Here is a 144179-nt window from a genome sequence, read left to right on the forward strand (position 1 = left end):
TGCTAGGAAGTATCTGAAGTTGGATTTGAACCTAGGTATTACTGACTCCAGGTCAAATGCTTTTAACCACTGAGCTACTAGTGCCTCTAATACAGAAAAAGATCATGTGCCTTTACTTGAGTCAAACAGCTAGTAAGTGACTGATGCCAAATTTGAACTCAGGCATTCAGAACTCCAGCCCAGCACTTGTATCCAATATCCTACCTAGTTACTTCAATAATTAAAAAAATCACAATATGCATATGAACCTAGATCATACAAATTCACTCAATAGTTTTAGGAAAAAGTAAATATATACATTTAGGAACCTGGCAGGGGAGCATATGAGGTTGCTGATCTCACATGTTTTGGATTATTCAAAATAGTAAATTATAGGCTTCTATGTTATTGATTAATTTAATAACATCTTTATAATATCAAGCTGATTCTGTGCTCACTGCTGGACTGTTGATCCTTGACATTCTTTACCCTGGGAAATTCTCTCCTCTTTTTCATTGAAACATAGCTTTTACAACCTTGTAAAATAACCATTTCCTTTAAAAAGGCTTTTAGAAATTATTAATCTTCATTTAAGTCATATTTCCTTTAAACTAGAAGATTAAGAATTTCTTTGAAGAGACTTTCTCTGAGCAACACAAATGAGACATGCTAGTTAATCATTCATCTAAATGCTGATATGCCCAATCACAATGGCACTCCTCACAGTAATATGGTTCATGTTCATTCTTCTTGTGATCTCAATATGATATAACATCTTCAATTCCCCTTCTCTTCACTTTCTTAAACTTTAGGTAACAGTAGAGAACAAGCCCTCACAAAAACTTCACCTTTTTACAGTTCTCAGTCCCTATAAACAGTAATTGTCTTTTGGATTATTGGACAATGAAATAATTTCTTTTCCCAACCAACTGGAAACTGTTCATCTGAACACTTCTCTTAGCTCACTACTTCTACATCTAGAGTTTCAAATACATAGCATTTCACATAGATAGCTTTGTCTTCAACTCTTATTCTTATGCTGCTCTTTCTCTCTTGCTGCTGTTTGACTAGTTTACTGAATGGTTTCAATGAACCTCCAAACACTCAGTAACTTAATATTTCACCTTAAAAATATTGTCCTAGGACTTCTGGGTAAGCATGGAGGCAGTCTAGACCCAATATGCTTCCTCTCCCCAGCAACCAATGAAATATACTACCTCAAAAGAACATAAAAACCATCTTTGGAAGAAGAGAGGGACTCAACAGCAGGGCACAACATTGAAGGTATGTCGGTTTTGAGCACTTCCACACTATAAGAAGGAGAAAAGGCTCCCAACCAAACATGAGCTGATCTACCCTCCCACACCCCAACTATGGAGCCAGAGTCAGAGCCAGCACACACCAGAAAGAGCAAGTGAGTGAAAGACACCTCTAGAGTGATCAAGGGGCAACTCTAGATCCTTGGAAGCTGACTAGGACTGCCAGGGATCTATCCCTGAGAGCAGTTACACAGGAAAACTGCTCACTGGAGAGGGCAGACCGTGGGCACTATAGGGAACAGTGGAGGCTGTGGAGAATTTCAGTGCTTGCCTCAGGCAAAAGTCTTGCTCCTTAATCCCATAAACAGAGAACCTGCCCATCTCACTCAGATTTCTGACTAAAAAGGGAAGGAAAAACCACCACAGTGATGGCTCATTGTGCACAAGACCAACAGACACCCTCTAAGAAAAACAGGAAGAAGGCATTGACTCTTGAAAATTTTTATGGGGGGAAAACCCAGGCTATAGAGAAAGAAGAGGATGAAATTCAAACAAAATCAAACCCTTCCAAAAAAAATGGAAATTTTTCCACAAGCTCTGGAAGAATTCAAATTGGAGCTTATACAAAAGATGGAAGATTTCTGGCATGAAAAATGGGAAATAATTCAAAGAGAGAACAAAAGTCTGAGAGACAAGAACTCCCAATTGAAGAAAGAGCTGGAAGCCACAAAAAGCAGAGTAGACCAAACTAAAAAGGAAAATCAGTTTTTAAAGAACAGAATTAGGCAAGCAGAAGATAATGATCTTGCAAAACAGCAAGAATTAATAAAGCTAAGTCAAAAGACTGACAAAATAGAAGAAAACATAATATATCTCATTGACAAGGTGGCAGATCAGGAAAATTGAGGAAAGAGAGACAATTTGAGAATCATTGGTCTACCTGAAAAACCAGAAATAAACAGAAATCTTGACACCATACTATAAGAAACCATCCAAGAAAATTGCCCTGATGTTCTTGAAAAAGGAGGGAAAATAGACATTGAAAGAATTCATAGAACACCCTCTACACTAAATCCTCAAAAGACAACCCCACCCCCAGGAATGTAATTGCCAAATTCCAAAGCTTTTAAACTAAGGATAAAATTCTACAAGAAGCCAAAAACTGATAATTCAGATACCAAGGACCACCAATCAGGATCACACAAGACCTGGCAGCTTCCATACTAAAGTAATGCAAGGCCTGGAATATGATATTCAGAAAGGCAAGAGAACTGGGTCTTCAACCAAGAATGACCTATCCATCAAAACTGACTATATGCTTACAGGGGAAAGAATGGACATTAAAAAATATAATAGATTCCCAAGTATTTGAAAAGAAAAGAAAAGAACTCAGTGTAAAGTTTGATATCCAAACACAAAGAGCAAGAAAAACATGAAAAGGTAAATTGAAAGAAAGGGAAAAGGAGAAAAATGCTTTTTTTTGTTAAATTCAAACTCTCTTCTATAAGGACAATAATTAGATCAAATTATATATATATATATATATATATATATATATATATATATATTGATATATGGGGAAAATGTTATTTGTAACTATCAAAAATTATATTCATTAATATAGTAATTAGAAGAATCACTCTTAGGGAAAGATTGGGACATTAAGGGCTATAAGATGGTATAAAAAAAGAAAAAGGGTGGGGATGAATCGAAGATGGTACCAAGAGATACTTGAAGAAATAGAAATAAAATAAATAGAATAAACTTTTTCACACAAAGATACACATGGGAAGGGGAGGGGAAAATTTCTCTTATAATAAGGAGAGGAAGAGAGTGCTAAATGGTAATACTTAAACGTTACTCTCAGTGAAATCAACTCTGAGACAGAAGAGCATCTAGATCCATTGGGATCTTGAATTCTACCTTATTCAACAGAGTAAGAGAGAGGATAAAACAAAGGGAGGTAGGGGGAAGGGAGTACCAAAAGGGAGGGAAGGAGAGGGGGGAGGGAAATTAACAGACATTAAAAAAACAGGAAGGGCACAAAAAGGGAGGGGCCAGAAAGGGAAGCATATCAAGGGAGGGGACTAGGGGGATTGATTAAAAGTAAATAACTGGTTTAAAAGGATATAGCAAAAGAAGAAAGGACAAAACTTGGGGAGGATATCAAAATCCTAGGGAATTCAGAAATGACACTCATAATTTTGAATGTGAATAGGATGAATGCAATCATAAAAAGTAGACAAATGGGAGAGTGGATTAGAATCCAAAATGCTACCATATGTTGTCTACAAGAAACACACCTGAAGCGAGTAGATACTCAAAAGGTCAGAATTAAAGGTTGGAGTAAGACCTATTGGGCCCCAACTGACAGAAAGAAGGCAGGAATTGCAATCATGGTATCGGACAAAGCCAAAATAATAATAGACTTGGTTAAAAGGTATAGGGAAGGTAAATACATACTGATAAAAGGCATTATAGACAATGAGGAAATATCACTAATCAACATGTATACACCAAATGGAATAACGCCCAAAATTCTAATGGAGAAACTAGGAGAATTGAAGGAGGAAATAGACAGTAAAACTATAATAGTGGGAGACCTGAACCTACCACTATCAAATTTAGAGAAATCAAATAAAAATAAATGAGAAAGAGGTAAAAGAGGTGAATGAAATCTTAGAAAAATTAGAGTTAATAGATATATGGAGAAAACTAAATAGGGACAAAAATGAATACATCTTTCTTTCAGCAGCACATGGTACATTCACAAAGATTAAACATATACTAGGTCATAAAAAGATGGCATACAAATGCAGAAAAGCAGAAATAATAAATGCAACCTTTTCAGATCATAAGGTAATAAAAATAATGATCAGTACTGGTACATGGAGAGCCAAATAAAAAATTAATGGGAAATTAAATATGATTCTCCAAAATCAGTTAGAGAACAAATCATAAAAACAATGAGTAGTTTCATTGAAGAAAATGACAACGCTGAGACATCCTTTCAAACCTTATGGAATGCAGCCAAAGCAGTACTCAGGGGAAAAATTATGTCCTTGAGTTTATATATTAACAAATTAGGGAGGACACCTACAGAGGCATCTCATTACTCTCCACTGCTGGAAAGATCCTCACCCATGTTATACTCAACAGACTCCTGTCATCTGTTTCAGAGCAGAACCTGCCTGAATCACAATGTGGCTTCAGACCAGATCGCAGCACCATCGACATGGTCTTCACGGTGAGGCAAATGCAGGAAAAATGCCTTGAGCAGAACCTGAGTCTCTACATTGTCGTCATAGACCTGACGAATGTGTGGGACACAGTGAACAGGAAAGCATTGTAGGTGATCCTTAGCAAGGTCGGTTGCACAGCAAAATTCATCAAACTGATCCACCTCTTTCATGTCGACATGACAGAGGAAGTCCTATCTGGTGGAGAGACTTTTGATCCCTTCAACATCTCCAATGGCGTGAAACAAGGCTATGTCCTCGCTACAGTACTATTCAACCTATACTTCACCTGAGTATTACAACATGCTGTGATGGATCTAGACCTGGGCATCTATATCAAATACCGACTGGATGGCTCACTATTTGACCTTTGCCACCTGACTGCAAAAACAAAGACAACAGAGAGACTCATCCTGGAAGCTCTCTTCGCAGATGACTGTGCTCTCATGGCCCACCAAGAAAATCATCTTCAAACCATTGTAGACAGGTTCTCTACTACAATAAAACTGTTTGGTCTGACTATCAGCCTCAGCAAAACAGAGGTGCTGTTCCAACCTGCACCAGGGAGGCCAACTAACCAGCCATGCATTACAATAGAAGGCACGCTGCTTTCTAACGTCAACACTTTCAAATACCTGGGCAGCACCATCGCCAACGATGGGTTCTTAGACCACGAGATCAATGCCAGGATCCAAAAGGCCAGCCAGGCACTCGGGTGGCTGCACTCCAAAGTCCTCCAACACAGAGGTGTAAGCCCTGCGACAAAGCTCAAAGTATATAACGCAGTGGTCCTCAGCTCGCTCCTGTATGGTTGTGAGACATGGACACTGTACTGGAAGCACATAAAACAGCTGGAGCAATTCCACCAATGCTCTCTCTGGTCAATCATGAGGATCCAATAGCAGGACTGAATCACCAATCAGGAAGTCCTCGACAGAGCCAACTCCACCAGCATCGAAGTCATGGTCCTCAAAACCCAGCTACGATGGTCTGGACATGTCATCCACATGGACCCACAGCGAATACCAAGACAGGTATTCTATGGTGAACTCTCAGCTGGACTCAGGAAACAAAGTTGACCAAAGAAAAGATACAAGGATCAGCTAAAGTCCAACTTGAAGTGGGCTGGCATTACACCAAAGCAACTAGAACTTGTTGCCTCTGACAGAAGCAGCTGGCGAACCGACATTAACCATGCCACCACCAGCTTTGAAGATGAATGACGTTGATGTCTTGCCGCTGCGGGTGTATGCCAACACCAGGCCACAACCACACCTCCTGTAACAACTGGCATCCCATGCCCCATATGCCACAAACTTTGTGCCTCAGTCTTTGGACTTCAAAGCCACATGATGGTACATAAATAGATGATAATGCACAAAGACAATTGTCATTCTCGGTCACCGAGAGACTACTGCTGCTAGGGAGGACAGAGATCAATGAATTGGACATGCAAATCAAAAAAACTTGAAAGAGAACAAATTAAAAACCCTCAGAGGAAAACAAAATTAGAGATCCTAAAAATTAAGGGAGAAATTAATAAAAGTGAAAGTGATAGAACTCTTGAACTAATAAGTAACATTAAAAGCTGGTATTGGAAAAAAAAACAAACAAAATAGACAAAGTACTGGTCGATTTAATAAAAAAAGGAAAAAAGAAAATTGACCAAATTAACAGTATCATAGATGAAAAGGGGGACCTCACCTCCAATGAAGAGGAAAATAAGGCAATCATTGAAAATTATTTTGTTTAAATATATGGCAATATGCCAATCTAGGTGATATGGATGAATATTTACAAAAATATAAATTGCCTAGATTAACAGAAGAAATAGAATTCTTAAATAATCCTATATCAGAAAAAGAAATCCAACAGGCCATCAAAGAACTCCCTAAGAAAAAATCCCCAGGGCCTGATGGATTCACAAGTGAATTCTAACAAACATTCAAAGAACAGCTAATCCCAATACTATACAAACTATATGACATAATAAGCAAAGAGGGAGTTCTACCAAATTCCTTTCATGACACAAATATGGTACTGATTCCAAAGCCAGGCAGGTCAAAAATGGAGAAAGTAAACTACAGACCAATCTCCTTAATGAACATAGATGCAAAAATCTTAAATAGGATACTAGCAAAAAGGCTCCAGCAAGTGATCAGGAAGGTTATTCATTGTGATCAGGTAGAATTGAAAACAGGAATTCAAGGATGATTCAATATTAGGAAAACCATCCACATAATTGACCATATCAACATGCAAAGCCACAAAAATCACATGATTATCTCAATAGATGCAGAAAAAGCTTTTGAAAAAATGCAACACCCATTCCTATTGTAAACACTAGAAAGTGTAGGAATAGAAAAGTCTTTCCTAAAAATAGTAAACATTATCTGTCTAAAACCATCAGCCAACATCATCTGAAATGTGGATAAACTATATGCATTACCCATAAGCTCAGGAGTGAAAAACCTTTATTATTTATCACCTCTATTATTTAACATTGTACTAGAAACACTAGCAGTAGCAATGAGAGAAGAAAAAGAAATTGAAGATATTAAAATTGGCAATGAAGAAACCAAGCTATCACTCTTTGCAGATGATATGATGGTCTACTTAAAGAATCCTAGAGAATCAACTAAAAAGCTAGTTGAAATAATGAACAACTTTAGCAAAATAGCAGGATACAAAATAAACCCAAATAAGCCATCAGCATTTCTCTATATCTCCTGCACAGCTCAACAGCAAGAAATAGAAAGAGAAATCCCATTCAAAATCACCTTAGACAATAAAAAATACTGAGGGATCTATCTGCCGAGACAAACACAGGAACTACATGAACAGAACTACAAAACACTTTTCACACAACTAAAACTAGATCTAAGCAATTGGAAACACATTAACTACTCTTTGCTAGGATGAGCTAACAGTAAAATTGACCATCCTACTGAAACTTATCTATTTATTTAGAACTTCCAACAAACTTCCAAAAAAGTTTTTTTACTTAATTTGAAAAATAACCATAACAATATTAATTTGGAAGAACAAAGGATCAAGGATATCCAGGGAAATAATGAAAAAAAATGCAAAGGAAGGTAGCCTTCTAGTCCCAGATCTCAAACTCTACTATAAAGCAATGGTCATCAAAACAATTTTGTACTGACTAAGAGACAGAAAGGAGCATCAGTGGAATGGACGTGGGGTAAGGGACCTCAGCAAAACAGTCTATGACAACTCCAAAGATCCAAGCTTTGGGGACAAAAGTCCACCATTCAATAAAAAACTTCTTGGAAAATTGGAAGACAGTGTGGGAGGGATTAGCCTTGGACCAACACCTCACACCCTATACCAAGATAAACTCAGATTGGGTGAATGACTTGAACATACAGAAGGAAACTATAAGTAAATTAGGTGAGCACAGAAGAGTATACATGTCAGATCTCTGGGAAGGGAAAGATTTTTAAAAGCAAACAAGAATTAGAAAGAGCCACAAAATGTAAAATAAATAATTTTGACTACATCAAATTAAAAAGTTTTTGTACAAACAAAACCAATGTAACCAAAATCAGAAGGGAAATAACAAACTAGGAAACAATCTTCATAACAACAACCTCTGACAAAGGTCTAATTACTCAAATTTACAAAGAGTTAAATCAATTGTACAAAAAATCAAGCCAATCTCCAATTGATAAATGGGCAAGGGACATGAATGGGCAGTTCTCAGCCAAAGGAATCAAAACCATTAATAAGCACATGAAAAGGTGTTCTAAATCTTTGATCATCAGAGAGAAGCAAATCAAAATAACTCTGAGCTATCATCTCACACCTAGGATATTGACTAATATGACAGCTATGGAAAGTAGTGAATGCTGGAGGGGATATTGCAATGTTGGAACATTAATTCATTGCTGGTGGAGTTGTGAATTGATCCAACCATTCTGGAGGGCAATTTGGAACTATGCCCAAAGGATGTTAAAAGACTGTCTGCCCTTTGATCCAGCCATAGCACTACTGGGTTTTTACCCCAAATAAAAATAAGGAAAAAGACTTGTACAAGATTATTCATAGCTGTGCTCTTTGTGGTGGCCAAAAATTGGAAAATGAGGGGATGCCCTTCAATTGGAGAATGGCTGAACAAATTGTGGTATATGTTGGTGATGGAATACTATTGTGCTAAAAGGAATAATAAAGTGGAGGAATTCCATGGGAACAACCTCCAGGAAATGCTGCAGAGGGAAAGGAGCAGAAGCAGGAGAACAATGTTCACAGAGACTTATACACTTTGGTATAATTGAATGTAATGAACTCCTCCATTGGTGGTAATGCATTGATACTTTACCACCCAGAGGGTTACAGGAGAAAAAACACTATGATATTCAGAGGAAAAATTGTGGTAGTAAAAACACTAAAGAAAAACAACTGCTTAATAACATGGATCGAAGGGGATATGATTGGGGATATAGACTCTAAATGAACATTCTAGTACAAATACCAACAACATGGAAATGGGTTCTGATCAAGAACACATGCGATACTCAGTGGAACTGTGAGTCGGCCTTAGAAGAGGTGAGGAAAGGGGAGGGAGGAATAGAAAATGATTTTTGTAACCAAGGGATAATGTTTGAAATTGACCAAATTTAAAAAAAAAAGTTATTGACTTAAGTTCCTCTATTAAATTCATAGTAACTTTCAAATCATGCCTCAGATTCTAAATTTTTGTATGAGATTGTATTTTCATATTTTGTCCATCTAAGTCATTTCAACATGCATGTGTAAATTAATAGAGGCACATCATTCTTTTATTTCTTGTCTCCAAAATTTTTTTCCAATTCTTTGTAAGTTTTGAAACTTTCCTTTTTTTTATTTTTTACAATGGTTTTTCACATTTTGTTATTTTCCTTTACATCATAATATTTTCATACAAGCAAAGGAGTATTCCACCTTTTTAAACAAAACCCTCAAATATTTATTACACATTTTCTCTCCCAAATTCTCAAAATCCCATTCTAAAGCTCTGTTTAATCACACACATATATAAGGATATAATCATAGAAACTTTTGAATGTTTTTAAAAATCAAAAATTATACTTAACAGCAGCAGTGTGCTAAATTATATGATGACAGAAGCATCTGATTTCCACAAGTTGTTTTTTTTTTTTCTGAACATTTCATCATTCAATGCTCCTTATGACACATCGTTAGGAGATATTGTTTCTAAATAGTCACAAATACAGAGTTAAGTTGAATATACATCTAGGGAAAGTATTCCCTCAAATAGATTGTATTATTTTTCTGAACAAATATGAAAACATATAGGGAATCAAGAAGATTTAAACATATATTCTCAGGACATCAGTAAATGATTTTATTTTATTTTAGATCTGTAAAAATTTGATGCTGATATTTTAAATACCTTTCACCCCAATCAGTAACATATTGGTGAAATATGGGGAAGCCATTTCTAATTAATTTCTCTTCAATTCTTCTAGACAACTGTCCAACCTATATCCAATTCTTTTTTAGTTTTCTTCATATTTTTCCAGATTATTCTTCAGAAGAATTTTAATAATTTTTTCTGACACTTTATGAAGCTTTTTTTCACCCTTTGCTCCTCCTCAAGAAAAGTTAATTTAGTATATTGTACATATCTTATCATGTAACACATATTTCTTTTTCTGCCATGTTGTGAATGAAGACATTTATAATAGAGTAAAATTCAAAAAGGAATTAAAGTTAAGAATAATGTGCTTCAATTTTCATTCAGAATTTATCAGTTCCTTTTATGGTGTTGAATAAAGTATTTTTTTTATCTGCATTGGAGTTATCTTGGATCCTTGCTTTGCTGCTCCTTTTGCTGATTTTTTTTCTAAGCTGATTTGAATCTGAAGAAGCAAATATTCCTATTTCATACAAGTGAATGAAATTGAAAAGGAAATAATTCTTTGCTAGATCATTCAAAGATAAGGGTATTTAATGTCTTTTCACCAGAGTACTATAAGAACTCAAGTGGTTTGTCATATTTACTGATCTCTTTTGGACAAATATTTCTTTTCAAAGATGAATTTTTCTTTCCTGGCACATAACTTTAATTTATTTCTGTCTCTTTTTTTTTTTCTCTTTGAGCTCCGTATCTGTGATAAAATAAACTGGAATTTTAAAGAAAACAAAATAAAAAATCTGGTGATTTTGTTGAACTGTGAGCTCAGTATGAGTGATAAATATGATCACATAGACAATGAACATGGATTTCAAAGCAAGGAAGTTAATAATCTTGTAATCTGTTCAGATCAGAAGTCAAATAGCATACTGTGCTCAGTTTTTCAAAGTATGTTTTTGAAGAGGCACTGAGAAATAAGAGTGTATTGAGAGGAGGTTGAGCAGGGTGGTGAAAAATATGAAAAAATAACATGTCTTTTTATGATCACTTGATAGAAATGTGGATGTTCAACCTCTAAAAGAGGTTTTATTCAAGTTCAGATAGAGAGGGTGATATTTTCAAATCTGTTAAGGTTGTTAAATTAAAATAGTATGGTTATATTACTTAGAATAAAATGGCAAGACTATTAATAATGACAAAAGTGACATGGAAGCAGATTTCAAAGTAATTAGAAATAATTTTTTCTCAAAAAATTGAGTTTAGCAGACCATCAAGGAAAAGTTTCATATTTTAGACATATTTCATATGTGTAGTACTAGATACAAATACTGAAAAAAAAGAAATTCTTACTCAGTTTTCTTGAAAAGAATTATATCTAAAGTTCCTTTCAATCCAAAGATTCATAAGCCCATTAATAATACAATCAGATCATTGAAAAGTTTTTTTTAATGTTTACTATGTGTTAGATACTGTGCTTAAGAATATGGTCTTTTCTATTTTCCAGATTATGTTTGCACATTTTTCAATATTTTTTTACATCTTTGCATGTTCATCATCTTTGTGAAAGAAGGTGCATATATCATTTATACTGGAGAAAAATTCTTTGAGAAAATAAAATTAAGAATTGTATTTTTCAATCTCCATTCAGATTTTTTGAGTTCCTTTTATAGCAATGTAAAACCTTTTTCATCATGAGACCTTTGGAGTTGTCCTGGATCCTTATGCATTTGATAATACTTGTCATTCAGAGAAACGAATTGTATTTTTTAATTATTATTATTATTATTATTGTGTACAATATTCTTCTGGTTCAGGCTAAGTGATGTTAATACAAATCCAAGGAGGGAGAAAAACTGTTTTGACCCTAAAGAAGCTAACAGTGTACTGTGGAAACATAATATATAAAAAGAAGCTGAAAATGATGAGGGTTGTGTTTAGGAAGAGTCTCCAAAGGGATAATGTAGGGAAAGTTTAGAGAATCAGAGATAAATGAAGATAAGATTAGTCTGGAATCTTTCTTTGAAATGAAGGTTCTGGGAGGAATCTTAAAATCTGATGAAAGGGTCTCGTGAGGAGAGTGTATTTGAAGTATGAGAAGTCAAATCATAAATTAATTTTTGGCAAAATAGAGAAAATGCAAAAAGTCAGGAGTGGATCCTGGGGAGGAATGAAGAGATCTCTTTATCCATATATAGTTGGAGTACTTAGTATTTTTTGTTTATCACATATACTTTTGTCAGTTTAGTGATGGTAATATATTACTCTGAATAATTATTTTCTCAAAATAATGTTTTTAAATTCATAAAATATGTGTTATTATAAAGGAAACAAATTATGTTAATGATATCAATCCCAACTGAAGAACCCTTCTACACAGCCATTCAATACATGCACTTATTTTTGGTCTATTATTACAAATAATAGCAAGAAAAAAGACATTTTCCTCAGTGTTCAAGTATAGAAAAAGATTAGCATTTTAATGACAATTATAAATTATTTGTGTTCACTCTATGTCTAAAGCAAACTTCAAGTAGAAGAGGGACTTCTATAGAGGATGACAACTTCAAAGTTTCATATTTATGAAAAATAATATGTAGAATAAAGTAAATGTAGTAATTGCTCCTTTGAAAAAAGCATTTTCAGTCAAGAGGGAGTATAAATATTGAATGGAAGAAATAGGGAAGTTGAAAAACAATATGTTTTCTAGTCCCAAGGAGGTTAGGAGTCAATGCAGCAATAGCACTGTTAGTCCCAGGAAAGCAAGGACCCTTCCTGGATAAGGAATTGATCATAGACCAAGAGATTAATGACCATAAGTGTCCACTGATCACATCACTTTGTAAGCACACAAAACTTCCAAACACCCAGAACTAGCTCTGGGAACACTATTGTGAAAAATCCTGACATTTTAAATAAAATGGATGAAAATACATTCAAATATCTACTGCTAAACATTATATAAAAATGAACAAATCAAATTAAAAAAAAAATGAAGCTCTTAAAAACCATGGAGAGATTAATAAAATTTGAAGTATGAAAACCATTGAGGTAATAAATTACACAAAGAGCTGGTTGGGGGGGCAATGAAATAGATAAACCATTGTTTAATTTGAATACAAAAAGGAAAGGAGGAAACGAATGTACCAGAATCAAAATAGAAAGGGTAAATTTCAGACCAATAAAAAGGAAATAACAACAATTATTATTATTTCCCAATTACATGCTAATAAATCTGACAATATCTATAATAAATGAATATTTAATATACACAAATTTCCCAGACTGACAAGAAAGTAAATAGAATATTTAGCCTCCATGCAGATAAATAAAATGAACAAGCCAAAAAATTAAATCCCTATGAAAAAGACCCAGAAGTAGATGGATTTGCAACTGAATAGCACAAATTACCTAAAGAACAATTAATTCCTATATAAATTACTTGGGAAAATAGCTGAAGAAGGAATTCCACCAAATTCCTTTTATGACACAAATATTTGCTGATACCTAACCTAGGAAGAGCAAAAAACAGAAAGAAAACTACATAGGAGTCTTCCTAATGAATATTGATGCAATTTTTAAAGTAAAATACTAAAAAGGAAATAACAGAGCTATATCAGGAGAATCATAAGCTATGGCCAGGTAAGTTTTATACCTGAAAAATGAGGATGTTTCAATATCAGGAAAAATATCAGCATAATTATATATAAATAAACCCACACATTTATCTGAATAGATGTAGATTTTTTTTTTACAAAATACATAGCCCATTCCTTTTTCTCCTCCTCTTTTTTGTTTACCTTTTTATGCTTCTCTGGATTGTCAGATTTCATTACTGAAATTTATTTTCAGCTCTGGTGTTATCTTCAGGATTGCCTTGAAGTCCTCTGTTAAATTCAGTGTAAATTTCTTCCCCTGAAGTATTATGATCAGTTTATCAGAATAGCTGAATCTTGGTTGTTCTAGTTCCTTTGCCTTGCAAAATACATTTCATACCTTCTGAACCTGTAATGTAGAAGCTGACAGATCCTCTAAAATCCTGAATGTGCCCCCCATAGTACTTTTCTTGTTATTTCTAGTATTTTTTCTTGACCTCAAAGTTTTGGAGTTTGGTTATAAAATTCTTATGAGTTTCTAAGTTTGGGTCTCTTTGGAGTAGTGATCACTGGATTCTCTTAATTTTTATTTCCCTTCTTATTCAAGGACATTAGCAAAGTTCTTACAGATAATTCCTTGCACTATTGTGTCTAGGATCTTTTTTTTTAAATCATGGCTTTCAGGTCTTACAATAATTCTTAGACTATGATTGTCTCTCTTTGAATATTTTTCCAGCTCAGCTGCTTTTCCAGTGAAATATTTTAGATTTTCTTCCATTTTTTAATTTTTTTATTACTTCCTGATATCTTAAGGAGTTATTTCCCAATACCTAGTTCTATAAAATACTAGAAGATTTTGGAATAGAGCATTACTTAAAATGATATTTAATCTATTTAAAACCATCAGCAAGTCTTGTCTCTAATGGGGATAAGTGAGAAGCCTTCAAAATAAGATCAGGAGTGGAGGAAGGACACCTATTATCATCACTAATATACAATATTGTACTAGAAATTCTTGTTAGAGAAATACAATGAGAATAAATGTAAGTAATTAAAATATGTAATTAAGAAATAATGCTACTACTCTTTGAAGATGATATGATAGTATGCATAAAGAATCTGATAGAATCAACCAAAAATTAACTGAAATAATTGAAACTTTAGCAAAATTGCAAGATAAATAATCTTATATAAGTCATCCACATTTCATTAAAATGCCATTAATGTCAAACAACAATAGGAAGTAAGGCAAGTACTAATTAAAATAACTATTGATAATATGAAATACCTGGCAATCTAACTGCAAAGACAAATCCAGGAATTATATGAACACAACTACAAAACACTTTACACACAATTAAAATCAGATCTAAGCAATTAGAAAAATATTAATTTTGTATTTATAGGCCAAACCAATATAATTCTACCAAAATTAATTGTCCTATTCTGTACCGTACCAAATAAACAGCATAAAATATTTCACAGAGCTAAAATATTAATAATAAAATTAATTTGGGAGAACACAAATATCACATTAATTAACTTTAAAAATACAAAGTAAGGTGTGGCCTGATCGTTCGAGATCTGAAACTATTTTAAAGCAAACAACATCAAAAATTTTGCTCCTGACTATAAAATAGAGCAGCTGATCAATGGAATCAGATACTCAACACACAGTATGATACTCAACACACAGTAGTAAAAAACCATACTAACCTAGTGTTTGGCAAATCCAAAGATTCATGCTTTTGGAATAATTCGCCATATGGCAAAATTGCTGAAAAATGGAAAACAGCATGGCAGAATCAAGGTATACACCAGCAACTCATACAATATACAAGAGTAATTCAAAGTGGATACATGATTTATAAACAAAGAGCGATGACATAAAAAATCAGAAAAGCATATAATAGTTTACTTGTTAGACTCCTAGACAAAGGAAAAATTTATTACTGGACAAGCTGTAGAGAACATTATAAGACATAAAATAGTTAACTTGTTAAAATAAATTACACTGTATAGCAAAATAAGTTTGAAGTGAATAAATTAGAAAAAAAGGACGATATCATAAGTAAACTATGACAGCATGATAATACATATCTGCTCAATCTATTGATAAGGGAAGAATTTATGATGAAAACAAATATAAAGAGTATGGGAAGTAAAATAAGAATTTTTGTTGTCATGAAATTAAAAAAATCACAAAGCTAATATAGACAAAATTAAAGAAATAGAAAATTATAGAATGAAATTTTAGGAAGAAATATGAAATTATTGAAAGTAAATAAGAAATTTGGCAAAATTATAGCATTTCTCTTATAAAGGTCTCATTTCTCAAAAATAAAGTGAACTGACCCAAATTTATAAAAATAAAGTAATTCCTCTGTTGATAATCAGAGGATACCAACAGGTATTTTCCATGAGAAAAACAAAACAAAACAAAGCTAATGATGGTCTTATTTTTTTTAAAGGGATCTAAATTACTACTGATTAGGGAAATAGAAATTAAAATTCTGATTTACTAAGTCCCACAGCTATCAAATTAGTCTACTTAACATAAAAGCAAAATGATGAGTGTGGGAAAAGAAGTGGGGAAAATTGAATTATTATTGTATTTTAGGTGGAATTGAGAACTAGTCTAATAATACTGGAAAACAATTTAAATCCATTCCCAAAGTATTTTTATTCTTATCAAATCATACATTTCCTATCATCAAATAATATCACTACTAGGCTTCTATAATAAAGAAATCCAGGAATAGGGAAAAGGACCTATTCATACAAAATATATATTGCAGCTCTTTATTTTGGTATTTGGTAAAGATTTGGTAATTGGTAAAGAATTGGAAACTGAAGAAATACTCATCAATTGTTTTAACCAATTGTGATATATGATCATGTTGGAATTCTATTGTACTTCTACTAATGGCAAGCAGGACAGTTTCAGGAGAAATAAAAAATAACAACCAAAGGGATGTTTATATAAACTCTTAAAAAATGAAGGGCTTGGAGAAAGGGGAATATTGTACATAATAGGAAATTATAATGTGATCAACTAATAAATATTTGGCTATCTTGATCAATACAATCTTCTAAAATAATTCCGAAGGAACCACAATGAAAAATGTTATCAACCTCAAAAGATAGAATTGATGAACTGAAATTGAAAATACCTCCCTTTTTAAAAAATTATTTCTACATTTTAAATTTCATTTGGAGATTTTTTTGCAAGCTAATGTGGAAATATATTTTGCATAACATCACATTATAACCAATATCACATTGCTTTCTTTCTTAGGAAAATGGGTGAGGTAGGAGATTAAGAATTTGGAACTTATTTTTAAGTGTTAAAATATTTATACACAATAAGAAATATTTAAAAAGGAAATAATAACATAAATTACATGTCAGTGTCTTATTTCAATAACTATAAAGTTGAATAATAATATTTAATTATTTTATTGTTAATTTCCCCCACTACCTAATATAAAGAAATTTCTGTAGGTCTTGGAATAAGCAGATCTCAGTTTCAGATTCTAAGTTATTGAACTATTCTGGATGAATTACTTATCTACTCTCATCCTTAATTTGCAATTCTGTTAAATTCAGGAGAAAAAAAATAGTCACATATCTTTAAGGAAGTTAGGTTCCTTAATTGATAGAATGGAATCTAGATTAAGGAATACAAACAGTTAAATCATGCTTCCAACATGTTAACTATGTGATCCTCAAGAAATAAAGTAAAATTTGTCTGCTTCTGTAACTTCATTAATAAAATTAGGATAATGTGAACTGGAATGCCTTACAGGAACTGATGCAGAGTAAAAGGAGCAGAAACAGGAAAACATTATATACAGAGACTAATACATTGTGCTAAAATCAAATGTAATCAACTTCTCTACTAGCAGCAATGCAATGATACAGGACAATTCTGAAGGACTTATGAGAAAGAATGCTATCCAAATCCAGGGAAAGAACTGTGGGAGTAGAAACATAGAAAAAAAAATAACTGCTTGGTCACATGATTCTATGGGGATATCATTGGGGATGTAGACTCTAAACGATCACCTTGTTGCAATTATTAATAATAAAGATATAAGTCTTGATGAATGATACATGTAAAACCCAATGGAATTGTGTGTCAGTAACGGGGGATAGAAGTGGTGGGAAAGAACACAAATCATGTAACCATAGAAAAATATTCTAAATTAATTAAATAAATAAAAGTTTCTATTAAAATAAAATAAAACAGAAATAAAAATATTATAAAATAAAATAAAATGAGGATGATAACAATAGTACCTAGTTCCCAGAGTTGTTATGAGCATCAAATGAAAATAAAAAATGTAAAGTGCTTAGAAGAGTATCCTTACATAATAGCTTCCTATTAAGAGCTTGTCTCCCCATCCTCTGAACAAAGGATTGAAAAGAAAAAAAAATGATATATGAAGTATTTTGCAAAAGTTATAGAAATATCTAAATATATATATTAATTTTTATAATTATTTTTACACAGTACTTTGCATATAGTAAGCATAAGATATGGTGGCAATAGTTGTATTAGGTTTTTAATGAAAAAAGCAATAAAATTGTCTTACAAATGGTTAATATGAGTAACAAGAAAGAGTGAGGGCCTTTGGATAAAATTGATTTGAAAATCTTTCTATAATTTATTTGCTATATTTCTTGGCCTCTTGTTATTTTTATTTGAATCAAGATTTTTCTTCATTTTTTATCAGAGAACATTTTTTTCAAGTAATCTAAGAGAAGTCAGTGCAACAGCTTCACTTTTGAATAACTCCCTTTCCTAACCCACAATCAGTCTTTAGTCACTTTATTAATCAGACCATGGTGAGATGAAGCCCCATGGTGTCAGTCTACAAGGTCACCGGAGGAGCCCATCCTTAAACTCCAGTTTAATATAATTAGCTTGTGCTCTGGGTCAAGGTATCTGAATAAAAAGCAATAGTTCTACCAGTGGAAGACGATCACTTATCCCCATTTGCTGAAATGACCCAAGCATATTAGAGCTGTATAGATCAGTGGTCATTATGGTTTGTGTGTTATGTATAGAAGACCTTTACCTTCAGAGTAATAAGTCTTGGTTCACTTGGTTCCTGGTGCCTTGTCAATTTTAGTTAAATAGTGATAACTTCACAGAGCAGAATACTGAATGTTCATTTTGCAGGTAAATTGCATACAACTAGTGCAGTGAACCATTTTTATGTGCTGTAGAGAAGGAATAGTGAAATAGCCAACTGACATTATAAAATCCCATTTCACAGAACCTCATAAGAAGTATATAAATACTGTTAACCCTCTATACTTTATATTGCAAAGTTAAATAAGGCATATTGAACCCAAATAAAGACATGAAAAATACACAGCTTTGAAAATAAATTCCATAAGCTGTTTCATATTTTGATGCTTTCAGAAAATCAAATTGACTCAACCCACAGAAATTTCTGAAAATAGAATAATTGTGCAACATAATCATAAAATTTGCAAAGTCAAGATGAATTTTTAATACAACTTATTTATCTCCTCCAAATCCAAACAAATGTATAATGGCATTTAATTTTCCAAAGATTACAACAATATAGTTGCACCAAATCTTATGCAATCAATCTCATGAATCTTATGAAAATTTAAAAGAAATTATAATTTCCTTAAAGCAAAGCATATTTTAATGCATGAAAAGACCTTAATGTTTTTCAACAATCCAGGGATAGATACTGTTATTATGTGAAGAATTCTTACATGATTTGGTTTAATGGAAAGTGAATGAGACCATGTATCAGAAGATTGAGTTCACATAGGAGCTCTGCTAACTAGCTAGCAGAATGACCTTGAGGCTAGCCATATTACATTTATGGGCCTTAGTTGTTTCCCATTTTAAAATGAGAGACGATATTGCATGAATCTAAAGTATCTCCAGTCTCTAAAATGGTATAGCATGTGTGCTTTTTAATTTTGGATACTAATATCCAAATATATATGTCATATCAGTAGTAACTCAAGCAGTACTAGATATTAAAATAATTAATTCTCTCTCCACATATTTATTTTAAAAGAAAATAATTACCCTTTTAATGATTAAAAAGTCCCAGGGTATTTTACTTTGGCATTATACATTTCTCTAATCTACTATCAAGAGTCTCTAAACAAATTTTGAAATGCCAGAACATTATGAGACAGAGTGAAGCAGGATTTTAGCCAAAGAAAAAGTAGAGGAACAACAGGAAGAACCTGTCTCACTTGGGAAAGAAGAGAGACCAATAGGACTGGAAGCATCAGTAGCTTCCCAGCATGCGAGGAGGAACAATCTTGTCTACTATCAACTTCAACATTATAAAAAACTGAACTTTTTTTTAACACTTTCAAATTCCTATGAAATAACCTGGGCCAAACTGAATGTTTCCTATTTTCCTATTACCAAATATCACAATTTCTTTTGAAATATAAGTATTTCTCTTTTGTTCCTTAAATTGTTGTCCACCAAAATAGACAGAAACTCATGACACAAGTGGATTTTAGCATAGAAACCTAATGTTGAGAGGCACCTATCATTCATTCCTCCATTTCTAGAAAAAACAAACTAAGCAATTTGTTCATCAGTCAACAATACAAACACATACAATAATATATTATTATTAATAACCTTTTTGTATCTAAACTATTGAGACAAATGCCTGATTTTTTAACTTAAAAACCCTTCATAACTGTCTTTCTATATTTTCTCAATATCATTTATCGGTAGAGTACAGGCCTTAAAATAGGAAGACCTACATTTTATGACAATTTAAATGTTAAGAGGTAATATTTCTGGGTATTAAATTAATGTATTAATTGACTATTCTAGGCAAATTAATATGGTCCATGATTCCCTTGATAATCAAGGAACCCCAAATTCTTTGACATAGGTCTCAAAATAAATACAATTTTGGGGAATTCCATATTATCAGGATTCCATTATTCAGCCCCTCCTCTGAACTCCTAGACACCTCTAATTGGTAAATAACTAACTGAAAGGTTATCCATCTAAAATCTCTAACCCTCCCCACCTCCATAGATAATGATGACTAGTCATATATTTGACAGAAAAAGCATCATAATCTCACTCATCAATTAATCAGTTTTTATTGGGATTGGGGGAAACAATCCTTAGAGTGTTTGAAAACAAAGGAAATATAAAAATGAATAGTCTGATTGAAATATATATTATATATATATCTTGTTTCTACATAGTTGTTTGCATATTGTCTTCCCTTCTAACTTTGAGCTTCTTGAAAATAGGAACTAATTTTTGGCTTGCTTAACAAATTGTCTAGTACATAGTAAGCACTTAATAAATTCTTATTGACAGTATAAAAATGCTTCTTTATGTTCACTTTTATATTTCTTTTTAGTTCATTTACCAACTGCCTCTTCACATAACCTCTGTTCTCTTTTTTTAAGGAGAGAACAAAGAACTTGTATATAGCTGTTTAAAAGGTTTACCAAGCACTTTTCTTAAAACATCCTGGAGAAGTATAGAATGAAAGTAGCACAAGTCCTTTTTTTAATAGCAAAGGGAACAAACAAAGAGTAAGAGATGGCATAGCAATTATGTATCCAAAGAAGACTTCAAATGAAGTTTATTTTTAAACCAAACAAAAATAACTATTTCTGGCTCAACATTTTGTTTCTTTCCTGAAAGTAAGATTCTATATTCTTGGCCCCTTTAACAAAAGTTTGCTCATTGTAAGACAATATTGATATAGGCAGCCAAGTCCCTATACCCTTTCTTCAACATTTGTTAATGGCACTAGTTCTCTGGATCCTGCAGTGAGGAACTCTATTATGCTTCTCTTCTTTGTTTGTGTCCCATTTGGCAATGATTCTCTGCAACTGCTACTGATTTTCCATCTGTTAGATCTCAATGCAACTTCCAGAAGAGGAATTTCAACAAGAAATTGTTCCAATGGCCATTGGATAAATACTAGCGGGAAATGATTATGTTTCAAAACAAAAGAAAACTAAGCAAAACCGACCTTCACGTGAAACACTAAGACAGGAACAAAAAAAGACATATATCTAAATGAAAGCAGACTTACCTAGAACCATACAGATAGTGGGAAATTTGATATTTTTCAATTTTCTACTTTGACTTGAGACCACAAATGAAATAGAGAAGGATAAATATCATATCCATTCTAATATTTATTGCTCCTCACTCTCCATCACATACCATATATTTAACACCATAATATAAGATAATAACATAAGCTTATGATTTTCTTCATCTTCTTCAATGTAAAAGATAACATCATAATATGGAGAAAAAATTATTAATATAACGCTTTACACATCTGAAGGCTAAATTGTCATTGCTTAAAGATAGAGTCTAAAAACAAAAATGATAGTTTTTTTCAAGGCTTTATTTTTCATCTGCATTGATATCTTCATAATCCTCTCTCATAGATGAAAGTATATGCTTTTTTCAACTGTTTATTTTGATATTTTGGTTTTATAAGATTATCTATTTTAAATGAACAATAAGGAAATATATTTTGCAAGATAATACATGTATTACCCAGATTGAACTGCTTGCCAACTCTGGGATGGGGGAGAGAAGGAGGGAAGGATACAATTTGGATCATATAAATTTGGAACACTTATGTGGAAATTTGTTACAGGTAATTGGTAAAAAAATTTAAAAAATAATTCTCTGCTAATCATGCCCCTTATTTCATTTTGAATACTCTCATTTCAAGTATGTTCTGCATATCTATTTACACAAATGCTTGAATTTTAGTACATGTGAAGGTAGATTGTTCTTAAAATACAACTAATTTAATTGAATTCTTTATGTGGACAGAATAAATTGTGAATGCAATATTTTTCTGATTAATTTATGGATTATATATATATATTTTTTTCATTTTCCATGATGGAAGAGACTCTCTTTGCTTTTTTTTATATTCTGAGTAGTTAACTCATAGTAAGTGTTAATAAATGATTGTTGGATTTACCTATATTTTTTCTATTTCACAGGAAGTAAAGACTAAGAGAAAAGCTATATTCCCTCAATAAATCTATAAAGGATATTAATTCCTGGTCAGTAAAAATAAAATTAGGTCTTTATAAATAATAGAGAAATATTTCTCCTAAATATAAATAATAAAATATAAGATTCATAAAAAGTCTTAGTAGTGAAATTTGAGTCCTTATTCTCTTCTATCCAGATCTCTATTTAGCAATACTACTTTTTTTTTATTCACAGACAATTGACCAAGCGTGAGTGATTTCCACATCAATTCTTTTATCCAAAGGTACCATAAACATTTACACATTCTCGAATAAAAGACTTGGAGCACTATAGCTACTCTGTTCATTCAACTATAGTTAAGATTGTGTCAGCATTTTCATTAGATACCCAGTTTCCTGAAGTTTATAACTTGCGGTAAAATCTAACCCCTGGGTTGAATCTTTACTTACAGAGGTATTTTTCAGTGCAACGTATGGAGATAGAGCTGCCAGACTCCCCATTATTGTTAATAGAAGCCAGGTCATGCATCCCTGCTTAGCACATTGAAGAGAGTTACCCTTTAACTTCCCAATAGGGAGAAAATGATTTCATTGAAATGTGAGAAATATTTCTCTTTGATTTCGGTTGACTTATAAAATACACTACCTATCCCTTCGGAAAATGGATTTTCCATTTTTTTTTCTTAATATTGTATTGAAATTTAATCTTGGTCCTCAACTTAGATGGACAAGTCTTTTTTTTCCAATTGAAACATTATTTTATTTGGTCATTTTTCAAACAATATTCCTTGGAAACAAAGATCCTTTTCTTTTCCTTCCCCCCCTCCCACAGCACCTCCCCTAACCAACACATGATTCCACTGGATATCACATGTGTCCTTGATTCAAACCCATTTCCATGTTGTTGGTATTTGTATTAGGGTGTTCATTTAGAGTCCCTCCTCATTCATGTCCTTTCCACCCCTGTAGTCAAGCAGTTGCTTATCTTCAGTGTTCTTACTCCCACCTTTTGTTCTTTGCTTGTGGATAGTGTTTTTTTCTCCTAGATCCCTGCAGATTATTCAGGGACATTGTATTGACACTAATGGAGAAGTCCATTACGTTCAATTATACCAGAGTATATCAGTCTCTGTGTACAATGTTTTCCTGTTTCTGCTTCTCTTGCTCTGCATCACTTCCTGGAGGTTGTTCCAGTCTCCATTGAATTCCTCCACTTTATTATTCCTTTTAGCACAATAGTATTCCATCACCAACATATACCATAATTTGTTCAGCCATTCCCCAATTGGAGGGCATCCCCTCATTTTCCAATTTTTGGCCACCACAAAGAGTGCAGCTATGAATATTCTTGTACGATCTTTTTCCTTATTATCTTTTTGGGGTACAAGCCCAGCGGTACTATGGCTGGATCATAAGGCAGACATTCTTTCATCACCCTTTGAGCATAGTTCCATATTGCCCTCCAGAATGGTTGGATCAATTCACAACTCTACCAGCAATGTCCCAATTTTTCCACATCCCCTCCAGCATTCATTACTTTCCATAGCTGTCATATTAGTCAATCTACTATGTGTGAAGTGATACCTCAGAGTTGTTTTGATTTGCATCTCTCTGAATATAAGTGATGTAGAGCACTTTTTCATGTGCTTATTAATAGTTTTGTTTTCTTTGGCTGAAAACTTCCTTTTCATGTCCCTTGCTCATTTATCAATTGGAGAATGGAATGATTTTTCTGTACAACTAGTTAATTCTTTGTAAATTTGAGTAATTAGACATTTGTCAGAGGATTTTGTCATGAAAATTGTTTCCCAATGTGTTGTTTCCCTTCTCAATTTGGTTATAATGGTTTTGTTTCTACAAAAACTTTTAAATTTGTTGTAATCAAAATTGTTTATTTTACATTTTGTGACTCTTTCTATGTCTTGCTTGGTTTTGAAGTCTTTCCCTTCCCAAAGGTCTGACATGTATGCTATTCTGTGTTCGCCTAATTTACTTATAGTTTCCTTCTTTATGTTCAAGTCATTCACCCATTCTGAGTTTATCTTGATGTAGGGTGTGAGGTGTTGATCCAAACCTAATCTCTCCCACACTATCTTCCAGTTTTCCCAGCAGTTTTTGTAAAATAGTGGATTTTTGTCCAAGAAGCTGGGCTCTTTGGGTTTGTCAAAGACTGTCTTACTGGAGACATTTATGCCAAGTCTATTACACTGATCCTCCTTTCTGTCTCTTAGCCAGTACCAAATTGTTTTGATGACCACTGTAGGATGACCACTGAAGAATGACCTTCCTTTGTATTTTTTTTTCATTATTTCCATGGATATCCTTGATCCTTTGTTCTTCTAAATGAACTTTGTTGTGATTTTTTTTTTTAGTCAGTAAAAAAATTTTTTTTGGAAGTTCAATGGGTATAGCACTAAATCGATAAATAAGCTTGTGTTGGATGGTCATTTTTTATTATATTGGTTCATCCTACCCATGAGCAGTTAATATTTTTTTCCAAATGCTCAAGTCTACTTTTAGTTGCGTGGAGAGTGTTTGGTAGTTGTTTTCATATAGTTCCTGTGTTTGTCTAGGGAGATAGATTCCTAAGTATTTTATATTGTCTAAGGTGATTTTGAACGGAATTACTCTTTCTAATTCTTTCCACTGAGATGTGTTGGAAATATATAGAAATGCTGATGACTTATGCGGGTTTATTTTGTAACCTGCAGCTTTGCTAAAGTTGTTGATTATTTCAACTAGCTTTTTGGTTAATTCTCTAGAATTATTTAAGTAGACCATCATATCATCTGCAAAGAGAGATAGCTTGGTCTTCTCCTTGCCTATTTTGATGCCTTCAATTTCTTTTTCTTCTCTAATTGCTACTGATAGAGTTTCTAGTACAATGTTAACTAAAAGAGGTGATAATGGGCATTCTTGTTTCACTCCTGATCTTATTGGGAAAGCTTCTAGTTTATCCCTATTGCAGATTATGTTAGTTAATGGTTTTAGTTATATACTGTTTATTATTTTTAGGAATGCCCTTCTATTCCTATGCTTTCTAGTGTTTTTATTATGAATGGGTGTTTTATTTTATCAAAGTCTTTTTTTGCATCTATTGAGATAATCATATGATTTTTGTCTGTTTGTTTGTTGATGTGGTCAATTATGTAGATGGTTTTCCTAATACTGAACCAGCCTTGCATTACTGGTATAAATCCTACTTGATCATAGTGAATGATCCACCTGATCACTTGCTGGAGTCTTTTACCTAATATCCTATTTAAGATTTTTGAATCTATATTTATTAGGGAGATTGGTCTATAGTTTTCTTTCTCCATTTTTGACCTGCCTGGCTTTGGAATTAGTAACATGTTTGTGTCATAAAAGGAATTTGGTAGAACTCCCTCTTTGCTTATTATGTCAAATAGTTTGTATAGTATTGGGATTAGCTGTTCTGTGAATGTTTGATGAAATTCACTTGTGAATCCATCAGGCCCTGGGGATTTTTTCTTAGGGAGTTCTTTGATGACCTGTTGGATTTCTTTTTCTGTTATGGAATTATTTAAGAATTCTATTTCTTCTATTAGACTAGGCAGTTTATATTTTTGTATTTATTTGTCCATATCACTTAAATTTGTATATTTATTGCCATATAGTTGGGCAAAGTAGTTTTTAACGAATGACTTAATTTCCTCTTCATTGGAGGTGAAGTCCCCCTTTTCATCTTTGATGCTGTTAATTTGCCTTTCTTCTTTCATTTTTTAAGTAGATTGATTGGTATTTTCTCTATTTTGTCTGTTTTTTTAAAGTACCAGATTCTTTTCTTGTTTATTAGTTTCATAGTTCTATCACTTTCAATTTTATTAATTTCTCCCTTAATTTTTAGGATTTCTAGTTTGGTTTTCTTTTGGGGGTTTTTAATTTGTTTGTCTTCAAATTTTTTTGATTTGCATTTCCAATTCATTGATCTCTACCCTCTCTAATTTGTTAATATATGCACTCAAGGATATGAATTTTCCTCTGAGTACTGCTTTTGCTGCATCCCATAAGATTTGAAAGGATGTCTCACCATTGTCATTCTCCTCAATGAAATTATTAATTGTTTCTATGATTTCTTCTCTAACTAACCTATTTTGGAATATCATATTATTTAATTTCCAATTAATTTTTGATTTGGCTCTCCATGTACCATTACTGATCATTATTTTTATTGCCTTATGATCTGAATTGGTTGCATTTATTATTACTGCTTTTCTGCATTTGTATGCCATGTTTCTGTGACCTAGTGTCCCCCACCCCTCCTTAATTTCCCCTTCTCTTTTACCCTGTTGGATAAGATAAAGTTCAAGATCCCAATGGATCTAGATGTTCTAAGGTCTCAGAGTTGATTTCACTGAGAGTAAGGTTTAAGTAATACCAATTAGCACTTTCTTCCTCTCCTCCCTACAGGAAATTTCTTCCCCTCTTCTTCCCATGTGTATCTTTGTGTGAGAAAGATTATTCTATTTAGTTTTTTTTTATATTTCGTGAAGTATATCTTAGTACCATCAATGATTCACCCCCTCCCTTTTTCTTGCTTTCACTCCCTCCCTTCCTCCATATTTTCTTAATGCCCCAATCATTCCTTATGGGTGATTCTTCTAACTACTCTAATGATGCATACAATTTTTGAGAGTTACACATTACATTTCCCCTACATATTAATATATATAATCTGATATAAATGTAGTTCTTATAGAAGAGAGTTTGAACAAAAGAAAAAGATAACATTTTTCTACTTTTCCCTTTCCTTCATATTTAACTTTTCAAGTTTTCTTGCTCTTTGTGTTTGGATATCAAACGTTCCACAGATCTCTGGTCTTTTCTTTACAAAAACTTGGAAATCTTCTATATTGTTGAATACCCATACTTTTCCTTGGAAGTATATAGTCAGTTTTGATGGATAGCTGATTCTTGGTTGAAGACCCTGTTCTCTTGCCTTTCTGAAAATAATGTTCCATGCCTTATGGTTATTCAGAGTGGAAATTTCAAGGTCTTGTGTGACCCTGATTGGCATTCCTTTATATCTAAATTGTCTTTTTCTGGCTTCTTGTAAGATTTTTTCTTTTGCTTGAAAGCTTTGGAATTTGGCAATTACATTCCTGGGAGTTGTCTTTTGGGGATTTAGTGTACAGGGTGTTCTGTGAACTCTTTCAATGCCTGTATTGCCCTCTTATTCTAGAATCTCTGGGCAGTTTTCTTTGATGATATCTTGTATTATGATGTTGAGATTACTATTTATTTCTGGCTTTTCTGGTAGGCCAATTATTCTCAGACTGTCTCTCCTTCCTCCATTTTCCAGGTTTGTCACCCTGTCAGTGAGATATTTTTTTGTTATCTTCTAATTTCTTAGTCTTTTGGCTTTGCTTTATTAATTATTTCTCTTTTGCAAGATCATTGTCTTTAAGTTGCCTAATTCTGACCTTTAAAGCCTGGTTTTCCTTTACAGTTTGATCTATCATGCTATTTGAGGTTTCAAGCTGTTTCTGTAGTTGCATTTTTTCATGCTTCAGATTGCTGAGTTCCTTTTGCATTATTTCCCATTTTCCTGCCAGAAGGCTTCCATATTTTTGATAACTTATAATTTAAATTCTTCAAGAGCTTGTGGACAATTTCCATTTCTTTGGCAAAATTTTGGAGCATTTGCTTGCACTTCCTCTTCTGCTATTTCCTCTGTTTTTTTTGTGTGTGTTTTCCCTCCATAAAATGTATCCAAATTCACCCCCTTCTTCTTGCTTTTCTTGGTGTTGGGGTGTTGGGGTTCTTGGGTACAGTTTGCCATCTCTGTTTTGTTTTTTTCTTCCTCCCCTTTCCAGTTAGAAATCTGAATGAGCAATTGCTCTCAGTATAATGGTCTAATGGTCAAGGCTTTAGTCTAAGGCTAATTCTAGTTTCTCTGCAGCTGCGCTGTCTTCCTGGGGAGGCCCAGGGACTGCCCTTCCCTGTCTGCCAGCATTTGGGAGTTAGTGCTCTCAGGTGAAAGTCTTTGGTGGTCTTAGGTAACTCCCAAAGCCTGTAGGTGCCCCTTGCTCATGTCAGGGAATCCCTTCTTGCACTCAGTGATTATAGCATGCTAGTTCTGGGTGCCCAATATCTGTGCTCTGCTAGCCAGCCTGTCGGGTTACAGGTGTTAGTACTCTCAGGAGAAGCACCTTATCTTATTCAGGTCCCCAGACCTGGGGCTACCCATTGTTCAGTCGTGGGGTGCCCCTTCTTCACTTGTTGATTCTGGCCAGTTCTAACTTTAACCTTGGCTCTGGCTATTTGGTGGGGGAGGGTAGAGTGGGCTCTTCATTCCCTTATATTGTGGAGATGCCAAAATCCCACCTACCTTCAGAACTTTCCCTTGTTGTGGGGTCTTGCTGTTCTTGTGAGGATGTTTGTTTTTTATTTTGGGAGGGTCCTTTGAGGTTGTCTGTGTCATTGGGTCTGAAGGGAGCAATCAAGCCGTGTCTACTCTGCAACCATGCTTACTCGGAAGTTCAGATGGACAAGTCTTTACAAAATAACTTCAACATGTATAGGACCCATAGTTATTCTCTCCATATATATAAGCATGTATATATATATATATATATATATATATGTATAAGCATGTATATACATGCTCACATATATGTGTCTATATGCATGTATATACATATATAACATCTAATTAGCAATTTAAATATATTTTTATATTATTTTCACTGTAATAAGCTTCACTTTTTAAACAAATTCATGTCCATGTAAAACAGATTAGACTCTCAATAGCATCACCTTTCCTTAATTTTACAATGTTAGTGAAGTGTTCAATGAATTAAGAAAATCAAAAAGGATAATAATTTAATTCTTTCTATATAGAACCTGAATTAGAATTCTAGCAAACATGAATATATACACTCCCACTTAAGGATTAACTGTGAGGAAAATGGCCCATGACTGACATGTGATAGCAAATGACAAATCAGAATCAGAAACAATTGACAGATCCCCTGGGCTGTCCTAAGCCAAGATTAAGCTACCATTGATACATGTGAGATGCAGGAAGTGATTTAAAGAACTGTCTATATATTTCACATCACTTCCTCTCTCTGCTCTCACTCTTGGCAAGGTTGGGTTCTTGTTCTCTCTCAGAGACATTGCGCTCACTCAGTGACATTGGGTGCTCGTGGTTGGGCATTGGGAGCTTGTGGTGGTTTGGTGTTTGCGGCTTGGAGGTGAGGTTACTGGGAGAAGCTTTCTAGTGTGGTTTAGGTGAGGCATCTTCCCTGAGTGACCTTGGTGAGTGGTTAGATTGATTCCTCCTTTCCTTTACCTCCTAAAGCACTATCCTCTTAGAAGACCCCTCATCTTGGAGGCAATGTGGCTGGAAGCTGAACTAAATTTAATCTCGGAGTAACCTCATGACTGAGGACTCTGAACTTCCCTTAGCTTAGGCTAGGTTGGAGAAATCTTATACCCTTTCCTCTCTCTCTTCTTCTTAATTTCTTCCTACTATTATAATTAAATCACCATAAAAATCCCAAACTGATTGATTATTTTATTGGGATTGAATTTAAATCCCTGGCAATGACTAAAATAATACATTCAGTCAACAACCCTAATTTTACCTTTAACATAAGCAGATTTACCTGTCATACTCATAATTATCTTAGTTTGGTGGACTGGCATCTCCCTTATAAAGTCTCCCATCTGTTCATTAACAAAGTTAGGATTAAATACTATAAAAATATTCATACTGGAAGACAGACTGTAATTTGAAAAAAATGTCATTTTATATATGTGATACATAATTTATTGCATGGATTTGATTTAAAATCTAATTCTCTCTTAATTTATTAAAATTCTAATTTGCATCTTAAGGATAAGTAATATAGTAGAAGGTGGATTGCAAGTAAGACTTCATGTGGTGTACTATATTTTATACTATTATTTTATGCTTTCTTTGTTGTCATGCTTTTTTAATTTTAAGTAAATTATTCTCATTCTCAGATTGATATCAATTCATGATGAATTCTGGCTGGTCCAGGTTTGAGGAGAAATTGAGTGGGTTTGGGTTGATAGGAATTGATGTGAATTGGTCTGAACACTAAAATGGGTAATTCCTTTAGTAGCAGTGTAGAATTCTGAATAAACCTATATTAGCTTCATATTTAGATGGTAAATTTATATTAACTGAATAGTTTAAATGATACTCATTATTTCACTTAGAATTATTTCTATATATTTCAAAATTTTACCAGGAACTGAGCTTAAAACTTTGAAGAATACACACAATTTTATTTTATGGACATTAAACTAATACCAACTCTGTGTTCTATCTACTTCCTAGGTAGGGAAGGTAATAAACAGATGAAATGATATGCTTATATGTTTGACCTTGGGAAAGTCACTTAAATTCTGATTCCTTTACCTCACTTGAAAAATGACCACAGATAAAATGATCATGCTGATCTCCTGCAGCTATAAACTTATGAAAAAGATTTGTTTTTTAAGGACTTTAAAATTTATTAGTAGATAAATTAGGCATGTACATAAATAAATCCCATTTAAAGGATAGAAAAAAAGATTTAAAAATACTTTGAAATACAATAGGAGATAAATTGTGGCTTAGGAAATCATTCAATACCAGATGTAGGAAGTGGAATTATAGAACAGGATTGTTATACCTCCTGATATACTTCTTTCAGTGCCAAGCTCCCAGAAACAATAATATATACTTTCCAAAGGCACTTTCTTATCATCCACTCATTTCCTCTGAACCTAGAAATTTGGCTTTCCACTTAGTCACTGCATTGAACTCTCAGTGTTTTTCATTGGTCTTTGAAATTTTAAAAAACAAAAGGGCATTTCAGTCTTTATTTTATTTGTCAATTTGGTGTGTTAGACATCACTGATCACTAAATCTTTTCAGGATTATCTCTCATACTATGTCTTCTCTGATTTTGTTTTCTCCATATTAATGAATGAATGGATATATAAATGAATGTATAATTGAATGAATGAAGAAAATAATAAAAAGTGATTGCTATGTGCCAAATATTGAACTAAGCCCTGGGGTCTTAAATAGAAAAGCAAAATAGTCTTAGTATTCAAGAAGCACATATTGTACTAGTTAGTATTGTTATTCATTTCAGTTGTATTTGAATCTTCAAGGCCCAAATTGGGCTTTCTTGGCAAATACTGGAAGGTTTTCTGTTTCTTTGTCCAGCTCATTTTACAAATGAGGAATTGAGGCAAATAGGACTAAATGACTTGCCAAGTGCCACATAGCTAGTAAATATGTGATGTCAACTTTGAACTCAAGAAGATGAATATTCCTGAATTCAAACCTGGCTCTCAACCCATTGCACTACCAACTACCTCACAGTCTAATATTGGGAGTGACTAATAAGAGCATTATATGCAGAGAGATTTGAAAGGTTTCAGGAATGGTAGGTGGAGCAATAAGAGGGTTAAATTGTGTATTTTCCAATTATAGTGGTAGTAAGGACTTTATAATTATCTTAGAAATAAAAGTCCTAGAACAGAGGTGGAAGGTGGGATGAAGGATAAGGTAACTGGTAAGAAACAAAATATACTTCATGCTACCTGCCCTTTGACCATCATAGTGTCTTCATAGTGAAGAAATATTAGGTTTTATTTCTTTACATTTAAGAGGACAGGACTAGGAACCACAATTATGTTATAAAAAAGCAAATTTAGGCCTAATGAGGGGAGGGAACATCATAACAATTAATGGCCCTCTTGGAACATTTCAGAGTAAAGAAAGATCAAGTTTTATTAGAGACATATAAATATTATTTATTCTTAGTCTATCTCTTTTTCTCTCTTTCAATCTCTTCTAATCATTTCAATCTTTGTTCTCCCTTCATACCCTTATTGCTCTATTTGAATTGGTCTTAATATTCTCTTGTGATCTATGCCCTTAATATCAAAAATATGCGTAAAATGCATTATATTAGTTCTTTAGGATACATATACACATTCATTTTATATATATATATATAAATATAGAAATATATATATATATAGAAATATATATATATATATATATATATATCCAGGTAATACTCTGGAGGGCAAAAATGTATCTGTTCATTTGATTGATTTGAGTGCTCTTCCTTTGTAGAAGTATGACAAAATCTATAAAAATTATATAGAAATAGAAGTTATATATTATCTCTGATGTTCTATTTTTTTACTGGTGTTGCACCAAGTATGTTTTTAGTGACTTGACAGATGATGAACTTTTAACTTCATACCTTTATTCAATATCAACAGTTATTTTATCCACTGTATAACATTCCATTCAAATTTTATTGTAAAACTATAGTAACAGGATATTATCTTTTTTGGGGCCACTTTGATCTAATTTTTATCAAAATTATGAAAATGACAACCATAACAGAAATAATAAAGAAAATATCAACTTACCTTCACATGAATTTTAAGTTTTCAAAAGTATTCAGCACATCATGAATGACTGATTATAAAAGCAGTCATTAAGTACTTACTATGTGTCTAGAATTGTATTGAGATTACAATACAATAAAGATTAAGCAGAAATTGAGAAGCATTCACTACACGAATAAAAGTATTATTCTAATAAGGCAAGTCAATGAATATAAGTTAAAGGTGACTTGGATATGAAAATTTGTTTTTAGGAAGTATTATGAGTAGGGACATGGAGATAGTGTGGGTGAATGGTCTGATGTCTAAAAAGGATCTGAAGCTAAACTATAATGCCTATAATCAACCAATATACATAGTGAGATAAGTGGAATAATTTGAACAATAACAAGCACTAGCCAAAGTAAGTTGGGTCCTAGAATTGAAATTCTAGAGACTAGAGTATGGATTCAAGAAGAATCACAGATAGATTTCAGGTTGTGAAAAGATATGGGGGAATATGTGATTACAATTTGAAACTAGCATATTCTTTTCCCTATAGTCCAGTAATATATTTAAACATGTATGTGTATATACATTCATACATATGTACTGTGCTACATGGGGTAGTTTGAACACTGATTCAACAGCTTTACCTATGAAACACTGCATTATTATAGCATTTGAATTTTTAAAATATTGAATAGATGATACAAATATTTCTATCACTATTACTTTTCACAGAAAAGAAACAGGATCAGAGAGGTGAAATAAATTCCTAAGTACTCAAGGTTTTTAAATGGTTGATCTATGGTGAAACACAAGTGAGGAATAAGAAAACTCATCAATTTTATAGCTTTCAAGATATAAACAGTAAATAATCTTACTGTAAATTGTAAGAATTTATCTTTCATATATTGTATTAATTCCTACATATTAGAGAGAATTAATTTATATTTTTGCATCTGAAATATGGCCCAGAGATAGCATTTATTCTGCTACTTTTTTGCATTTCTTTGTCATTGGGAATCTCAAAGAATATTTCCTTTGCAATACTTTTAACATTTTACATTTTAACTAATTTGGTTAATAAATGAAGATGACTATTCTTTTCCTATTTATGTGACTGTGCACCTGTCAGTCAGGGCAATCTTAATTAGCTATCACTAATTAAAAATGCCTTGGGATGATCAAGGGAGATGCTGAATAATGGGCTCCTAAAATCTGTTTATCAGACTAACTAACCCAGCTGGGGTGATCCCCGGCATAAGAGACAACCATGGAGACCTCTATCACTTTATTGGTTATGAAGCTGACCTAACCAATGAACGTCACAAAATTAAAAAAAAAAACTTTTATTCATAACCTCAAAATAGTGTTAAGATCATTTTAATAGCTACAGTGATGTGATCATATCTCTCCTTAAGACTTGTTTGTGAGAATTATGAGGAAAACAATGCATCAAAATATAAATTTGGAATCTAGACAAAACAGGTTTTAAAATTGGATATCTAAATACAAAGTAGTGTAAAACTAAGCTATTTAATATAAAAAGACTGACAGATTATTTTAAAATTTTAAATTATTTAGGAAGACTTCTCTGTTGGTGAGATTAATATATATGAATATTAATAATGCTTCAAACGTCTTTCTGTATATACCACGAAGGATATTTTGATTTTTGACTTTTTATGTATTTCTTTTGTAGTTTTTAAAGTTCTACTTTTCTTAGATGGATGTCTAGACATAATGATATTATAATGGGACATTTCCTTTTCCAAACCCCAATCTGTTCAACATTTGGCATGTCTTTTGTTTAGACAGAGAAGCAATATTATCTGAATATTTTGCTAGACTCTTAGATTCCTCAGAGAAATTCAATTTTGGATTGTTTAGCTTGTTTTTCCCACAAAGTTTACCAACCATCCTACCCCAGAATAATAATTAATTAAATTTCTAAAGCTGAAAAGCAAGAGGAAAAAGTTTATAATGATAAAACTAGTTTAATTCTCTTTTCCTTCTTAACATTCTTAAAATATACATGTGGTTTATGCTTCTAAAGAAATTAATATTGGAACATATGGGGAATAGGAGTAAATAAATATATATATATGTGTAGATATATTTATCATATATACATATATAATTATAAAATGAATACTTTTATATACTAATTTATTTTTGCTAATCAGCCATTATTCTTCTATACACTTTTTCAGGAAAAGATTAATATCTTAAGTGGACACTAAGAGAAAGAGGGGGTAAAAAGAAGTTTACTTAAGTCAGTAAAATTCAATTCATTGTCAATTCATTTTCCATTTTTAGGAAGAATCTTTTTATAAGGAGACTTAAAATATAGAACATGAAATGTGGTTTCCAATTCTAAGTCTACGAATAAGTCCATAGGACATGTTGGGTTGATTATTTGATAAATCTCATTCAATTACCAAAAATTTAAGATAAGGTTTTCTTTTGTCTCATGGTCTAGAATTATATTTGAAGAATATATTAAATGGTCATTGATCTCTGAAGACATCAAAACAAAAGTACCATGAAAATTTGAATTATTTTTGTATATTAGTCATATAAATGTTATGTTTTTTTTATACCTGATAAACCACTTTAAGCACATGAGCAAAACTACTTCAAGGTCACTTCCAAGTCTAAATTTTTCACCAAACTCTACAGAAATAACATTTGATATCATATTAATGGAACTCAGTCTTATATAAAAAAACATAAATTTGGACCATTATTTTAAAAATAGCAATTTCCTTTCTTACTAAAATGCAGAATATTGTATTCTACTAGTAATAACATTCACAAAATGCATATAGAAAGGATATTTTTGTTTTATAGCATAGAAATTATTTGTATTGGATTAAAGGTAAAAAGTTAATTGTAATGAAATAATTATGTATACAATATAAGTATTTTATCTTTCTCAAAGTAATAATTTGACATAAGAAGGATATTTTATCAAATATAGAAGAAATAAACTTTTTTAGATTCATCAGAGTGTATTATTGAAAATTTTTGACAATATTCTTCCTGTGATTAGCTATTATTATTAACTTCCAGTCTTATATGTGTTAGATTTATCTGTTCAAAAACTGTTACTCCAAATTTTAAAATTTTTAGTCTTTTTCTCTATTGCTTTTTAATCATGAACTCTTCCTCTTCTTTAATTGCCAAATTTAATGACTTTTTTTCTTAATTCTTATTCTTGCCAACTCTGCAACATTTGTTTCCCCTCAGAACCTTCCCTTCTATTTTCCCTCCACATACATTTTGTGATACTGCTTTCTTTTCAAAAGATGACTCATTCTTGGATTCTTTTCTTGCAATTAAATCCAAGTCACATTCACTAAGCTTTAATGTCTACAAAGACAAATTCTTGGGCCTTCTCATTTTGTTTTAATATTTGGATTAATTTATTAGATTTTTTGGCATGAAAGCAAAATATTTTATTGCTTTAAAATATCAATATTTATATTGACCTGAGGAAAAAATTGCGGGGAAATTTTGGAAAGACCAATCTAATAAATTTGGAAAAGTTTTTCAAGTCAAGTATATATCTCTTATTTCTTCTAGAAGACCTTACTATTTATTTCTGCGCAAGAATTTATTCACCCTTCTTTACTTTCTTCAGTCACATTCTTCCACCAAAATTCCTTAATTCTTTTTCTTTCTTGGTTTTCATAATTTAACCCTACTTCCATTTTAAAGGAAACATATATTTCTTTCTGATAACTGAGAAAAATCGAGAGACAAAAAACCCAGTTAACTTATTTTTAGAAAAGGAATTTGCCTGCGATTTGAGCAGGTACTTGACTGAAACTAAAATATAAATATCATATGATTCGAATATGTTGGTACTTGCTACAAGTGGCATCCTTTGTCTTTTTTTGCTAATAACTTCCCTGGAGAACAGCTATGTGAAAATGCTTGTGGGGGATTTCAGCTCTAGAGATGTCATTCTTCTCATCTCTTCAATACCTGGTTAACACAGCAACACTCAACTACCTTTCCTTCTTTGACTACTCCATTTTCTTATTGATTGGTGTTTATTATTTTATTTTCTTTATACTTTTTCTCCTCACTTTCTTTAAGGTTTTTTTCTTATTTACCTTGATTTTTTCTCCATCCACTCTTCTTTCTCCTTTTGTGTCTCCTTTATTTTATTTTTTTAAACTTTTCATTTCCTCTAAGCATTTGCTTTAGGTGTAGCTTTCCCCCCCTTAATTTGGCCTTAATTCTGTTCTTTGAGGTATAATCTTTTTACAAATTACTCTGTTAAAAGTTCTCAAAAAAAAAGTTCCCCTTCTACCATTCCAGTTCCTGCCCATTTTAAATTCTCAAAATTTCTAAATTAATTAAACAATGTGTTCCCCTTCTTTTCTTTCATTTCAATTCCTCCTACTGTAAATCGTTCAAACACAATCTTCTTCCATATTAGATAGAACAAAATGCCTTTCAATTTTACTCCTTTCCTGACTTTATCAAAACTCATCTATTTTTCTTGTGTAAGTTGTCCATTTTCTTTCTTAAATTTTCTGCAGAACATCCATTTAAACACGAAAATGCCTATAAATACTTAAAAAATATGTTCAAGTAATACCCCTTCACTATAAGATTAATAAACTAAATATGGAAGAAGTTGGATGATTTCTTCAGTGTCACAAAACTGATACATGGCTATGAATTTGAACTCAAGCCCTTTTCCTCTTAATTACTTTCCCTCTTAAAACCTCAGGTATTAAACAGAAACTATCTCAATGTTCATTCAAGTTCTAAAATACTAAAATTATTTAATCTATAAAATATGCCAAAGGACTTATTCATTGAATATGCTGGCATATTTAAGCCATTATATGAGACAATAAATGAATATTACACATTGCTCAATTTGGTTTTAAAAAACATTTGTATTTGGTTCACCAGAAGAACAAAGTGAAAATTACAAATTTTAGTGAAAACAAGTATAAAAATGATCATTTCAAGCATTTCACAAGAGAATTTCAGAGATCTTCATTCCTTGATTTAATCTTAATTACCTTCTGAAAAGAAAACTCATAGAACATATTTTCTATTTACTAGTATGCATGGACTGACAAAAATGGCTATAAACAAATCACTTTATCAATGTGAAACACTATGCAAATTATTCCTAATAAGCATAGCTGATGTTTGCAACAGTAAGAAATGGCATAGAGAAATGACATGACAGACAACCTGTCACTGTAGCAGCTGCTGCTACTGCTTTCAGTAGACATGAGGATGAACAACTTGTTTCTCTTCTCATTGTTCCTGAAGGAGGGAACAATCAAGGAGATCATGGTCTTAGGCACATCTCCATGTAGGAAACAATTGGAAACTGAAATGCATGGATATACCATGAATAAGAAAATCCTCAAAAACACACATATGTTGAGGCATAAACATTTGCTTCAAATTTCATTTTTAACAGGAGAGGATCATATGACTTGGTAAGTCTTTCCTAGGAAGATCTCTTTTATGTCCATGAATTTTTTTTCTTGTCTATGAACTAGAGCTATGGGTCAATTGAGAAGTCAGATAAAGAAGAAAAAATACTCCAAGCAGAATTTTCTAGGATTTCCTGTTTTCATTCTATCAGAATTCACCTTTAAGCCAGACCTTTTCAAGATAAGTAAAACATATATCTTAGTATCAACATACCACAATTACCATAAGAAGATGACTTACACAGTCCCTTTAGGTTGTACAATCATATATTTCTTTCTGTTTTGCAAGCACAAGAATATGTTTTCAGAATCTGCTTTGAACTTTGTTTTAAAAAATTATTCCATGGAATTGAGGGGTTTTCCATTAATTGGGGAATGAACAAACAAGTTGTAGTATATGATTGTGATGAAATATTATGATGGAAGAAATGATAAGGAAGATAATCTGAGAAAAATCTGGAAATATCTGTATGAACTGATGCAAAGTTAAGTGAATAGAACCAGAAGAACATAGTATATAGTAACAGCTCTACTTTTTGTTGAAAAACTGAATGACTTAATTATTCTCAACAATGCAGTGATCCAAAAAAATCTCAGAGACTCAGGATGAAAATTACTATCTGTCCTCCAAGAAAGAATTTATGGAGACTGAATTCAGGCTGAAACATACTATATGTCCTCTTTTTTATTTCATTTGAGATCTCTTCCACAGAATGACTAGTTTGGACATTTTTTTATGTGATTCCACATATAAAATTTAAATCAGATTGCTTACTCTCAGGGAGGGAAATGTTGGAAAGAGATGGAGAATTTCTAACTAAAAATTAAAAAAAAATGTGAAACATAGTTTTACATATAATAGGTAAAAAATGAAATGCTATTTTAAAAATTATCCAGAAAAAGTTACTCAACCATTCAGTGTCCCAGAGCATTCAATAGAAAGCACTTTTCCTTGGTTAACATTAATAGAGCAAATTTCCTAATAAGTAGTTTCCTGAATCAATAAAATTATATGTCTAGGTCAAAACAAAGGTAGCATGAAGTCATTAAACACTTATCAAAATAAATTTTGAGAATAGTTTAAAAGTACTTCATGAATTTGACATTGAAATTGAGTTCATATGATATTAATGATCATTTAGATTTTCATATATGTACATATAAAAATTAGAAAAAATATATTTTCATTTTAATGTTATTCTTTACTCAGTAGCATTTTGTAGATGAAAAAAATTGAGACCCAGGAAGGTATACATAGTTTGTCAAGTAATATAATGTCAGAGATAAAATTAGAACTAAGTTATTTTTGGTTTCATGAATTAGCAACTTCTTTTATGAAGTACTCCTATCTTTAAATGGTATGTAGTGAAAGATCTCCATATTCCAGTATTTGACTGAATTAGTGTCCTACCGATTTAATGACTTAGAACTGTAATTATAGGACTATACATCATTTAATTCCAATGATGAACAATATGAATAACATTTTAACAAAATAGTGATAGTAAGGGGAATTCTTATATTACACTGTAAAGGAGTGTGAGAAGTAAATTGGTGGCTCATTTGAAAGAATTCTGGACATGGAGTTGGGAGAACTCTTCTTTCTGAATTCAAATCTGGCCTCAGACATTTGTAAGGTGTATCAACTTGGAGAAGTTATTTGATCCAGTTTGATATAGTTTCCAAATCTGTAAAATGAGGTGGAGATAAAATGGAAGAAACCATTCCAGCATCTTCACCAAGGAAACCCAAAATGGAGTCATGAAGAGCTGGACAAAACTCAAATAACTACATGTATAAATAGACATAGAGAGATTAGCTATATATAAATGTATATGTTCATCTGATAAGTAGATAAATAATAATAGATTATGATAATGAATTGAGGCTTTAAAATATACTTTAATTAGTAAATAAGAATATAGAAGTTAATTATGTTTAAATATTTAATTTTAATATCTAAATGGAAAAATGGAGAAATTTCCCGAGTGGCTTCTATGAAAGAAGCCATTCAACAAATGCTATTTATCAAAATTGACAAATACACTCATTTGTAAACTCCAAAGTGAATATATAGTGGAAAATTGGAAAAAAATCATTTCAAAATTTTTCTCCCAATTCCTTCTTTCAGCAAAATCTTGCTTTAATAAAACAAAAATAAGGAATAATCATATTTTGTAAGGATTCTTTGATTTACAAATGGGTTTGATTTATATAATGTTCCTTTAAATAACAAAAGCTTATAGTCCTTATAAATATAATAAAATTGGTAAAAAATTACTCTTCAGGAACTCAAATCAGAATGCTTACATGTTTCTGGATATTGTAGTTAAAATAACAAGTTAATTTTATAATCACAATACTTATGAATATATATATATTAATATATGAGAAACATAAATAATTTTAATTGTAGAAGTTATATTCAATGAAAAGCTTCATAGGTAGGACTTAGTAGTCCTTGGACCTGTGAGGGTCATGTCTAAAAACATCTCTCTCCCACTGAAGATTTTGAAAGTTATTAAAAAGATATTACAAAGTGTTTTGCTCCCAAGATTTTCTGATGAATAAATGACAGCCTACTCTGTAGGTTGTCAATTTATCTTGTTTAAATTAAATGATCAGTTTTATACTTTAAATAGAAAAGTAAATGTTCTGGTATTTGAAGATATTTTACATACATGTTCTAATGATTTCATTTAATTTAAAACAAAAACAAATGAAAATCAAATTTCAAGGGTTTATTAAAATTAAATGGATATGTTATAGGAGAAATTTTAATGTAGCCATGTTTGATTTCATTCAAATTTTCACTTTCCTTCTAGAGTTTCCTATATCAATGATATATGCATTTTCTTATATTTTGCCTCACCTCTTCTCCACCCTTCCCCTACACACACACACACACACACACACACACACACACACACACAGACTCATGCTTTATAATTCATTGGTTGAGAACATGTAGCAGTGGTATATTTTTAAAATGCTTTGTGGAGTTTCCAGTTCTGATGTTAAGATGGCAGAAAAAAAAAAGCACAGATGCTTGAAACCATCATAAGAATCCTCTCCAACCAATCTTAAAATAATGCCACAAAACAAATACAGGAGTGAAAGAACCAACAAGGAGATAAATTGAAGCAATTTTCAAGAAGAGAACAAACTAAAAGATAGGCAGAGAAATCTGGGGCACTGGAGTGAGAGGGGAGCACAGACAGCAGGAAGCTATATCAAGGAGTAGGGGCCAAGCCAAGAACGAGCCAACCACCCCATATTTGCTGTTCCATGTTCTGAACCAGGGCTTACAGATGCTGAGACCTTGCCTGAAACTGATCCAAACATTCTGGAGGGCAATTTGGAACTATGCCCAAAGGACTACAGAATTGTTCATATCTTTTGATCCAGGAATATCACTAGTAGGTCTGTATCTCAAAGACATAGTAGAAAAGGGAAAGGACGAGCTTATGAAAATATTTATAGTAGCACTTTTTGTGGTGGCAAAGAATTGGAAATTCAGGGAATGTCCATTAATTGGGGAATGGCTGAACAAATTCTGGTAATGTTGGTGATGGAATCCTATTGTGCCGTAAGAAATGATAAGCAAGATGATTTCAGAAAAAACACGAAAGTTCTTATTGGTGAAAGGAGACCAGTGTCACTGAATCTAAGAATAATTGTTGGGGAATAAGGTATGAGAAAACGAGAAAGGAAGGAGAGGCTAGTTTATGAATGGCTTTGAATGTCAAATATTTTATATTTGCTTCTAGAGGCCAAGAGAGTTTATTGAGTTAGGGGAGAGGTATGATTGGACCTGTGAATTAGGAAAACATGACCTATTTCTTTTAGCAATCTATGTGATACATGGTTATGAATCTGTCCATTGACCATACACATCTTGCTCCTTTGTACACAGTCACATTTACTAAGTTTGGCAATGTGTTGTACAGATCTGGACCCTTTATTCCTAATATGGCCACAACAATTTCTGTAAATGTTCTACAAATACTGAATTAGTGATAGAATTTCAATATGAGCGTTTAGGCTTACTCATAATAAATGTATTTTACTATTTTTAAATAAGTACATTTATTTATACATAACTATATATAGCTTTATATTTCCATTTTATCTCTATCTCTATATAGAGATAGACCTATTTTCCTATTATAGCTGACATTTATATAGTGCTTACAATCTTCTAGGCACTAGGCTAAGCACTTTATAAATATTATATATTTTGTTCCTCATAGTAACCTTGTAAGATAGGCATTATAAATATCACCATTTTAAAGATTATGAAATGGAAAAATATAGTTTAAGGGTCTTGCACAAAGACATGAAGCCACTAATATCTGGGATCAGATTTGAACTTGGTCCTATTGATCCTGGTCACAGAATCAATAGCTTCCTCACTAACTTATATCAACTTAACCAACAGTAGAAAATTTTCTAAATAGATGTATTAAAATGGAACATTAAGAAAGAGATATTGACAGACAACTGACCATTTTGGTCATGACCACTCCATACTCAGAAAAAGAACACACTTTGTTATTAAAGAGAAGGTCAGGGATTACTGAGGATCTTTCCCTTAAGCTATCAAAAGAACCATTTTTGCTAATGGACTAGATGCTGAAATTATTATTAGATTAAATATCTAATTTTCATGTGAAAAATGGAATTCTAATAAATTAAATCTAAAAGAATTTAGGATAATTCAATTACTAAAAGATCTCCAAATGTTGCTTTTTATCTTAATGGTAATAATTATAGCTTCTAAAGCATTTTATGAACCAGAAAAATATCATCACACTGGAATTATTTTATTTCCCCCCAAGAATAACATTGTTTATTAATGTGGGCATAGCCTCTTAAGGGAAAGTATCCTCAGTATTCTCTGACTCTCTGTTTATATAGAAGTGTGTCTTCTTTCTGATTGGCCTGATGGTTTATCCTTTGGACTTCCCCGGAGAAGTTCCAGTTGTCGGATATTCCAAGAGAAGGTAGACTTAAAGATTTCATTCTTCCCCCATTACCTCATAACAGAGGAAAGGGCAACCCAGTTGTCTAGTATACCCTATATACTATACCCTACAAGCCCTGCCTTCCTATGCCTTTGGGACAGCATTTGATGTTTACAGGCAAATAAGCGGAAGATCTCCATCCTGCCTTTAACAAAGACAAAAGGATCAAGACCCATGAGGCCAGTGAGTCATTTTTTTTTCTCATGGAAGCAGGATAACCTTTAAATCCTAAAGGCTTTAGAAGGGTGTCATCGAGAAACATTGCCAATAAATCATAACATTGAACATGAATTTCCTTTTGATTCACTGAAGATACATATTCTTCCATATCATTCTATTAGGAGAATATATTTGAAGAGTGGCTTGCCAGGATGCATAAGGACCTGAAAGTACTATATATTTTATGGATGGTTTATGTGTGATTCTTGGGTGTTTTTCTTTTTTTTTTAAACATGATGTTATAAATGATTGGCAGAAACATTAACAAAAAGACATTAAGGGGAATTTCCCTTTTTGGCACAAGATCTTATAAACAAAACAAAATAACAGCTCATGATGAAAACATGAAAGCCATCATTGACACAACACCCACATTTCAATTCAAGGATTTGGAGTCTCATGATGCAGCTGTATGATTTCTAGGGATATTTTCTATTGCTGTCAGTTCCCCCTTAGGCCTTCTGGAATCATGCAGCTTCTCAGAGCAGTTTTCTGGCAGATATGCTTTTCCTGGTCTAGGTCATTGTCCATATCTTTTAATCAAATGTTAAAAAAAATAAATAGGTCTTAAAACAATTTAATAAAGAAGACATTTTTTTTCCAATTTTGCCAATAGCTAGGAAAGATAGTGAGGACATATCTTATTATTATAATCCTAATTATATAAAGTATATCCAATTATGAGCTTTCACACTAGAGGATTTTTATTTCTCATATTTTGTGATGGTCTTTACAGCTATATGAACCAAGTACTTGCTTTGGAAATTGTCCAAAACATATCTTTTTCTGTTTCCTATGTAAGATCTGACTTTAGTGTATAAGAATAGAATTAATTCATATCCATAGATCCCTTTAATCAGAAAGCTCTATTTTAAGGAACAAATTCCTTCTACTTTTGGGTCCATGGATTAGAGAAAGATTTTTGACAAAATCGGGAGGTATGGGACTGTAACATCCTATCCCAGAAATGATCCCCCAAACTGAATCATATGAATTTAAACCATTAAAGAATGTGAATCTATTTCCTTGAGAACAAAATTATTTTCTACGGAGACATAGAATCCCATTAAGAAAAAAAATGGCATTTTCCCTATCTTCCTCAGGAAAAAAAAATCTTGTATATATTTTACTTTTTGAAAAGTATATCTTTTCCTCTTCCCTTCATTTATTTTCATAGATTTGGTTTCCAAAGAGGATCACATGACCAATAAAATTGAACATCTGTTTTACTTCATATTTTTCTCTTAATCATAGTCTATGAATAGGTCCTTTATTTCTTGTGCTTCCCATGGCTTCTCTCCAATTTGTTCTTAAATTCAATGTATATACACAGCAATATGTCAAAGTATATGTGTTTCAACTTTTTAAAGATAAAGAAGGCTACAAATTCACATTAGCTTTCTTTGAGATAAGAAATGTTCAGGGAGCTCTATTGAACATCCTCAACTTATAACAAGTAGTATAATTTTAGATCTTCTGACATCTGTAATCATAACCCAAGAAATTATCCATTAATGATAGAAAAGGTCTCTTTCAGCTAATAATTATGTCTTGCAACTTATACTTGGCAAAAAAATTATCTTACAAATTAGAACAAAGAATGAATTAAATTAACTTCATTAAAATGCCATTTTGAAATGGATGAGTTAGATTTTATTATTTTTGTCTCCCACAGAAATTTTAGCTTATATATATGTATACATATATATATATTAAATTCTATCAATTCCTAATAATTTTTCAAGTTTACGTAATTATTCAGATTTCTGAAATGGCAGATTTTTAAAATAAAATAGCATTTGCATATTTTAACAGACTAACATTTATTTGTAATTCTTATAATCACATTAGAAAATATCTATATCAGGGGCAGCTGGATAGCTCAGTGGATTGAGAGCCAAGCCTAGAGATGGGAGGTCCTAGGTTCAAATCTGCCCTCAGATACTTCCCAGCTGTGTGACCCTGGGCAAGTCACTTGACCCCCATTGCCTAGCCCTTACCACTCTTCTGCCTTGGAGCCAACACACAGTATTGACTCCAAGATGGAAGGTAAGGGTTTAAAAAAAAAGAAAATATCTATATAATTCTGTTGTATAATTTGTTAACATATTTTTGGAGAAAATGCTCATTGGCACTTGATCTATAAATTACTGATTTAGAGATGTGCTTCAGTGGCTGATAAATTAACTGATTTACTTAGGGGGAAAGTACATATATGTCTGAAGCAAGGCATTGGTAGAATAAGATTCAAAATCATTAGTTCCATAGATTATTAAAATTACAGGACTAGACTTACATATATAGGGATACACAAATAAAAGAAGTAAATTGTCATCTTATGTTATTGGAACTCTCCTTTTCTCATATGTACACAAATCAATAGTACAATAATAACTATTAGGACCAGTTCTAGGGGAAATTATAGAGATATGGTATCTTTGGTTTATTTGACATGGGAAAAGGGTTAAAGAGTAAATAAAATGAAACCTGGTTCCAAATATTGCTAGTTCCAGGGGTGGAGCCAAGATGACAGAGAAGGTAGAGGGACCCTTCTGATTTCTACTAAACTACCCTCCAAAAAGCACCCTCAAAATGAATTCTGGAAGGGTATAATCCACAAAAAGAAAAGGTGAAATAGATTTTCATCACAATTCAACTCAGAAAGCCTCTGTGAGGGATCTAATACATCAGGATGGAAGTGGAGCATAGCTTCCCAGGGTGCCCATCTAGGCAATAGACCTTTGGAGCAATTGACACATCAGCCAAGCCTTCTAGAACTCTCAGCTACAAATATCAAGGGGTTGAGGTGGGGGTCAGGCAATTGCTCAGAAGGAGATTTTAGGGGTATCTTTGCTGGCTACAGATGCAAGATTCTTGTCAAATTGCCCATTTGCAGAACCAGGTCACAGTCCTGGGGCACATTTGCAGGGTGAAGAGCAGCACCAGTATACACCAATATTTGTAGCCATATGGAAGCAGGGGAGCCTGGTCACAGCTCCAAGGTGTAAAAGAATGTTTGAGGTTACTCACAAACTAGAGCACAGGTCAGGACACTTTTAAACATACTTCTTCTTATACCATGATTGAACCAAAAGCAGATAAATTCCCAGTGCCAGTTCTGAACACAGCTGCACAAAGAAACTGAATCTTAGAGAAAATCTCCCTTTATTACAGTTATAGAGCCCAACTTTATTTTTTTTAAACTGAAATAAAAGAAAAAGGCATGAAAATGTGCAAACAACAACAGCAAAAAAAGCAAAACAAAACAAAACAAAACTCAACAATGAAAGTCATTTTGGTAAACAGGTAGACTCACACCCTGAAGAAGATAACAAAGTCAATATTGTTGCATTCAAAGTCTATTAAAATGCTAATTACTCTCAAGGCCAAAAAGATTTAATGAAGGAGCACACACACACACACACACACACACACACACACACACAAATAAGAGAGGTAGAAGTAAAATTGGTAATAGAAGTGCGTGATATAGGAAAATCATGAAAAAAGTCAATAGCTTGTTAATGAAAAGACAAGAAATACTGAAGATATCAATACTTTAGTAAACACAATAGGCCAATTGGTAAAAGAGGCACAAAAATCCAAAGAATAGCACTCCTAAAAAAGCCCAAGTAGGCAAGTGGAAAAAAGATTATAAAAATGTATCGAAGAGAAAAACTTCTTTAATAATGGACCGAGCCCTTAGGTAAAGGAGGTACAAAAAATCACTGAGAAAAAGGACTCTTTATAAAGTAGAATTGTCCACAAGTCAAAATTTAAAATACAGTGAATAAGGATCAACTGTGTACATTCCTACATGAGGAGATGATTTTTGTATTGCCAAAGAACTTTGTGATTGTTAAGTTAGTTATAAGATATATTCATAGACAGAGTTGAGGGTATGAATTTAATATGATGTGATGATGTAAAAATTAAATTAAATTAAGAAATTAGTAAGAGGAGTCTTTTGGGAGGAGGAAAGGAAAATAAAATGGGGTAAATTATTGCACAGAAAAGAAGCATAAGCTAGCATCAACAGTAGAGAGGAAGGAGGCAACTTGGTGGCTCAATGGATTGAGAGCCAGGCCTACAGATAGGTGATCCTGGGCTCAAATCTGATCTCAAACACCTCCTAGCTATGTGACCATGGGTAAGTTACTTAACCCCCATTGCCTAGCCCTTACCACTTTTCTGCCTTGGAACCAATATATGCTACTAATTCTAAGATAGAAGGTAAGGGTTTAAAAAAACATTAGAGGGGAAGATTGTAAGGTGGAGAGGAGTGCATTTGAATCTCACTTTAATCAGAATTGGCTCAATGAGGGAAGAACATTAACAATTAATTGCATATAGAAAGCTATCTTACTCTACATGAAAATGGGAGGTTAAGGGAATAGGAGAAAAAGAGTTTGGCTCATAGAAAAGAAGGCTAATTGGGGGAGGTAGAGGTAAGAAACTAAACAGATGTAAATAGAAATGATATTTACATAGTGAGGGCAGCTGGGTAGCTCAGTGGATTGAGAGCCAGGCCTGGAGACTGGAGGTCCTAGGTTCAAATCTGACCTCAGACAATTCCCATCTGTGTGACCCTGGGTAAGTCACTTAACCCCCATTGCCTAGCCCTTACCATTCTTCTGCTTTGGAAACAATACTTATTATTTCCAAAGCAAAATGTAATTGGTTCCAAGGCAGAAGGTAAGGATTATTTTTTGAAAAAGAAAGAAACAAAATATATATAGTAATCATAATGGTGCAAAAAATGTTTTCACATCTGTCTAATTAACAGCATCATTTCTCAAATACATAAAGAAATGGGTTGAATACGTCATTCCCCAGTTGATAAATGATCAAAAGATATGAACCAAAAATTCTCAAAGTAATTAAAGCTTCTATCAACATGCAAAAACACTCTAAATCACTATTAATTGGAAAAATGCAAATTAAAACAACTCTGAGGTTATCACCACACACCTATCAGGTTGGCTATTATGACAGAAAAGGAAAATGACAAAACTTGTAGGAGCTATGTGAAAGATGGAATATCAATTTTTTTTGTTGAGGGAGTAATGAATTAATTTTAGTCATTCAGGAGAAAAATGTCAACCTATGTCCAAAGGGCTATAAAACATTACACACCTTTTAACCCAGGAATACCACAACCAGGTTTGTAAAACAAAGAGTTAAAAAATTGAAAAGTAAAAGGATGTATATGTACAAAAATATTTTAAACAGCTATTTTTAGAGTGGCAAAAATGAGAAAGTGAAAAGATACCCATCAACTGGAAAATGGCTGAGTAAGTTATAGTATATGATTGTAATAGAATAGTATTGTGATGTAAGAAATGATGAGAAGGAGGGGCTTAGAAAAAACTGCAAAGATTTACATGAACTGAAGTAGAATGAAACAAACAGAACCAGGACAATACTGTACAGTTTGCAGGAATACTTTATAATGAATGATTTTGAACAACAGCTTTTCTCAATGATATAATAATCCAAAAGCACACCAAAAAACTCTTGAAAAAAATGCCATCTAGTATAATTGTTTTCTTTTACTTACTTAATTTGTTTTGTTTTTTTTAAACAAGAGGATTAATATGGAAAAATGTTTTACATGATTGTACATATAAAATCTATATAAGATTGCTTACCATCTCAAGAGGAGTGGGGTGGGGGATAAGGAAAGGAAGCAAGAATGAGAATGTGGCAATATGTTTTGAAACATCTTGGAAATATTTACATTGAGGAAATTAATTTGGCAAAAAATAAAATATATCAATACCTTAAAAAAATAAATTAGCCATACCTAGAATAAAGAAATTCTGGAAATTGTTCTTATAAGTTGTCTGGTCTTGGACAAATAACTCCTTCAGATTTCATTATTTTACTGTTTAAAATGGAGAGAATGAAACTCTTTTACTTTCTTCATCTAGTTGTTCTAAGGATAAAATAAGATAATGTACATAAAATTTGATGTAAACTAAACCATTACATGTGTATTCTATAATAAAAATAGAAAAAAACATGAAGATTCATTTATATCTGCCATTTAAAAATTTTAATTTTTGGAAATCTCATGATAAGTTCAGAGCCATTTCCATATTATTTTTGCTACTTCTAACCAAATATAACCATTAAATACATTAAATATTTTCATTTATAGGTATCTATATGTACATTTCTATTTTGAAAAGGGTTTTGTTTTTGCTTGTTTCCTAAGCAACAATTTGTTTTTGCAAAGGGTAAAGCAATCCAAAAGATGTACTTTAAAAACATCACTTTTATCTGGTCTAGTAGAATGTATTTCAGCTCTATCCAGGCTGCACACCATGTTGGTATAAAATTCTTAGCTAAACACAAACAATAAAATTCTTAGCTAAAAAATCATTATGCAAAATATTGGACACCATAGGAGCCAAAGAATAACACACCAGAAAACTTGCAGAAGAAGTTGAACATTTGCATTCATGTGACCTTATCTGTTGAACTTTTTTCTAGATGGCAATAAGGAGTATAGATAGAACATTTTTGTCCCTCCTTGGTCTGAAATAGGATCTCTTGTTATCCTGAAATAAAGACAAAAGCATATCAAAAGAAATATATTATGATATGTCCTATATATTTAGCCCTTTCAGCATTATGAAGTATTCTCATGAATAGAAATGATAGGTTAAACATTTATGCATTTATGCACCATCCCTAAAGCAAAAAATTAATCACCTTGATGATTTTCCTGGAACTTTAAATAAATTCCCGAAGACCATCTGGCAATAGGTGTGAGTGTGTCCATATGTGTGTGTATGTATGTGTGTGTGTGTGTGTGTGTGTGTGTGTGTGTGTGTGTGACTGTGAGAGAGAGAGAGAGAGAGAGAGAGAGAGAGAGAGAGAGAGAGAGAGAGAGAGAGAGAGAGAGAGAAGTTGGAGAGAAGGAGGGCGGGAGGGAGGGGGAGTTAAGAAGGGTGGATAGATTGCATTTTTCTTTAATTGAGGGGGAAATCTAAGGAAAACACAGATCTTTCAAAGCTTTAAAATAAATATATGTATGATGTGTATACGAAGATGTATTTAAATAACATATGTTTAAAGAGTTTGGCTTAATAAGTAAATTTTTGTCCACGGATTTAGAAAAAATAATTTTTTGAACATGATAAATTGTTATACATTTGACTTTAAGTTTATCTTTAATAAAAGTCATTTAAAACAATCATTAGCCAGGATGCTTAAAATCATTTTAGTTATCTCAGTACATACTTTACAAAAATGTATCAATGCTAGGGAGAAATTCCATTAGGACACAGTATTTAATACCATGTCCTTTGAGATGTAATGTAGCATGACTGATATAACACAACTAGACATAATGCAAAAGGTCAGACTTTTGAAGAGCATAATTGCTTTCACTTTTTATTCTTCAAAGCACAATTTAAATCCTTATTAACTCAGTATTAAATAGTATTCTTAACCTCATAGTTCATGAGTGTGAGATTAAGTGACAGGATAAAATACTTGACATTGCTAAAGCTGTTTGTGGCATACAAACTCATTCTCTGGGAAAGCTAACCTTAACACATTTCTACAAGCCACTCTTCCTAAAAGTTTAATTCTTGTGCTAATATGGTCATCTATTAATTTTCAGTACAAGTAGCTGTTATGCATTCATTTCAGTTGACTTTTCATGACCACATTTGGAATTTTCTTGGAAAAGTTGCTAGAGTGTAACTTTGTGTGTGTCATTTCTTTATCTTCCTCTTTTTATAGGTGAGGAAATTGAGGCAAGTCAGTTTAGGTGACTTGCCCAGAGTCATTCAAGATAGTAAGTTTTTGAAGACAGATTCAAGTCAAAAAGATACCTCTTCCTAACAGCAGTCTTAATACTCTATCCACTGAACCATCTAGCTTCCCCTTTCAAATGATGTTGATACATAATTATCTTAACATAAGAGCAAATTATTTGACCTAAATTAAATATTTGAGATAATAAAGGATAACAGAAAATAAAAGTACTAAATAAAAGACTTATTTTCAACAACCATTTCAGGCCATTATGATTCAATAGGAATATTTTATCTTCTTTACTAGAAAAGCAGATAATATGCCATTAATGCCCTTCAACATGTAGACTTATACACACAAACCAGAGGCTAGTAGGAATTATCCAAGGATACAGAGACCCCAGTTATCTATTTCCTTTTAGAGAATGTAATGACAATACAATTTCTGAGATCAAATGAACCAAATTCTCTATAAACAACCACAACAACAACAATAACCAACCTGAATTCTACTAGCCAAGTCGAAATATAAAACACTCATAAAATATCAACTTTCTGGGACTATGAGGTTGGTATAGTCTAAACCATATAGCTTATTCCATATGCAAAGAAACCAGCAATTAGTATTTCTGGACTTTTCAGACAAAATACTGACTTAGTTATACAAAGGTATGAATTTCTTTTGTCCTCCAATAGATTTATCTATATCAATAACAACAAATCAAAAATTTTCATAGAATAGCCATTAATATGAAAAGGGAAAATGTTGAATTCAATATAAGAAATAAATATTTAGAGCCAAAATAGTGATATTCAAAATTTTTCCAGGGATATGTGAATTAGATTAGATCTCAAAATTGTTATCCAGCAGGCTGCTGAAATATATTAAAATATAAATGAGAAATAGTTAAGAAAATATAAATACAATAGACTAAAGATAATGTTAACATGTCATTTTATGTCAGTATATAGCTCACAGCTATCCTTATGTAGGGTTTAGTGACACAATTGATTTAGATCACAATCTTTTAGAGGACAGAGAGCATATCTTTACTTTCCTGGTTAGATTTCCTATGGAATCTGAAGGAATCAAATTCAGAATTGCTTCATAGATAAGAAACCACAGGCACCTGTCAAACTCCTACAGGATAAAAGGTACTATGCTAGTTATTTCAAATAGAAAAAGTTATAAAATATAAAAAAAATCATTCCAGTTTCAGAAAGGTTAGGTACACAAATGGGTAAGTAATAATTCAAGGAATCAATGAATGTGCTGTCAAAAAATTTTAGATAATAAATGTTATATGGGTTCAAAAAAGAAATAGAACTTTTCAGATCCATTTGGAGAAGATTCCTAAGAGTAGGATTTTACCTTAATCTTGAAGGAAGTATCCTTAGATATTTAAGGATTTAGAAAAAGAAAAATGAGAGAAAGACTATGTAGGAAAAGAGGTACATGGTATGAGCATGTTAATAGGTTAATAGCAGGGATAGTCATGACTGTATAGGAAGAAATGGAAATGTTTAGCTGGGTTTTATAGCAGACGGAAGGGTGATAATTCTAAAAAATAAAAAGAGAATCAGGCCTAGAGATGGGAGGTCCTAGGTTCAAATCTGGCCTCAGCCACTTCCCAGCTGTGTGACCCTGGGCAAGTCACTTGACCCCCATTGCCTAGCCCTTACCACTCTTCTGCCTTGGAGCCAATACATGGTATTGACTCCAAGATGGAAGGTAAGGGTTTAAAAAAATAAAATAAAGAAGGGTCATATTGTGTAAGACCATGAATGAAAAAATAAATGGCCCTTATTTTGTAGGTGTGGAGTTAAAGAAAAATTTTGTTTTCATTCACTCATTCAACAAAGATGTACTTGATGCCTAATTAATGCAATGAATTATAGAGGTCTTGGGATATTAGGTTATATTTTATTGATTTGTTTTCTTTTTTAAAAAAGCAACAATCTTATTAAGGTACTTGAAAACAATAAGTATAATATTAGGCTGAAGAGAAAAATTTCCAAGGGAATACTAATATGTATATATATATATATATATATATATATATATATATATATATATGAATAGAAAGAAACATATGGGAGATTTGCAAGGGTCTGAGTGTGACTTTGCAAAGCCTGGAATATGCAGAGAACTCTACAAACCACATTCTGGAATGGGGGAAGTTTTAAAAGGTGACACATGGAAATCTATGGGGTACATTGATTACTGAATATGGAGGAGAGCCTGTGGCCATTTTGTATATGACTGGGAGTTAGCTGAGATTCCTTGATCAAATCTTTGAGGTTCCTGTGAGCTAGAAACGTCTGTGTTTCTAGGAACTGTGACATTTTTTTCCCATCCTGACATTCTCTCTCTGTGTGAGCAGTGAAGACCCAGAAACTCTATCCTAAAGATGAGTGTAACTGTCTTGGCTCTGGCTTCTGGCCTCTAGCCATATTTATCTAACAAACTGTATGCTTTTTCTGTTCATTAAGTGGACCAACTAGTCATATTTCGAAAGCTAAAGGGGTTTAGGCAGAGAGAGAGAGATTAGTGTGGCTCCAACTTTGTTGGGGACCAGAGACCTTTGTGGGTCAGACTGATTGGGTAGAGATATATATTGTTAGATTCTAGGGACTCCTGCACCCTGGTCCACTTGTCCATCCTATTTAGGAAATAAATCAAGTTACTTTTATAACATCAAGAGAGCAGTCGGATTGTGTTAACTTGTGAAATTGCTGGTAATCCTAAAATCTGGCCTATAACCTATGATCAACTACCATTGGTTTCAACACTGGTCCAAACCTCTAAACCAAACTTATTGACCTCTAACAGTTTATAAGACTCTTGAAAATGGAGCTTTAACCAATCAAAAGTACTGGAAATCAAGTGATTTATATAATGTGTGTATGGGTATAAACATATTTGTTGTTATTCAGTCTTTCATTTCTGACTCTTACTGACCTCATTTTGGGTAGCAAAAATCCAAATAGATTTGTCATTTCAATCTCTAGCTCATTCTACAGATAAAACTGAGGGATATATGGTCATATGGATTGTCCAAGGTCACACAGTAAGTGTCCGAGATAATTTTTTTTTAATTTCAGGAAAATGAGTTTTCCTGACTGTGGACCCAGTGCTCTATATGCTGCATCACCTTTTTCTTACACACACACACACACACACACACACACACACACACACACACACACACACATCTATAGATAGCCTCTTGATGGTTGCTTATGGGCAAATACTATACATTCAACTAGATTATTGACTCTTCAAAAAAACAAGTAAGAAGCTTTCTTGTTTTTGTTTGTCACACACTAAATCTATAACTGTATTTCTTATGTAGGAATATGCACTTAAACAATTCATTGATTTTAAAATAGCCCATGCATTAAAAATCAATTTTGATTTTAAAAGTCTCCTATGATTTGACAGAATAACATACAAACTATTTGGTTTCATTTTAGATATTAGAGTAATGTTGATATGTTTATAATATAAATGTATTTCCTTTAAACAAAATACAATGTTTTTTAAACATGGATTAAACCAAAGAACAAATACATTTTTTCAAACAAATATATATATATATATATATATGAGAACAATTGTTCTTCTGCTACATAAAATCTGTGACCACAACAAATTTCAGCTGACATTATTTTTAACTTTTATTCTTTTTTCCGTTTACTTCACAACCCAAGCTGTGTTTTCTAATTTGTCTAAAACTTCTAAATAAAAATAACTAATATTTTTATGACACTTTGACATTTTCCAAGACTGTTGTTAAATTTTCAGTACAGGCATTCACATATTGTAAATTGTCAAACACTATAGATCAGGACTACATTTATTGCTCTGTTGATTTCTAGACTTTAAAAAAGTGGTGGAAAATATCAATGATGCAGATTAAATTCATAATGATTTGCATAGTTGTTTTGAAGATTTTTTGAGAACTGATTGTTAAACATTTATGGGGACACCACTGACTGCTTTACAGGTAGTCACTACCAGACACTCAGACTTTCATCTACTTAAAGGTGAAAGTGCTCATTGATTTCTGTTTTTGCAACCAAACTTAATACCAATGAAGCAAGCCTTTGACATGGTTCAAAACAGAAGTTTAATAGTCTAAAGATTCCCATTAAATAGATATAAAGATACAAGAATTTATTATATTTAACTCGACACATTTCCATACATCTCCTGTTGACATAAAATGAAGAATGGTTGAAACCAAAAGAGTATTAGCCTGAGAATTAGGAGAACCATTGTTTCTTAGTACCTGTCAGTAACTGGATATACAACTTTAGGCAGAACACTGCACTTCACTGACATTCAATTTCCTCATCTAGAAAAAAGATTTATTTGACTATTTTGTCTCTTCTAGTACTCATATTCTATGTTGTTTTCCTAAAGTTGTTAACTGAAAAAGAAGCAGTTAGTAGCAGTGGGGAATGCATGAAAATAGATTGGAGGGTACATTTGTTACAATATAATTCTTAAACCAGGAAGTTCCAGAGATACTGAGAAATTCTAATGAATTTATTATACCATGTGCAGCATTCATCCCCTGTAACATTGGTTCTTCCTCTACTTTGTATTACATTTTCATAGAGTCAGAGAAAAACAGTTGTAAGAGTGATGACTTCTTAGAGACCAAGAGCCTTAGCTCCATTCCCAGCTCTCCTAGCTTGGGAAAGTCCTTTGTTTTCTCTGAACCTCTCTTTAAAATAAAGGGAATGGATGTGATGCTAATAGCTAAAATTTAAGGTTTGCAGTGTTTATTACATAGACATGATATCATTTGATGTACTCAAAACATCTCTGATATTATTATTATCCTCACTTAAGAAAAACCTAAGTAGAGATAAGTGACATGCTAATAAGTATAGAAAGAAGGGTTGAAGCTCAGGTCGTCCTGACTCCAAGTGCTACTCTTTATCTATATTGCTCTCTAGATAGCCTTCCATATCTAAAGCTTAAGCTAAATGTCAGGCTTTCCAAGAAGGAACCTTAAAAATGCTAAGTAATCACATTGACCAGGGGATTATGAGATGATGGGGGAGAGGAAATTATATTGTAGGTGAATGATATATTATAATTATCTTCTAATTCAAAATTTAATTATTTGTATAAACATATCCATTTGTTAAGATAATTATAATTGCTCTGGAACCAGGACTACAAGTATGGAATATTCAATTCAATTTAGTTGTATATTTTGAGAGTGAGTTGATTGGAGGTGACAGATTGGAGTCAGCTAACACCCTCTTGAATTCCCTAAATTATTTTTTACCAAAGTATAGGCAAGCACTATTAGAATACTTTGAACAGACTTCAAGCCACCCAAAAAATTCCTTTAGTTCCATAACACCTCTTCCTCTCTTCTTGCCTTTTATACTGGTGGCTAACTCTAAATTTCCAAATTCTACATTATACCACAGCACAACACAGTTTGACCAAACAAATAATTGAATAAGATCATTGCCAATACTTATTGATATTATTTTAAACTTTACATGTCAAAAAGGAATATATAACATTTTCCCAAATGCTACCTTTCTTAATGATTTCTTTTTGAGATCTATCAATCTATCTATCTCCTGTTATTATATATATATATATATATAACCTGGGAGGGGTGAGGTACTTGGCAAGACTCCTTATTTTCTCATTTTTAGCTACCAGTGCATAAGAAGAAAAAGTGATTCTAGAAATTAAAAATAAATATTTATGTCCAGCCCTACAGTGATTTTTTAATCTATCTCAAATAGTTATCAAATAAGGAATCAAGACAAAAAATCAGTGACAATCTAAGACAATTGAAATTTGTACATACCTTACTCTGTAAGGAAACTTCCATTACTAAAGAAGGTTAGCAATTATTTTCAAACTGATTAAGAGGTTAAAAGACTAGCCTTATCATTTAATCTATGTGATTAAAAAGAAGGATTTAATTCCTAGTTTTCTGAGAGCAGGTAGATAAAATCTTCCATATATTTCTGGAAGAGAAACCATTTTGTCTAATTATTAATAATTTTAAAATATTCAAAATAGAGAATTTATATGAATTTGAGAATAGTTGAAAAAGCCTGGTATGAATAGATGACTAAATGTATTTTCTGTCTTTTATTTCTTCCCAAAAATTATATTTACTTCTACACCTTTTCTTTTATTTCTTTCTTTCCTTAATCTCTGATTTTTAGGTTGTTATTGCTTCTTGCTTGACCTCTGTTTGTGGGACAAGGTGCTGAAGCAGGATTCACCCTATGAAAGAACAAAGAGAGAATCTCGGCTTTGTACTTGTACACATTCATCAATTGGAATGGCAATTCCATTGGAAATCGATATCCTGAAAACAAGAAAATTTTCAAAGGTTGTCAAGTAAATGGTTTGTGCAGCTAGAGAGCTCAGAAAAATAGCCCGATTTATGATCACTAGCCTAAGTGAGTGAACTGCTATATGATCAATTCCAAATATGTCTTACATATGACATTTGTCTAGGCAGTCTTGTAATCCTCCCATATTCTCTGCTCCCTATGTTCTCATTTTCCATCAAATGATCACTAATAGCAATCATAGGCAACACTAGCAACACAGAACACACTAACCCCTTTCACTCTAATAATAGTTCCTTGTATTTTCTAAAATGCTTTCACATGTATTATCTCATTTTATTCTTATAATAGCTCTAAAATAGACATGTATTATAAAGTGAAAAAACACTGGACTTGGAGGTAAGGAGATTTGTCCAATAAAAATGAGAACACAAGTGGCATTAAGGAAAAGACTGTACAAATGTAGTTTCTTTTCTTAAGGTGAAAAAATTTTATGGTAAAAAAGATTGAAATAAATTTGAACAATGTGTCATATCTGTGAAAATAATGTTTCTGTTCCTATTCCAAAATTCAGTTTACTTTAGTTCTTGTTAAGTATCTACTATTTACAGTGTACTGGGGCTGGAAAGAATGATATAATAGTCAGATAATAAACATTTATTAATTATTCACTGTGTCACGCACTGTGCTAAATTGTGAAGATGTGAAGAAAAGCAAAATACAATCCCTGGATTCAGGCTCTCACAGTCTAATGGGTAAGGCAACATTCAAGCAACTGTTACAAACAAAAGATATATAAGATAAACTGGAAAAAGGGGGAAGAAAAGTGGGAAGGAACTAGAAATAAAGAGTATCAGGAGGGGATCTTAAAGAAGATGAGATTTTACCTAGGACTCAAAAGAAGCCAAGGAAGTCAAGAGGTGAAGATGAGTAGGGAGAACCTTATATAAATGAGGAATACATATAAGAAATACCACGAACTGGAGAAGGAATGATTGCTTATAAATTTATATAGCATAGACCCTTAAGAAGTGAAAAAAAATAATTGGTTGTGGAGATTTATATGAATAAGAATGATACTAGTTAGAGTGATATCCCTGAACAATGTGATATTTGAGCAAAGCCAAGAAATGTTTGAGAAGGAAGAAATCATTACTGACTTTACCTTGTGGAAGTAGATAGCAACATGGATGAAGTCGTATATAAGTAAGAACATAAAAGAAGGACAGTTAAGACATAGAAATGGTTCAGGAAAAATATTTTAATAGTAAACAAAAATATAATGATAAGAGTAGGAATTAAAAGAATGAAGCCTAGTGACTAAAGCAGTTTGGATACTATTTGGGGCCAGCCTGTCCCAAGTCAATACTGTGAGAGTTTAAATTCAATATTAAACATCCAACAGTTAAATACAGGAAGATATAATTAGTTATAGCTCAAGAATAATATTCAATAAGGATATGCATGGAGAATACCATTAGATTTTAGACAAAGGTCTCTCCAATGGCACTAAAGCTCAAGAGTGTGGTCCTCTCTCCCTGGTTATGTTCTTTTAGGGGAAAACCTGACCCTAAGGAAAGTAGATGAGTTTTTCCTCATATTCTCTGGCTTATGATTTCCTTAGGGAGTCCGGTGGAAAATATCTAATTCAAAGTCTGTAAGAGGCCTTGAATGTCAGGATCAGCTTATGTCAAAGTCATGCATAAAAAGAATTACAAAGATCTCTTCCAGAAAAGTTTCACAACATAAAATATAATCAATATCAGATACGTCAGATTTTCTTTCTATCAAAATAAATCAATTGTTAAAAATATTGTAACTTCAAAATATAACATGTTGTTAAAAAATTGACTCAGTTTAAGAACTTTTATGTCAATGAAATTCCAGTAATATATTAAAAGTTAAGACAATTATAATTTAATGTTAAAATCATATATAAGCAACTATTTGCTTTCAGTTAATTTAGTTATTTTGTACTAAGTTGAAGAATATATCATGGAGATTAATAATTAGATGAAAGATGTCATTTCAATCTACAAATCATTACTTTCTTTCAGAAATGCCTAGAAGCAAACTGTTATTGCAAAATACATTTTTCCCAATTTCATTATGTCATTTTGTCATACCCCTTTCCTGTGTGGGCCCTGCTGTTCAGGTGAAATCCCACAGTTTTGAAAGTAACAACTTTTGAGTACCCTGTTAATTCACACATTTGTCTTTAAAAATCACCATTTTTCTTATTAATAATGTTAGCTTTAGTATTGGGCATTCAAAAAAGTACTTGTTGAATAAAATTTAATCATTATCACTAAGAAGTTATTAAACTCAAAATCTGTGTGTGAGGTGCCATTGGAAGGGTTTTAAACAATTATCCCTACTTGTACAAATAAGAAAGAGAAAATATGTATAAACCCAACCATCATCTAAACACATGTTTCATACTAGGCTAAAAATAGTTAAGAATAATTTTACTATAAAGCAGAATTCACATTCAACATTGCAAAGAATTAGAAATTGAAGGGATGCCCATTAACTGGAGAATAACTAAACAAGTTGTGTCATATGATTATAATGGAATGCTGCTTTGTTGTAAGAAATGAAATACAAGTTAATTAAAGAAAAATAAATACCTACACAAACTTATGAAGAGTGAAATGAATAGAACCAAGAAAACATTATATATAGCATCAGAAATATTTTAAAATATAATGTATAAATCCATCTCATGAAAAAGAACTGATGAAAAGCATACATATATAATATAGTTTCAGATATACATATATCTTTTTGATGAATTATGCCTTCTCTAATGGGGAGGGGAAGGGAATTAGGGAATTGCCTGGAAATTTTGATGTAAAAAATAAATAATTTTAAATGTATAGAAAAATGAACTTCCTTACATTATCTATGCTTTGGCTAAATATAACAATAAAGGTCTACACATAAGTTTTGATTCATGTAAAGTTGTTTTATAAATAAAATGTCAAAAAACATTTATGCCAATTATATGATATAGGTCACAGTTCATTGTTCCAAATATATTTTAATGTCTTAGTTATAGGCTATGATCATGCATTATTGAATTCTCTATTTGTGGAAAGAATCCAGAATGTAGTATCCCAAGGGAATAGCATAAATCAATCACAAATGTATCATTTTTATTTATATTTATAATTCTAATGTATTTCATTTACATTTTGCTTTTGTATCTGCTGAATGACTTTCCATTACCTTCCAGTGTTCAAAGTAGTTTTAACTTGAAATGTGAATGTGTGTGTGTGTGTTCCTTCTCTTGTTCTGATTTTCCATAAATAAGTAGATATTTATGCTACTACACAAGATCTGATATGAACTGGAGTGGAAGAAAACACATTAAGGGAACTATGAGATTTGATTAAAATAGATAGATGTCACATTCAATATATAAAATTTTACTTTAGAGAGCATTTCACATTTTCATGAGAAATATGTGATAGTTTATAAAGCTTTTGACAAGGCTACCTAAGCTCTATGTAAATTACTAACAAAAATGTTAATTATCCATAATAGTAACTAACACAGAAACAAAACAGATTAATATTAATTTATTTCCATCATTGTTTCTATGTGCATTCTTTGCATACCATCATTGGACAGGAGATCAAAATCCACTAAGCGTTATTAGAGTGCCTGATTCAAATAAAACTGGAGGCTTGTTACAGCCCACACTCTTCTTTATAAATAATTTCTCTGGATCACCTAATAAACAGGTTTGACATTAACTTAACTATAAAACTTATTACTTACATAAATAGGTTCTCTGTCTATGAAAGAAAGGGGAAAATTTTTGCCAAGTAACAATACAGTAAAAATAACAAATTTAAAATCAATAAAAAATCTTGGTTGAATAAATGTACCTTAATTTTCATGTTATTACTTTTGGTACTGTATAAAATGTCAAAAATTTGACAGAGGCTTTATATCATATTAACTTTTCAGTGTCAATTCAAAAACATATTGTTTAAACAATTTTCCCCAAACAGAACAAAACAAATATTAAGAAAATACATGTTCTGTATTTTCTTCAGGCCAGCATTAATACTAAACAACCTAAAATTAATTCTTTCCTTTTCTCATTTTTGGTTTGCATTTATTTTTAGTAAATTTTAACAAATTATTTTACTTATGCAATTTTAAAACTTTGTTTAAAATTACACCATGTATGTAAATAATATTATTTAAGAACATCATTTTAGCCAATTGAAGTGATCATTTAATAATTAACTATGTCTATTTTGGCTACTGTTTTCTTAAGTTTACTTTCATATTCATCTTTATATGTGCAATTCTTATTTTCCTATAGCTTGTATACAGTATGAACTTCATGAACCTATAATTCCTGGTTTTTAATTACAATGTTTTAGTTGAGTTGTGGTTTTCATTCTTCTTTTTGCAAAGGGTTGCTATGATGCTATCTATTGAACAATAGAAAGTATTTTCCCCCTACTCTTCATAAAACCTCAGGAAAATAATTTAAAAGCTTAATGTCTAGACTAAGAGAAAAAATAGTAACGTTAATGGGTACATGTTTTGGTTCTAAAATTTCAATTAAAAAGAACAATCTATAAATATGCTTTCCACGTGGGCACTTAGGTCATATTTGCATAGTCTAATAGTGGCCCTTTTACCCTATTATTGAATCTACTGCCTGGTCTATTTTGCCATCTTCCCAGAAACATTGTTTATATCCAAAGCTCTCTTTTCTGAGATACTTAAATCTGTTTTATCCCCATCTTCTCATCTCCATTAATCGATTGAAACCACTCTCCCAAATATCATCCACAATCTGATCTTTACCTCAATCGCATTTTTGAGATTTCCTTTCCACATAGTCTTCATTTTAGGCAAAAAAATGTATTTTAAATAAGTACCATGCATTCCCAGCTGCAGATCCACACTTAGGCTGTTCTTGATGTCCTGAATGAGATTTTCAAATCCTTTGCCCATTTGAATTTCCAAGAATCCTTAGGCACCTAACTACTCATAGCATCACATTCTCAGCTTGAATGCTCTTAGTGTTCAGACACACTGTATAATGCAACCTCATGCTCCTTATTTTTACAGATAAGAATAGTGAGGCTCAAAAAGTGGAAATTACTTTCCAAGCATCACATATATGGTAATTCTGAGTACGGAACATGGAGTGAGAAGAGCAAAAATTCCATCCTAGTTATTCCACTACTGTGTCACCTTGATCAAATAATTTCAATTATTGAGGCTAGTATTTAAAATGTGAGAATTAAATTAGATGATACCAAAAATAATGTTATAGGAGGATAATATATAGAGTTGGAGAAATCCTTAAAGGCTAGCAAATTAAACAGTGCCCCTCTCTCAAGTCTGTTACCATCACAGAATCTCTTAGAGTCCAGGTTCACAGATTCAGTTCTCAGAGCTTCCAACTAATAGAGCAATGCAATGTTTCTCAAAGAAGATATCAAACTCAATCCTGAGCCCAGAATGTGTGTGTTATCACTGTCTGTCTCTTCCTGTCTCTCACAAGGCAGATCATGTGGTGAGATCAGGGCCCAGAACATGGTTAGGGGAGCAGCAGCCCCACACAGAGGATTCAGCCCATGCCCCAGATGTGTTAAGATTGTTGGTGAAATGATCTAGGGCAGCACTGGTGAAGAATTGGCATGCTAGCTGAGCAGGCATGGAGAGAGCTGCTCTATTCTGACTCTTCCAAATGCCCTTCCCAGCCACAGAGGACATTTTTTGCATGCCTCACTCCTCTGTCCAGCCTCTAAAAAGCAGCACTTCCTTTCCCTAATCTCTGGGGAATTGTGGCAGGGCTCACAGGCACCTTGAAGTTGAAGTTTGGGCATGCAAACTTGAAAATATTCACCAAATGCTATCCTAGAGTACCACTCTTATCTACTGGAACACCATTCAATGAGAGATTTCATGTGTGGTGCTCAAACTCAATTCTATCACCTAGAATACCAGAAAGGCAGAAATCAAACTTTTTCTTTGATATGATTACATAGGACCCACTAAATATTTACCACTTTCTATCTCAAGTCATCCTTCCAGCCTTAAAAAACATACCAATCAATACTTAAAATATGTAACAGCAGGTACCCAGACAAGAAAAAACAGCAAACTATAAGACTAGAAAAGGCTTGTCAATAGAGTGCAGAGATTATTCCTAATACAAACTCTCAATCCAGGAAGGATGGCATGGAAAAATGTAAACATAAATAAATGAAAACCTATCAGAATGCCAGAGATATCATTGACATAAATGAAGAAGAGAATATCTCAAAAATACCTATGAGAAAAACTTCAGAGAATAAAACTTCAAAACAAGATCAAATATAACTCTGAGAAGAAATGGAATTATTATTTTAGTTCAAAATTACATTATTAATGACAAAAAGGATTAAGGCAAAAATGGAAAAGAAATGTGAAATTAGGTCCAAAATATGGAAAAGTGATTTGATAGCTTACTTGGCAGAAGAGGTACCAAACCTTATTCAAAAAAAATAATAATTCCTGAAAATTAGCATCCATGAAAGTGAAGCTAATGACTCTATAAGACAACAGGCATCATAAGAGAACAACAGAAGGATAAAAACCTGTAAAGGTAACTATATCAAAAACAAATGAGCTCATGGTTCCAGAATATCAATAATAAATAAGGGGATCCTCTTTTTGACTGAAATGTTTTAGGTTAATATACTGATTGATACACTCACTTTTTGCATATATTTACCATGTGACTTTGTCTTACTTGACTAATTAATACTTGCCAAAAATGTTTTGTTTTTTCTTTCTTTCAACATTGAAGAGAGGAGATAAAAATAATTTCTTGAACATTGAAAAGGCATAATTTTAAATAGAATATTAAATATTAATAACAATAATATTAGAGGCGAGGAAATATGAAATTGGTATCTCATATTCTGCGGGAGATGTGAATGGAGAAGTTAAAATAAGCAAAGTTATGGAACACTTTTGGATAATCATGGCTGCAATCTAGAAGCCACACACTTCCTCTCCCCGGCACTGAACAAAATAGACTACATCAAAGGAGCATAAAAATCACCTTTGGAGGAACAGAAGGACTCCCCAGTACTCCCCAGTACCTCACAGAGACAAAGGTACATGGGGTTTGAGCATTTCCACACTATAATAAGAAGAAGGGAAACCTTGCACAGAAACGTGAAATGAGCCACCCTTCCCCCACACACACCTCCCCCACCAAACCAGAGTGAACTACCGGAGTGCTCACTGGGACAGCAAGTGAGTGGGGAACGTCTCTGTCTGGGGGAGCACTCCAGGGTACTTGGAATCTGGGGACTGCCAGGAAAAAACACAGGAGAATCCTGGGCCAAGCAAAGGGGGCCCAGGGAGCCATAATCGGGGCAGTCGCTTTGAACATCTGGGTGGAGCTAAACACCTGGGCACTGTGACTGTGATCAGGGGCCCAGCACTCTAAGAAACCTCAGAGGCTGTGAAGAACTAGTCTGAGGCAACCTAAATTCACAGAAAACCCACCCATATCATCCAGACCCCAGACCAAAAAGGAAAGGGGAATAAAACCACCAAAGGGATGGCTCACATGGCCCAAAATCAAGCTTCCAGGAAGAAAGGGAAAAAGGTAACTATTGAAAACTTTTATGGTGGAAGTACTGAAGGAAAAGAGGAGAATGAGGATGAAATCCAAAAAAAAAAAAAATCAGAATATGCCTCCCAAAATGGAAACTATCAACAAGCTCTGGAAGATCTCAAACTGGAACTTACCCAAAAGATGGAAACCTGGAAAGAAAAATGGGAGAAAGAGATCAGCAGTCTGACAAATAAGACTGCTCAATTGGAAAAAGAGCTCGAAGCATCCAATAGAAGGGCAGACAAAGCTGAAAAGCAAAACCAGTCCCTAACAACCAGAATTAAGCAACTTGAAGAAAGTGAGATCATAAAACAGCAAGAATCAATAAAGCAAAGCCAAAAAATTAATTAATTAGAAGAAGACATAAAATATCTCACTGAAAAGGTCACAGACTTGGAAAACAGAGGAAGAAGAGACAACCTCCGAATTATCAGTCTCCCAGAAAAATCAGAGATAAACAATAAACTCAATGTTATTCTATAGGAGATTATAAAAGAAAATTGCCCACACATTCTGGAGCAAGGGGGCAAAATAGAAATAGAAAGGGTTCATAGAACACCCTCTATACTAAATCCCCAAAAGACAACCCCTAGGAATGTAATTGCCAAATTCAAGAGCTTCCAAGAAAAGGAGAAAATCCTACAAGAAGCCAAGAAGGGGAACTTCAGATATAGGGGGGCTCCCATAAGGATCACACATGACTTAGTGGCTAACACAGTAAGAAACCGCAAAGCATGGAACACAATATTTAGAAAGTCAAGAGGGCTGGGTCTCCAATGAAGAATCAACTACCCAGCTAAACTAACTATATACTTCCAGGGGAAAGTATGGGCATTGAACAAAATAGAAGATTTCCAAGCATTTGCTAAGAAAAGACCAGAACTTAGTGGAAAATTTGATATCCAAGCACAGAAAGCAAGAGAAACATGAAAAGGTAAATATGAAAGAAAGGGAAAAGGAGATAAATCTTATCTTTTTCTTTAAGTCAAACTTTCTTCTATAAGGCCTACATTTACATCAAATTATATATATTAATATGTGGGGAAAATTTTTTCTGTAACTCTCAAAAATTGTATGCCTCATAAGAGTAGTTAGAAGAAATATGCTTAGGGAAAGATTGGGATATTAAGAAGATTTGGGGAAAGTGGAAGAAAAGACAGGAAAAGGGAGGGGGGAACCATTGATAACACTAAGATTTACTTCAAGAAATAGGGGAGGACTTAATAGAATAATCTTTCCCACATAAAGATACACATGGGAAGGGGAGGGGAAGAACTCTCATATGAGAAGGAGAGGAAAAGAGTGTGAAATGGAATTATTTAACCTTACTCTCAGTGAAATCAAATCTGAGAGGGAAGAACATCTAGATCCAGTGGGATCCTGAATTCTATCTTATCCAACAGGGCAAGAAAGAAAGGAAAATTTAGGAGGGGGTAGGGGGAGGGAGTATAAAAAGGGAGGGAAGGAGAAGGGGAGGGGAAGGGAGCATAAAAAGAGAGGGGATAGAAAGGGAAGCATCTCAAGTGAGGGGACTAGGGAGACTGACCTAAAGTAAATCACTGGTTCAAAAGGAGATAGCTAAAGAAGAAAAGTCAGAACTAGGGGAAGATAACAATATGCCAGTGAATCCACAAATGACATTCATAACTTTGAACGTGAATGGGATGAACTCACCCATAAAATGTAGACAAATAGCAGATTGGATTAGAACCCAAAACCCTACCATTTGTTGTCTTCTAGAAACACATATGAAGTGGGTTGACACTCACAAGGTTAGAATTAAAAGTTGGAGTAAGACCTTTTGGGCCTCAACTGATAGAAAGAAGGCAGGAGTTGCAATCATGATATCTGACAAAGCCAAAGCACAAATAGACCTGATCAAATGGGATAGGGAAGGTAAATATATTCTGTTAAAAGGGAGTATAGACAATGAGGAAATATCACTAATCAATATGTCTGCACAAAACAGAATAGCATCCAAATTTTTAATAGAGAAACTAAGAGAATTGAAGGAGGAAATATACAGTAAAACCATATTAGTGGGAGACTTGAACCAATCACTATCAAATTTAGATGAATCAAACCAAAAAATAAATAAGAAAGAGGTAAAAAAGGTGAATGAAATCTTAGAAAAATTAGAGTTAATAGACATATGGAGAAAAATAAATAGGGACAAAAAGGAATACACCTTCTTCTCAGCACCACATGGCACATTCACATAAATAGACCATACACTAGGTCACAGAAACATGGCAATCAAAAGCAGAAAAGCAGAAATAATAAATGCAGCCTTTTCACATCACAAGGCAATAAAAATATTGATTGGTAAGGGTACATGGAGAGCCAAATCAAAAATTAATTGGAAATTAAATAATATGATACTCCAAAATCTAATAGTTAGAGAAGATATCATAGAAACATTTAATAATTTCATTGAGGAAAATGACAATGATGAGACATAATTTCAAAGCTTATGGGATGCAGCCAAGGCAGTACTTAGAGGAAAATTCATATCCCTGAGTGCATATATTAACAAATTAGGGAGGACAGAGATCAAGGAATTGGAAATGCAAATCAAAAAACTTGAGAACGAACAAATTAAAAACCTCCAGAAGAAAACCAAACTAGAGATCCTACAAATTAATGGAGAAATTAATAAAATCAAAAGCAAAAGAACTATTGAGCTAATAAACAAGACTAGAAGCTGGTACTTTGAAAAAACAGACAAAATAGACAAAGTACTAGTCACTCTAATTTAAAAAAGGAAAGATGAAAGGCAAATTAACAGCATCAAGGACGAAAAGGGGGATCTCACCTCCAATGAAGAGGAAATTAAGGTAATCATTAAAAACTATTTTGCCCAACTATATGGTAATAAATATACCAATCTAGGCAATATGGATGAATAAATATAAAAATATAAATTGCCTAGACTAACAGAAGAAGAAATAGATTTCTTAAATAATCCCATATCAGAAAAAGAAATCCAACAAGCCATCAAAGAATTTCCTAAGAAATAATACCTAGGGCATGATGGATTCACCAGTGAATTCTATCAAACATTCAAAGAACAGCTAACTCCAATACTAAACAAACTATTTGACATACTAAGCAAAGAGGGAGTTCTACCAAACTCCTTTTATGACACAAACAGGGTACTAATTCCAAATCCAGGCAGGCCAAAAACAGAGAAAGAAAATTATAGACCAATCTCCCTAATGTATATAGATGCAAAAATATTAAATAGGATACTAGCAAAAAGATTCCAGCAAGTGATAAGAAGGGTTATCCACCATGATAAAGTAGGATTTATTCCAGGGATGCAGGGCTGGTTCAATATTAGGAAAACTATCCACATAATTGACCACATCAACAAGCAAACCAACAAGAACCACATGATTATCTCAATAAATGCAGAAAAAGACTTTGATAAAATACAACACCCATTCATATTTAAAACACTAGAAAGCATAGGAATAGAAGGGTCGTTCCTAAAAAATAATAAACAGCATATATCTAAAACCATCAACTAATATCATCTGCAATGCCGATAAACTAAATCTATCCCCATTAAGATCAGGAGTGAAACAAGGATGCCCATTATTACCTCTATTATTTAACATTGTACTAGAGATGCTAGCAGTAGCAATTAGAGAAGAAAAAGAAATTGAAGGCATCAAAATAGGCAAGGAGGAGACCAAGTTATCACTCTTTGCAGATGACATGATGGTCTACTTAAAGAATCCTAGAGATTCAACCAAAAAGCTAATCGAAATAATCAACAACTTTAGCAAAGTTGCAGGATACAAAATAAACCCACATAAGTCATCAGCTTTTCTATATATTTCCAACACAGCTCAGCAGCAAGAACTAGAAAGAGAAGTCCCATTCAAAATCACCTTAGACAAAATAAAATACCTAGGAATCTATCTACTGAGACAAACACAGGAACTATATGAACACAATTACAAAACAATTTCCACACAACTAAAACTAGACTTGAACAATTGGAAGAACATTAAATGCTTATGGGTAGGATGAGCCAATATAATAAAAATGACCATCCTACCCACACTCATCTATCTATTTAGTGCCATACACATGGAACTTCCAAAAAAAATTTTTACTGATTTAGAAATAAACCATAACAAAGTTCATTTGGAAGAACAAAAGATCAAGGAAATCCAGGGAAATAATGAAAAAAAAATACAAAGGAAGGGGGCCTTACAGTCCCAGATCTCAGACTATATTATAAAGCAGCGTTCACCAAAACAATCTGGTACTGGCTAAGAGACAGAAAGGAGGATCAGTGGAATAGATTGGGGGCAAGAGACCTCAGCAAGACAGTATATGACAAACCCAAAGATCCCAGCTTTTGGGACAAAAATCCACTACTTCACAAAAACTGCTGGGAAAATTGGAGGACAGTGTGGGAAAGATTAGGTTTAGATCAACAACTCACACCCTACACCAAGATAAGTTTAAAATGGGTGAATGACATGAACATGAAGAAGGAAACTATAAGAAAATTAGGAGAACACAGAATAGCATACATGTCAGACCTTTGGGAAGGGAAAGACTTCAAAACCAAGCAAGACTTAGAAAGAGTTACAAAATGCAAAATAAATAATCTGGAATACATCAAATTAAAAAGGTTTTGTACAAACAAAACCAATGTAACCAAAATCAGAAGGGTAGCAACAAATTGGGAAGCAATCTTCATAAAAACCTCTGACAAAGTTTTAATTACTCAAATTTACAAAGAACTAAATCAATTGTACAAAAATTCAAGCCATTCTCCAGTTGATAAATGGGCAAGGGACATGAACAGGCAGTTCTCAGCCAAAGAAATCAAAACTATTAATAAGCACATGAAAAAGTGCTCTACATCTCTTATAATTAGAGAGATGCAAATCAAAACTACTCTGAGGTATCACCTCACACCTAGCAGATTGGCTAACATGAAAGCTATGGAAATTAATGAATGCTGGAGGGGATGTGGCAAAGTGGGGACACTAATTCATTGCTGGTGGAGTTGTGAATTGATCCAGCCATTCTGGAGGGCTATTTGGAACTATGCCCAAAGGGTGATAAAAGACTGTTTGCCCTTTGATCCAGCTATAGCACTGCTGGGTTTGTACCCCAAAGAGATAATAAGGAAAAAGACTTGTACAAGAATATTCATAGCTGTACTCTTTGTGGTGGCCAAAAATTGGAAAAGGAGGGGATGCCCATCAATTGGGGAATGGCTGAACAAATTGTGGTATATGTTGGTGATGGAATACTATTGTGCTTAAAGGAATAAAAAAGTCGAGGAATTCCTTGGAGACTGGAACAACCTCCAGGAAGTGATGCAGAGCGAAAGGAGCAGAACCGGGAAAACATTGTACACAGAGACTGATACATTGTGGTACAATTGAAGGTGATGGACTTCTCCATTAGTGTCAATGCAATGTCCCTGAACAATCTGCAGGGATCTAAAAAATACTATCCACATGCAGAGGATAAACTGTGGGAGTAAAAACACCGATGAAAAGCAACTGCTTGACTACAGTGGTGGAGGGGATATGACTGAGGAGAGACTCTAAATTAAAATCATTCTGATAAGTTTGTATAACAAATTTCAGACAGTTTTGCCAGCTGATCTGTGTTCCAAAAGCTCAGACTCAAGATTCTGGGATAAAGACAAGATTGAGAAGCAGAAGTTAAGATGAATATCGTAAACTAGTTGCTGATCATTTTTGGACTCAGACATATAAAGATTGTAGCAACACTGTTTGGGCAGGTTCAAATATATTGTAAAGGAAGAAAGACTTTTGCCGAATAATGGTGACAGAAGCAATGTATTGAAAATAACTCTGAAATTCAACAAGGAATGTGCCTGCTTCCTCTCCTGATATTATCTAACTGGGAGGCTGAAAGAGAAACCAACCTTTAAGGGAACAGGTACCTGGAACCCAGGAGAAGAGTGTGACCTTAGGAGATCACTGGAGGTAACATAGGGAATAGGTAAGGGATAAAACAAATTCAATGATTCAAGGAACCAGTTCACATTGTGGGGGAAAGATGAACTCCCCCCAGATGGGTTTGAAAATCCTCCCTCTTTGAATATTGGTTTCTTAGGCAAAGTTGTAACTGGCCCATCCAACTTATGGCTCTCTTACATAGACTTTCTTCATAATAATAGGATTATTTCTAGATAGAAATGTTAAGCTGGTGATATTACAGTATGGAATCCTTACATTGAGAGCTGGAAATGATTTGAGAGATCAGTTACTACAAAATTTTTATTTTTAACAAAAAAGGAAACTGAGGCCTACAACACATGGGTGATTTGTTTGTGGTCACACAGGTAGCAAGTAGCAAATGGAGAACTCAAAATGGTGTCATTACAAAATTTTTATTTGTTACACTACATAATACTCATACTTCTTTCAGTGTCCTCTTATCTTTTAGTGCCCACACCAGGTGGTGATGGGCACTTTTTTAATAATATTATAAACATATATATGTGTATATATATATATGCTATGATAATATTTACAAGCTATATTATATTCATTGTTATCTTGAGAAGGGAGGTGAAGTGAGAGGGAGGAAAGAACATGGATCAAAGAATATGAGAAGACAATTATTAAAAATTGTACAAACATGCAATTGGAAAAATAACAGATAAAAAAGAAATATCTAAGTTTTTTAGAATGTATGAGAACTTCTAATGTTACATTTAGTCAAGTCACTGAAATAATTTTTGCTAAAGTCCAATGCACTCTAGGCTAAAGGAAAACAGCTGTTTTTCCAAGTAATGAGTATTGAGACAGTGAGTACATCATTACTGGAGTAATTCTACCAGATGCTTAATATCAACCTGGGAGGAATGCTATGAAGGAGACTCCTACAATGGGTGATACATTTTATTAGATGACTCCTAAAGGTCCTCTAGTAATTCTTAAGAGAAGGAAATAGCAAACCACTCCAGTATCTTTGCCAAGATAACCGCAAAGAGTCAGGCATGACTAAACACAACTAAACAACAAATGGGGCCTGTAAGTTCTAAGCTCTTTATCCTTTATATTTCTTTAACAATGGTCTCCTGGGTCACTGATACTCTCTTTACTATGTAATTCAATTAAACTTAGTTAAAAAATTATTTCAATCATAGTTTATCAGGGCAGACTGTGATTTGCTGGACTGGGGCATGACCCTTACAGAGTTCCCTCTGTAACATATGCAGCTTCATGGGAGTTACCCCAGTTCAACTAATTGGAGGTGCCCCTGATCATCTAAACTAGATTCTTTTATCATCTATTAAATTCTGGACACTTTACTAGGCCCTGGAGAAATATACTTTAAATAGTCTTTGCCTTCAAGGAAACCATAATCTATGGAGGTCATGTTTAAGATTGGAAGAGGCATTTGGGGCCATTTAAACCAATCCTCTCATGTTTTAGAGGCTAAAACTGAGGCTCAATAAGTTTATATGACTTTCCCATGGTCATATACCCATAATGAGCCTTAGTTCTTGGTAATACAAGTATCAGAATTGAGGCTTGTGCCCATATCTGGTATATTCCAGGCACGATAATCTACACAATGCATCAGCTGAAATCTGTAGTTGTAGTATGGGTGGAATATGAAATTTCCACATACATTTGATATAAAGTAAAGGAATGGGGAAGATAAATCAAATAACATGCTCTAGAAATGGTGGAGGGAGAAAATTCTTTCAATTCTATGAGATTTGGGAGTGAAGAGGATGACCAGGTAAGTGGTAGGATTGTATAGTGAACAATGAACTGTTTTTTTATTCAAAGGAACTGGGTTCGTATTGTATTTTTAATGCTTTTCTGCTAGTGACCTAAGATACGTGTGGGTTTTGGATAAAAGAGTCTATAAAGTCTCTTCCAGATTTAGATATATAATTGTGTAAATGTTTTCTTTCTATTATTACTATCTTCCCATCTCTCTGACTGTCTGTCTGTCTGTCTGTCTGTCTGTCTGTCTGTCTGTCTCCTCTTTCTCTCTGTCTTTCCTTTCCCCTCTTTTTCATTTTATGTTTCCCATACATCTCTTCTAAGAAATTCTGCCTTCACCTTTTGTTTTATTTATTAAAATGTTTCATCATTTTTTTTCTAAAAACATCCATAGCTGTTTTTTGGAACATTTTAAGAACTCTAAATTTCATACTAATTGTAACTATTTTTGTCCATCACTTTTTCTTCTATATTGTTACTAAAATATTCCAGTGTTTTTGTGTTTGAACCATTCAGTAGTTTAGTTGTTGTCTTTCTGGCTTGATTGCTAATCTTTTTGCTAAAGCATTTCACTTGTTTTATTCTGCTCTACAGTATATATTTCTCATGTTGGTGTCTCTCTTTTTTGTTACGTTCAATTCTTTAATGTTCCTGGTAGTGTTCTATTCAGTTTCCTTTCTAAGGAATTATGTTCTTTCCTTATAACTGCTAGGGTTCTTATAAGTAATTTGACTCTTTTTGGTTATTTTGATGTGATAGAAGAGAGATGGGCTAAATCATTTACTGAGTCATCTGGACAATTTTTTTTTCTATTTTATTGTGAGAAGTTTAATTATCATCACCTATACTTTATGCTTCACAATGAATGTTATGACAATGATTTCTTAGAATGGTCTAGGTCTGCCATCAGTATTCATCAGAGCATCACTTCTTACCTCATTTTTGTCATTAAGTTCAATTACTATTTATTTTTTATCATATTAAGACTTTTTCATGTATATAATTTGCATCAAATGAGCTAAGAAACCAATTGTGTTGGGATACCTGGCATTTTGGCATAGCTATTATTCATTTCATGAGAAAGTCTCAGGGGAATCATTTGTGCATAGTGGATGTACCTTATTTCTAATTTTTATAATTGTAACCCTTAAGTATTTAATGCATCATGTAATTTGATAAAAAGACAAGGACTGACAATTTTTAAACAAAGGTACTTTAAAATATTTTCTCTCATCCATGAACATTTTTCTCACCACTTACCCTGCAATCTGCTGTGTGCTATTTTTCTTACTTTCATTTTTTGACAGTCTCTGTTATATTCCCAGTGAAACTCAACAAGACTGAGATTGAAAAATTTCTGTTATTATATTAGGTAACTTTTATCCAAGCAGAAAAACACAATAGACAGAAGTATGCTTTAAATGTCACCTAGTAGCAAAATTTGTTTGCTTTGCATATAGGTGGATCAAAAGATACAGGGAAAATACTCTGGACATAAAGCATTTTTTAAATGACATTTCATTTATTTCAGTTTAACATAGCAACTAAAAAATTCAATCATCTCTCAGCTATAGAAAAAATTTAAAACTTTATATCATCTACACATTATTTATACATTAGCTGACTATTATATATAAATAATATTATAGAATGAAAACAATTTTCAGAACCATTTTCTATTTCCAGGACAAAAAGCTTTTAATGATGACTTTCAGATGAAAATTGTAAATTGGAATAATGTTTTTGGCAGAATTATTAACAAAAAAATAATCTTCCTTCTAATGTAGAGTGATATCTACACTATTACCTGAATTCCTGATTAAAGTGACACAAACTCCAATAAATATCTTAGCAAATAAACCTGATAAAGACCTTTATTCCTAATACAATTTGATGTTGATATAGTGGCACAAATTACATGTAGATAAGACACCATTTCCCAAACAGAGTTCAGCTAGGTAGTCCATTGTAGTAGAACCATAAGGACACCAATGGTAGTGGTTATTGCATACAATTAGGGGAAAAAAAGAAATAGCATGTATCATTTTTGTCCTTGATACATAGATGATAGGGGGGCACTTTTTATATGAAGCCAATCAAAATGGACCTTGGCCCATAAAGATCTAAAGTGGAGCAGATTGTAATACAGAGAATTCTGCAGACCTATATAACTCCACAGATACTAATTCAACCTTTCTCAGTATTAATTATTTAAGATAACTCATCAAGGACTTCCGAGTAAGCATGGAGGCAGTCTAGACATGGGACACTTTCCTTCCTCAGACCCACTGATATAGACGACCTAAAAAGACCCCAAAAAACCATCTTCAGAAGAACAAAGGGATTCTACAGTAGGGTGCAGCAATGAAGGTATGTGGGACTTGGGCATTTTCACACTACAAGGGAGTGAAAAAACTCCCATCAAAACTTGAGCTGAGCTACCCTCACCACCTCACCCCACTTACGGAGTCAGAGTTAGAGACAACGCGCTCCAGATTCAATGAGTGAGTGAAAGGAACTCCTGGAACGAGCAAGGGGCAGACCTAGGCCTTGGGAGTTTACTAAGATCACGAAGGACCTACCCCTGAGAGCAGTCACACACAAAAAGCAGGCAGTCTGGCAGGGGAATGCAGACTATGGGCACTCAGAGAAAGCATGCACCAGAAAAAGCGAGTGAGTGAAGGGAACCCCTGGAGCGAGCAAGGGGCACATCTAGGTATTGGGAGCTGACTAAGACCACAAAAGACCCACCACTGAGAGTAGTTACACTTGAAACTCAGGTGGGCAAGAGGGGGAGCACAGACCTTGAGTGCCCCTGGGGAAGGTAGTGCAGCTGCAAAGATTTGAGACCTTGCCTTAGACAAAAGCCTTGCTCCTTAGCTCAATACACAGAGAGGCTGCCCTCCTCACTCAGATTTCTGACTGGAAAGGGAAGGGGGGAAAATGTCAAACAGTGCCCAAGAAAAACTTTCCAACACCAAGAAAAACAAGAAGAAGGGTTTGACTCTGGATAATTTTTATGGAGGAAAAATACAGACTACAGAGGGAATAGCAGAAGAGGAAATCCAAATAAATGATCCAAAACCTACCAAAAGAAATGTAAATTGTTCACAAGCTCTAGAAGAATTTAAATTGGAGGTTATCAAAAAGATAGAAGCCTTCCGGAAAGATAAATGGGAAATGGTTCAAAAAGAAAATGAAAAAAGTATATTAGAGAACCAAAAAATTATAGCTGAAAATCAAAAGGTTAAAGCAGAAAAACAGGCCTTAAGGACAAGAATTGAGCAATTGGAAACTAATGATCTTACAAAACAGCAAAAATTAATACAGAAAAGTCAAAAGACTGACAAAATATAAGAAAACATAAAATATCTCCTTGACAAGGTGATAGATGAGGTAAACAGAGGAAGGAGAGATAATTTGAGAATCATTGGTCTAACTGAAAAAAACAGAAATAAACAGAAATCTTAACATCATACTGCAAGAAATCATCCAAGCAACCTGCCATGATGTTATTGAACGAGGGGGAAAAATAGACATTGAAAGACTTCATAGAACACCCTCTATACTAAACCCCCAAAAGACAACCCCCAGGAATGTAATTGACAAATTCCAGAGCTTTCAAGCTGAGGAGAAAATCCTATAAGAAGCCAAGAAGAAACAATTCAAATACCAAAAAGCACCAATAGGGATCACACAAGACCTGGCAGCTTCCACAATGAAGGACCGCAAGACCTGGAACATGATATTCAGAAGGGCAAGAGGACTGGGTCTTCAACCAAGAATCACCTATCCATAAAAACTGACTATATATTTCCAGGGGAAAGTATGGGCATTCAACAAAATAGAAGATTTCCAAGTATTTGTAAAGAAAAGACCAGAACTAAGTGGAAACTTTTACTTCTGTAAACCTTAAAATTTCTCAGACTTGTGAATGTTAAAAGATTCTCAGACTCTACCTTAGAACATTTGGTTAAGACCATTCCCCATTTTAAACAATGAAGGTACTTGATCAGGAATGTGAGAACTCTGACCTTATTCCACACATACTTAAGCATACCTTAGGGGAAGATAAAGTTGTAAACTCCTTGCTGAACAATGAAAAGTTACTTAAACCCATACTTAAGCAATGCCTATTTTTAAATATAATACAAAGGGGTGATCAAGCAACTTGTGAATTTAAAAGGAACAAAGAGCTGAGAAAATTACTCAGAGCTTTCCTGGTGTGAATTACTCAAAAATTTACACCTTCTTAGGTATGAACTAAGAATGGTCTGTCCTTTAAAAAAAAACATCTACTGTGATTGGTAGATATGGAAATTCAGGGGAGGTGACAAAGGAGAAAATGCCCTTTAAAAGGAGATGAAAAGCTCTCTCTGAGATACAGTCAGCTGGGAAAGGCTGCCTTGAAAGGTCTCTCTCGAGACTCTCTCAGGGACATTTCAGATTGAGGATTGAGCTGGTGAAGTCAGCTGAGATGGAGCTGGCCTGGTGTCACTAGAATCCTTGCTTGGACAGATCTTGTGGTGAGTGATTAAGGACTGACTGATCTTTACTCTTAGGGCTTAGGCCTGGGTTGGCCAGCACTGGCCAGGGCCGGCTTATTCCCTTTCTCATTATTTCTCCTCTCTCTCTCTCTCTCTCTCTCTCTCTCTCTCTCTTTCTTTAATTCCTCAATGTATTATTAATTAAATTCTCTATAAAACCCAGTTGACTTGGGTTTATTCATAATTGGGAATATTTCCCTGGTGACCACCTTATATATTGATTTTAAAAACAAAACACTGTAGTGAAAACATATTTCCTGTGGTCACCAATTTACTCACCCACTCTTATATCTACTACAATTTATATCTTCAACTATTTTAACTCACTACAGTTTATGACTTCAACCATTTTAATCATTACAGTTTATGGCTCCCACTCTTTTAAATGCCACACTTCCAAACACAAAGAGCAAGGGAAACATGAAAAGGTAAATAAGAAAAAGAGGGAAAAGGAGAAAAAGGTTGTTTTTTTGCATTCAAACTCTCTTCTTTAAGGGCTACAATTAGATCAAATTATATGTATATATATATATATATATATATATATATATATATATACATATATATATTAATATATGGGGAATATGTTATTTGTAACTCAAAAACTATATGATGATATGAAAAAAAAGAGAAAGGGTGGGGAATCGAAGAGGGCACCAAAAGATACTTGAAGAACAAAAATAAATAGAATAATATAATTCACACAAAGATACACATGGGAAGGGGAGGGGAAGAATACTCTTATAACAAGAGGAAGAGAGTACTAATAGTAAATACTTAAACCTCACTCTCAGAGAAATCAACTCAGAGATGGAAGAGGATCTAGATCCATTGGGAACTTGAATTCTATATTATCCTACAGGGTAAGGGAGAAGGTAAAACTTAGGGGCATAGGGTGGAGGGAGTAACAAAAGAAAGGGAAGGAGAGGGGGGAGGGAACTTAACATACCCTAAAAAAAGAAGGTAACAAAAAGAGAGGGACCAAAAGGGAAGCATATCAAGGGAGGGGATTAGGAGGATTGATTGGTTAAAAGTAAACCACTGGTTTAAAAGAAAATATCAAAAGAAGAAAGGACAGAGCTAGGAGAGGATATAAAAATGCTAGGGATTTCACAAGTGAGAATCATAACTGAATTTGAATGGAATGAAATCACCCATAAAATATAGACGAATAGGAGAGTGGATTAGAATGCAAAACCCTACTATATGTTGTCGTCAAGAAAAGCACCTGAGGTGGGTAGATACTCACAATGTCAGAATTCAACATTGGAGCAAGACCTATTGGGCCTCAACTGACAGAAAGAAGGCAGGAGTTGCAATCATGATATTCAACAAAGCCAAATTAAAAATGGACCCTATTAAAAGGGATAGGGAAGGTAAATACATACTGATAAAAGGGAGTATAGACAATAAGGAAATATCACTAATAAACATGTATGCAACAAATGGTATAGCACCCAAATTTCTAATGGAAAAACTATTAGAAGTGAAGGAGGAAATAGATAGTAAAACTATACTAGTGCGAGACCTGAACATACCACTATCAAATTTAGATAAATCAAATAAAAAAATAAATAAGAAAGAGGTAAAAGAGGTGAATGAAATCTTATAAAAATTAGAGTTAATAGATATATGGAGGAAAATAAAGAGGGACAAAAAGGAATACACTTTTTTTCAGCAGCACATGGTACAGTCACAGAAAGACAATATACTAGGTCATAAAAACATGGCATACAAATGCAAAAAAATCATAAATAATAAATGCAAACTTTTCAGATAATAAGGCAATAAAAATAATGATTAGTGAGGATACATGGAGAGCCAAATCAAAATTTAATTGGAAATTAAACAATATAATTCTCCAAAATTTGTTAGTTAGAGAACAAATCATAGAAACAATTAATAATTTCATTGAAGGAAATGACAATGATGAGACATCTTTTCAAACCCTATGGGATGCAGCCAAACAGTACTCAGGGGAAAATTTATATCATTGTGTTCATATATTAACAAATTATGGAGGTCATAGGTCAATGATTTGGACATACATAGCCAAAAACTTGAAAAGGAACAAATTAAAAATCCCCAGAAGAAAATCAAATTAGAGATCCTAAAAATTAAGGGAGAAATTAATAAAATCATAAGTGATAGAAATATTGAACTAATGAATAAGACTAGAAGGTGGTATTTTGAAAAAAAACAAACAAAATAGATAAAGTACTGGTCAATCTAAAAAAAAAAGGAAAGAAGAAAATCAAATCAATAGTATCATAGATGAAAAGGAAGAACTCACTTCCAATGAAGAGGAAATTAAAGCAATCTTTAAAAAACATTTTGCCCAATTATATGGCAATAAATATGCCAAACTAGGTGATATGGATGAATATTTACAAAAATATAAATTACCTAGATAAACAGAAGAAGAAATAGAATTCTTACATGATTCCATATCACAAAAAGAAATCAAACAGGACATCAAAGAACTTCCTAAGAAAAAATGCCCATGATGGATTCACAAGTGAATTCTATCAAACATTAAAAGAATACCTAATCCCAATACTCTACAAACTATTCAATATGATAAGAAAAGAGGGAGTTCTACCAAATTCCTTTTATGACCCAAATATGGTACTGATTCCAAAGTCAGGAAGGTCAAAAATGGAGAAAGAGGGGGCAGCTGGGTAGCCCAGTGGAATGAGAGCCAGGTCTAGAGATGGGAGGTCCTAGGTTCAAATCTGGCCTCAGATACTTCCCAACTGTGTGACCCTGGGTAAGTCACTTGACCCTCATTGCCTAGCCCTTACCACTCTTCTACCTTGGAGCAGTATTGACTGCAAGTCGGAAGGTAAGGGTTTTAATATTTTAAAAAATGGAGAAAGAAAACTACAGACCAATCTCCTTAATGAGCATAGATGCAAAAATCTTAAATAGGATACTAACAAAAAAACTCCAGCAAGTGATCAGGAGGGTTATTCACTATTATCAGGTGGGATTTATACTAGGAATGCAAGGATGGTTCAATATCAGGAAAACCATCCATATAATTGACCAGATCAACAAGCAAACCAACAAAAATCACATGATTATTTCAATAGATGCAGAAAAAAATCTTTCACAAAATGCAATAATCATTTCTATTAAAAACACTAGAAAGTAAAGGAATAGAATGGCACTTCCTAAAAATAATAAAAAGTATCTAAAACCATCAGCCAACATCATCTGAAATGGGGATAAATTAGATGCATTCCCAATAAGATCAGGAGTGAAACAAGGATGCCCATTGTCACCTTTATTATTCAACATTGTACTAGAAACACTAGCAGTAGCAGTTAGAGAAGAAAAAGAAATTGAAGATATTAAAATTGGCAATGAGTAGACCAAGCTATCATTCTTTGTGGATGATATGATGGTCTACTTAAAGAATCCTAGAGAATTAACTACAAAGCTAGTGGAAATAATCAACAACTTTAGCAAAGTTGCAGGGTACAAAATGAAACCACATAAGTCATCAACATTTCTATTTATCTCCAACAAATCTCAGGATCAGGAATTAGAAAGAGAAATTCCTTTCAAAATCACCCTAGACAATAAAAAACACTTAGGAATCAATCTGCTGAGACAAACCCAGGAGCTATATGAAGACAACTACAAAACACTTTCCACACAACTAAAAAAAAATCTGAGTAATTGGAAAAACATTAACTGCTCATGGGTAGGAAGAACTAACATAATACAAATGACCATCCTACTGTGAGATTTAAAATGGTTGAGGTCTTAAACTGTAGTGGTTAAAATAGTGGAAGATATAATTGTGATAGATATAAGAGAGGGTGAGTAAGTTTGACCACAGAAATATGTTTCACTACAGTGTCTTGGGTGTAAAATCAAATATAAGGTGGTCACCAGGGAAATATTCCCAATTATTCAAATACCCAAGTCAATTGGGTTTTATAGCGATTTTAATTAACAATACAATGAGTAATCAAAGAAAGAGAGAGAGAGGAAGAAAGGAATAAGTATGAAGGGCCTCAAGCCAATATGGCCTAGATCTGAGTCTTAAAAGTGAAATCAGTCAGATTTTTATAACTCACCATAAGATCTGTCTAAGTAAGTATTTCTAATGACACCAGGCCAGCAGCATCTCAGCTGCTTTCACCAGCTCCCTCCTCCATCTGAATGTTTCAGAATCAGTCTCCTCAGAATGTCTCTCCAATCTGAATGTTTCAGAATTACTTCCCAGCTCTTCCCTGAGCTCTTATTTTTAAGGGCAAAATCTCCTATGTCACCTCCCCTAAGTCCTTACATCTACCAATCACTGTAGATGTTTCTAAAGGACCGCCCATCTTGAATTCACAGCTGAGTAGTTTTAATCTCTTTAGTAAATCAGAAAAAATGCTGCTGTGTTGACAAATTTCATTAAGAAAAAAATCTGAATAAGTTATCACCCTTTTAGGTTTAAGTAGTTTACAAGTTGCCCCACCTTTATAGGCACTTAGCATCCCATTGTATCAATTCTAAAACAGTCATGACTCAAAGAACATCCTGTCCCTTCCATAAGCATGGATCAAAGTACTTTTCATTGTTCTCAAGGAGCTCTCTGTCCTAAGGCAGTCCTAAGTAGGGTGGAGTAGGGATATTCCCAAGGCAAGGAGCCCCCACACTCAAGTAGAGTTCTCACCATCTGCTAGGGAATTTTTTTAAGTAGAAGATTCCCCAATGGGGGAAACCCCTAACATTCATAAGTCTGAGAAATTTTGAGGTTTACAATCCCCCCTGATGACCATGGGAGACTAGTCTCCCCATTGATCAATTAACATAATCAATTTTGTAATTCAAAATGCACTTCTAACTATAGATATACACGATATTCAATTTTCTAAGAGAAATTAGAATAGTGAGAGAGGAAATAGAAAAGAAAATAACGAAAAGAAAAGAAAGCAAAACCAATGTTTTGCTAGGTGCATTGACAGAAAGCCAAATTAGGGGCAGTCCCTTTTGGCATGAATGTGTACATTTACAATAAATGTTCAATCAAAGTTCAGTTCAATCAATCATATACAAAGTTCATTCTTGATCTTCTTGATGAAGTGTAAGTTTTCCGCCATCTTTCTGCAACAGTTCATTCTCTGGATATAAAAGTTTCAAGCTTTTTTCTTGAAGATCTTTTCTTGAACAAAATCAAAAACTTGAATGCTTATAAAAGTACAATCTTAAACAAAAAATCAAAATCCTTGGATTTTTATAAAAATACAATCTCAAACAAAAAATTCAAAATTTAAAAATTCTTAGATTTTAAATTAAAACACAATCCCCCCTTGAAGTAGGCATTAAAAAACATCAAGTTTTAGCTCAGAATGCAATGTTCAGTTATGGGGGTGTATGAGTCAATTATCAAAAGAAGAGAAAAAATCAAAAACATAAGAAAAATTCAAAATAGGCCTTGTATAGGTCCAGTTTAAAGTAATTTCTATCCCACAAGTATGTAGGACAGAATGCAGTAATATTACACTTAGTCATTTGTAGCGAAGACTACAGGAAGTTGCCATAATATAAGAAGAGAAGAATTAGAATTCTATTTTGATGGGGAAATGTCATTCCCTTGTCTGATTTTTTTTTGTCATTCTCAGGGATATAGGGAGCCAGCATGATAGTCAAATTTTGTACGTGTATGAGTACTTCATAAAGAGTGTAGATACAAGGAAGTCCTACTACTTAACATATGTCAAGCGTCGCAACGTCGAGTCTCACATTAGTATTTCCTGTGTGCTCTTTTTGGCACTATTCAGTTTAAGTCTGTGCTCCTTGTTTTTTATCCCTTTTTCTGGAATCATACATAATCATTTATCACAGTCCTATAATATTTTATCAATTAATGGCAGGTTCCCATAGTTTAAAGCTTTTAGGTATATATTGATATTATAGCAAGAATATATATTAACTCCTATTACTGCAGGAAAAAATATTAATATTAATTATGTGTACCTTCAGTACAAAAATGAGAAAAAATGAAATATTCTAATAAAAATAAAGAAAAGAAATAAACAAATAAGGAAAAAAATCAGTAATTAAATGTGTTCTCAAAAAAAAACAGCATCCACTTGTCTAAGGATTATTATCTCCAATGCATGCGATAGGATGCAGTCAATCAGTCTCAGCAGAAGATGCTTTCTTCACATGTGAGCAATGAATCCAAGAGTCCTTTCCTCCAATCTTTATGGATGTTGGAGTAGTTAACAATATTTGGAATGGTCTTTCCTATGAAGGCTGAGTTGTTCCAGTATGCTTGAAATTCTTAATATAAACTTTATCTCCTGGATTCAGGTCATGCAGAGAAAAGTCTAGTGGTCCAGCTTGTACTGCAGCTCCAGATTCATGAAGTTCATGTAGTTTGTGCTGTAACTCCTGTATATAGGAAGCAATAGTAATATCTCTCCTAATAGCAAGGTATATGCCGGGGAGAAAGGCTTAGCCTGTATAGGCGGATGTCCAAAAAGCATCTCAAATGGTGAAATATGTAAGTCTCCTCTAGGCCTCCTTCTAAGACAAAATAGGGCCCGAGGGAGAATTTCAGGCCATTTTAAATGGGTCTCAGTGCATAATTTTCCAATCATAGATTTAAGTTCTTTGTTCATCCTCTCTACTTGGCCAGAGCTTTGGGGATGATATGGAACATGAAATTTGGGAGTTATCCCCAAGCAAGAATATATCTGATTTAGAACAGAATCAGTAAAATGACTCCCCCTATCAGAATCAGTATGTGCTGGCAGGCCAAAAAGAGGAATAATATCCTTTAAAAGTATCTTTGCAACAAAATCCGCCGTGGCTCGGGTCCAAATGTATCTATTTATTTAGTGCCATACCCATCGAACTTCCAAAAAACATTTTTACTGAATTAGAAAAAAAAACATATCAATTAGAAAAAACCTAAAAATTCATTTGGAATAACAAAAGATCAAGGATATCTAGGGAAATAATGTAAAAAAAAAAGTGAAGGAAGGTGGCCTTGCAGTACCAGATCTCAAACTATACTACAAAGCAGTGGTTATCAAAATAATTTGGTACTGGCTAAGAGACAAAAAGGAGGATCAGTGAAATAGACTAGGGGTAAGTGACCTCAGCAAGACAGTATATGATAAGCCAAAAGATTCCAGCTTCTGGGAAAAAATCCACTAGTTGATTAAAACTGCTGGGAAAACTAGAAGACAGTGTGGGAGAGATTAGGCTTGGATCAACTCCTCATACTCTACACAAAGATAAACTCATAATGGGTGAATGACCTGAATATAAAGAAGGAAACTATAAATAAATTAGGTAAACACAGAATAGTATACATGTCAGACCTTTGGGAAGGGAAGAATTTTAAAACCAAGCAAGACTTAGAAAGAGTCACAAAATGTAAAATAAATAATTTTGACTACATCAAACTAAAAAGTATTTTGTCCAAACAAAACCAGTGCAACCAAAATCAGAAGGGAAATAACATACTGGGAAAAATTCTTCATAACAAAAACCTCTGACAAAAGTCTAATTACTCAAATTTACAAAGAGCTAAATCTGTTGTATAAAAAATCAAGCCAATCTCCAATTGATAAATGGGCAAGGGACATGAATAGGCAATTTTCAGTCAAAGAAATCAAAACCATTAATAAGCACATGATCTAAATCTCTTATAATCTGAGAGATGCAAATCAAAATAACTCTGAAGTATCACCTCACACCTAGCAAATTGGCCAACATGACAGCTATGGAAATTAATGATTGCTGGAGGGAATGTGGCAAAGTCAGAACATTGATTCATTGTTGTTGGAGTTGTGAATTGATCCAACCATTCTTGAGGGCAGTTTGGAACTATGCCCTTAGGGTGCTAAAAGACTGCCCTTTGATCTGGCCATAGCACTGCTGGGTTTGTACCCCAAAGAGATAATAAGGAAAAATACATGTACAAGAATATTCATAGCTGTACTCTTTGTAGTGGCAAAAAATTTGGAAAATGAGGGGATGCCCTTTGATTGGGGAATGGCTGAACAAATTGTGGTATATGTTGGTGATGGAATACTATTGTGCTCAAAGGAATAATAAAGTGGAGGAATTTCATGGGGACTGGAACAACCTCTAGGAAGTGATGCCGAGTGAAAGGAGCAGAGCCAGGAGAACAATGTACACAGAGACTGATATATTGTGGTATAATCGAAAGTAATGGACTTCTCCATTAGTAGCAGTGCAGTGATCCTGAATAACCTGGAGTGATCCATGAGAAAAAACACTGTCCACATTCAGAGGAAAAACCATGGGAGTAAAAACACCAAAGAAAAAACAATTGGGTCAAGGGGGATACAATTGGAGACTCTGATTGAACATTCTAGTGGAAATACCAACCATATGGAAATGAATTCTGGTCAAGGACACATGCAATACCCAGTGGAATTGTGCATCAGCTATGGGAGGGTTGGGGGGAGGGGATGTAGGGTGGAATAGAAAATGATTTTTGTAACCACGGAACAATGTTCAAAATTGACCAAATTTAAAAAAATTTTTAGAAAGAGAATTCATCATGTTCACTCCCTCCTTTAATGTTAGATTCTCTGATAATATCTCTAAAAGTTGGGTGCAGGGGAGTCACTGAAACTTTGTTTCATCTTGTGAAAATAATCACACTCATTGCCATATCATTATATCCTTTACAGAAATGAAATTTTAATAATGGTAAATTCAGCTTTCAACTTTGTATGTGGCTGTGCTATACTGCAACATCCTTTTTCTCATTTTGGTCAGTATAATTTTGTTAATATCACATTCAATAAATGTTTCTTAAAGTGGAAAAGGAATAAGTATTTATATAGTACATACCATGTGCCAGCAAAGGCACAAAAGGCTTTTTTACAAATATCATCTAATTTGATCCTATTGATATAAGTGGTATTTTCCTTATTTTAGAGTTGACAAAAAAAATACTCAATTTCAATGATTTCCTTTCATCAGTAGAATGAAAAAAAAGTATTGCATTATTTTTATCTTCCTGTCATGAGCATTAGCTTGATGTCTTGTGTATATTAAATGCTTGTTAAAATTTTATTTTGTGTCATTAAATGTTCTTTAGTAGTCACATGCCAACCTGGTTATAAATTAATCTTTATTGTATCTTAAAGTTATATAACTCACCTATATAAAACCAAGAATGTGCTGAAACAAGTTAGATTTGATTCACAAAAGTCAATGATTAAATTTTCAATGTCAGTATTTACACCTTGGATATCAGTACACATTACAAATGAGGATTTTATTTGTTTTGTTCATTGCTTGAACTAAAGAACATAATTGAGAAAAATATTAATAATTTAAAAAAACTTTTAAAAGTGTGTATTCTCTAATGTATCCCTTGGTGGGCATAGGATGTTATTAGATTTTATATTTTATGCATTTTTTTAGACTTTTTCAAAAGTATGGATGAACTATGATGATTTTTCCTGTGTCATTTTTTAAAAATGAACGTTTGATATATACGATGGATGGCTTTCTGGAAGTGGGTTGGGATATTGTTATTAATAATGATGTTGAAAAAATTAGAATAAATCAATTAAAATTATTTTTAAAAATGTCCTGCTTACATATTCCTTTCTTTTCTTCCCTCCTTTCTTTCTTCTTTCTCCTTTTTTTCTTCCTTCCTCCCTTCAATCCCAAAAAGTTTGCCAAATAATGACTTCTTATCCCTAAAAGCTAAATATTTACTTTTATCAAACAAAATATTATTAGAATCTTTTATGCCTGTTGTATGTGTGTGCTGTCCCATTGATCTAATTTTTTAAATTTCTTAGCCAGTTTCAGATACTTTTGATCATCAATGTATTTTGGCATAGTTTGAAATCTGACACTGCTAGATGTTCCTTTACATATTGCTTTCATTAATTACTCAAATATCATCGATCTTTTGTTTTTCCAAATCAATTTTGTTATTTTTTCCTAGTTCAATAAAATATTTTGAAAATTAATGAAGATGACCTTGATTAAAGGAGATTAATTTGTGTAGTATTGTTGTTTTAATGTTATTGACTCTGCCAAGACATCAATAATTACTATTTCTCCAAATATTTGAAGCAGACTTTATTAATAAAAATGTTTTATAATTATCATCATTTAGATTAGACCTTAGATCTATTTTGGCATATATACTGATGTATTTTTTTCTATCTATGGTTATGTTAAATGGGTTATCCCTTACTTTCTATTCTTCCAGGGCATTATTGGCCATACATAGAAATGTTTATGTTGGTTTATTTCATACCCTGTTACTTTGCCAAAATTAGTGATTGTTTTGACAAATATTATATATATATATATAATCTGTAAAAAATTATTGCATCTATGAATTCAACTCTAATAATACAATCTTTAATCATTTCAACTTTCAAACTTTTTGTATATTAAAGCTGTTTTTCACACTTTTTCCAAGCCAGTCTTTATTCTTCCTTTGTCTTTTGTTTAACCTTGGAGTTATCTTTGACTCTTCTTGCTTCCTCACTTTTCCTACCAAGAACTAGCCATGTTGTTCATTCCACACCCTTAACATCTCTCACACCTATTCCAACTCTCTGTATCAAGTGATAGCAATCTATTACAATCATTCATTATATCCAAGGTGGATTGGAAAAGCAAATTCCTAGTACATATTTGTTTTTCAACTGCCTCCCATCATAATTTCATCTATTATCCAACTTGATGAATAATTTCCCTTGTATATGAATTTGATGGTGCCAGAAATTTGACAGAAACTATCTTTGTTTTCTTATTGTATATTGTATAAAGTTCAAGCTCCTTTCCTTAACTTTCACAGCTCTTGACAATATGATACCACCACTTCCCTCCAGGCTTATCTCATTTTACTAACATTTGTATACACAACATGAAAGCCAAGGTGGATGCTGTTCACCTCAATATATATTGTACCATGCTTTCATATTTGCTAGAGAAATCTTTCCTCCATTATCTTTCCTCCATTATATTATATAAATACCAATCACAACACTCCACTTTCTGTGAAGCATTTACTGACCACTACTAACCAAATCAATAACAACCAATTCACTTTTACCCATACTGGGTAAATACTGGTTAATAATTTTAATTAACTTATTTAATATTCTGACATAATTTCCATAGCCCTGTTGTACTTGGTAGTCTAAAACTAAAACTGCCCCCCCTAAAATTGTATCTCTCCTATCTTTCCCTGCAGTGCAATGCAAAAAAAAAGTGGGGATACACATGCCCACTTATATAGAGTAATAATAAACATAATTATGTTATATATATGTATATATATATACTGAAATATTATTTATTTTAAGACATGGCATATGGTCACTCAATGTTGCTTAATTTTAAGTATTTCATACATTTTGGAACTGATTCAATTTGAATAACTGATGGTTTCATATTTGCATATTTTGCCAAAGACCAAGAGCAAAATACCTTCAAAAATGTTCTTCTTCAATTACCACCTATTTAAAACAGGTAATGATAAGTTAAAGAGGAGCTTAACTGATAGGCAGTTGATTAAAGCATTAATTACAGAAGAAAATAACTAGGCCAAAGAGCAGCATGGGGCATTTTTTAACAGGACTGACTGTAACATCTCATTAGGCAAATCAACCAAAAAACAAATTTCCACCTGAGTTTTTCATAAAGTAAACAGACATATTTTCAATAACATACCCTTGTTTATTTTTCTTTTTATCTTTTAAAATTAAATTAAGTATTTTACTTTTATTTATGACTTGTCTCACCAATTGCCTAGATTAAACAAAAACATTGACAATAATTAAAACGAACATGCTATACTTAAAATATATTCACAAATTGCTCAAGCACAAAATTATGTTTCCATCTTTCAGAATTTTGAATTCCTAAACTTTTTAGCTGTATATAAATGATATTTTTATCTATAATCTTCTATAACTCGAAGCTTATCATAACATTGATCATTTTCTTTATAATGCTGATTTAATCATGATTTTTCTATTTTTATTCATATGGCTCTCTCTCAATTCACAGAGATCTTACCATAGAGATCTATGAGATTAGATTTGGATTCTCTATATAGAACTTTATGGCACTAATACTACAGGTACCATATCCTGTCTTTTCTTTTTCCTTTTACATCTTGAGTGCTTAACATAGATCCTAATACACAGAAAACACTTAACAGTTTTTAACTATATGTTTAAGCTTCTTTGTTCTTCATCAGGAAAATTTCCTGCCTGTGCAAAAAGAAAAAAAAAGAAAAAAAAACAATTCTGTGTAATCAACATTGTCCATTTTGTTATAAATAATCCTTCCTCTTACTTATTTAGTCATGAGTTATTCCTCTATCCTTACAAATGAAATATTTTTTTCTTTGCCTTATTGGTTTATGATGCAAATCTTTATATCTTAGTAATATATCTGTTTGGAAATTATTTTGATTTATAACTTGCAGAGGTAGTCTAAATCTTTATTCTTTTTTCTTTTTTACAAAAAGATATTTTTCTATGACTACAACAGGAGATAAAAAATAGCTCTGAGGATGGCAGATATCCTAATCAAGAAGAGAGTCTATTTTGGCCAATGATAATTGAACAATGGGGAGGAACTGCATAATGCTCAGGGGAAGCAACATGTAGTCCATATAAGAACTAACAATTCATTGACAATGTGTTCAGCTGTGGAAGATTGAATTTAGCTTTATGTATTATTATTTTTTTCTTTTTAAAATTTATTTATTTTATTCCAGTAACAAATCTACTCAGATATTTTCCACAGTTACATGATTCACATTGTCTCCCTCCCCTCTTTCCTCCCTGCTCCCATAGGTGACAAGCCATCCCACTGGGTTTTACTATAGTCTATTTATCTCTTTTTTAATAATTGTTCTCACATTGCCATATTAAATATATTTATTTTCTGTTAGTCAACAATATTTATTTGCTGATGACTAAATATTGGTGCATTGTCAGAGTTTAAGATTTAAAATTTTAGGCATTTCTACACAGGGAAATATAAAACACAAAATAAATATAACGTAATTTGGGGATGAAGTGCAAAAAACCTGTGAAGTGATGAGTCACAAAGGATATCACAATTGATTTGGAAATTAAAAAGTTTAATGGATTCCAAAAGTCTGAGATGAGAAAAAAAAAATATGTTGTGTGAGTATATGAAGAAATTAGTTAGAATTTAAGATATGTGGGGGTTCTGTGTAAAAGTTTAGATAGATTGTAAAGTAGCTTGCATTTAAAGTGTGTGCACCTATTGAATGTGTGTGTATGTGTGTGTGTGTGTGTCTGTGTGTGGATAGAAGTGTGTATGTGTGTGTGTGTGTATGTGTTTAGGAGATAATTGGGAACCATGAAAACTTCTGTTATTTTTCCCAATTTTGTTAGGCTGACTGTCTAATCACGCAAGGATTCTTATATTTACATTCCCTAGTATCCTCATTTTCCTTCAAATCCTTAAAATACCTAAATTTTTCTATGATTGTAATGAAGAATGAAATGCTGGTTACTCTATCTTTTTATGTAAAACTTTATTTTTAATTGCTTGTCAGATTAAGGGCTATAATAATTGTCAAGCCATTGAATGTTCACTCAGAAAAATCATATAGCTTGCCAGGATTTTTTCATTAATATTGAAATTCCCTGGTCTCAATGGGGACTATAAAGGAACTTGTGTATTGGTTAAATGTTATCAATGGTTACACTTTTAGCAAATATTCAAATGTTCTTACCTGCAGTATCTAGATGACCATTTTCACCAAACTATAATAAAAGGGAATGAAATACACAATTAGTGAATATGTACAAATATAGAATGTTCTTAAATGAAAATATACATTAACAAATATGATTTCCACTATATTTTGAGGCAAAAAACCTTGCATTTGTAAGAACACCTGTGATAAAGCCAATCAGTAAGAAAAATTATACACAATATAGATGAAGAAAGGGTTGTATTTAGAGTATCAATGTCAAATTATAATAAAAAATATAGCTACTATATAACAACATTTCAAATGTAACAATGATTGAAAATATCTGTGATGTATATAAAATAGTAAACTTGCAAATGTGTGCTTTTTTATTATCAATACCTGTGGAGCAAACCTGCCATATGTTAGTTCTCCACCTGAGGGGATCAGAATATTGCCCTGGAGAATCTACTATATTTTGAAGTATAGTTCCATAAAGAAAGTATAATACTAAACATAATTCAAATATTATCAATCATAAATATAGTTTCTTTTCTTTAGAACTCACTGTGACAAACAAAGATACTCCAGAGAATTTATCTGGCACTAGAATTTTGCCTTCTCTCTAAATGCAAATTGAGTATCTATGAGGGTCAAGGCTCTTTTTAAAAATATGAAATGAAAACTTTGTTACCATAATGGAGAATTTGTAATTTTATGAGAAAAGAGGGTATCTTATCCTTCCATTAAACCACTAGGGATTTTGAAGTATGATTTTCTGCTTTACAAACCTTTCAAACATGTACATGTCTATCATATTTGTTACTGATGCCATCAAAGAAATTTATAGATAAAATGTATTATGCTCTGTGTATACTCTGTAAGCAAGTGTCCAGAAGATCACAGACCTCTCTGTAAGTACGTTTATGTACTATTTACACTTATACACACAAATAGGTTTTAAGGAATTTACAATAGGTAACTATACTGTGATAAGTTCTGTGCTGTGTTCTGTGCTGTGGAGAGTTAATTTTAAGTGGGTATATCCTCTCCTACTTTCTCAGTTCTTGAGGGGGAAAACAGTAAAAGTCTAAGAAAAAAAATGTGCTTTATAAAAGTAGATTTATTTCCTTTGAAAAAACATAACAAACCTCAGGTTAAGATTTTTCCCCTAACTTCCACAAGAGAGAAACAAGCTACACAAGTTGAACTGCTTTCATTTAAACACCTTAAATTCATACCCAGAAGACTTGACATTAATATGCCTTAAGTGGACAAACATCTGTAATTAGTTTGCAAGTAGCATTGATAGGGATTATGGTTTAGAATTTTAAGGAGAGGAGGTAATGTGTGGATAAGAATTGGATTTGAGACAGGAAACCTGTATTCTTTTCTGGGACTTATAGAGTGACATTAATCACTTAATCATGAAGATTCTCAATTACCTTATCTATAAAGAAGAATTATCTATCCACCTACCAGTTTCCTCATTTGGAACAAAACAAAACATAACAAAATGTTCTTCCCTAGATTTCTGAGGAGAAAATATTTTGTAAAACTAAAAATGCTATATAAATGGGAGTATTGATATAACAAAAGCATAGGACAACAGTGGAGGCATAGACCGTATTATGTATAGTGAATATAGTTAATTTGCTTAGGAATGGTCTTGGATACTTAATGTTCAATTGCTTATGGTTTTTTATTTTGGCATTAAAGTTGTTTCTCTTACACAGTGTAAAATTCTCTGGCCAAATCAAGGTGAACTGTTTGAAAATTTACCCATCTGTGTTGTTCTGGATACTTGACTACTGGATACTGCATTGGAGTTATCTGAACATTGATAGTTTTTTAATAGATCTTTGCTATACCCACAGGCTTGATCTTTAAATGATATTGCAGTACTGAAAGTGTTCAAATGAGAGGAGAAGGTGAGCTAGAAAACAAAGTAGAGACAGAAACAAATTCTATCACTTGGAGGAAGGTGAATGTAATTGTGCAATTCTGCCAGAGAACCACAGAGGTCTATAAGGTGAGAAATATCTTGTGATCCCTCCAGGAAACCATGAACATCAATCAAACATTGTCAATTGAAGAAGGCTTTGTTAAGTCCCTGCACAAATCTAAAAAATTCTTGAAGAAAGTGGGAAATCAAGTAGAACATAAAGGAGAGGGAGAGAGAGAGAGAGAGAGAGAGAGAGAGAGAGAGAGAGAGAGAGAGAGAGAGAGAGAGAGAGAGAGAGAGAGAGAGAGAGAGAGGTGTCACTGTGGTTAGAAGCAAATGGACTATCTACTTAATAGGGACTTAGATGTATATGTCCTTTACATATGCTGAAATTTAATATTAATTATTTATCCATAATTATTTTCCCTTTGGGAGCAGTATCTCTTAGAGTACTACAATAAATTTACAAAAACTCTTTGTACATATTGGTAATTCTTTACTTAGTGTGCTTAAGAAAATTAATATGACATTATAAGGAAAATATTGGCTTAGAAGTCAGAAAGATTTAGATCCCATGTAAATTTTGACATAATTGATATTGGTAAATATCATTTGTGATTGCCTATCTCCTTCCTTTAGTTAAAGATTTTTCTATATGAATTTATTTTCTTCCAGCTGTGTTAGAATGTAGTAGGTAATAGATAAGTACTGTATCAATTTTGAGCTTATTATGGAAACTTGTATAAGATATACCTAATGCCTGCCAAACTGATAATTCTTCTAAATATATTTTTTAGATTTTGAACACAGTTTTTGAATATAATTATTTCATTTTCTTATTTATTTCTTGTTTAACATTTCTTATTCAATTTGTCTGATCTTCTTTTCTATTTTCTTAACCAGTATCAAATTATTTAGATCAGAAGTGATAAATATGTTGTCCATGGTCCATAGGACCCCAGGGTACAAAAGAATTCATATCAAAATATAATTAAGGATTATTTAACAAAACTAATGTAATAAAATTTATATAATAAGAATATGCTTTTAAAGTCAGTATATGGCACAGTTATCTTGATTTCTGAAGACAGTAGGATTATGAGTTTTAGAGAGATTGGCTAAAAATGAAACAAAGTATTTTTTTTGCTTGTTTTACATTAAATCAACTACCAATCTACAGGTAAACTTTCCCATTTATATACAATCTTTATATGACTACTTATGTGCATCTAAGACATTCTAGATGAGGATATTCATTTGGATCAAGCAGGATTTGACATGCTGTATTATGATAGATAGTAGATAAATACTGTGACCAATTTGAAATAGACTTAACTTTATGAAAAATACATGTTCCATTGTGGTTATTTCTATTGCCTACTTTTTTTAAAAAGCAATTGATTCATTAGATCAAGATATCATCAAGGACTTTCTCTTATATGTCATAAAAATAATTTAATATTATTTTTAAAATACAATGTAAAATATAAGTTAATACCCCAGGATACATGACTAAGTTATGAGGTATATTAATTGATTGTCAAATGAAAATCAAAAACATCAAAACAAAAAAACAAAAAAGAGAAAAAAGTAACTTCTGGATGAAATATAAACTATCAAACATCCATGTATGAAAATTCTTAGTAAGGAAGAATAAGCCCATAATAGGTACTTGAATCAGGGCCCAATTAAAGTGAGTTATGTCCCACAAGCCTGTAGTAGCAATTATGCACTTACCCAATCAGTAGCCAGGACTACAAAAAATTGCCATAAAATAAAATAAAGAAAATATACTAGTTTCCCTGGTCTGATTTTACCTTTACTCTCAGGGAGGGGAGCCAAAATGGCAGCTAAACTGAGGTACTTGATAGAAAGTTGGAATTGACATGGGGAAATCCTGCATCTGATTTTCCAAACAGCTGCTTTCTCAAACTCCCGAAATAAGTTCAAGTCCATTGTCTTGGTGCAGAATTTCATCAATCCTTCCAGGACTGGTTGGTCTTCTTGACCTTGTGCTTCTTGGCATTGTGCAGTGACTCTTTTGTGATTCCTTCTCCTGGAATCAGACACAATCATTAATCAAAGTCCAATAATATTTAATGATCAATGGCAGGTTCCCATAGTTTAAAGCTTTTTGAGCAAGCATTAACCTTAGGAATAATGAACATTGTTAAATTATCCTAGAACAAAATTTTTGAAAAAAACATTAATACTGGTAACATGTGATTCAAGTACAAAAAAGAGAGAAAAAAGAAAACTCAAATACTCTTGTACAAAAAAGGAAAAAAAATCATTTTTAAAGTCAAGAATATATAGTTTACTTTCTATGAAACACTATGTTAGCCAAGCAGAGGCACAACATAAAGTTTTCTCACTCAAAAATGAGATCCATTTCCTTGATAACTTGTTATACAGTGTAAGTGCACATGATTTTCATCAAGAAACAAAATTTTAAAACAGTAGTATAGCATATAATGCACATTCAAAGTACCAAAATCTCCCAAATAATAAGAGCTCAGTTGATGACAATAGTAAACAAACCTGTTTCATATATAGTCATTTGTTGTGTGACATTGTTTCTATTTTTTTAATTTATTTTTACATTTTTAAAATTTATGTACTTAATTAATTAATTTAGAATATTTCCATAGTTACATTAATCATGTTCTTTCCCTTCCCTCCTCCCAACCCCCTCCCATATTCAACTAGCAATTCCACTGGGTTTTACATGTGTCACTGATTAAGACCTATTTCCATATTATTAGTATGTGAACTAGCCATGTGATCAAGCAATTATTTTTCCTCTGTAGTTTTCCTTCCACAATTCTTTTTCCATAGATAGATTTCTTTCTCATAAGTCCCTCTGAATTGTCCCGGATCATTGCATTCCTGCTGGTAGAAAAGTTTATTATATTCAATTGTACCACAGTGTATCCATCTCTGTGTATAATGTTCACATGGTTTTTCTGTGATATTTTAGAAAATCTTTGAAGCTCATGGATACTTGTCACAAGTTCTCCAGATCTAGCCAATATTTCAAACTTCGTGAAAATATTTATAACAAAATCTTTTATTGCCATCATTCCAAAATATAACAGAAGAAACAAGGAAAATAATACTCCTCTATACTGCTGATGAAAACCATTTTGGTCTAAAATGTCACCAAGAATCTAGATCATTCTGGTAGAAGGGCAAAGTAAGATAGTTACAGATATAACTACCATCCAGGAGCCACTAGGCTCCATGGGAAATTTCTCCCTCTGGGAGTCATCTGGGGTTACTACACCCACTAGGAAAACCTTCTCACCTCCCAGATGAGATAATGTCCCATCACAGTATAACCGAGCCCCTTGGGAAACCTCCCTCCTCTGGTATGAGATTGTAACAGCCATAAAAGGCATGTATTTATATGCCCCAGTCATTGAAATGTGGAGGCATAGAATACAACAGTGAAAATCATTTCTGATATCTCATCCATTACCTTTTTATAATTGTGGAGGTGGTGAACATAATAGTGTTATTACACTTCACTTCAACTATGAAATTGACCCTTACCTCTTGTTACAAACAACTCAAAGGTGGACAAATGATCAGTCAGAAGTAGTAGGGCCACCAGATATCTAAAAAAAATCATTCTGAAGACTCGTTAAAATAAATTGAGATTTTTGAGCTCATTAAATTCTCTAAAGGTTGTATACAGGTTGTAACCAGTTTTATGAAGTCCATCCATTATCATCCATATGACAAATAACAAAGGCAAAAAGGAACAAAAGGCCATTTAGGCAATGTAACAGAACATATAACCAGTGGCCAAAACACAGTAGCTAAAAAATGACATTGTGTAACAGATGATATTAAATTAGATTAATATGTGAATTTAAAAAACAAAATTGAATTTTAAAACAATCAGCAAATATAATATATGTGAGAGGGTATGAGCAATGAATTCAAGAATCCTTTTCTCCAATTCCAATAGCTGCATTACAGAGACTTCTTCACTATTTGGAGGGGAACAAACATCAATACAGCAAATGGAGTCTGAAAAGACTTAAAATTCACCTACAGACTCTTTGAGGTCCCTTCCCCTTGAGAGTAGTATTATCCATCCAGATTCCTTTGGTCACACTTCTGGAGTTCCCGATAATGAGGCAGATTTCCACACTGACCATAATGTTGATGAACTCCATACTGGATGTGTTGCAGTGGCTGGGCATGCTTAGATAGTAAGAGGAATGAATTTCTCTTCTGAATCTTGAGATTACTCAAGCTAATAGCAAGGAAGAGTGCACTCAGGAATAGTAGTAAGAAAAGACATCCTAAAATTCTGAGCTATGTGAGCTTGGTAATGCTTTCCTGGAATGGGAGCTATTTTCCTGTCCATAGGTGGTGCTATCATAGTATGTACTGGCTAGGAGTTAGCTAAGAGGTTTGGAAGAGTAACCCCTCCTGCCTAGGGGTAAAACCACCAGGGAGCTTCTTGCTTCTACTGTCACATGGGCAGGGGACTGCTGCTCCCCTTGATTGTTCTTCCCAGCTATATGGGCAGGGAGTTAAGAGGGTGGAAGTTTGCCTCTAGATGAAAGCCCTGAGGAATCTAATTGTTGACTGAGAGAAACACCCTTGCTTCCAATGCAATAGGGTGGTATGGGGATGGGATAGATCTGGGCCAATATAAGATTGATAACTGTACTTTGGGAAGGCCAACAGAAACCCATTTCAGGCACAGCCTGGACTGAGACCAATACTCACAGACTACTTAATAACAGAGAAGTTGTGTTTATTCTAAAAGAAAAGGATAAAGGGGAATTAGGATGGCCTTAATATTAATATCAACTAACTAAAATTTCTCAGATCTAATAGTCCCTTCACAGGGAAGCTTCATAGAGTTTGAGCTACACTATTCCTCACCTCTCTGAACTAAAGAAAACCCCAGTCCCTGCTCTACCTAAATCTGCACTAAACTGCCCCACTTAGGTGGTATTAGAGGTTGTGGTCAATGGCAATTAGGCAGGGCCCAAGGATAAGTCCTGGATCCAAAAAGAACCCAAGCCTAGGCTTATGGTAAGATAGGCAGATGTTCAAAATCACAAGGAAACACAGCAGATAACAGCAAGGCAGCAGGTAGGATGGGAAATCAGGGTAGATCAGCAACCACATGAAAGGCAGCCAGTCTCCTCAGGTAAATCCAGAGAGAGACAGCCAAAACCTCAGTTAACAGTCTCAACCTCCTACTTCCACATTCTAGAATCTTTATCTTCCTGCATTTCTCTCCTGCAGATCACCTCTCTTGTTAAAACCTTCTCTTCTTTATAACACAAGGCAGCAGCAAGCACTCAGGTATTAGCAAGGATCCCCCATAAGTGTGCTTGAGAGAGACAATGGCAGGCTCACAAAATGACAAAATGACCCCCAGGCAATGTCTGGTCAAATGTGGAAGCAGCAGAGCAGCAGCAACAGTAAAAGCAATGGCAGGAGGAAGAGGAGGAGAAGGAAAGGAGACAGCGGCTTTTAAACTAATCTGTCTTTTTATCAATTAAAAAAATTGTTTACCAACTTAGAGATGAGCAAGGGTTCTAAACTCCAGACTTTTGGATGCCAAAAATGTAAAATTTAAATTAATACCCAAAACTCCATGTATTATATTTTATAAAGTTTATTAATAATTACTTGCTGTAGAAGAAAAAAACAAAAATGAAAACCTGAGTAAAGCCACATGAGTAAAATTTTTCCCGCCCGAAGTTCTACCTCAGCCTCCCCGGCCATGTTCCTGGAAGAAGAGAGAGAGGGTGGAGCTACACAAAGCTTATATCTTCCCTAGGTTAGTACATTATATAGATAGTTATGTAACTTGAGATGCCAGGAGAGAGAGAGAGAGTCCCTGGGGAACAAAATTCTGTCCACACAATAACCTAAAAAACGTATTCCATAACACTCTAGTCACACATTTCAATTAAGAGCTAGAGAGAAGGCTACTCATCAAATATGTTTGTGGCTATGATGGAGGAGTTTACATGGAAGAGTAGATGATTATGGTATACATATATTCCTGTACATGGATGACACTCCTGAAACATTGCATAGCCTATCAGAAAAGAACCATAAAAATTCAAAATAGTTATGAGAATCTACATGGAAAGAAAGAAACAAAACAAGAAAAATATCTCTTGCCCAGTTTCTGAAATAATCTTGACGTGTTTGGAGGGAGATATATTAAATAGCAACCATTAAGGTGATGAAATACTTTATGTTGTTTTATAATCAATAAACATAAGGGCAAATTATATTTTCTACACTAAAGTCAACATGAACGTAGAACATAAAAATCTTGCTACAAGGAATTATGAGCAGAATCAACTCACAACACAAAGATAAACCATGGAAAGTAAAACTAGCTGAAAGAAAGCTTGATAAGATATTCAGTCTAAGTGATATATGTCTAAGTGAAGACATTCCAGTACATTCAATGATGTAAATGAAAGCAGCACTACTAAAGAAGAAAAATTGAAAATATTTGAAAAAAACCCAACAGTTTCTTTCATAAGGAATAGTGAAAACAATATGCTTGTATGTTATCACCATAGTCTTTTCTAGAAATCCATATTGGAGAGGTCAAAACAACTTTGAAGAGTAGAAAAACATCTAGATTTAATCAAGTAAAGTATTTATAGAGATGAAGCATGCAGAAAACAAAATATTTACTGTTATTAAGGGAACAACATACAAGGAATCTGAACATGAAGAATATATAAAAAGCATAAGGTGACCAAAATTAATATCAATAGCCAAAATCTTTCTCTGCCACTCATATATAAAATATGTCTATATCAATATAACAAAATTAAATACACATATGCACGTATAGATATATATTATGCATGTATCCAGCAATATTTCAAGTACAGAGATATAAATAACATTTTTCTTTCTTCCTTCCTTCCCTCCTTCTTCCTTTTCTCTGCCTCTCTCTTTCTTTTTGTCTGTATGTATCTCTCATGACTCATTATACTGAATAGTCAGAGAAATGCTATAGATACCATTTACTTCATTTTATCAAATTATTGTAAAAAGTGTTGGCTAGTAATGGGATACTGAGACAGGCTGAGACAGGGTACTGAGACAGAATAATCATTAAGATTACAATGTAAACTATATATATAAATATATATGTTATATAATATTTTTCAATGACAAAGATGTGGATTACATGTTTATCAAATTATTAAATACAATTCTGTGAAGGATAACTTAATACCTGGGATGGCAGGATCAGGTTCCTAAAAGATATGACTAGCTAGAACATTGAAATAAATCTAATCAGTTTCAATTTAATTCAACCATGATTAGTTAAGTATCTATTGGGAGGTAAACCCTCTAATAGGAACTGGGGATCTAAGAATTCTTTAAAGGAATTTAAAATTCTACTTGGAACATACATATGACCAAGTAAATGAATTATAGTAGTGTTATTCATCTTTATATGTGAAGGAAATTTTCTCATAAGAACTTTCACACACCAATGAAATCACAGTTCTGAACTCTAGCTTCTCTCCCTAAAAAACCAAAAACTTAAACCAAACAAACAAACAAATCTTAAATGCTTAAACCCTTAGAACCTTTAGAGTAGAGTTAATGGGGCCAGTTCATTAAGTGGACATACTCATTTGGCCCTGGCATATGGCCATTGAATATGCATCCTAACTAGGAACTGCTTTTCATCATTTGGTGCCTCTTACTCTTTTTCTGTCCTGACACTGCCAAATATATATAAAATATAAATATAGTGGGGAATATGAGTGGAAATGAAGATAATGCCCATTGGGCACCTGAGTTTGGAATTAAGAATTTGTTCACAAAATGAAGATGAGACATCCTGATGAAGGAAGAAATATTTCACTAACTGCTTTTGTCCATTTTATTGTCTCTAGCAACATATTGACATAAGGATTTGTTATTCAATAATTTCTACAATTATCTTTTGAGCATTTAGCAATTCATCACAATGTTCTACATGCTCTCTCCTAAATTTTCTCATTATGTAACCAAATTTGCTTAATTTTATTCACTAACATTTCATTAAAATAAATTAAATGATTCTGTTCTCATTAAAATAGAATTAGATTTACTACCTTGAGAGAGAGTATATTTTTCTTTCTATAGTTTTGCTTACTCATATTTCCATATGTACAATCAATTTACTCTTCTTAAATTATTTTTCTTATTCATTAATTTATGTTTTATTATATAGTTATTACAAATATAATCATTTATATCATGAATAGTTTAGATATCAAGTTTTCTCTCATTGGAGACATTTAATTCTGAAGAGTTTGAATGTTTCATTTATTAAAGAATATCTCCTCTATGATAACTTGATTATTCTTTTTTTAGTTTTCATTGTAGACATGACTGTTTTGTTTAATTCAATATAACTCTTACATTCTCAAGTTATTTTTTTAAACATTTACTAACTATAATTAGACATCAAAATCTAAAATCATTTTGGGACTGTGGAAATAATATATTCTATTATTCTAATATATAATATTGTTTCATCGTCATGATGAAAGAATTCAATTTCTGTACAAAGACTGATGCTAGAGTTTACTTTTGGTGCAAAACAATGCAATGACTCACATTAACGTAATCCAAAAGGCATAGCTCTGGTTCTTGTTTCAACAGAGAATTGGAGAAACAAATCTAGGGTCTCTCAGAATCAGTAAAATTTGACCCTCACCTTTCTCCAATCTGTCAGGCCCTAGCATCCACATCCCCAGGACCAGTCTCCTTCTGCCCCTGAGATTAGCTGTTTCCTGCTTCTAGACCAGTCATACCAACTTTCTCTGCCTCTGGTACAAGCCACCTCCTGGGTTAAAAGTAGTTTTTCCCTACAAAAAATCAAACCATTCCTCAATCTACAAATGTCTAGGGATATGAATAGGCAGTTTTCAGATGAAGAAATCAAAACTACCAATAAACTCATGAAAAAGTATTCTAAATCTATCATAATTAGAGAAATGCAAATAAAATTAAATATGAGTTATCACCCTGCACCTAGCAGGTTGGCCAATATGGCAGCAAAGAAAAATGATAAATATCGGAGCATATGTGACAAAATTGGGACATTAATGCATTACTGGTGGAGTTGTGATCCAACCATTCTGGAAGGCAAATTGGAATTATATGCTAAAGGCTTTAAAAGACCACCTGCCCTTTGATCCAGCCATACCACTGCTGGGTTTGTACCTCAAAGAGATAATAAGGAAAAAGAAAAATATTTGTAGTGTAGAGTGTAGAAAAATATTTATAGTCACTCTCTTTGTGGTGGCAAAAAAATTAGAAAATGAGAGGTGTCCATTGATTGAGGAATGAATGAACAAATTGTGGCATCTGATAGTTATGGAATACTAATTTGCTGAAAAGAATGATGAACTAACTGATTTCTATGTGAACTGGAAAGACCTCCAGGAATTGATGCATAGCAAAATGAGCAAAATCAGGAGAACACTGTTTTGTTTTGTTTTTTAATTTAGAATATTTTTCCATGGTAACATGATCCATGATTTTTCCCACCCCCCCTTACATCCCCACCACCTGGTGCTGACAAGAAATTCCACTAGCTTATATATGTATCATTATTCAAAACCTATTTCCATGTTATATATTTGCAATGTTAAAAAAATCTTTTAACATCAAAATCCCAATCATATACCATGTGATATGTTTTTCTTCTCCTTTTCTGCTCCCACAGTTCTTTCTCCAAATGTGAACAGCATTTTTTCTCATAAATTGCTCTAGATTGTCCTGAATCATTGCATTGCTGCTAGTAGAAATATCTATTACATTTGATTATGCTACGATCTATCAGTCTTTATGTACAATGTTCTCCTGCTTCTGATGTCAAATAATTGGGAGGATTGCAACAAAATTTTATGCTTCTGCCTTTTTATTTTTCTATTGCCAATTATGTATATCTGAATTTGTGTTCTATTTGTATAATATGAGTGCTACTCTACAGTAAAATATTGTTAAATTTGATGTTTTGTTGATGGAGCTCTTTTTTTTTTTTGGCAGGGGAGTAGCTTCTTTTTAAAATATCCTCCTGAAATTAGGGAAGTAAAAGTCTGGGTTGCTAGGTGATTTTAAGAAATTTAGAGAAAAATGTGAATTCCTATGATGTTCATTCCAAGTGTGTTTTAAATATACTGAGTTAGAAGTGAAAATGTAATTCATACATTAATCTTAGTGAGGTTTTTATTTATTGAAGCTTTTAAAGTTATTAAAGTTTAATGCTGAATTAAGGGTTTGGGAGTAGAGTTAAATACATATCAGTCATTGAGAATTCTATTTCAGGAGTAAATTTAGAACTGGAAATATAAAATTAAGTGCATCTATACCAAAGTGATATGCCAAAAATTGGGAGAGGAAGATATTTTCAAGCTTTCAAAGAATATGCTTGATGAATGTCCTAGTTTAAATCATTTTAGTGTAAGAACACATTGGGTGATGTTTTCATTCATAAAGAAGAGTAGGGTGCAATGGGCAAAATTATCTAGCATTATCATCATCAAAAGCAGCAGCAAGAGAATATTCAAAGTGGGATTCCTCTGACGAAGGAGTAAAGAGGAGTAAAAATCAGATTGAACAGTTTGGGGTAATTTAAATACAAGTTACTAGTAGGATCATTAATGAGGATTTTATTACCCATAATGATGATAAGAACAAGCTATAGATGAGGAATTCAGAGAATGAAGCCACTAAAGTTGGTAGTTGAGGATAATGAGGTGATAGGAAGTAACATGATGATGAGTAATTCATTTTAAAAGATGATATGAAAATATGTACAGAATGTGAACTTTAAACATGGACTTTATTGTGGTATAGGAAATGTAGTTATGAGAACATATAAGTCAGTCCGTCATTTGAGAATATTGTAACTGAAATGATAGTATTGAGGGACACCACTCCCTCCTTTCTCCTTCTTCTATTCCTAGTCATTTAATTCCATGCAGTTGGCATATGTCTGTCTCTTCCCTCCTCTCTCTTTCAATGTTTCTCCCTCTCTTTTTTTCACATCGTGTGTATCTATATGTTAATGTAGAAATACAATGTATATATACATACAAAAATGTCAAAATTATTTATCTTCATCATCATCGTCATTGCCATCATTATCTTTAAGTGTAAATCTTGAAAAAAGTGAGAATTATTCTAGCTTTAATGTAGTAATTGAAAGCCTATTATATTTATAGAACTTGAAGTCCAGATTCTATGACTTGTGGCCTTAAGCAAATCTCTAAACTTTATTTCGCTCATATCTAAATTAAGCAATCATAGTAATATTTAAATTATTTACCTCTTAAAATGTGATGAGGCTATGAATAATACGTGTGTTCAAAATTATTTATTAAGGGCTATGTACAAACCCTGTGCTAAGACTTGTTTAAGTAGCTTAAGGCTGGAATATATTTTCTATTGAGAACATTTTATAATATCACTGACACAATTCCCATTTCACAATCTTTAATGGTGCCAATGAAATTTAACACCTTCCTTAACAGATTTGCTTTTCAAAGAAAAAATACTCAAAAATTTTCGTGTTTGGTGAATTGTTATTAATTATTGTATCTCCATATATCAATAGGTCTGAAGTGTATGTCTTGATTCTCTGTTTATCAGCTTTAGCTTTTTTAATTTAGATCTGTTCCTTTGTCCCTCTTTCTAGTTGTTATTATTTTGGTACCATACTTAGAGACCATAATAAGGATACCTGGATCTGCTTTAGTCCAATATGAGCTCAGAACACCTGAGCACAAGTGATCTATCAACTTCAGCCTATCCTAGAAGCAGAGATTACAGGCAAATATAATCATGTCTAGATATTCAAAAATATTCTGACAGTTTTCCAATAATTTCCATTTGTATTTTGAAAATGTCTAGATTCCTTCTTTTCCTTAAAGCATTTTGTAAGTCTAGTTGTATAATAATTACTCAGTATCAAAAGTCTTAAAATTCACTTCAGTCAAAGACAGTGGTTTGCTTAAGTTCTAGCTATTTTCAAATTATAAAAAGAAATTTTGTACTATATGTATATAAATGTACATAGATGTATTTAGATATATAGGTATGCATGTCTACATACATATCCATATTTAAATGTGCATACGTGCAATTATAAACCAGTCCATTTGATACTTTACTATATAAAGTTTGGACTGATCAACCTGGATTTTACTAAAAAGTGATGAAACAGACCAAAGCTTGCTTTCATTGTCACAGGTTTAAACCATAACTCAAGAGATCATAGTCAATAATCTATTAAAAATATTTAGCATTGTGTAAAGCAGTTTAGAGCTTAATTGACAAATAAAGTGTGAATATTATAACCTATAGGACTTCTGGATTAAGATAATAATGGATTTATAAGCCTATTCGATTTAATAATTATCTCTACTCCCAAAATACAATTGATTTATGCTTAGTTATTAGGGATATTTGTTAGGAAAATTAAAAAGATGGAAAAAATGAGCTTATTTTTGATTGATTCAACCTAAGTCAAAGCAAGATAAATGAAATACACTCAATAGGTAAGAACTTGAAAATACCTAATCAATTACCAGGATTTTTAATATATTAATAAATACATATTACAAATATATGTATATGAATATTTACATATGAAATTGTCATAATTGAAATTTGGGAATTGAGTAATGCTTGTTATTAGTTATGAGGAATAATCACTAAACAGAATATAGAACCAAGCTATTCATTTAAGAACTCACAGTGTTCTGAAAGAGAAACAATATTAGATTTATTTCCTAAGATGATTGGAGAAAAGGAAAAGAACCTATATATTCCAAAGTATTTATACCAACTCTGTGGTAACAATGAACTGGAAATTGAAGAGTTGCCCATCAATTGGATAATAGTTAAACAAATTGTGGCATATGATTTGATGGGATACTACTGAGTGGTAAGAAATAATGATAAAGTAAATTTTTTAAAAACATAGAAAGACCTACATAAAATTATGAAGAATGAAATGAACAGAACCAAGACAACATTGTATAGAGCAACAGAAATATTATTTGAAGAATGACTTGTATTTGTTCAAGTTCAGAGAAAGAACTGATGAATAGAAATAAGTAATATATAATTACATTTATACATATATTTTTTGTCAAATGATACCATCTCTAATGGGGGTATGGAAGGGAGGAAGGGAGTTACCTGGGTATTTTAATGTAACAAATAAATGAATATAAATTTTAAAAACAGAGAGGAATAGATGGTCTAGAGGAGACATATTGATAAGATGTGCTGGAGTCCTCAGTGGCTGAGCAGTAGATATAATGGGATCATCTCTTCAACCTTGCCTAAGATTCCATAAACTGAACTAGAAAAACTCATCACAGGGGAAGGAGTTATAAGAGAGGGAGGGAAATTTGGAGCTGAACTATGGTAAACAAAGGATAGATAAAAGATGACCATTAATTGTATAGGCCCCTTGGAGCAGCACTAATGCTAAAACCACCAATTTTACATATCTATTAAATCAATGAACATATTCTAAGAACACTCTGCCCTTTTCTAACACCCCATGTAAGTGCTTATTCATGAACATATATTGTAATATGCTTGGCTTGCTTTTCTATATTTAAGAAACCAGAATTTTCCTTAATTATAAAAAGATACTACCTATTGAAAAAATTGAATTAAGGCAGAAAGATAATCTTCTAGCTAAATGGTGATTTTGATTGTACTTAAATTTGTACTTAATCAATTCCATAGAGGAGGAAGCCACTTGCTACTTGAACTTGAGGAACTGTTATATTATCTCTAGGCAAAATTGTAAAAAGGAAGGGAGGGAGAAGAAAACACATACAGACAGACAGACAGACAGACAGACAGACAGATGGAGAAAGAGAGAGAGAGAGAGAGAGAGAGAGAGAGAGAGAGAGAGAGAGAGAGAGAGAGAGAAGAGAGAGAGAGAGAGAGAGAGAGAGAGAGACAGAGAGAGACAGAGAGAGACAGAGAAAGACAGAGAGAGACAGAGAGAGAGGGAGACAGAGACAGAGAGAGAGAGAGAGAGATCTTGTAGAACAGTGAAGAGAAGATATTCAACATTTAGTAAAATCCTAACTTCTGCCAGGCACTATCAGGGTTCTAACTCTATAGACATTCTACATGATCATATTCACCTTCATGCATTTGCAGTAAACTTATACATTTTTATATGTATAATTTTGTGTCTGCCTTTCATCCAACTTTCACCTACGGATGCAAGAAGCTACAACATGTACAACAGCCACACTCTAGTAAAGTCCTCTCACTGGATGTCTAAACTAAATTGAGGAAAACTAACAGGCCTCTGACCCATTGATGAATTAGGAAAATGTCTAGCAAAAGCATGTGAGAATTTCTCCTGGCAGAATGGGCAGATGAAAACAATTTATTCTAATACTCATGAAGTTGGTTAATGCATTTTCTCTGGAGAGCTTAGATTTGGTCAGACATCAAATATGCCAAGGTCACCCACTATATCCCAGGCCACTGACAGGTTATCAGACTTTTGTCTTAACACTAGACATTGGTGATTCTGATACAGAGAGTGAGGCTGTTGTCATTGTGCAAGTTTTCCTCATTTAAATCCAATTCATGATGGAGTCAAGACATCACCCCATGATGTCTTGGAAGGTCCTCTTCAAAATAAAGGGCAAACAATAACATATGGTAATATGTAAATATCAGTTGTGGTACTTTGATATATTTCAGTATGTATTAACTATTATAAAGTAAAATAAAAATATTGACATACAATACACCTTATGAATTTTTATATTTAAAGCATTTTAATTTGAAATAGATGCTCCTTTTAGTGAAATCACTTGTTTTGCATAATTTGAGACTGAATTGACATTTTTTTAAAAGTCTCCAGATTATATAGCAATACAATTTTAATAAAAATTTCGTTCGATTTTCAGTCTATATTGTCTCTCTTCCTATCAGCCTTTCTCCTTCTAGAAAGTTGGCAAGTATTATGAAATAGGTTATACATCTCTCATCATATAACACATATGTCCATGTTCATCACATTTTAAAAGAAGACACATGTCACTTACATTCCAAAAAATTCATGGAAGAAATAAAGTGAAGAATTATATGCTTCAATCTGCATTCAGACTCCAACAGTTCTTTCTATATTAGATGATAACCTTTTTTCCTCATGGGTCTCTTAGAGTTGTTCTGAATCCTCATGTGGCTGATAATAGTTATCATTTGATCATTGTATATTATTGCTGTTACTGTGTATAACATTCTCCTGGTGAAATTGACTTAACAATTAATTTTAATCTATTCTTTATATATGTATAATATATATAATATAATAATGATACATATATATATATATATATCATGAAAGCAGTTTTAATGCATTGGATAAAAATGTACTTTTAACAGTCAATGTTTTTCTAAGTTTAGTCAAGATTGTAGCTCAAAGATTCATTGGGTTTTGAATAAGTTTCTAGAACATCAAATAATATTTACCACTATTGCTTTTGTGATAAATTCATCTTTAAGTACTCCAACTACATTATAGAACCATTTACATTATATAATTATATATAACCATCATAATGGAATTATAGAACCATTCTATTTTTCAACATATCAATTTATATATCAGAGGTCATCATTATGTCCATGGGTATAAGACATCTTGTGCATAAGAAGCAATTAAAAAGATATCATAAATATAATTGTTGTTTAACATTCTAAATGATTAGCATTCTGATAAATATTCCTATTTGCCATAATTTCAGTTGAATTTTTCAAACAATCATTTTGGTATGGCTGAAATTAATTTAGAATAGAAATTATTTTCTTATGTTTATATCTATGTATTAGATATATATAATCCATTTCATGTTACCCCTGGTACTGGATAAAACCCAGCAGCTGGAGTAAGAAAAAATATGACATTGAATCATGCCTCAAACACATACTAGCTGTTTGAATATGGACAAGTAACAACTTAATATCTCTTAACATCAGTTTCTCAATTAGAAAAATGGAATAGAACAAGTGTGGCTAGAGAAATATATGGTGGGCTTCTGTGAGTCCAAGTACAATATGGTGAATGCCCAGGATCAAAGTTCAGGAGCTTAGAGTAGGAGCTAATTAGGGTAGCTGGCGAACTGACTCATGGCAACATTAAACTATATATGTATATATAATATATATGTGTGCATATAAGTATTCATATAAATATGTACACTTTGATATCCATCCGTATTTAAGTAAGCAAATTTACACATAAACATAGGTCTATATGAATAATGGATATATAAATCTGTTATTTGTGAATATATGTTATGGAAAGTAAACAAGATTGACAGTTGGTGGGGGAAGGGCAAACTGGGTGTGCCAGTTGGGTCTTGTGACTAGCACTTCCTTCCTGCCAGGGTGTGGAGTTGCTTCCTGGTGGGAGGAGAGAGGAGCTTGTTCAGCCCAGTCTGGTGTGGTGTTCCTCTTCTTGGTTCAGCCCGAAGATTTAGGCCCGAATATTTAGGCCCAATTACTTCTGAAGGTCAGAACTGTTCTTGTTTGCTTTTCTGTATACTGCTAAGATTCTGAATTAGACAAACAGGACTGATATAGAGTAAATGGGAGGGGAGTAACCCTCCGCCAGCCTCTGGGGCCTGGCTTCAACTCTGAAGCTAAGGAAAAAACTCCAAATCCAACTGGTTATTAAACTTTATATTATTTGAATTTGCAGTCAGATAAGTGGACTATCTTTTCTGGTCATAAAGGGAGCTAAACTTCAGTTCCCTCATTCCAGGACAAACAGTCCTTATCAGACCCCTGCTGCTTCCTCGCAGCAGGGGGCATTTCTCTCCTTTGCCTCACCAAGCAATATTCTCTCTCTCCCCTAAACTCCTTCATACCCACATACAAACCTCCCATTATCCCCCATTTTTCCAATCCTCCATTTCGTTTCCCAATAAATATTACAATGTCTGTGTATCTTAATCTTCCTCTCTATGTTGGCAATGTGGTAAAATTGGTATATAATTAAATATCTTTCAAATTTCTTATACTCTGTGTTAATATTAATATTTCTAAAATCTTATTTGGAGATATGATTTACTCCCCCAAAAGTTTTGTGAAATACCTTTATCCAAGAAGAGATTAATTTATCATCACATTGCAAGTTGATTTATATTTTAATAACTATAGTCACATATACTAATTTAATATTATTTTAATGACATAAAATTTCATATATATTCTCTATTGTTGATAAGAAGGAACTGTTCATAGAATTTCAAATTCAGAAGAATCTTTGAGGATATTAAGTTTCACAAACCTGACAAGTGGTCATCTAGCCTTTAATTACAAATATCCAGTGAGAAGGATAAGACTCAGTATTCCCAGGAGGTTTGTTCCTCCTTTTGGATGGTTCTATTTCTTAAGAAGTTGTTGCTTTTTTCCCTTTCCATTGAGACTAAATGTGCCTTTGCATTTCCCATCTATTGTTCTTAATTCTTGTACATGAAGGCCAAAAAGAAAAGTTGAATCCCACTGAAACACAATAATCCTTGAAATAAATACAAGGACACAGCATTTCCTTCAATTTATCTTCATATTATATATTATTGAAGTTCTTTATTATCCTGCCACCCTCCTCACTTGGGGAGTGATATGTCCAGCCTATACTAAAAGAAAGATTCCTTTGCTTCATTGTGGACCAAATTATATAATATGTATGTATATATTTTAAATACTTAGTAGAGGGCCTGAGGTATATATAGATCATCTTATATAAATGTTTTTATTGTTCATTGCTCCCCCTTCTTTATGGAGAATAAGATGGACAGGAAAAAGACTTAAAGTAAAGAGAACAACTAAGCAGCTTTAATAAGCCTGAGAGAGAAGAAGGGGATGACCTCCCCTCTCCCTAATTACCTTGTATTTACTTTGAATAATTTTACATTTACTTATATGTATAAATGTAAACACTCTCTTTCACTTCCTTCTTTATTTCCAAGTCCCTCTATATCTTAAAACATTCGCTTATCCATTAAGTATCTGAGAACATAAGTAGCCCTTCAAACACCCAAGATCTACTCTCCATACATATCTTGACCTTTAATTCCTCTCATTATTTCAGAGAATTTGGTTCTTTGATCATTCTCCCTATCTCTTTCTGCCTCTCTCTCTGTCTCTCTGTCTCTCCCCTTCAATTCCTTGTTCCTCGGGTGAGGGGGAGGCTCACCTGAATGGGTCAGAATTTAAAGGGAATATCTTTAAAGTAAGCTTAATTTTCAAGGCCTGGCTTTACCAGGGAACAGTTCAAGATTATCACCTACAATGTTTAGAATATTTTGCCACTCAGGCTTAAGACATAAAAAACACTCATGTTGGCCTAAATACTTAAAAATAATGGAATGTCTTCAACCACATTATAAACCTTAAATTCGTTTTTCTTTTCTTTTACTTTTTTAATATTTCAAATATAAACAATTATTGACAATTGTTTCTGATGTTTTATAATTCAGATTTTCTCCCATCCTTGCACACTTAGCTGTTAAATTGTTTGACATATATTATATCAGTATTTCATTCAACAGATATTTACATTTTGCTTATCCCATGAAAGAATACACATATCACACATACAGGAAAAAAAAAAAAACTCAGGAAGCAAATAAAGTGGAAGATGACAAGCTCTGATTATTAATCATATCCAATGGAACTCCATGGCCTAAAAGAACTCCAAGAGTTCATTAGTTGGTTATGGACAGAATTTTTCATTGTAAATGTTGGGAAAAACAAATCCACCTCACTGATATAGACAATTTAGATGAATAAAGTTAAAAAGTCAAAAATCTCTAAGTCAAGGTAGAAAGTTAGATTGTATTGGAAGAAAGCCAAATCCCCCAACAAAACTGGTTCCTTGCACATATTACATAGTTAGACCCCAGCAAGAGATGATTCAATGTGGCAGAGACCCAGTTTATATAGTAGTACAGTAACAAAATGAATATTTCCATATAAAGCCTGGGACTTATATCATAAGACATAACACCATATAGACATTATTAGGAAATAGTTACCCAACAATAAACTGATTGGTTAGTTTATTTAGGAGAACCCATATTAGTCTAAAGGTTAAATCATAGGGCAGTACCCTTATTTAGAGAAATAATGATGACCATAGTTTAATTGAAAATCTGTTACCCTAAAAAAAACTACATATCCCAAGAGCCCACTGACTTCCTGTCATTATGTACTTCCTGAGGAAAGAAGATAAAGGGAGTGGTCCTTGAGGCTCTCTCTCTGATGTGGAATCAGCAGTGATTGTGATGAGTGGGGATGGCTAAAAATGGCTAATCAGCCATGGCACATGGTTTTTATTTTGTAACTTCTTTATTCTTTGATTTCTATTGATCTTTAATAAACCTCCATAAAATATAATATTTTTATTAGAGATTTAATTTTTACAGTTGGCAACCAAAATGACTGAGAAACTCTTTTTCTTTCCTTAGCTAACACAGTGTCAATGATTGTAAGCTATATATTTTTGATTTTTAAAACTTTTTTATCATTTGCACTCACAGTGGATCATGGCCAGGCATAAACAGGAATTGGATCTCATTTTTCGGTGAGAAAGTTGTATTCTACATTTCCTCAGCTGACATTGTGTCAATGATTATAGGCTATATTTTTGAATTTAAAAACTTTTATTATTGTTTTTGCTTGCATGTTCAATATACTATTTCAGTTTTTATTTTCATTTTTGTATTTGAAGTATATGTCAACAGTATTGAGAAGATTTTTCTTTAACTTTTTTGAATTTGCAATACTATAAGTTTAAAATATATTCTCTATAATATGAATGCATACCCAAAAGCTTTAGACTATGAAAACCTGCCATTTATTAAAAATAATTATGGGACTTTGCTTAATGATTCTTTCTGATTCCAGGAAAAGAGAATACAAAAAGAGTCATTGCACAGTGACAAAGAAGCACAAATCTAAAATGCATAGTGCCAATTGAGCACATGGTCAAAGAGACCAATCAATCCCAATGTAATTGATGAAATTTTGAGCTGAGACAAGAGGACTTGAACTTGTTTGGGGTTAAAGGTTGTGGCTGTTTTGACATGTCAGAAGCAGGTCTTCCTTGTCCCACATTCTACCAAGTATCTCAAATTTGGCTCCTTCCTGGCTCCTATAATCTAGTCCCTATTCTGTCTTTCATAGTATGGCAACTTCCTATAGCTTGGCTGCATTTGGGTAAGTAAAATAGTACTGCATTTTGTCCTACAGATTTGTGGGTTAGAAATTACTTTAATTGGACCCTAATATAAGGGCCTGTTATGAATTTATTCTTGTTTACTCAAAATTTTATGTACATAATTTTTTTTGCTATTATGATTCTGATTTTGAATTTTTTCTTCCCCCCCAAAAAAGTTTACTTTTTCTTCCATTTGTTTTTCTTTTATGTTTTTGTTTTTTTTTTTCCTTTTGATGATCAATTCATATACCTTATAACTCAGCCATGCATTCCTAAGTGATCCCTGTGTTTTTCAATATCTTCTTCAGGGGGGAATGTATTATTTGAAATTGCAAAATTTAAATTCTTTTTGAGGGTAATTTTAGGTTAAAAAACTTGCTACCTTTCCAAATCCAGAAAGTAAACTGTTTGGAGAAGGCACCATGAAGATGCCTCCACAGACCACACACTGCCCAAGGAGTTTCAGAGTGAACTCTGGCATGTGTTGATTTGAACTGTGTGCAGTTGAATGCATTTGTTTTGTATGGATATTCTTATACCAAAGGGGACTGCGCCCTAACTGGATTTGTGTCAATGTGCCTAGCAATTATTGGTTTTGTTCTCTTTTCCTCTTATCCTCAAATTATTGGAATTACAAAGTTGATTATGTTTACAATACCCACTGGAGAGACTGGTTTTCCAAGGGTTTCAGAGGGAAATGTATAATTGAAAATCTGTTACCCTAAAAAAGAACTGCATATCCTAAGAGCCCACTGACTTCCTGTCATTAAGTATTTCCTATAGAGAGAAGATAAAGGGAGAGGTCATTGAGTCTCTCATTCTCTCTGATGTAGAATCAGCAGTGATTATGGTGAGTGAGGATGGCCAAAAATGGCTAATCAGCATGAGCACATGGTTTTTACTTTGTATCCTCTTTATTCCTTGATTTCTAATGATCTTTAATAAACCTCCATAAAATGTAATATTTTTATTAGAGATTTAATTTTTACAACATTACTTAAGACTCATCTAATCTGGGAGGGTATGGGGGGAAAGGATGTTACTTATGGTTAATTCCAAAAAGGGAAGGGTATAGATGTTTGCACCATATCTAAACATGAAACTCAGATGGTCAACAGTTTATGGAAAAATGAAGTGCAAACTTCATAACTAACGAGGGAGGAGTCAATAAGCTCCTTGGAAGCAGCTTTATGCTTTAGTTAGAGATTTTTATAAACATAATGATTTCTACTGATTATAATTAAGATTATGATGGAATTAATACTAATCACTGTAGAATCATAATATTGATTATTTTAAACCTATCACTAAAATCCAATCAAGTATAAGGGGTAGGTGTCTATTTTTCCTACATAAGTCCTTTGTGGTAATCTTGGAAAATAGTTGAATCCTAATTTCTTGCCCCCACAAAGAGCACAGCTATGAATATTCTTGTAGGAGGCTTTTGCCGTATTAACTCTTTGGCATATAAACCAAGAAGTGCTATGATTGGATCAAAGGGCAGACAGTCTTTTAGAGCCCTTTGGGCATAGTTCCAAATTGCCCAACAGAATGGTTGAATCAATTTACAACTCCACCATAAGGCATTAATGTCCCAATTTTGCCACATCCCCTCCAGCATTCATTACTTTCCTTTGCTGTCATACTAGCCAATCTGCTAGGTGTAAAGTGGTATTTCAGAGTTGTTTTGATTGGCACTTTTATGATTATAGGAGTTTTAGAACACTTTTTCATGTGTTTATTAACAGTTTTGATTTTTTATCTGAAAATTGCCTATTCATGTCCCTTGCTCATTTATCAATTGGGGAATGGCATGATTTTTTTTTCTACAATTGATTTATCTATTTATAAATTTGAATAATTAGACATTTATCAGAGGTTTTTGTTATGAATATTTTTCCCAATTTATTGCTTCCCTTCTAATTTTGGTTGAACTGGTTTTCTTTGTACAAAAACTTTTTAATTTAATGCAATCAAAATTATTAATTTTACATTTTGTAATTTTTTCTAACTCTGACTGGGTCTTAAAATCTTTCCTTTCCCAAACATTTGACAAGTATACTATTCTGTGTTCTCCTAATTTACTTATAGTTTCCTTGCTTTATATTCAAGTCATTCCCCCATTCTGAGTTTATCTTCGTGTAGGGTATTAAATGTTGATCTAAACCCAATCTCTCCCATACTGTATTCCAAGGTTCCCAACAGTTTTTGACAAATAGAAGATTTCTGTCCCAAAAGTTGGGTTCTTTGCTTTTATCACAGACTGTCTTGCTGAGGTCACTTACCCCAAGTCTATTCCACCGATTCTACTTTCTGTCTCTTAGCCAGCAGTATATTGTTTTGATGACCACTGCTTTTATTATAGTTTGAGATCTGGTACTGCTAGGCCACCTTCATTCACTTTTTTTTTCATTATTTCCCTTAATATCCTTAATATTCTGTTTTTCCAAATGAACTTTGTTATGTTTTATTTTTTTCTAATTCAGTAAAAATGCTTCTTGGTAGTTTGATGGGTATGGCACTAAATAAGCAAGTAACTTTGGGTAGGATTGTTATTTTTATTGCCTTAGCTTGTCCTACCCATGAATACTCAATGTTTTTCCAGTTGTTTAGATCTAGTTTTAATTTTGTGGAGAGTTTTTTGTAGTGTGTCCATATAGTTCCTGTGTTTGTCTTGGCAGATAGATTACTAAGTATTTTATTTTATCTAGGGTTATTTTGAATGGAATTTTTTTTTTGTAGTTCCTGCTGCTGAGATGTATTGGAAATATATAGAAATTCTGATGAATTAGGGGGTTTATTTTGAATTGTGAATTTTAAAACTATTCCACCGTAATCAGATCATTCTTTAGAAGATCTGATTTAGCTATTTCTTGATAAATAACAATGGAGATACTTGGAATAACAGAATCAGGTCTTGAAAACTCCACATTCTCCACCCTACTCAGTTTAACAAGATTTTTAAAGGTCTGCATCAAACTCAAGATTTAATTATCTGAGGAGTTTGCCTCCAACAGACATGTGCAAAATAAAAGGACAGACCTCTAGGCTGTCCTAAGTCAAGCTAAGTCCTCATTTGTACAGATGAGATGCATAAAAGTGATGTAAAAATGTCCATATAAGGCATATCACCTCCTACCTCTTGCTCTTTTCCTGGAGAGACAACTCTGGCTGGCAGTGTGCTAAGCATTCCAACATCTTGGAGTGTTGGGTGGTGAGTTTTGCCCTGGATCTGATTTCAGGTTTGACCATCTTAGCTGGGCCCCTTATTCATTCATCTTTCATATTTCAAACCCTTACTCCTTTATCTCCTGATCTCCTCCACTGGATACTAATCAGGTTGGGAAAGAGGGAGAGAAAAAAACCTACTCCTTCTTCTTCCTTCTTCTTAATCTTCTCCACTATCAATTAAATCACCATAAAATTTGGCAGCTGACTTGGGTATTTTATTATTTGGGATTTCCCTTGCTGACCACTTAAATTTAGATTTTTTTTTTCATTCCCAACCATAATTTTAGCACTTACAGTTTCCTGCAACTTTGCTAAAGTTGTTGATTATTTCCACTAACTTTTTAATTAATTCTCTAGGATTCTTTAAGTAGATGATCATATCATCTGTAAAGAGTGATAGCTTGGTCTCCTCATTGCCTATATTCATAGCTGTCCTCTTTGTGGTAGCAAAAAATTGGAAAATGAGGGGATGTGCTCTGATTGGGGAATGGATGAACAAATTGTGCTATATGTTTGTGATATATTACTATTGTTCCCAAATGAATAATAAACTGTAGGAATTCCATGTGAATTGGAACAACCTCCAGAAACTGATGCACAGTGAAAGGAGCAGAACCAGGAGAACATAATACCCAGAGACAGATACACTGTGGTACAATCAATTGTAATGGACTTCTCTATTAGTAACAATGCAATGATCTGGAAGAATTCAGAGGGATTTATGATGAAGAACACTATCCATATTCAGAGGAAAAACTGTGGAAATAGAAACAGAAAAAAAATAACTGCTTGGTCACATGGGTCGATGATGTGATTGGAAATATAGACTCTAAATGATCCCCCTAGTGCAAACATCGATAATAAGGAGATGGGCTTTGATCAATGATATGTAAAACCCAGTGGAATTGAGCATCAGCTATGGCAGGCATTGGGAGGAGGGGAAGATAAGAACATGATTCTTGTAACCAAGGAAAAATATTCTAAATTGACTAATTAAATAAAATTTTCAAAATAAAATTAAAAAATAATAGTTTAATCCTTCTCAATCATCATACAAAATTTCTTTGCTCTATCTTCTGTTCTCCTAGTTCTGCTCACTTCTTTTTGCATCATTTCATACCAGTCTTTCCAGGTTTTTCAGAAATTGTCCTGTTCATCATGTCTCATGGAACAATAGTATTTCATTACAATCTTCTACCAGAACTCTTTCATTCATTCACCAATTGATGGACACTTTCAGCTTCAAATATTTGCCATTACAAAAAGAGCTGCTAAAGTATTATTGTACATTTTTATCCTTTTCCCTTACATCTGATCTCTTTGGGATACAGACACAGTAGCTGTGTTAATTGGGTTAGAGAGTATGCATAATTTTGTGGCCCCAGAAATATGGTTCTAAATTGCTCTCCAGAATGGTTAAATCAATTCACAATCCCAACAACATTGTATTAATATCACAGTTTTCCCATATCTCTTCCAATATTTATTTTTATATTTTGGTTATATTAGCCAACTGGATAGGTGTGAGGAAGTATCTCAGCAGTGTTTTAACTTGAGTTTCTCTAATCTATAGTAATTGGAGAACTTTTTTAAAATATGATTATAGAAAATTTCAATTTCTTCCTTTGAGAACAGCCTTATCCCTGGACATTAATCAATTGAGGAATACTTTGTATTCCTATAAATTTGAGGCAGTTCTTTATATATTTCCAAGATTAGACCTTTGTCAGAGATGCTCATGATAAATTTTTCTCCAGTTTTTGTCTCCATTACACCAACTGCTGCATTGGTTTTACTTGAGGAGAAACTTTTTGTTTAATGTAAACAAAATGATCAATTTCAGTTTTCATAATATTCTCTTTATGTTGTTTGATCATGAATCATTTACTTATCCATCTACCCTGACAGGTAAACTTTTCCATGTTCCCCTAATTTATTAATGGTATCATTATTTCTGAATCTTTAATACATTTGGCATTCTCTTTGTATATGGAAGGAAATCAAACAACCTATTTTTAATGCTTGTGAATTATAGTCCAAGGCCTATTCTTAAATTTTAAGTTGTTGTTATTGTTATATGTTATATATTATAATGAAATATCTGGCACTTAAGATATTAGAGAAAATATAACCAGCTTACCTGGATAACAGGTATTCATGTCTCTGAATATAGAAGAATAAATGATGGTTGTCAACATGGAATCTAGAAACCCCCAAACTTGTAGCCATATGGTATCTGATAAATCCCCCAGTTTAGTTAGCTGAAAGATGAAGATCTCAAGTCCAATTTTGTCACATAAGCGTCTGCCAGAAGGAAAGCCCAACTTCATATGTATCAGTTTAACAATGGATCTTAAAGTAGGTTAGGTGAACCTAGCTAATTCAATCAGGTGTTAAGTACCCCTTTTGTCCCTGTAGTTTCTCCCTTTGTGTCAAAGTCCTTTACCAAGGCAGCCCAGCCCTTGACTGGATCCTTCCCTTTTGTGTTCTTTGTAAAGTATTAGCCTCCCTTGAATAATCCTGTCTAGGACACTTCATTTCCTTTTTAGCCATTGGAAAGCCAATCAACTATACTCCCTCTCCCCTCAGTCCCCTAAACAGTATATGTTGCCCAATTTCTTTTATTCTTTGGAGCTGAAAATCTAGTGAGGTTGGCATTCCCTGGGGTTGGTTTCCAGAGCAGCCAGAGATTTGGGGCTCTATGTGGGTTTTTAATGTGCACCTCTGAGTGGAGGCTTGAGGAATTATACCCAACCCACCTCCTTAATTAAAGAGGTGTTTTTTTTCTGATTATTTAATAGTTCTTTGTTTTGTTCCAGTTCAACATGGCTAAGAACTCTCATTTCTATAATTCTTTTTAAGAAATGACAATTTATTCAGATTACTTTGCAACATAAGAGACATTTTGCACAATATTTGATTTTTAAATAATTTTTTAATTAAAAATTAAATGAGTTTTGAGAAGTTTTGGCTACAAAAGTTAGAGATAGATGATGCCTTGAGTAAGTCACAAAGACTGTAGAGTTGTTTAAAGGTTAATTTACAAACTATATCATAAGTGGTATACCTCCATAAGTGGAGTAAAAGATCACATAGACATTGAATTAGCTCCTATATAGGAAATCTTTGAGTTTCTTCTTTCTCCTCATCTCCATTAGATCTTGAACTCATAAGGGACAGATCTACCAGAGAACTGAAAATAGAAAGAAAGAAAATAGAAGCTATTGATTTCAAGAAACCATTCTATAGAATGACTAAAGCAGATTATTGTTGATGCCCCACACCTATAAAGACTTGAAAGGAAGTTTGTAGGAATTAAGTGTCATCTTTTGAGACTAGAAAGGCAAATTTGTTCCAGAAATATGGGTTGCTGTCACTGAAAGTACATGCCATGAGGCAAGCACTGACAAAAGAAGATCTCTTGAAAGGGGTACTGAGGAAATTCAAGAACATAAGTTTATATTAAAGGATATAATGCTTCATACATATTATATGTGTTTCTCTGTGTTAAAATGTATGTGAGAGTTAAAATAGTTTGTTGTCATAAAATGTAGTGATTAAAATAGTGGAAGATATAAATTGTAGTAGATATAAGAGTGGATGAGTAAATTGTGACCACAGAAAATATGTTTTCACTACAGTGTCTTGTTTTTAATCAATATATAAGGTGGTCACCAGGGACATATTCCCAATTATGAATATACCCAAGTCAACTGGATTTTATAGAGAATTTAATTCATACAAATGAGGAATTAAAGAGAGAGAATAAGAAAGGAATAAGTATGAAGGGCCTTAAGGCAACATGGCCTAGATCTGAGTCTTAAGAGAGAGATCAGTCAGTTCTTAATCACTCGCCACAAGATCTGTCCAAGCAAAAATATAGATACCAGTTCAGCCAGCCAGAGAGATTCTTCTGACTGTCCTCAAGAGACTGTCCTAACAGACTGTCTCCAATAGACTGTCTTCAAGAGACTGTTTCAAGAGCCTCTCTTCAGAGCCTCCTTAGAGACTCTTCTTTCTTAGGAGACTGTCATCTCCTTATATAGGGAATTTTCTCCTATGTCACCTCCCCTAAGTTCTCCCATCTACCAATCACAGTAGACGTATTTCAAAGGACAGACCATTCTTAGTTCACACCTGAGTAGATTAATCTTTTGAGTAATTCACACCTGAGTAGACTAGAATCTCTGAGTAAGTTTTCACCTCTTTGTTCCTTGTAAGTTCACAAGTTGCCTGACCTTTATAGGTACTTAGCACCCTTTTGTATTATATCCAAAAATAGGCATGGCTTAAAGAACTTTTTGTCTTACTATAAATATGGGTTTAAGTACTTTTCATTGTTCAGCAAAGAGTTTACAACTTTATCTTCCCCTAAGACAGACTTAAGTAGGGGTGGAGTAGAGTTCTCACATTCCTGATCAAGTACCTTCACTGCCCAAATGGAGAATGGTCCCAATGGGGAATTGTCTTAACCCAACCTTATGAAGAAGGGTCTGGGAAATTTTAAAGGTTCACAATATCTGTGCATGTCTCTGACATTTTACAATTCAGAGTATTCCACTCCTCTCTTCCTTGTCCCAAACCTGAGGTAGTAAATAGTCTAATATGTTAAAGCAGTACTTTCATGTACTAGGTATTACTATATGCCATGATAGAATATACATATCACATATATGATTAAAAAAAACTTATTTAGGAAATAAAGTAGAAGATGGCATTCTTTGATCTGCATTCATTCTCCAGAATCCATGAAATTCTCTGGGACTATAAACTCCCAATTTTTTGTGAGTCAATTGCCCAAGGAATTCTGATATCCCTTCTTCTGAGGCAGAATGTCTCTTTTTAGTTTTTTAGTCTCTTTTAAGCAGAAAATCCATGATAATAACACTCATTAAAATTTTCAAAATTATACTGCTTTATTAAAATATGTAGACATATATGTGCATGAATTTCATTAAGAAAACTGTAATATAAGCTCACAGTTTGAATATAAGCCTTTTGTGCACATTTTGATAATTGTGAAGTTTACAAAAAAAAAGAAAAGAAATGATCCATATATGCTCCTATATTACAAAATGGAGTTATTTGCAAGTTGCTTAAAACTGAAAAAAAGGAAGTAATTTGAGCATATATAAATTTCAAGGTAAATTTCAAAATATATGAACATTTTGAAAATTCCATTATTTGGGAAAATAATGTAAGCATTACATGAAACATTTCCCTCCAATTTTATATTTCTTCCCTAAATTTCAAATTTTAGCAAGTCCCCCATATATCCCTCAAAGTAGGCATTTTCATTCCACCCTCTATGGTGCCACTTCTGACTAAACTTTTCCTACAGCTCCCCACAAAAAGCAATAAAGCTATTTCAGCTATGTCTTTGACTTGAGACAGTATGAACCCTAATTTAAATATTCAGTTTCTGCTATTGTTAATTATGTGTTAGAAGAACAATGAAAATACCTGAATAATTATAGGTACTGTATGAAATGTTACTGATTGTCTGACTGGTCATCCATATTCCTCCTATCTGTGCTGTGGAAAACCAAAAGATACACTTACTTTATCTGGGAGGGCAGACACATAACTTGACTAAACTTTATATTTAAATAAAATTCAGCTAGAAAACTGAGGAAACAAAAGAAACTTGGTCAGGGCACCCACATATATGTGGCACACTCATAAGCCTTTAAGGGACTAATATTTGGCTATTACCAGTTCACTTCTCTTAGAGGTCGCTTGGGATACAGACCAAGGTCAGTGAAACAATAATAGAACAAAATGGGAGGATAAAAGAGCTTTGAGATCTAGTTCCCAGAGAAATTTCCATCAAAGAGGAATCATTCAAAGTTAAGAGATAAGGGAAGAAAAAGGGAATAGACAATTTCAGAAGGACATTTGGTTAAAAACCTTGAGCCTAAGTAGAGAAGTCAACAGGGACTATGTTAAACACAACTGGAAATACATCCTCAAGATTAGCTCATTGTTTCCAAAGGAAAATTCTTTATTGTTACTTCACCCTAAAAACAGCAGGTAGGATCAGAAAGATAGTAGAAAAATAAGTTTACTATTGCATAACAGGCATTAGCATTGTTTAATCCTAACCCTGAGCACAGGCCTAGCTTAACTTCTTAAATATAAACTTTAATAGCAAGAAAAACCAACTCAGTTAAGAAAAAAGTAAAGGAGGGAATGGATTAGCATTGTTTTAAAATTTAAGTAGGTTAGTGATTTCTAAGGGGAATAGAGGTATAGGTGTCTTACACATAGAACTGCTTCCTTACCAGAGGCTTGTCGCATCCACCTTTGTGGCCCCTTGTCATATTCTCAATCTGTGACTTGAGAGAATTTCTCCTGTTTATCTGTGCAGCCTTCTGTAACTCAGAATTCCACAAGGAGTGGAAATTATGGATATATTCATATTTATATGTTGGTAGTAGATGAATTCTTCAATATATCTATACACTATAAAAGAAAGGAAAATGAATCAACCCCTGATGATTCAAGCAACTAAGAATTCCAGAGAGAGTGTAGACCACAGGAGATTGATCTTTAATTATTAAGAAAGAGAAATAGATGTTTCAAAAGCAGAATTTCTGGCTAAAATAGTAAAAATAATCAATAGAATAGAAAATGAATCCACTGTGGCCTCATGAAAGAAAAACAAGTATAATATAACAGAGAAATCATTATGACATTTTTTAAAGCAAATACTCAGATAAAAGTGAAAGTGGAAGTTAAATAAGTGGTTATGGAGAAACAGACCTGAAGTGTCCTGAAGGACTAAAACAGAGGGGAATATATGATGAATCCTAACTTTTAGAAAAAAAGAATAAAAAGAGAGAGAGAAAACAAATGACTAGAAATGAAAATACTCAGAAATAAAGGACAATCTGGAAAAAGACAAGCAAAACGTAATAATGGTAAATAAAAACAACATCTACATACAAGCTAAACATAATAATCTTGAAAACAGATTACAGAGAAATCATTATTTAAGGACTATAGATCTCCCAGAAGAACACAAGGTGGGGGGTACATTTTAACACAAAAATGGTATGAATTATACAAGGATTCTGCTAAGGACATCTGAACACAGAAAATAAAGTAAATTCAATGAATCCAACAGATTGCCTCCAGTGAAGAAAACACACACACACACACACACACACACACACACACACACACAAGCAAGTTACAAACTCCAAGACAAATAGTAGTAAAACTACAATAACTAACAAAAATTCTACAAGCATCCAGATAATGATCCTCAAACATAAAGGAAATGAAATTTTAATAAAATAATACTATTTTGCATTGCCCAGAAACACCAGCAACAAATGGATAATGAGTTCCAAAGAATAAAAGAACTTAAGAGGTTGACATCCTGAAAAACCTAAGCGTACACATTCATTAAAAAATATAGACTACAGAGGGGATTCCCAGAGCTTGCAGTGCTCTGACCCAGAAAATAAGCTCAGAATAACATCAAACAAGGACTGAAGTTTAAGGAAGTATCCCCACTTCCCCAAAAACAGAGCTTACCTATAATTAGATTACCTATAACAAGAAAGAATTAATTAAGAAATGTCTCTATAAAAGCACATACTCATAAAAAAGTGAAGGTGGAAGTTAAATAAGAGATGATAGAGAAATAGGCCTGAAATATCATGAAGGAAGAAAAGAAGAGGGAAAATATATGAGGTATCCGGTTACCAATGAGGTTACCAATGAAGGGCAAATAAATCAGGTGATCTTTTTTAAAATAAATATTTAGTAAATATTTACTATGAGCTATGGTTTTCTTGCATTTTTTGTTTAAGAGAACACTCATCCTGCCTCAAAAAAAAAGGAATATCCAAGTTCCTAAGAACTGCCACATTGAAACTTGGCAGGGCATGGTCCCAGAGAGTTTCATAGCAAATGTTGAAATAAATATCATAGAATATAAAAATGTGCTGTACAGGGAAGGATATATGAACATTTTTCATCAGAATATTAATTCTTTATCACTTGTAGCAATTTATATTTCTGAGTGAGATAATTGAAATAGCTTCATTGTTTTTTGTCATAATTCTTATTTTGGAAAGGTGTAAGAGATTATGAGAATAGTCTGAAATTATATCCCCAAAGTTATAGCAATGTGTATATATTTTCACCCAGCAATACCATTATTAGGTATATTTCTTAAGGTCATTAGGGAAAAGGGAAAAGAGTCTACAAGTTCTAAAATATTTAGAGCCACTCTCTGTGTTGGGAAAGAACTTGAAATTGAGGGGATACTCATCATTTGGGGAATGAATAAACAAGTTGTGGCATATAATTGTGATGTAATAGAACTGTCCCAAAATAAATGATGAGAAAGAGAACTTTATAATATAGAAAAGTCTACTAGTAATTATGAAGTGAACTGAGCATAATCAATAGAATTTTATATACAGCAATAGAAATATTGGCTATGTCAACCTCCAGAAAAAAAAAAAAACTCAACATAAATAGAAACAAGCAAGACATCATTGTGCATATATATATATATATATATATATATATATATATATATTAGTCAAATTGTGCTTTTGCTAAAGTGGAGGAGGAGAAAAGAAGGAATTTCTTTGGTAATTTTGATGTAAAACAAATGAATGAATTTAATATTAAAAAAAGAGAGATGATGAAAATTGGATACTATAGTTCTTTCCCTTGTTGACTATATGGCCTTGAAGTCTTTCAGAAGATAATTCATTGTTTCCAATAGATCAAATATATTTCTGCTGAATTGGCAACTTAACCACTTTGCATTGTTTTAATTCTTTGTCTCATAAATTATCATAACCCAATAATTCATCTATATAATAGCTAATCTAATGTTCAGGAAAGCAGACAGGGATTGTCAATGTATTCATCCCAAATCATGATAGCATAGTAGAATTTGTTGGAGTTTTTACTTAGTTGTAACAGCCTTTAAGAACCCAAGATTCTCACTAGACCATGAAGAGATATTGATGTATGGATGTATGGATGTTCAGTGAATAATCCTGTAATTTGAGGGGGGGCTCTCATTCTTTAGATGGAGAAACAAGGGTTGAAGGCAGTGAGGAAAGGGTTGATGAAAATGGCTTCCTTCACTACTCCCTTCCAGAGATCCCCCCTCAGTGAATGTTTACCCTTTGATAGGTGTGCCAGCCCTCAATGGCAGTGGGGAGGTCTTCTCTACTAGGAGAAGTATGTGGGACCTCAATCCAGATATGTGATATTTTGGGGAACTCACAAGCCTCTCCCTCATGTTTTCTTGAAAACTGGTAACAAAATGGAGTCTGTCAATTGGCTTACTCTCTAGATGTAAATAAATGAGATTGAATTCACTATCTGACTGCTTATTTGATTTAATGGTTGATTGGGACTAAGGGTAGAGGTTAGAGGGGTTGTGTGTCACCCTGAATCTTTTGTTCTACTCTCCATCATTACAATCTGAATGAGAATATATCCCAGCTAAATTATGAGATATTTTAGGTAAGCTTATGTACAAATTATATTGTGCTTTTGTATTTGTCAACATGGAAATCTAGAAATCCCCGGTTTATTTAGTTTGAGGGTAGAAACCCTAGGTTTTGACCTTGTCACAGGAGAGGTTTCCCCCTGAGGGAAGGTCCCACTTCACCAGACATTAGACATCCACTTCAGGTGGGAGGCAGATCCCATCAGAAGTCAAGTAGCTCTTTTGTCTCCAGAAGTCTTTCCCAGTATATCACACCCTCCTTACTGAAGATCGAACTCAGGACTTTCAGCTTGCAAGACTGATGCACTACCTACTGCACCAAAGCTGAAGTGGATGTCTATTGTCTGGTGAAGTGGGACCTTCACTTAGGGGGATACCTCTCCTGTGACAAGGTTAAAACCTGGCGTGTTTACCTCCCAACTAAATAAACTGGGGATTTCTAGATTTCTATGTTGACACATTAAAGCTCAGAGCAATACAGAGCCATATAAATTAAATCTGCAATCTTTTGATAGCATCCAATCTTTACAGTCTATAAACTCAAGAAATACAATGAGAACAGGGAATTTCTATCATCTAGAATAGCATTATCAAAACTGTGGCCACTGACCACAAGAACTTCCAAAACCAGATTAACATGGTCAATACTTAAAAAGTAAAATATTGGTAACATTACTTTAGGAGTAAATCAATAGATAACTGATAGAGATCTTTATGAACAGATTAGTGGTCTCTATTTCTATTTTAATGTGATACTATTACTTTAGAGGAGAACTCCCAGAAAGCAAAAAAAAAAAGTGTGGTTGGGTTATGATCTATACTTTGGAGAGAAGACCTATGTACATGAGTTCCAAAATCCAGCCACATTTTAATTTAGAACTGAAAGATGTATAATTTCTATACAAGTGATGAAGAGCTGCTTTGTTTTTGAATAATCATCAACTGACTGAAGCTCCATAATTCACTTGAGTCTGTCTTGGAAATATCATTTCAGTAGGGTATCATTTTTGGAGAATATTTTTAAAGTGCACTTATCATTCATGGAATCATGAAAGGGGAATATCCATGTGGAAAATATAATTATATATCAGCCTGGCCTGACCAGATCTCATTTTACAATAGTGAGGCACAAAGTGGTACTTATAATTCAAAACTAAGCTCCATTGCCTTGCTAATTCCTGTCATACAAAAACTCATATATATTCTCTCAAATTCCTCCTCCATTGGTGGTACAGGTGGTCCCTCACAGTTGTTTCCAGACTCAGAATTCCCTTCTCACAGAGCAATTGCAGAGGAATATTTCATTGCTAAATGATATATATTTTGACACTTGAAATGTTTTTCATTGGTTTCATGGTGCCTGTTGCCATAAAATCTGTCTTGTTTGGAGTGATAAGAACCTGTGAATTTTATGTCATTGTTTCCTATACTATTTTGTAGCACATAATTGTCAACATATGTGATAAACTACCTGGTAAGGTACGAGTTCCATTGTGCTCGTTGTACAGTACTAAAGAATGACATCTACCAAAATGATTGGGTTCCATGTCACTGATTCTCTAGGAAAATGTATGGACTCAATGGTGTTACAAGGGAATCACTTTAAAAGACTGATATATATTAATTTAAGGTCGCCAAGGCATCAGCAATGTAATTCCTAAATGAAAACTTAAGTCAGCCGTCAATCTTTTATGGAGTTTAATTACAATAGGAGGAAGTAATTAGAGATAGAGAGAGAGAAAAGGGAGAGAAGGGAATAGGGCTTAAATACCCCTTCTGTTTAGGCTGGGCCAAAAGGCCCAAGCCCTTAGATAGCTGGGGCAAAGAAAAGAGATCAGTCCCTATTACTCACGTGACCAAAATGGAGAAACAGTCTCAGAGGCCCCCACCTTCAGCTTCCTTCAGCGCAAGCTTCTCAGAGCCCACACGAACCACACCAACCAACTACTCAACCCCCTGGAGTCTTCAGACCCCCTATCTTTAAGGAAACCATCCAAGTTCCTCCCCTCAGTTCTCCCATCTACCAATCACTGTTCATCAATTTCCCTGTGCCAATGGAGGCTCTAGCTTAACCCAGGACCACCCAGAGGTTTCTGGCTTTGCACATATCTATTGAAGGTCATATTTTCAAATGATTAAATCTTTGCTCCTTTGCTACAGCCCTTTCTAAATCCTGTTAACCTGAGTAGGGTAGAGATTGGAATAATTAAATTTTGATCTAGGCTGCAGCCCTTACTCAATCTGTTAGGACTGAATAGGGTGGAGATTTATTCCAAGTATCTCCATTGTATCAATTCTAAAATCAATCATGACTCAAAGAAATTCCTGTTCTATGCTTAAGCATAGGTCAAAGTCCTTTCCATTGTTCATCAAAGGGTTTCTGTCCTAAAGTAATCTTAAGAAGGGAAGAGAAGGAACCTCCCATGCCAATGGGGTTCCCATTCCAATAGACTATCAGTAAGAAATTCTCCAAGTATGGAATATCCCAATGGTGAAATTTCCAACATTTATAAGTCTAAGTAATTTTGAGGTTTACAATGGTTAAAGGTCATGTGTTTCATTTTGTCTTTTTATAATTATAGAAATGAGTGTTAAACTTTCTAGTAATCATTGCTTTTCATGAGTACTCTGATTTCCTTTATGTAATGAATTTATTGAATTAAAATTGCTTTCAACTAATGAAGGTGGGAAAAGTATCTGTAACTCTTATTACTAAATAGTTTCAGGGAGCCTAAAACAGTGCTCCATATTTCCCATGGCAGCACAACTAATGTATGTCAAATAGAAATCTTATCTGTCTTCAAAAAGAAGTTCTCTACCTAATCCAATCAAACAATTAATAACATTTATTAAGTATCTGTTATGTATTAGGCACTATACTAGGTGCCTGCAATTTGGAACTAAAACAGAAATGGTAGCTACATGTGAATATATTGGTATTTACAATATAAATACAAGAATATTTGTTGTACAAGACACTGGGGACGGATCTGGATAAGGGGAAGATCCATGTCAAAGATGGTAATTATACTAAGCTTTTAAAGAAATTAGAGTTTCTAAGAGGCAGAAGTGAATAGTGAGTATATTCCAGCACAGGAGAGAACCACTGGAGATGGAATGACATGTAGGATAAAAGTAAAAAGGCTAGTTTGCCTCAACCAAAGAGTCAATAAAGGGAAATAATGCATAAAAAGGCTAGAAGCATAGGTTGGGTTCAGGTAAGGAAGGTAATATACTATATTACAAGTAACATAAAGTCAATGGAACTTATTGAGGACAAGAATGATATAGTCAAGCCTAAATATTAGGAAATTTACTACAGCAATTCACCATCTAGGAAAGATGGTTTAAAACATGTGGTTGAATGAGAAAGGAAGAACAATTAGGTGATTAATGTAATGATCTATGTGAAAGGTACTGAGGGACTAACCTAAGGAAATGCATTTGAGCATGGGTTGGAGGGGACATTGGCAAAAAGATTTAATTCATGTAGCAGCAATTGGAAATGTCAATTGACTGGATATTGGAAGAGAACAAAATTAAATATTACTAACATAAATAAGACTTTAAAACTTTCATATCTTTCATTTCAAAGATTCTAGCCCATCCAAACTTCTATGATATTTTTCCATGGTACTTTATCATAAAAACAACTGCTACATTAAGATAATCTCCTTGAAATTTAATTTTATTATACTGGCAACCTCTTTTTATTATACCAACTTCAAATATTTGAATGGCTTTCTTGTATAAGACAGATTAGTCCTGCTTTGCTTATCCCTATTTGGGCAGAAGGGGAGTCATTAAAGAAATTGCAAAAAGATACCATGTTATCAAGCACTTATTTTAAATACCTACTATTAAGCTAAGCATTGGAGAGTCAAAGAAAGATAAAAAAAATATCTGCTCACAAGAAACTCATAACATAATAGAAGAGATAACTTGTAAATAATTATATACAAATATATATGTATTTATATAATACTTTGTAAATTATAAATAATAAAGGGAAATCAAAGCTTACAAGATGAAAACTGGAAAATGGGTAATCAAGGGGAAGATTCTTGTGATATTAGCTGGAAATTGAAGTCTTTGAAGTCAACAGGTAGAGATTATAAGGCAGAGAATTATGGGCATGAGAGATACACAGTGTCATTTCTCATATTCAGGAGTTTAGAGTATTATTGTCTTCAAGGAACAACTAAGACTATAGTCATTGTAACACAGAATACTTGAGGGAAATAAGATATCAGAAGATTGGAAAGTTAGATGGAGTCAGATTATGAAGTGGTTTAATAAACAGAAAGGAATAAGGAAACTTTGGAATTTTATTACCTGGGGAATAAGAAGTCAGATAGGTGCTTGCAGGGGCAGGGTTGTGCTTTACAAAGATCAATTTAATAACTGAATATAGGATGGAGTAGAGTTAAGAGGCTTAAGACAAGAAGAATTAACAGATTATTATGAGAGATGATGAAGTCCTGCACAAGAATGGTAGCTATGTCAAAGGAAAGAAAATGACGTGTTATAATGGATGATTTGGAAAAAAAAACAAAAAACAATAGGACTTAATGGCTGATCGAAAATGGATTATGGTCTGAAACTCTAAACTATTACTTATGTTGCAAATCTGGGTGACTGAGAGATTATTGGTGATCTTTCTAGCAATACAGAAGTCTGAAACTGTTAATGTTTAATAGCCATACAGTTCATCAATAGGCAGCTGGAAGTGGAAGTCTGCATATGAGGAGAGAGGTTAGGGAAGGATGAATAGATCTAAAAATAATTTCCATAAAGATTATAACTGAATTCATGGGAAATTAAGGGAAAAATTAAAATATAGAGGAGTAAGAAGGTCAAGAACAGAGACTTGAAGAAAACTCATGATTAGCAGGTGTTACTTGGATAAAGATCCCAGAATGGAGATTGAAATAGAGTAGTCAGCAAGATAGAAACTAGAAAAATCAAGGTCACAAAAAAGCTAGGAAAAGGAATGTCAAGAGTAAGAGTGGGAAGAATATGATAAACAATGAAGTATGTATTATGTGATAACACATGTGCAGTCTATATCATATTAACTGTTGTCTGGGGAGAAGAATGGTGGAACAGAGGGAGAGAACATGAATCACAAAATGTTACAACACGGTTATTAAAAATTATGTCAACATGCAATCTGGGGACATTTTTAAAAATATATAGTGTGATCTTGTTAAAGGGTGCTTAAAATCCAAGTAAGAGGACTGAGAAAAACTCATTAGCCTTGGCAATTAAGACATCATTGGTGAATTTGGAGAGAGCATTGTTATTGGAATGAGGAGTTCAGAGCCAGATGACAGAAAGTTAAAAAAAAAGGGTATGAAAGAAAAGATAGGGAGAATTCAAGGAATGTAACTACAAAAGAGAAGAAAGAAATGAATTTGTTCAAGAGAGTCATTTTTTGAGGATGAAAGAAACATGGTCATATTTTGAGGCAATGAAATAGAAGCCACCAAAAAAGAAGAGACTGAAGATGTGAGAGTAGAAGAATGATAAAGGAAATAATCTTAATATTGGATGGAAAGAGATCACTTGGGCCTTTGGGAAGATCCCCATTAGTTTCTTGTGAGGAAGAGATGAAGGTCAATATAGTGGGCACCACCATTTGAATAATATGAAGAGTAGATAAGAGGGAATTCTCATGGAATGGCAAGGTTCTTGCCTGAGAATGTAGGAGGAGATAGACCAGTAGAAAGGGAGAAGAGGGATAAAAAGATTGGAAAAAAATAAATTAGAGAACTTGGTGCTAAAACATTAGCGGTGGAGTATAAATTTGCCTTACTTTAGTGAGGGCCCAGGGATTATTCAACACAGATTTTCAGAGTTCACATTCAGTGAAAAATTTTGACTTTCTCTAGCAAAAGCAGAATAAGTTTTAAATAATACAAAAATGAGGTTTGATAGGGTAATAACATTGATATGATATGGGGATCAAAGACCTGTGGAATAGTGTGTTCTAGAGTTGAATTGGTTTAACAAGGGGAGAGCAACATAGAAGTTATGTTCTGGTTTAAAAAAAATTGAATGAGTAATCAGTAGAGATTGAATAAATCTCAAAGGAGGAAAGATAACTGAGTTAGTATAGTAGAAGAAAAGTCTGTAAATATAAACAAGGAGCTAGGAGTATTCCACCTCTCCACAATGAACAGTCAGGTTGACATTAGGAGTGAAAATTAAACAAGTACTAGAAAGGATGGTCAGGAAAGTAGTGTCATCAGAAGGGTACCAATTCTCAATGAATGCCAAAAGATAGAGTAAGAAAACATATTTTTTATGATGAAAGATAGCGTGTTACCTATATGGCAGGCCTTCCAAAGAGTATTATGGAAGATATGAGAAACTTTAAAGGAAGTTGTTTTGGGGGGTTGAATCATAGTTGGTGGGAAACTAGAAACTGTTTTTGAACAAAGGCACCTATAGGTTAAGAATGATAGCAAGGAGTTAATAATGAGATTGGACAATTTTAATCATTAAGGAAGGAGTTGAAAAAGGTTATTTTTGTTCATAGAACTGTTGCCTGGGAATACACTTGTCCCAAGCAATCATAAAGTTGAATGTGTTAGAAATAAGGGGAAGCAGAGAACTCTGGCTTGATTTAAGAAAAATTGTTTTAAATAATACAGTTCTCCAAAAATGAAATGAGTCATATTAGAATACAGTGGGTTCTCTCTCACTGAGAATCTAATAAAAATGTTAGCTAGCTATTTGGGGATGTTGTTTGGATATGAGTTGGACTAGGTGTCATCAGCATCCCCTATATCTTTAGAATTCTGTGACTATTGATAATTAACACCTATAGTTATCACAAAAGTAGTTAATCACTGTGGGAAACTGACAGACCATACTTTCCTCCATACTAAACTTAGGGAAATAGTAACTGTGCTTATGTGTCAAATCGAATGCATTGATTCAGCTTATTTCCTTCACCAGTTTCCTATGATACTTCATATGGTCCCCTTCAGATGGTTGATCCTATTCTGTAGTTCATGTCAGATAGAATAAAGTTAATTCAAATTTCTTTAAAACCACAGATCATGTTGTTTCACATTTCTAGATATATTTTTTTCAAGTAGTATCTTTATAATTATTTTCTGGAAACAAATCACAAATCTGCTACAATTTTACTGGTTCTAATAAAAATCAATGTAGGATATTTTGTATTCAAACAAAATCAGTGATGATACTGCTCAATAATAAAATGAAATGTTAATTAAACTTTTAATTTTAAAAATTACTGATAATAAAATATACTCAGGATTTTGTACAATGACTAGACAAGGGTTATCTTGGTGAGGAAATGATTCAGTGCAGAAAAAATAATTTCATCAAATTGTGAATTAATTTAAAATGATTTCATAAAATACTTTTAATATCACTGTAATTCAGTGTTATGGTAGAAAAAAAGAATTTACTACATAACCTATAATTTGTTGATATCTCAAAAAAATAGCCAGTCAATATATACAAGCTCTAACTTTTCTATTAATCTGCTTAGGCCTTGCTGCCCTAGAAACTGAAAGTTCACCTGAAACACATATTATTTTTTCCTCTAGAAAAAAGTTCCTAAAACCCATTGAGTAATCCACTGGTTATTGGGGAATCCTTTTTTATCTGAACATTAGTTTCAGTAAATTCCTCCTTTAATGAAGAGTATTCTGTAATTTTTTATTGAATTTTTTTCTAATATGCATTTCACTGAGTTGATTTTCCCCATTTTTCTTCAGTAATATATATATATATATATATATGTATATATATTTAATTATTTGAAATTATTTTCAGCTATAAGGGTGTCATTAATTTCAAAACTTCTTTTGGGATACTAATATATGAATTATTAATTTTTAAATTGAATATATGATATTTTCAATTTTTTAGAATATCTTCCCATGGTTACATGATTCATGTTCTCTCCTTCTCCTCTTCCCTCCCACTCCCAGAGCTGACAAGCATGAATTATTGATTTTGGTTGGGTATATTCTAACTGTTTCTTCAAATTAAAATAATGAGAATAATATTTTAACTCCAACATTCTCCAATTCATGCTGTAAATCAATAATTGATAGACTGCTAAAACCATAGGGAATCCAAAATTGAGGGAACTATAAGAGGGATGGAAAGAGATATACTGGTTGTATATATGCTCATGCATTTGAAAAACCAATTATTTATATAAAAGAAGAGATGTAGAAAAGAATTAAGAAAACATGAAATGTGGTTATATCAAGAGTATGAGGGATAATTGGTAAACTTGAAATGTTAGATACTTGGAGCACTGGTTCTTAACTGAGGGATTGTGATAAATACAAAAAATAAGTTCTCTGAAATGGTCACATTACTTGAGTTCAAACTCCATAATTCCATTAGGCTGAAGCCAATTCCAATTTTTAAACAATTCTTACCTCAAATAATGTAATTTTAAAACCATCTAACCATTTTAGGGGCTTCATTATCTGTACTGAGCAAGACCAAGATATATACATATTTAGTGAGATACAGAGTTCTTACTATAATGCCTATGGCAATCTATATTCCATATTATGATTATCTTCACTGTAAAAGTCCTAGAATATATTTGTGAATGATATTTTTATTTCACTATAGTCCATCACATATCTAGTTTTCCAAGTATTTCATACTTTGTAATAACTATCTCATAAGCATTCCCATCATAAAACCTCATCATATCAAGAAAACTTTGTGTTTTAGAAGGACATCCCACCAGAGTACAGACACTGTTAGATTCTATCAGTATTTCAAATAAACTCTTTACAATGCCTTTGCAAGGGCAATATCATTAAATTTGTAGGCATGCATGAATTTGAGCACCAAAGAGGATGATAATTTGCAAGAGATCCATGAAAAATATTACACAAATTAGTGGATTATGGATGAGTTTGTTATAAAAAAATCCACACTCTCAAAATAGAATTAATTGAAAAAATTCTCATTGGAGGCCAGTTGGAAAATGTATTTTATTCTATTGTTGATAGTATTTTACAGTTACCATGACCTAAAATAGAAACCAAAATGATCTTAAAATAGGCAAAGTTTATTAGCCAACATTATTTACATGTTTTAACAGAAAAAATCCTCATTAAGCTACAAAGATTAAAATTAAATTACATAGCTAAAATAATATTTGTATGTCTTCACAAAAAATGGTTGCTTTATAAATAGTTTCCTAGTTAATAGGATAATGTCATAGTTCTTTTTTTTATCTCTTAGTTAATATAATATGAGAGAAAAGCTACACAATAACATTGGAAATTCCAGCAGGTAATAACATGTTTTTAAAATAAAAATTCTAGAAAAAGAGTTTGACAAGGAATTATCATAGATTTCCTTCCAAGAAAGATTTTTAAATTTTTTTAATAAGTTCAAATAGGTATGTGAAAATAAAAACAAATTGAATAAGAAAAAGTTGAGGTTATAGATAAAAAAGTAATAAAATATACACATGCTATATGATAGTATTAATCAATTAAAACATTGAGAAAATTCTACTTCATACATTTTAATAAATGTAAATGAAATGTATCCTGTGTAAAAATGTCCATCTAATTAATAAATCATAATTTAACATGAAATGTTTCCTATTTTCAGTATTTTTTTCCTTTCTCTATTTGGAGACAGACTTAAAATTTCAATATTTTTATTCTTTCTATACTTACACATGGATCTCTTTATTTCTCCTTCAAATGTTATTGGAGTTTATCCCTTCATTTTCACTACAACAAGAAACACGAGTACTCATCACCATACAACTGAAATAATTCAAGAATATTCCAATTGATCTCTGTGTTGTCCATGTCTCCTCCTCTCCTCCCCCCAAAATAGTTTCTTTCTCAATTTTATTTGCATAGATTAAACAATATTGAACTAGAAATGGGAGATGTAGAAATAATAGAAGAAGGATTTGAAGGAATTAAAAGAGCTAATAAAGAAAAAAAATTATCATTTTTGTACATAATTTTAGAGAATCAAAGAAAAAATTAATTAAAGTATAAAACAACCTTAGCAAAGTTGCAGGATATAAAATAAACCCACAAAATTGTCAACACTTTTCTAGACTACCAATAAAACACGATACCATTAGAAAGAAATAATAATCCATTCATAATAATTGTAGGTAATCTAAAATATCTGGTAATCAACCTTCCAAGACAAATCCAGGAACTATAAGATTACAACTACAAAACAGATTTCAGAGAAAGTCATGTCCAAGCAGTTGGAAATACATTAATTATTCATTGGTAAGATAAGCCAATATAATAAAATGACAATTCTTCACAAGTTTATTTATTTATTTGGTGACACACAAATCAAACTACCCAAAATTATCTCATAGAGCTAGAAAAAGACAAAAATAATTTGGAAGAATAAAACACCAAGAATATCAATAAATTAAAAAATATGAAGGAAGGTGCCTTACCTCTACTAGATCTGGAAGTATATTAAAAAGTTTCAATCATCAAAACAACCTAGACTCATTAAGAAACAGAATGGAGAAAAAATGTAATAGTTTAAGATACTCAACTTGCAGTTGTAAATAGCCCTCATAACCTAGCATTTGACAAACCCAAAGATTTTTTTTTTTTCAAGGAGTAGAACTCTCTATTTTCCAAAATACTCCTGGGAAAACTGGAAAATAGTATTATAGAAATTAAGCATACGCCAAGGTAAACTCAAAATGGATGCATGGCTTAGAAAAATAAAAATAAAAAGGATGATACCATAAACAAAGTATGGGAGCACAAAATAGTTTATTCCTCAGACCCATGGATGAGGAAAATTATGAGATATAAGATAATTCTGACTAAATTAAATTAAAAAGATTTTTTATGAATAAAATCAATTCAACCAAGATTAAAAGGCATATGGCAAATGGGGAAAACATCTTTATAACAAGTTTGTCTTGCAAAGATTTCATTCCTCAAATATAAAGGAAACTGAGTCAAATTTATAAGTATATAAAGCATTTCCCAATTGAATAATCATTAAAGGATGCAAATAGGTAATTTTCAGATGAAAAAATTGAAATTATCTTTAGCCATATGAAAAAAAATGCTCCAAATCGCTTTTGATTAGAGAAATGTAATTCAAAACAACTTTGAGTTACCACCTCAGACCCATCATACTGGCTAACAGGACTAAAGAGGAAAATGATAAATGTTGGAAGGTATGTGCAAAAACTGGGATGTTAATATATTATCAGTGGAGCTACAAATTGATACAACTGTTCCACAGAGCAAACTGGAACCATATCCAAAGACCATAAACTGCATATAGTCTTTGATTCAGCAAAGCAATTACTAGTTCTGTATCCCAAAGAGATTAAGAATAAGTGGGAAAAAAGCTACCTGTGCAAAATTATTTTTAGCAACTATTTTTTTGGTGGTGGCAAAGACCTAAAAACTGAAGGGATGCCATTATTTCAGGAATGACAGAACAAGTTTTGGTAAATGGCTGTAATGGAATACTATTATGGTAAAAGAAATGACAAACGTGATACAGAAAACTTGGGAAGACATATGAAGTTGTAGAAAGTGAAGTTAACAAAACCAGGAAAATGTTGTTCATAGTAACAAAAATAATGTATGATAATCAACTGTGACAGACTTAATAATCATCAACAAGGCAAGGATATAAGACAACTCCAAAAGACTCATGACAAAAAGGATATAAAAAAACCATAGAAGTAACAGAGTATAAATGTAAATTAAGATATACAATGCTTTACTTTATTTCCTCCATAAATTTTTCTCTAGTGGATTAAATATGCATTGCTTTTCACAACATGATGAACATGGAAATATGTATTTTATGATTATATATGTGTAATCTATCACATTACTTACTTTCATAAGGAAGTGGTAGGAGTGGAATAGAGAGAAAGAACATGGATTGCAAAATATATGAAAATTATTATTGAGAAGTTGCACTGAGAAGTAAGTTGGAATAAAATTTTAAAACATTATAATTTTTAACTTGTTAAGTCTTAAACATTGTTTTCATTATCATAGTAGATAGAAGAAATATTCATAGGCAGAGGTTGTGGTATTAAGGTGTTTAAGATGATTTGTAAAAAAAAAAAATTGGGGGTAGACAAAAAAGAGTTTGGTACTAAGAGAAACTCTAAGGAAGCAGAAAAATAGAGTAATTTTTTCTACATAAAGAGGCACATGGGCATGGGCAGGGATAAGAATACTATTATAAGAGAAGGAGAAAGAAAATGGTAATAAGTAATACTTAAACCTTATTCTTAATGAAATCAGTTTTGAGAGGGAAGAACAGCCAGATCTATTAGGATACAGAATTGAATCTTAATGTACAGTAGAGAAGGGGGGGAGGAATGGGGTAGAGGCTAGGCTGGGGAATATTAAAAGAGAGGGAAAGGCTGGGGAGTGATAAATAGACCTTGATAAATAAGAGATGAATAAGAAGGGAGGGTGTGTGTAGGAAAGTAAAATAAGGGTGGGAATTAGGGGGACTGGTTAAAAGCAAAACTTTGGTGTAGAAGGAAATAGTGAAAGAAGAAAGGGCAGGACTAAAAGAGGAATTCAAAATGATAGGGAATAAAAAGGTGGTAATCATAACTCTGAATGTGAATGGGATGAACTCACCCATAAAAACGAAGCAGATAGCAGAGTAAATTAAAAACCAAAATCCTACCATATGTTGACTAGAAGAAATAGACATGAGGCAGGTAGACACATGAAAGGTAAAGGAAAAAAGTTGGAGGAGAATTTATTGGACATCAACTGAGAAAAAGAAGGCAGAAGTCAATACACTACAAAATATAAAATGAATAATCTTGATTGTAGTAAATTAAAAAGTTTCTGTACAAAACCAATACAGGCAAAATTAGAAGGGAAGTAACAAATTTGGAGAAAAATTATACAAACAAACCTCTGACAAAGAACTCATTTCTCGTATTTTAAGAGTTAAGTTAATTGTACACAAAATCAAGCCATTTCCCAGTTGACAAATGGTCAAGAGACATGAATAGGCAGTTTTGTAAGGGGTAAATTTTATGGTTGGACTGAATATATATTTTAGTTAGTCACCAAGGATTTAAATTCTAAATTCCAATGAAATACCCAAGTCAGAATGAAAAATTTTGGTGGTTTATTTACAATAGAAGGAAGAAATTAAGAATTAGAGAAAAAGAGGGGAAAAAAAGGAATAAGATTTTCTGGCCTGGTCTGAGCCAGGCAGGAATTCAGAGGCCTCAGCCAAGAGGACTCTGCAGAAAAGCCAAGGAAAGGGGAGTTCCAAGAGATGGGCCTTTCCAAGGGCTGCTGCATCCAGAAAAAAACAAGGAAATGGAAGTCAGTCTTATCACTCACCATGTGATCATCTAAGGGAAGCAGTCTGAGGTCTCACACTGGAGCTCCTCCAGGGTCAAGTTCCATGACCAAATCCCTCTCACAAGAAGTGATGGGAAATATAAAGGCAGTTCTTTACATCATTTCCTGTGTCTTACATGTACCAATGGTGGCTTAAGCTTGGCTTTGGACAGCCCAGGGGTCAGTCAGTTGTTTCTGATTTATTACTTCTTAGCACATGTGGGTCATAGACCTCTCTCCCCCACATTCAATCCTTATGTGGGGGTATATACATTCCTGGTTGCTAGAATTCTAAAGACTAAGCAGGGTGGAGTAACTAAAATTCACCTTTTTCAGGTAAAATAATCAAAACTATCAATAAGCACAGGAAAAAAAAGTGTTCTAAATCTTTCCTAATTAGAGAAATGCAAATCAAAACAATGCTGAGATATCTACCTAGCAGATTGGCAAAAACAATAGTATAGGGAAATAATAAATGTTGGAGGGAATTGTAAGAATTAAAATTATTCTCAAATAATAAAATGTTATATTTTAGGAGGCTTATTAATGATAATTAGAAATCAAATAATAACAAGGATACAAAATAGAGACCACATGCCCATGGCTGATTAGCCATTTCAAAATCCTCAGTCACTACCGACATGATCCCAGACAGGGCCAAAAAAGGGTAGGACCCTTCACTTCCTTGCCTAATATCCCCTGTCTATAGGAAGTATATAATGACAGGAACTCAGTGGGCTGCCAGGATATAGTTCTTTTTTAAGGTAACAGATTTTCAAATACACATTTCCCCCTGAGTTCCATGGAAGACTGGTCTCTCCAATGGATCTTGTGAACATCATCAACTTTTAAATTACAATAATTTGGGTATAAAAGGAAAAGAGCAAAACCAGTGATTTCTAGGCCCATTGAAAAAAAGAGAGTTATGGGGCAGTCCCCCTCAGCATAAGAGTATACATAGAAAATAAATGCATTCATCCACATACAGTTAAGATCACCACATCCCAAAGTTCACTCTGGATGTTCTGGGGCATTGTATGGTCTGTACAGGCATCTTAATGGTGTCTTCTCCAAACAGTTCTCTCTCTGGATTTGGAGAGGTAGTGTCATTTGATCCTAAAATTACTCTCAAAAAGAATTTAAATGTTGCATTTTAGAATAATAATAAATTCCCCCATGAAGATGGTGTTAAAAAACACAGGGATAACTTAGGGTTACATGGTTGAGTTATGAGTTATATGAATCAATTTTAAAGAGAAATCAAAAATTTCAAAAACATCCAAATAAAATAGAAAAGATACCTTCTGGATGAAATATAGACGATCAAAAATCTTATGTGTAAAAATTTTAAGTAAAGGAAAATAAACCTATATCACGTCCTTGAATCAGGGTCCAATTAAAATAATTTCAATCCCACAAATCTATAGGACAAATGCAGTAATATTTCACTTACCCATTTGCAGCCAAGACTATAGGGAGTTTACATGCTATAAGAGAGAAAAATGGACTAGATTTTTGTGTAATTGGGAAGTGTCATTCCCTGATTTGATTTTACCTTCACTCTCAGGGATAGGGGAATACAGGATGATAGCCAAACTTCCATACTTGTCTGTGAATATTCCACAAAGAGTGGGGATAGAAGGCATCCTACATCTTAAGATATGTCAAGTGCAGCAATGTTGAGTCTCACACTAGGTACAAGTCCTTTTGTATTGGTTTAGTAGTCCATCAATCCTACTTGGATTGGTTTGGTCCTTTTTGACCTTGTGCTCGATTGGCACTATGCAAATAGCCTTGTACTTCTCTGGCCCTGTGCAATGACTCTTTTTGTATTCCCTTCTCCTGGAATAAGACAGAATCATTTAGGAAAATCCCATAATTGTTTTAAACAATCAATGGCATCATTTTTATAGTCTAAATCTTTTGGGGCATGCATTAATATTATGGTAAATGTAACTTAAACTTATATTACTGCAAAATCAAAAAAGTTAAAGAAAATTTCAATATTATTGACATGTGCTTCAAATAAAAAAGGAGAGAAAAATAAAACTGGAATAATACATTGACATGCAAGCAAAAAAATAAAGTTTTTAAAAATCAAAAATATATAGCTTGCAATCATTGACACACTTTGTCAGCTAAGGAATGTAGAATACAAAGGTTTCTCAACAAAAATGAGATCCATTTTCTTTTCAAACTTGGCCATGATCCATTATTTGCAAAGTATACAGTTTTTTTAAATAAAAACAGTAATACAACAGGTAATGCACATTCAAAGTATCAAAATCCCCAAAGTTATAATAGCCCATTTAATGACAATAGCAAACAAACACATTATCATCTGTTACAGAAATATACTGTATGACATTTAAAAATAATCCTCTGTACTATTGATCCTGGGTCTAAAAATGTCACCAAGAATCTAGATCACTGTGGTAAGCTGAGGAGTTACAAATGAGAGATGGTACCATGCCCTGGGAGAAACTTCCCACTTCCTTTGGTATGAGACTTTTAGGTCGTCTCCATTCATATTTTTACAGAAGCTGGAGGTGGGGATTATAATTGTACTTTGCTTCAGCTACTAAAATGGACACTTTACCTCTTAATACAAATAACTCAGAGGCAGGCAAAATGATCATTCAGAGTTGTTAAAAAAATTTAAAATTCATGTCTAAAGACTCCTAAAAACAATTTGAGATATAAATTCATTAAATTTTCCAAAGTTTGTTATACAATTGTAACCAGTTTTGATGAAGTCCATCTATCACCAATGTGACAATTTACAAAGTCAAAATGGAAGAAAAAACTGTGTTGTTGTTGTTGTTGTTGTTTTTAATGGGCTTTTACAATAATATTTGTTCAGTGTAGTTATAGGGGAAAGGTAACAGAATATAACAATAGTTAAAACACAGAAGATTAGACTGATTCAGTGTAACAGAATAGTATTAAATTCAATAAAATATGATCTTAAAACCAACCACATTAAATTATAAACAAAACAATCAGCAAAATACAATGATTTACAGAGGCTTTTATAAAACATTGGAGTCTGAAATGGCTTAAAATTTCACCTCCAGATTCTTTAAAGTTTCTTTTTCTATACTTCCATTTGTCAGAACTGTGGGATTTCCTATAGAGAGGGAGATGGGTTTGAGGAATCTCAAACTGGATAAATCTTAGAGACTGGGCAGGCCCAAATGGCAAAGGGTTGTAGGGAGATTAATTTCTCCCTTGAATCCCAGGCAAGATAAGCAAAAGGATCAGTGCACTCATGAACAGTAGAAGCTGTTTGAAATAGAGAAGGTGCTGCTCTTTCATAGAGAGCACCATGCTTATAATTTACTTCCTGTTTGGAAGAGTAACTTCCTTCTTCCCTTCCTCCCTGAGGTAAAATGCTAGGGAGTAGCCAGTTCCCCCATCAGGTGGAGAGGGAGTTAGGAGGCCAACCATTGCCTAAGAAAAATACACCTCAGTTTTTATCAGTTGCCTGGAGAGAGGCTCCAAGAACTCCTAGCTTCTTGGTGGCAAGAATCAGCAGTCCAGCAGGATCAGCAACAGCAGTCAGGGTCAGGATCAGGGTCAGGTCCGAGGCCAATTCAGGAGCAGGAGTAGGAGCAGGAGTAGGAGTGGGACTGCAGATCATGAGGAGGATGCCCTATTCCCTTCTATTCCCTTTCTCTCTCTCTCTCTCTCTCTCTCTCTCTCTCTCTCTCTCTCTCTCTCTCTCTCTCTCTCTCTCTCTCATACCTTTCTTCCTCCTGTTTGTAATTAAACTCCATAAAAGGTTGACTGCTGACTTGAGTTTTCATTAAGGAATTACATAGCTGAATTCCTTGGCGACCTTAATTTAATATATATCAGTCTTTTAAAGTGATTTCCATGTCACATTGTGGCTAACCACATTGGAGTCTAAAGAATTCTCTCAATAAACTTCTGAAATCCCTTGCCTTTTTACTCTACCTTCTCACCATTTAGCCCCTTTTAACAACAAACTTGGCTTAAAGACACAGCTGCAAGAACACATGAGTATAAAAAACTTTTTCTCTCTTCTTTTTTCTCCTTAAGTTAAATTGGAATCAGCAGTTTATCTTTTTCTTCCCTTTAATCTTAAGGGACAGATGGGTAGCTCAGTGAATTGAGAGCCAGGCCTAGAGACAGAAAGTCCTGGGTTCAAATCGGATCTCGGATACTTCCCAGATCTGTGACTCTGATAGATAGAAAACAGCTATTTTAAACCTCATCAACAGGACCCTAAACTCCTGACTGGAAGAGCTGTTTCTAAATATCCTTTCCCTTAAGGAACAACTTCCTGGGTTAGGAAAAAAAACCCTGTGGAAAGTTTGTTGCTTTGCCCTGCTCCCCACGTGTTTTGTGAAATTACAATATATATATATATATATATAAATGAATACTACATT

The sequence above is a fragment of the Monodelphis domestica genome, chromosome 8 (assembly GCF_027887165.1).
Source record: "Monodelphis domestica isolate mMonDom1 chromosome 8, mMonDom1.pri, whole genome shotgun sequence".
NCBI lineage: Eukaryota > Metazoa > Chordata > Mammalia > Didelphimorphia > Didelphidae > Monodelphis > Monodelphis domestica.